The sequence below is a fragment of the Myodes glareolus genome, chromosome 2 (assembly GCF_982192425.1).
Source record: "Myodes glareolus chromosome 2, mMyoGla1.1, whole genome shotgun sequence".
NCBI classification, from domain to species: Eukaryota; Metazoa; Chordata; class Mammalia; order Rodentia; family Cricetidae; genus Myodes; species Myodes glareolus.
This window is the reverse complement of record NC_142027.1, coordinates 126,464,050-126,608,228: the sequence shown is the minus strand read 5'-3', so window position 1 is coordinate 126,608,228 and position 144,179 is coordinate 126,464,050. Positions and strand designations below refer to the sequence as shown.

At 45.1% G+C, this 144,179-nt stretch overlaps 2 protein-coding genes and 1 non-coding gene across 4 annotated transcripts; 2 read left to right on the top strand and 1 right to left on the bottom strand.

Annotated features, from left to right (window-relative positions):
- Positions 1 to 42,542: 42,542 nt before the first annotated feature.
- Ptpn11 (protein tyrosine phosphatase non-receptor type 11) lies at positions 42,543 to 109,139 on the bottom strand. 2 transcript variants are annotated; one of them, XM_048447451.3, is made up of 16 exons: positions 108,946 to 109,139; positions 87,592 to 87,714; positions 83,548 to 83,742; positions 81,223 to 81,415; positions 79,635 to 79,751; positions 77,318 to 77,431; positions 68,041 to 68,137; positions 65,323 to 65,402; positions 65,063 to 65,221; positions 62,514 to 62,645; positions 58,325 to 58,491; positions 57,397 to 57,464; positions 56,765 to 56,916; positions 49,554 to 49,666; positions 46,863 to 46,955; positions 42,543 to 46,276 (listed from the first exon to the last, which is right to left on the bottom strand). In XM_048447451.3, the coding sequence occupies exons 1-15, from the start codon at positions 108,957 to 108,959 to the stop codon at positions 46,886 to 46,888; spliced, it is 1,794 nt and encodes a 597-aa protein (XP_048303408.1). In that variant the 5' UTR covers positions 108,960 to 109,139; the 3' UTR covers positions 42,543 to 46,276; positions 46,863 to 46,885. The 2 variants fall into 2 exon arrangements, with proteins under 2 accessions (XP_048303408.1, XP_048303409.1); XM_048447452.3 differs by having other exon boundaries at positions 58,325 to 58,479; positions 108,946 to 109,138.
- Positions 109,140 to 123,480: 14,341 nt separating this feature from the next.
- Positions 123,481 to 128,404, top strand: Rpl6 (ribosomal protein L6). Its single transcript, XM_048447450.3, has 7 exons — positions 123,481 to 123,608; positions 124,410 to 124,658; positions 124,742 to 124,843; positions 126,046 to 126,189; positions 126,663 to 126,711; positions 127,860 to 128,044; positions 128,227 to 128,404. The coding sequence occupies exons 2-7, from the start codon at positions 124,410 to 124,412 to the stop codon at positions 128,377 to 128,379; spliced, it is 882 nt and encodes a 293-aa protein (XP_048303407.1). The 5' UTR covers positions 123,481 to 123,608; the 3' UTR covers positions 128,380 to 128,404.
- Positions 124,075 to 124,208, top strand: LOC125408838 (small nucleolar RNA SNORA42/SNORA80 family). The gene has a single exon (XR_007234597.1). It is a non-coding gene; the product is annotated as a small nucleolar RNA SNORA42/SNORA80 family (small nucleolar RNA).
- Positions 128,405 to 144,179: the final 15,775 nt, after the last annotated feature.

Genomic DNA, 144,179 nt, shown 5'->3' with positions numbered 1-144,179 from the left:
TTCATTTTGCTCAAACCCAGGCCTCCTGGATGCTAGGCAAGCACCACTGAGCCACAGCCTTAATCTAGACCTGAGGAACCCAATTTCCTCTCTTAAAGAGGAAATTGTTTTTCTGTGTACCAGCTACTCCCAGGGTGCCAGGATATAATTACAGGGAAAGCCTAGATCACTATCTGTCCCCAGTATAAATAGCACTAAGAACCCCCGATGGGAGCAGGTACAGTATCAAACACCTGTAATCCCAGCACTTGGGAGACTGAGGCAGAAGGATCACGTCAGAGCTGGAGGCAGGAGATCCTGATGAACTTTAGCCATCGCCTTGGCTCAGCCTAGAGTCATCTGAGAGGAGAGCTCCAACTGAGGAACAGCTTGGATCAGACTGATCTGTTAGCCGTGTCTGTGGAGGACTACTGACAATTTATATAGCTGGGTTCAGCCCACTGTGGGCGGCATTATTCCCCAGGCAGGTGGTCCTGAACTTTATGAGGAAGCTAGCCGATCATAAACCTGCCTGACCAGCAAGCAGCAATTCCATGATTCCTGCCATGCTTCTTGGGCTGTGAAAGGAGTTCATTGGTTGGCAATAAATCCGTGTGGACTAGCCAGCAGACCACCTGCAGGTTCCTGTCTTGATTTCCTCCAAGATGAAATATAAGCTGGAAGTGTAATCCAAATACACCCCTAGGTTGCTTTTGATCGAGGTATGATTATCACTGCAACAGGACTAAAACTAGAACAGAGAAGGATCCGGGGTTCAAGGTCATCTTTAGCTGTATAACAAGTTCAAGGCCAGCCTGAGCTCTATAAGACCTTATCTCAAAAAGCAAAACAATAAACTCACTCCAAGTAGAAGATACAGATTAAGTCACATGAAGTCACTCCTCAGTAGGTTTTGTTTTAGGTTCTTCATTGTCCAGGTGGCTTTCATCGCTGACTCTGCTGATGACACAGCAGTAATAATACCCAGTGGTCAGAATAATCCCCAATGAGACACATCTAGTTGGCAAGGTCTAGCCTGTGCCGACTCCTTTCATCTCCATTGCACAGAGATGAACACAGGCTTGGAGAGTTCTGACCAAACACAAACTTCTGCTGAGGTATATGACAAGGTAACACATGACAGCAGAGGCAGGGACCGGAAACTCTTCAGACTGACTCTCCTACAGCTCTGGAACCCAGAAGTCCTGACTCCGTGTGACTGGAATGGACCTGGTGGGCAGGGCTGCTTTTTGTGAAGGCTCTGAGGGGACATCGTCTGCCTCACCAATGCTGAGGGCGGCCACATCACTTCCTCTTTCCACCCAGCACCTCAGAGCTTTCTGTTTTCTCATCAGCTATTTTCCTTGTGACTGTGGCACAATGCCTGAGAACAGTCCACCGCGGGGCTGCAGAAGGCGCAGACGCAGGGCTGCACAGAGGTAGCAGGAGCCTGAGGCAGAGAACAATGAATGCTGACGCTTCCCTCGCTTTCTCTTTTGTTTTTGTTATTGTTGTTTGGTTTTGTATTTTGAAACAGAGTTTCTCTATGTAACAGCCCTGGCTAGCCTCAAAACTCACTCTGTAGTACAGGCTGGCCTTGAGCTCAGAGATTCTCCTGCCTCTGCCTTCCAAGGATTAAAGGTGTGTGCCACCACCACGTGGCTGCTTTCTCCTTTTTCATTCAGTCCAAGACTCCAGCCCATGGGCTGCTGCTGCCCACATTCAGGATGGATCCTCCCTGCTCTGTTGAACCTTTCTGGAAACATCCTTAGAGACATACCCAGAGGCGTGTTTCCATGGTGATTTTTAAATGCTGTCAAAGTTGACAGTGAAGATTAACCACCACAGGTCTGTCGTTTTACCTGCCCTTAACCCTGCCCTCCTACAATGATACTCATGATGACATCCAACCACAGAGAACCTGAACCCTCTCTCATATCAATATCCTCAACTGGATCACATTTGCCACGTACCTTCTGACATGGAAAGTGACGAACCAGGACCCAAGTTCCAGGTCTGTCCATCTGTCTGTCTGTCTGTCTGTCTGTCAAGTCCATTCTGTGAACTGTGACATTCACATCTCGTTTCCAGAAAGGAAGCACCTGGCTCTGCCTCACAGGCCTTACAACTAGCACCCAGGGACTCCATCATCACAGTGGCCTTGGGCTGCACTTGGCCCTTTCTGGAATGTGGGTATAATAATATCGCCCACCTCACAGGCCTGCTGTACACGGGGAGCAGGCCATGGAGAGAAAGGATTTGGCATGCCACTGGTGTGGACTCTGAGCTCCGTGGGCCAGAATTACTGTTATGGTTACAAGAGTTGTTATCATGAGTGGCACTTGTCACAGCCAGCCCTTCCTCAGTGATGTGTTCACACCTGCATGAGGTCTTCACACATGAATGCTGTGTTCACACCTGCACATCATTGGTCTTCATACTCAGGATCTTGTAGTTTAGACTGGCCATGATGACACCTCACTCTGGAGATGAAGACAGTAGGGTGGCGCGCACCTTTAATCCCAGCACTAGGAGGCAGAGGCAGGCAGATCCCTGTGAGTTCAAGGCCAGCCTGGTCTGCAGAGTGAGTTCCGGGACAGTCAGAGGTACACAGGGAAACACACCTCTGAAAACAAAATTGTGATAAGGATGCTGACGTGTACCTCTCCACAACGGATGGCTGCCAGCAGGACTGGAGAAGGACTCGGTTTTCTTTAAGGAGCTGGCACCAGGAGTTTGCCCATGCCCCGGTGACTATATGGACAATACAGATTGTACTTTTTTTTTTTGTCTTTTTGGTGTAAGAGGCCACAAGGGTCAGGGGTAGACCTGGGAGGATGAGAAAGTAAGGGTGATTTGGCTGCAATCAATAAAAATATTATGTAAAAAAAATGCAAGACAGCTCAGCAGGTTAAGGCATTGGCCACTAAACCAGATGACCTGAGATTGATTCCAGGAACCCACAAGGTTAAAGGAAAGAACTGACTCTTACAAATGTCCTCTGGCCTCTGCATAGACACCATGGCACATGTACCTACATATACATAGACAGAAAGACAGACAGACAGATGTTTAAAAATAAAATAAAAAATAGAATTCTCTCTCCTACAGCCCAGATGCCCTTCCTGGGCACCCCTCAGACACAGATAAACATCAGGGCATCTCAGGCACAATGAAAAGAACCTTGATCACAGTCAAAGTTTTAAGGGAACAGACCTGTGTGTTGCTGGCACATTTCCTCAGGGGAAAATGACCACAATCCTCTGCTCTGAGCCCACAGCCTGTGTTAATCATGAAGCTTTCTCAAGACTGGAGGCAAGGGAGATGGTACCCTTAATTTCAGTTACCCAGCAGATGCTCTAAAGCCAACAACATGACATGATAAAGAAACGAGGGGTGCTGGAGCCGTTCGGCAACATGCAGGCACCAGAGGCTGTAATTAAGAGTGTCTTGGAGTCATTTCAAATGAACAGCAAGCTCCCCACACCGAAAAATATTTTGACAGGTCAGTCCAAGTTACCCCTAAACAGTGTGCTTATTTAAAGCATTTGTGGCAAGCTGCATGTGGTGGTACACACCTTTAATCCAAGCACTCCAAGACAGAGAGAGGCAGGTGGATCTCTGAGTTTGAGGCCAGTCTGGTCTACAGAGGAAGTTCCCAGAACAGTCAGGGCTACACAGAGAATACTGTCTCAAAGAAAAAAAACAAGAAAAAAGAAAGAAAGAAAAGAAAAAAATTGTTTATATGAATATGTGTGAGGGTACCAAAGGAGACCAGAAGAGAGCATTAGATCACCTGAGACTGGAATTGCAGTTGGTTATGAACCACCAGGTGGGTGCTGGGACTCAAACTCAGGTCCTCTGCAAGAGGAGCAAGCATTCTTAACCACCGAGCCATCTCTCCAGCTCCTCGGTTTACTTAACTGGAGTCTTTCTGGTCCAGAAACTTCATGGTGTTTTTAAAAGTAAAGGAATCCCCACAGGGGATGGTGACAGGGCCAGCTAGTGTTCTGGCCGATGGTCAGTATGTGGCAATGTACAGGCACATCTGTTTAGATGAAGGGGTGAGAGGGACAGTTATGTAACCACATCTTGCTAATTTCATTAAGGGGAATTTAATTAATTTTTTTCCTAGCCAGAGAAACAGCAGTTACCAAAGAATATGTCTATTATTCAGAATTAAATGTTCAAGTAAACCATCATAGTAATTGCACAGCACTGGGTAAGATGAGAGTGGATCTGGGCAGGGCTGAGAGGGCTTATGAAAAAAGGCAAAAGTAACGTCTGTCCAGAGGGGAGAATGCCTGAGCCTTGGCACAGGGTGCATGAATGCAGGATGGCCTGTGTGGAATCCTGGAGACATTACACCCATGGTGCCTAAACTCATTCCACTGAGGATTCTTCATACAAAGGGAAACATACCATCCTACTTGGCCAACAAAACTGACTAGCAAACTGAAAAGTGTCCAAGAGTACATGTGCTCTGCCCCAAACTCACGACTGGACTAGTAGTGAGACAGCGGGATGCTGGCCGGGGAGATGGTCCACCACTAAAGCACTTCCCTTGCAACCATGAGTACCCAAGTTCAGTCTCCAGAACCCAAGTTAAATATAAAAGGAGGGCAAGTGGTATACGACAATAGTCCTAGCACTGAGGAGAGAAAGACAGGCAGATCCCCGGGGCTTAGCGGCCAGCCTAGCCTACATGGTGGGGTCTAGGTCAGTGAGAAATCATCTCAGAAACAAGGTAAATATTGCCTGGGGAAGGATACTGCATAGCATTCCCCTCAGAACTGGAACTCCTCCAGGAAGGTCAAGGAAGTGAGGGTCATAAGACTCTGGCTGACAGCTCCAGGGTTGCAGCTGCCATGACTCTGTAACCAGTGCTGGGGTGAGCTTTGGGGTCACCAGTGCTGGGGTGAGCTTTGGAGGTCACCAGTGTTGGGGTGGACTTCAAGGATGCTACTGCTTCCTTGCTCCTATAAGTAATCCCAATAAAAATCTCATTGGGGGAGGGGCAATAAATAATTGGCTCAGCAGTTAGAAAGGAGCACATACTACTCTTCCAAAGGACCCGAGTTTTTTCCTAGCAGTTTTTTCCTGTGGCAGTAAGACATAAACACTACCCAGGTGATGGTGGCGCACACCTTTAATCCCAGCACTTGGCAGGCTGAGGTAGGTGGAATTCTGTGAGTTCGAGGCCAGCCTGGTCTACAGAGTGAGTTCCAGGATAGGCTTAAAATCTACAGAGAAACCCTGTCTCGAAAAAACAAACAAACAAACAAAAAGATATGGACACTGTGGTCTAGGGGTTGCCTTTCTAGACAGTGGAGTTGGTCTGCTTCTCCCCACGGAGCTGCCTCTCACCAGATTCAAGATGGCAAACTCACTTGGGCACAGCCTATTACTTATTCCAGGTGTATTATCAGGCTCTGGAACCCGGTCACAGCAGTGCAGGGTCTGCAGAGTCCAGGGTGAAGTCAGGAGTTGGGTCCCTATTAAGGAGTGGTTACCATTTCCCAGGAGAGAAAACAGATTTGAGCTATAGAGTTAGGGGAAGGATGGGAATGTGAACTGGGAATGGTGGGTTCGGCAGTGGGATGCTGGGATGAATCCAGAAACTTCTAACCCCCAGGTCAATTGTATGTACAATGAGGCCATTGGAAAAAATGAGTCTCTATGGTCTGGCGGGGAGGATGGACACTAACAGCAGTTTTGTTGCTATGCTGGGTTACAATCACACAGGGCCACTCATCGTGGTCGGAAATGGGTCTGTATGATGGGAGATGCAGCCCTGTCCTGTGTACTTTTAAGGAGTTAATCTTATGTCTGACTCTGCCATTGGAAGGCATTTCTGCTTCACTCACTGTAAACATTCTGAAGTCTAGACCAAATTCAGAGTGAACATTTCTGATGAACGTTTAGTCTCCAAACTGACATGCGACGTGTCCTGGTTTCACTTACCGCTGTGGTACAAAACATCTTGATGAAAGGCACCAGGGGAGAGAGGGTTCACGTCAGCTCACAGATTCCAGATTACAGTCCTCACAGCAGGGAGCCAAGGTAACAGGAAGGCCTGCACATCACATCCACAGTCAAGAGGATAATTAAAACAACAGGCATGCTTGTTACTCAGCTAGCGTTCTCTACCCACAGTCCGGAGACCAGACCTAGGGGATGGTGCTGCCCACCTTCAGGCTGGGTCTTTTCATAGCAATTAAGACAACTGAGGCAATTAATCCCCCACAGATGTTGATCTAGATGATCTCTCATAAAAGCTCTTCCTACGCGAGTCTAGAGTGCAGCAATTAAAACTAACCATCATGGTCTACAACAGCAAAATGTACAGAGATTCCAAAATTTAGTGCAGGGAGAAAAGAATTATGCCTGGAATCCCAGTACTTGGGTGGCAGAGGCAGGAGGACTGACGTTCTAGGCTAGCCTGGACTGCAGGGTGAATAGTTTAGTGTGGGCTACAGAGAAGAAAAAGGAAGGAAGAATGGGAGGAAAAAAGGGAGGAGGGAGGGAGAAAAAGGAGAAAGAGGGGGTGGGGTAGGGAAAGGGTATTAGTTTTCTACCATCTTGTCAATACTTACTAGCAATTCGAGCTGAAGCCACAGGTAAAGTCTACCCAACAGCTCCCTTAATTAATGAAACAAACAATTAACCTGAAGCTCAGGAATGTTCCCCAAGGCACAATCCAGGAGTTTGTGCTCATTCTTTGCTCATTCAATTCAGTAAATATTCACTAGGAGTCTCTCGTGGGCAGGACTTAACAGGGGTTCCCTAGGAAGCAATCATCAGCCAATGATCTTCTACCCATGGTGCATATGCAGATCAGATCACCCTGCCAACAGGGTGTCCACTTGCTCTTCCAGCCTCCAGGACCTTGTCCACTCCTGGCATCTGGGCAGCCATCCCACCACCTGGCTCTTGTCAAAGCAAAGCCAGACCCACAGTGAAGCCAAAACCAACAAACTGGTATAAAAATCCAGACCAAAACACTAACATAGCCCACACCTTGTTGTCTTTGGAGTATACATTCTACAAAGGTCTTACAGACTTGCAAAAAGCATTGGTTAGAAATATTTCTTCTTTTGCCTGGACAAGATGTGAGACAGGGTCTCATGTAGCCCAGACTGGCCTCACATTTGCTATGCACCTGAGGGTGACTTTGAACTCCTGCTCCCCCTGCCTCACCTCCCAAGTGCTGGGGTTAGAGGACTGAGCCACCACACTCTGCTCCAAAAAGATTCCTTCTATGCTTATTTCATGTTCCAGATTTTGAATATTATATATACTTTAAAAAAAAACACACCCTTAGGTAGGCTGGCTGTGATGGCACACACCTTTGATCTCAACACTTGGGAGGCAGAAGCCTGTGGCTCTCTCAAGGCCAGCCTGGTCTGATCCATAATGAGATTCAGTAACAAACGAAACAGAACAAACCTCTAGTAAAGACAGCAAATGTCGCCCAAAACAGGTTCAAACTGTTCAAAGTCACACGGCCAAAAGCTCAGAAAAAAGAATTCCGTCTGAAGTTGTAACATGAAGGGCCTCCTTGTTGGGGTTTCTGTCCCGCCCAGTACCCCACAGCTGGCAAGCCCCAAAGAAAATCACACAGAGATCTCCATAAGTTATAAAACTGATTGGCCCATTAGCTCAATCTTCTTATTATCTCTTGTAGCTTATATTAACCCATTATTTTTATCTATGTTAGTCACACGGCTCAGTACCTTTCACAGCTGGGCAGGTTACATCTTGCTTCTCAGTGGTCTGGGCAGGAATGGTGGAGGAGCTTCCTGCTTCCTAGAATACTCCTGTTCTCATCGCCCCGCCTCTACTTCCTGTCTGGTTGACCCACCTATACTTCCTACCTGGTCAATCAGTGTTTATTTAAAATATGATTGACAAAATACAGACAATTCTCCCACATGAAGTAAGATCATCACACGGTGGGACTGGAGAGATGGCGCAGAGATTAAGAGCACTGGCTGCTCTTCCAAAGGACCCAGGCTCAGTTCCAAGCACCCACATGGCAGCTCACAACTGTCTGTAACTCCAGTCTCAGGGATCTGACACGCCATCTTCTGACCTCCATGCACACCACGTGCACACGTGGTGCATATACAGACATGCAGGGAAAACACCCATACATGTAAAATGTAAATATTTTTAGACTAAATGTCTAAAAAATTATCATGCAGTGATACAGATAACTCCACAAGGAGTTCACACTCTGATTTTGAAGCAGGCATGGTGGCACATGCCTATAATTTCAACTCTTAGGAGGTTGGATCAGAATTACATGTTTGGGGTTAGACTGGACACAGAGTGAGACGTCTTAAAACCCTATGAGGTGACCAATGAGATGGCTCAGGGCATAGGTGAAGGTGCTTACTGCTAAGTCAGTTAGAAATCCAGTGCCTAGGGGCTGGAGAGACGGCTCAGTGGTTAAGATCACTGCCTGCTCTTCCAAAGGTCCTGAGTTCAGTTCCCAGCAACCATATCATAACCATCTGTAATGAGATTTGGTGCCCTTTTCTGGCCTGCAGGCAGACATGCAGACAGAATAATGAGAATACTATATACATAATAAATAAATCTTTTTTTTTTTAAATATTTATTTATTTATTATGTATACAATATTCTGTAGGCCAGAAGAAGGCACCTCATTACAGATGGTTGTGAGCCACCATGTGGTTGCCGGGAATTGAACTCAGGACCTTTGGAAGAGCAGGCAATGCTCTTAACCACTGAGCCATCTCTCCAGCCCCCATAATAAATAAATCTTAAAGAAAGAAAGAAGGAAAGAAAAAGAAAGAAAGAAAGAAAGAAAGAAAGAAAGAAAGAAAGAAAGAAAAAAGAAATCCAGTGCCTAGCCAGATAATGATGACACACACCTTCAATCCCAACACTTAGGAGGCAGAGGCAGGTAGATCTCTGTGTGTTCGAGGTCAGCCTAGTGTACAGAGTAAGTTCTAGGACAGGCTCCAAAGCTACAAAGAAGTCCTATCTTGGAAAGAAAGAGAGAGAAAGAGAGAGAGAGAGAGAGAAGTCCAGTACCCACCAGCCAGGCACAGTGGTGCACACATTTTACCCCTGTGTTCAGAAGGCAGAGGCAGGTAGATCTCTGAGTTCAAGGCCAGTCTTGTCTAAAGAGTGAGTTCCAGGACAGCTGGGTCTACATAGGAAGAAAGAAAGAAAGAAAGAAAGAAAGAAAGAAAGAAAGAAAGAAAGAAAGAAAGAAAGAAAGAAAGAAAGAACGAAAGAAAGATGATATGCAGGATCCACATGATGGAAGGCAGAGATCTGACCTCTGCAAGTTGTTTATTTACCTCTATACATAATCACACTCGTGCATAAACTGGCACCTGGGCACATACACATGAACATATATGTATACATTCATACATACATATTGTAGAATTTTTAAAAACCCAAGAGATAGAGACATGGTTTGGCATTAGAGTATTTACCTTACATGTGGAGGACCCTGGGTTCTATCCTCAACATTGCAAATGCATGTGTGCATGTGTATTATAATATATATATATATATATATATAAATATTATGTGTGGCGGTCAGAGAACAACTTATAGGAGAAGTTTTCTCCTCCTATAATGTAGATCCCAGGGGATGAACTCAGATCCTCAAGCTTGGCAGCAAGCCCCTTTAAGTGCTGAGCCATCTTGCAAGCCCCATTTTTTAAAAACTTTAAATAGCTCCCATGCTCTACAAATTTCTGTACAACTTACCTTTATTCTCTTAATGTGTTTGGGAGGTTCACAGCCCCAGATCATTTTCTTCTGAGGAATATGGCATACTTACTACATACCCACTTTCTTCTCAATAAAGATCAAATTTCATCCAATTCCCAAACCCACTGTGCCCAAAACTGTAAAAGAGAATTGAATGTTGATAGTGCCTGTGTTTCAGACACATAGAATGAGCCAAGTATCTTTAATACCAACCTCAGGGGGTTTCTGTGAGAGCTGGAGAAGGAAATGCTCACCAAAGTTAACCTGATTATGTGACCACCTACAACCCCTCACAAAGAACTTTTTATCCACAAGGCATATAATCCTCAGTTCAATCTCCCTGACAGAGCAGCGGCATCTGCATTTACAGGTGAGGGGCTGGAGCTGGCATGAAGACATGCCTGCTTCTCAGTGGTGTAAGGATGAGGATTTGAATTCAGAACATTCTCCCTATTCTGCTTAACTCTAGACTCACCATGAAGAGGAGATGAGGTAGGGCCCAGCACAGCATAGCCCTCAGTCCCTGATCTTTGTTGATGATCATAATGGGGTGGTGTAGGAGGATCTTCTTTCTATATGTTGCTTTCATTGGTTGAATAAAGAAAACTGCCTTGGCCTTTTGATAGGGCAACCCTTAGGTAGGCGGAGTAGACAGAACAGAATGCTGGGAAGAAGGGAAGTGTGGCAGACACCATGGTTCTCCTGCCTGAGATGGACCCTGGTTAGACTCATGCTGGTAAGCCACAGTCAAGTGGCAATACACATTAATGGAAATGGGTTAACCAAGATATAAGAGTTAGTGAATAAGAGGCTAGAGCTAATGGCCAGACAATAATTTAATTAATAAAATTTCCATGTGATTATTTCGGTGTAAGCTAGCCGGGCGGCGGACCGCGTCCCACCGCTCCATCTACAACATTGGGGTCCCAGTGGGATGTCTGTCAGAATTGACTTTGACTATTCAGCCACCTATGGACAGTGGCCTGCAGCATAATCTGTATTTAAAAGAAGAGGAAAAGAGATCACACCTTTTCCAAAATCCTTTTCTAATTACTTTCCCTTCCTTCCTCCCTCTCCCCACCCCGATCCAGAGAGAACTCTGAATCCACTAGCACTGGAAGTGGCTCCCCTTGAGACATCGGTGGGAGTAGAACCTCTTCTTGCCAGGTGCCCAGAAATGGGTGTGGAAGCTGCACCAGTTTGAACATCTGCCTGAATCCTTAATGCAAATTAACTTAGTTTTGGGGGGCTGGAGAGGTGGCTCAGTGGTTAAGAGCTTTGCCTGCTCATCCAAAAGTCCTGAATTCAATTCCCAGTAACCACATGTGCTCACAACCACCTGTAATGAGATTTGGTGCCCTCTTCTGGCCTGCAGAGATACATGCAGGCAGAACACTGAATACATAATAAATAAATAAATCTTTTTAAAAAAAAACTTAAGAAATAATAAAATTAAATTTTAAAAAAATTAACTCAGTTTTCACAATACCAAGGAGGCTGCAGCTGAGGGTAAAGTCACTTAACCAAGGCTGCAAGCATAGGAAGTAGTAGATACCACACACCTACCCATCACTATACCAAGTACAAGGACAGGACAGACAAGACTATCACCTTTAAATTAAAACAAGAAAGCTATGCGGTAGTGGCACATGCCTTTAATCACAGCACTAGGGAGGCAGGTGGATCTCTGTGAGTTCAAGACCAGCCTGGTCTATAGAGCCAGTCCTAGGACAGCCAGGACTACACAGAGAAACTCTGCCTCAAAAAACCAAAAAAGAAAAAAGAAAGAGAAAGAAAGAAAGAAAGAAAGAAAGAAAGAAAGAAAGAAAGAAAGAAAGAAAGGAAAAGGAAAAGAAAAGAAAAGAAAAGAGCACGAGGAACTCACATTAAAAAAAGGCACAGGTCAGAAATGGTGGCACATGTCTTTAATCCCAGCACTTGGGAGGCAGAGGCAGGAGAATATCTGTGAGATCAAGACCAGTCTGGCTTACATAAAGAGATCCAGGCCAGTCATGGAAGGAGATGTGCTGGTGTATGTATATCTAAGGGTGATGAGAGGACTGAATGGGAATGGACATAGTTGTAGACAGAAGTCCCACCAGTCAGACAGATGCTGACAGGAGGCAGAACACTGGGAAAACAAATGACTCACGGGCATACCTTGGAATGCAGTCCCAGAGCCATTCAGTCCCAAATAAACACACAGAGGATTATATTAATTATAGACTGTTGGGCATATTGCTCATGCTTATTACTAACTAGGTCTTACAACTTAAATTAACCCATGATTATCTCTGTTTCGCCAAGTGGCTTGATACCTTTACTCAATAAGGCATTCTCATCTTGCTTCCTCTCCATTTTGCTTACGACTGTGGCTCTGCCTTTCCTCTTCCCAGAATTCTCCTAGTTGCCCTGCCTATACTTTCTGCCTGGTTACTGATGAATCAGCATTTTATTGAAACAGTAGAAGTGATAAATCTTTACAGTACATTATCCCACAGCATGTGGTCAAGATACATTGTTTATATATATAAAAATGTCAGCAAACACATTTTTAAAATAGTATAAGACGGGGGGGGGGGGGAATAATAAAATGTAACCACAAAAAAAATCACAATACTAGACTAGAGAATTGAATTAATTGCCATCAACAAGTTGGTGAAATGTTACATTGTGTGTGGACAAACTGTCCCTTTGGATTTTGTTTTTCTTCTGTTACTTCACAGTCTCTGGTTCCCTAGCTGAGCACAGATCTTCCACCCTGATTCCTGAGGCTCCAAAGCACCAGCTCTGGGCCTCCCACAAACATCTCAGCTCCAGAGATAGAATGTCACTTGGTTCCTGCTCCACAAGACACTTTGTGGCTCACTTTTGTGGATCTCCACCGCCATTCTGGAAATGTGTCAAAACCAATACAGCAGGTGATGGCATGGAAAGATGCAGACAGATGCTGACAGAAAGCAGAACACTGGGAAAACAAATGACTCATGGGCATACCTTGGAATGCAGAGGTTAATTGCCAGCATCTCAAATACCTGAGAGAAAGGTGTGGCACACTCAGATTCCCAATTAACCTCTCATCTGAAATCCGCAGCTGCTACAACTCAAAGCAGTTAAGAGCAGTCGCCGCTCTTGCAAAGGACCCACAGGAACACTGTCCAACTCCTTTGTGACAGTCTCTCATTGGCCTGCAGTTCTCCAAGTAAGGACCTGCCTGTCTCTGCCTCCCCAGCACTGAAATGACAGGCCACCATACCTGGCTTTCTATGTAGGTTTCAAGGTGGAACTTTGATCCTCAAGCCTGCAAGGCAAGTGCTTTTCTGACTAGGCCACACCCCCAGGTCCATATCTCATCATATGAGGGCACTGATTCCACTCAAATCACACCACCCTCCATACTTTGTCACCCCCAGTGGCTTCTTAACACCATCAAACAGGGAGTCACGATCTCAGCATATGAACTGTAGGTGTGGACACACATTGTGCAGAGCAAGTTTCTGCTAACACGATTTTTAAGTCCTTTTAAATTTCTATTACTTTTACTTATGCGGGTGTTTGTATGTGGATTTGTGTACACACAAGTGCAAGTACCAGAGGAGGCCAAGAGGATCCCCTAGAGCGGGAGTCACAGGCAGTTGTGAGCTGCTCAACATGGGTCCTGAGACCTCTGATTCTCTACAAGAGCAGCAAATGCTCTTAACTGCTGAGCCATCTCTCCAACCTCTCAATGATTCTGGTCACGCGCTTAGACCAGACCTTCTGCCAACCGTCACACAGAGGAAAGGAGCATGCGGAGAACGGGCTATACTCGCCTCAGTCAGAACTGGTCACATATTTCAGTGTACTGAGAACGGCCACACAGGGACTATTCCATGAGTGTCACTGCCAGAGCAACACCAGTCATCACATAAAGAAAAACATCTTTACCACAGCGCTACATGCCAGACTGGATTTAGACAGGTGGCCCCGCTTGACTGAAGGCTCCAGAGTGCGGCTCACACCCGTAAGAACAAGATGGCTGGCCATCCCCACACGCAGCCATGTGTTCAGCAAGTCATCTGTCCCTGCCAGCTGTCACTGGGGTGATGGTTTCCTTCCAAAGAACAAATCACAGAAAACAAGGCCACACGATTCCCGTGGGCTCCATGAAGCCACTTGGCAAGACTCCCTGCCAGGGACTGACCTAGGTCCTTTTCTGAAAGCCAGAGCTTGACGGTGCTTGGTGCTGGGAGTAGATCCAGTAGGTAATCCTGGAACCAAAATGCCTACAGGGAACACTGAGGAAGAAGAATGTCCTCCTTCCTCACAGGGACTGACTCCCCAGCTCACTTAAAAGGACAGTTGTTCTCAACCCTCTATGTGATTGCTTGGGATTATTTTTCAATTTCTTTGTTATCAGCATTATTATGTGAGTGTACATACATGACAGAGGGGGACACATGTGCCACAGCGTGCATGTGGAAATCAGAGAACAATGTTGTGAGTTTAGTTCTCTCTTTCCACCTCTATCCCGAATCTAAGGTTCAAGCTCAGATTCCAAGGCTTGCACCCCAAGCTTCTTGACCGCCCGAATCATATCTCTCAGTTAGTAGCCCAGATTTCCAGTGAGAACTCTTGGTTGGTTGTTTTGTTTTTGAGACAGGGCCTCCTGTATCTTAAGACTGTCCTGGATTTTGTGTATGTAGCCCATACAGCAGATAGTTCTAACTTCCTACTTCTGCCTCCCAAGTGCTAGAATTACAGGCATCCATTACCACCCTACACTCCATTTAATGTGTATGAGAATCACCCCTAAGGATTCTTATTTCTTTTTACTTTTTTTTCCTGTCTCTGTCTCTTGAGTGTTAGGATTAAAGGTGTATGCCACCACCGCATGGCTCTTTCTTTTTTATTATTATTAATTTTATTCATTTATTTTTGTATGTTTTATGGGTATAAAGTTACAAAAATATACTAGTAACAAGGATATTTTTCCTCCAGAGGAAAACGAGCCTGCCTTGTATTTATTTTATTGATTCTTATTGAGCTCTACATTTTTCTCTGCTCCCGTCCCTGCCTCTCCCCGCCCCACTTCAACCCTTCCCCAAGGTCCCCATGCTCCCAATTTACTCAGGAGATCTTGTCTTTTTATACTTTCTACTTCCAATGTATATAAGTCTCTCTTAGTGTCCGCATTGTTGTCTAAGTTCTCTGAGATTGTGGTTTGTAGGCTGGCTTTCTTTGCTTTATGAGTGAGTACATGTGATAATTGTCTTTTTGTGTCTGGGTTACCTCACTCAAAATAATGTTTTCTAGCTCCATCCATTTTCCTGCAAAATTCAAGCTTCTTTTTTTTCTGCTGTGTAGTACTCCATTGTGTAAATGTACCACATTTTTCTTACCCATTCTTCGATCGAGGGACATTCAGGTTGTTTCCAGGTTCTGGCTATGACAAACAATGCTGCTATGAACATAGTTGAGCACATCTCCTTGTGGTACGATTGAGCATCCTTTGGATATATACACAAAAGTGGTATTACTGGGTCTTGAGGAAGGTTGTTTCCTAATTTTCTGAGAAATCGCCACACTGACATCCAAAGGGGTTGTACCAGCTTGCATTCCCACCAGCAATGCAGAAGTGTTCCTTTTTCCCACAACCTCTCCAGCATAAGTTGTCATCAGTGTTTTTGATCTTGGCCATTCTTACAGGTGTAAGATGGAACCTCAGAGTTGTTTTGATTTGTATTTCTCTGATGACTAAGGATGTTGAACATTTCCTTAAGTGTCTTTCAGCTATTTTAGATTCCTCTGTTTAAGTCTGCACTCCATTTTTTAATTGAATTATGTGATCTTTTGGTGTCCAATTTCTTGAGTTCTTTGTATATTTTGGAGATCAGACCTCTGTCTGATGTGGGGTTAGTGAAGATCTTTTCCCATTCTGTAGGCTGTCGTTTTGTCTTGTTGACTGTGTCCTTTGCTTTACAGAAGCTTTTCAGTTTCAGGAGGTCCCATTTATTAATTGTTTCTCTCAGCGTCTGTGCTGCTGGGCTTATATTTAGGAAGTGATTCCCTGTGCCAATGCATTCAAGCGTACTTCCCACTTTCTCTTCTATAAGGTTCAATGTGGCTGACTTTATGTTGAGGTCTTTGATCCATTTGGACTTGAGTTTTGTGCACGGTGATAGATATGGGTCTATTTTCATTATTCTACATGTTAATATCCAGTTATGCCAGCACCACTTATTAAATATGCTTCCTTTTTTCCATTTGGTATTTTTTGCTTCCTTGTCAGAGATCAGGTGTTCGAAGATGTGTGGATTGATATTCGGGTCTTCTATTCGGTTCCATTGTTCCTCCTGTCTGTTCTTATGCCAGTACCAGGCTGTTTTCAGTATTGCAACTCTGTAGTAGAGTTTGAAGTCAGGGATTGTGATGCCGATCTTATCTTTTCTATTCATCTTTTCCTTTAATAGGTGTGGTTGGGGCTGTCTGAGATTCTGTTCAATAATCTTCTAGGTGCCAGTGAATCCAAAGCTCAGATGGTTGTTCCTCATGGTACAGTCAGTGTCACAGTTCTAGTTACCCCATTGGTTACTCGGTGTTCCTGGAGATTGCTCAGTGCTCCTGTGCCTTGCTCTGCTTACTTGCAGTTTGCTGTCTCAGGCCTACTTTGGCCTAGGTTGCTGGTTTTACACTGTTTCTGTAAATCCTGGTCTGGATCCCTTCCTGCAGAAGTTCCTGACTTGGAGTGAACCTGTTCTGGTGGAGATCGCTGACTCTGGATCTGGTCAGTGGCTCAATCTTGATCTGCCAGTGTCTCGGGACTGAGGTGGTTCCTGGCTTCTGCTCCCGGTAGAGCTATTCACTTTCTGTCCTAGGTTTTGTCCCACTCCAGTTCTGGTGAGGATTCTTATTTCAATGCTAAGTGAGCACTCTACCAGCAGAGCTATATCCCTAGTCCAAGATCTCTTGGTTTTTAAATGTGAATTTATAATATTTGTTTTGTTTTGTTTGTTTTTGGATTGTTTTGTGTAACCCTACCTGTCCTGAAACTTGCTCTGTAGACCAGGCTGGCCTTGAACTCACAGAGATCCTCCTGCCTCTGCCTCCCAAGTGCTGGGATTAAAGGCATGCGCCACCACTTAAGTTGTTTTTACAAACATTGTATTGTACACACTGTGGAGACTGCATGAAAATTCACTGTCTAATCCTCATCCCTCCACTGCTGCTGGAAAAGATGCAGTCACCCCTGAGATGGACCCAGTCACCCACCAGTCCTGTGAGGTGCCTACCCTACCCACGTAGACTTTCAGGAGGCCTAAGGCCTGTGATGTGATGGGCGCCCAGGTCACTATACAAGTGAAAAACTAGAGTCAAGATCAGACATGGGCTGAGGAGATGGTTCAGCAGATAATATTATCATCTCACAAATATGAGGATTGGAGTCCAATCCCCAAAACCTATATTAAAAAGCCAAGTGTGGTGATGTGTACTTGTAATCCTGGTGCTGGGGGAGGGGAGACGCAAGGGCCAGCCAAACTAGATGAATCAGTGAGCCCTGGGCCACTCAGAGACCCTGTCTAAAAATAAAAAAGACATCTTCTGAGGAATGACACCTGAGGCTAGACTCTCACTTCCACACGAATGTACACATACTCACTTGTGTATGTGTGTACACATACTCACAAATGTGCACACACATACACATACAAAAGTAATTTTTTAAAAAAAAACAATGACCTATGCCTAAAGCCTAGACATATACAGCTGTGAATGGCCTTTCTACCCTGTTGCATGCTTGCAATTTTTTAGTGAATAAAAGCCCTATGTTAGACCACTGTGACCCTGTGACCTAAAGTTTTGCCTTATCAGAGTGCAAGTCCTATCCAGGGAATCTGGAGCCATTTTATTATCTCATTTATGGAGGAAAAAGGAGTAAAGACGATAAAAGGGCAGGGGCTACATGGTCCCTTAGGAAGTCCTCCAACCCCGGTGTGTGCTGACACTTGGACGGCACCTAGGTGGAAGCATCTCTTCGGAAGCCCACGCTCACCCTTGGGTGTGTCCATCTCGTCCCTCTTAGCAGGGTTTCCCTGTGTAGCTCTGGCTGTCCTGGAACTAGCTCTTGTAGACCAGGCTGGCCTCGAACTCACAGAGATCCTCTTGCCTCTGCCTCCCAAGTGCTGGGATTAAAGGCATGTGCCACCACTCTTCTATAGTCCCCATTCTTCAATCAACAATCAAGTCTCTTGTTAATACATCCCAACTCTGTTTTATACAGAGTCGCCCTGAGAGTCACACAGACACGATGAGGGCACCTGGGTCTCTGTCCCGCCCCAGTGGACTCACATCTCACTGTCCTTTTGTGTTTAAGCTCCGAAGCCCATTCTAAAGAGATTCCAAGTTGCAAGTCTCAGAAAGCAGCCTTTGCAGGGTCTGGCAAGTTCAAGTCCCAATCTTTGATTTACCATCTGCAAAGGCTATAATCACCTGCCAAGTTAAGACCCTTAGAGAGTCTATGCTAGGGACAGCACAATGTCCGGGCAAGAGAAGAAGCTTCCTGCCAATCCTTACTACCAAAGTTCTATCCCTGCAGACCACATGGTGGAAATAGAGAACCAACTCACTCAAGACTTCTACACGTGTGCTGTGGTACACATGTGTGGGCACTCACATACACACACACACACACACACACACATTAAATAAATAAATGTTTAAAGATATAAGATACTATGCTGTAGCCCCTTCATTGTCTAGGTGGCAAACTGACGCACAAAGCTGCTTCCAGTTGACACTGATGATGTCATGGTCATCATCCAAACAAATGAGATCTGAAAAGAGGACAGCTGCAGGTGAGTGGAGGTTACGACTCTGGCGGAGAAGCAGGACTCATCCTTGGACCCTCACCTCTGCTCCACACAGAAACGCAATTGCAGGGAGCAAAGGGGTCCAGGCAGAGTTGATGAAACTGGCAGGTACTGTATTGCATCATTTGCTTACATCCCCAAGAATACACAGGGAGCCACTAACAAGGCTGTAGACACAAGGAACATAGAAAGATGGAGATCCTGAAATGAAGAGAGACACAATGAGGAGCTGTTACAGAGAAAATGCCTACTGACCAGGGCTTGCTTATGTAGGTCCAGATTTGACCACTCCATAAAATATTATACTCCTGGTAAAAGTATTGCTCACAGTGGGCTGCGATAAACTCCACGGTGGAGCACTTGTCTAGAACATACAAGGCCTTGGTTCGTCCTATACTACAGAGCTAGCAAAGGTGGGGTGTCCCCCGACACATGTCTGTCATCCCAACACTAAGGACCTGAATCTGCAGGGTTGTCCTTCTTTTGTTTTTGCTCTTTGTTTTCTATTTGTTTGTTTTGTTTTGTTTGTTTCGGGTTTTAGCGAGGTTCGAGACAAGCTTTCTCTGCATAACAGCCCTAACTATTCTGGAACTCACTCTGTAGACCAGGCTAGCCTCGAACCCACAGAGATCCACCTGCCTCTGCCTCCTGAGTGCTGGAATTAAGGGTGTGCGCCCAGCATGAACTGCAGTTTTGAGGCCAGTGTCTTTTGACATGATTCACGATTCTCTGCGGACTTTCCTAGATCTCTGCCTTCCTGTTGTTGGTAGCTGTGATCTGGGTTGGTCTGGATTTGACTTTGTGTCTGGGTATTCTCTATCAGCTGCTATGGTTACATGTGGCTTTCTCACAACACAGGGTGATGATCTTGGACTGATTCACTCTGGAAGGCCTGTGTCTCCGGAGAAAACCTGCTACTTCTGTATCGAGGAAGAGATCTGGAGCTGGGCTGGGTTCCTTGGTTGCTTGGTGACTGCAAGGGGACAAAATGACTTTAAATTGAAGAGTGTGGCAATGAAGGAACACTGCTGCCACAGAGCCTTCTGTGCTAGTGAACACAGGCTCCAACCGCTGTACCAGAGGGAGGGTTCTTGCCTGAGACCAGTGGCTGAGAGCATCTCCACTAAACAGCATCTCAATCCTTCCTCGACAGCAGTCTGACGCCAGATCTGACAATACTGAGAACAGAGACACAGTCCTCAAGAAAGTGTAGCAGTTCAGACAAAAATTAAAAGAATAATAAATCCCATTGAAAGACTTGGATAAATCCAGATCCCCCTAGCAGGAAAATAGAGCCAAAAATCTAGCAGGAAGAGAAGAATCAGAAATCTAGGATTAGCCAGTTCCAGGGTTTCAGGAACTAGCTGAAGATAAAGGTAGATTGTAATCTTGAGAGTAATCTTGAGAGACAAAGAGATTCCCCCTAGTAATTATCACCCCCTAGTAATTATCACTGGAACAGGAACTAGCTGACTAATGATCTTGAGAGGCAGGGAGTTGCCCCTTTTGCAATCATCACTGGACACCCTCCCTGCCCCCCTTTTCGGATTACTGGACTGTGTGGTTTCTTCCTATAAAAACTACTTCTCCTGGTCACTTGAGGTCGAACTCTTCCTCTGCGTGGGTTATGAGTCTCAGCCCCAGTGCACTGGTTCCTGTCTTGTCGTCTTGTCGTCTTATCGTCTTGTCATTAAACCTCGTGTGATTGCAGCAAGGACAGTCTCTCGTGAGTTACTGGGGGGGGGGGTCGCGTCATCCCGAGGCTTGAATGAGAGTCTTCCAATAGCGGGGGTCTTTCACCATGACTCATCTGCTCCAAGGGACATCTGAGCATTCTCTCGAGTGTTTGTCACCATGCTTCGAATCTTGAATGATCTTATCCAGATAAGTGAGCTTCTGGGGACCTCTCCTGAGTTTCCAGGCACCCTTCCTGCCTTCTGAGAAAACAACCAAATTAATTATATTAGTTGAACACTTGGATCCAGCCATGTCTGAAGGCCTCCCCAAACCCTGAAGCTACAATCTTAAAACTAACAAAAATATGTATTCTCTCTAATTTCTTTCTTCATCTCTCTCTCCCTTCCCCTCCACCACAGCAGGCCCCCAGACCTCAGCACAGCTAACACCATGATGGAAGGATAATTCAGATCTTGGAACCCAGCACGCAGGCAGCATCACCTGCCAAAACAAGAACAAAGACCTAATCCATTAAAGCCCATAGCTCTGGGGAAGTCCCTAAATGCACTAATCTTGCTCTTCAACTCCTGTAGTTCTGCTTCTGGCTGACTGTTCTTACCAACTGAGCTGTATCAACCCAGGATGTGGTTTTGTGCTTAAAAGCTCACCCTGGGAAATGCTCAGGACCACCCTGGGGTCCTGAACACCCACTGTAGACACCAATTAGCTAATAAAGACTTTCTATTGGCTTGGACCCATGTCTGAGCAGTCTTCTCTGGTGGAAATCTCACAACATATCTCTCTCTCTCTCTCTCTCTCTCTCTCTCTCTCTTTCCCTCCCTCCCTCCCACTTCCTACTTTTACTTACAATGGTCATCTCATTTTCAGAACAACTCTATGAGCATTACAAGAAAACCATGTTATAAAGCTGAAGCGCCATGAGAAAACCCTTCTCCCTGTCAGAGTTTCTGGGGCCAGATCTGAGCTATGAGGGTGTTAAGCTCTATAGAGACAGAGCCAGGAGGGGCCCTGGAGTTCGCTGGCCAGACAGTTGGTGAGAGAGACACTGTCTCAAAAAATAAGACGGAGAGATATTGAGGAAGATGCACGGATCTTCCTAAACTTACAGCCCAGGGCACCATCATAAGCCAAATGTGCCATAAGTGAAAGGCTTTGAAAATCTTTGAAACTCAGCAACACAGCACCCCTTGAGTTTCCATTGCTTCTCCTTGTGATGCGATGGTTCCCTGGTACCTGCAGCTCCCTGACACCACCCTGTACTAAAAACAGGATCCTGGGGCATATTGCTAGCTCAGGAACAAATCCCCAAATCCAAGACTGATTCCTACTGAATGCTATTCTGCATCACACTATGGTAAAGTCAAAAAGACTAAAGTCAAACCACCGAGAGTCAGACATCAGCAGTACCATATTTTGCTTGGGGTGGTGCCTGCCTGTAATCCCAACACTCAGGAGGCCAGGGCCAGAAGAGGATAAGCCAAACTACACTGGGAGCTCTTGCCAATCAATCAATCAATCATTGATCAATCAATATTTTAAGTGTGAATTTTCATTGCCAGAATATAAAAACTGTTACTTATAAGTCCTGGTTTCTCAGAAAACAGGGAAATTTGGTCACAACAAGCCCAGGCCCCCTCCTGATGGCATCGACTGCCCAGACTGGCACCACCTGCCTGGGTTCCAATCCTATTTAGCTACTTGTTACCACATAACTGCAGGCACATGACCGGGACCTTGCAAGTCTCACACCCCTGGTCTGTAAGATGAGAGACATCAAACTGCAAGCTCAGGTCACATAGAGGCCCCCTATGTGCAGAGCTCTGCAGACAGAATGCCTGAGGAAGGGACAGGAACAGAACCAAGGGATCTGACTTGGTTTCTGTTCTTCCTAGTCATCATTCCTGAGCCACTGTCTCTCATTTGGTGTCCCTAACAGTGACCTTTGCCTTTGGGGTGTCCCCAAACTTGGAGTACCCCCCACCTGAGTTTTACAGGGTCTGATCAATCAGGGGCAGATTGTGCCCTGAGTCACCCAGATTCCCATCTTCCCCCTGAAAGATCTGCAGCCCTGCCCAGGGTTTGCTGGTAGCTGTAGCCAGGCTCCTGCCCTGGGGAACACAGGACACAAACAGAGCTGACTCTGGATAGATTCAAGTTCTCTTTCTCTCTGGGCAAGAGGGCATTTATGCATTTTGGGGTGTGGCACCTGCCACATCATCATCAAGGCTCTAGAAAAAATGAAAATCAATTGCCAGGTTTTCCAAACAGAAGCGGCCCAATTGGGAGAGTATCCACCTAGAATGCATGAAGCCCTGAGTTCCGTCCCCAGCAGGGCAAAAACCAGGCATGGTGGCTCAGGTCAGGCCTGTCATCCCTGCACTGGGGAAGTAGAAGAAGGAGGATCAGGAGTTCAAGGTCATCTTCAGCTGCACAGTGAGTTGAAGGCTAGCCTGAGACACATGAGACTGACCCACATTCTAGATCCAAAAACCAATAAGCTGCTGGGTCTTTAAATGGTTGTATTTTTTGGGGGGAGTGGTTGTCTGTTGTTTTGTTTTGGGGTTTTGGCTTGTTTGTTTGTTTTTGGTCTAATTAGTCCATTTCCATCCAACCCTCTTAAGTTAGTCACCCTTACTCTCCAGTGATAAATGAAGCATTCTGACCAAAGCAACCTGGGTACGCTTCCATATCACAAAGGAAGTCAGCAGGGCAGGAACTCAAGCAGGGCAGGAACCTGGAGTTAGGAGCTGATGCAGAGGCCATGGGGGGTGCTGCTACCTGACCTGCTCCACGGCTTGCTCAGTCTGCTTTCTTGTAGAATCCAGGACCACCAGTCCAGAGATGGCACCACCCACAGATCTCAAGTAGGCATTTTCTTAGTTGAAGTTGTCAAGTTGTCACATTGGCATAAACCAGCCAGGACACTTCTCTTTTAGATTATCTCTCCAGCTTTTCCCGAGGAAAAGGCCTTTTATTCTGTACTGAAGAGCAATATTGAGGGTTTTGTTTTGTTTTGTTTTTTGCGATATCTCTATTCAGTAGGTAAGGAAACTGAGACTCAGATACCTAGTAACTTGCCCAAAGTCACCCAGCTAATAGAAGGCAGAATGGAAATTTGAAACTGGTGTTTAATCTTACGCCCTAAGTAACTCAGCCAGGCAAGTACTTGTGCCAAGCCACAAGTATTAATAGCATACTTTCAATACCAATTTGTTGGATTTCACAGAGGTTTAAACCCCCTGCCTCCACCTGGGCTGGCAGCGCCCTCTCCCACACTCATGCCGCCTCCATCTTTCTCTCACTTAAGTATTTTGGAAAAAGACCAGCATTTGACAAAAACTGAAAATGTGTCTTATTACATCCAGCCTTAGTTACCGGCAACAGTGGGCGGCCTTTCCTTTCCCCTCTTATTTTTTTTTTAAGCTGCTTTCTTTCTATTTTCCTCTTTGTAGTTGGTAAATTCCCTCTGAGCAGCCGCTTGCGAAATCAAAAGGCCTGAGCAGAGGAGGTCGTGTGAGGTTGCACAGTTCTGGGCTCACAAGGCCCACGTACCAGGAGCAGCTGCGCCCGTCCGCTGTTCTGAGTTCCCACTCCCACTCTTAACTGGTCCTCCGGGTCTCTCCAGGTCTCATGGTCCCTGAAGTTATTTTTAGACCTGACACTCAACTGTCAAAGCGGTGTCTATCCAGGAGCTGCAAAGATCACTCGGTAAAATGTGTGACTTTTGCAACCCCGGCCCTGGCTATGCCCGACTCTCGCAAGGGTGCTGAGGATTTGAACTTGGGTCCTCTTGCTTAAGCAGCGGGCTCTTCACTGACTGAGCCCCCACTCCGGGATGTTTTGTTGCTGTTGTTGTTGTTGCTGTTGTTTCAGGCAAAAAAAAAAAAAATCTTCTCTGTAGTCCAGGCTATTCGCAAACTCTCACTCCTCTTACTTGGTGTCTAGAGATCTGGGATATGAGGCCTAGTCCACCACACCTGGCTTGAAGTGTTTTAAAATGCCAGGTCCTGCTCCAGCTGTGCACAGGCCAGTGGAAAACTGCAAACAGCACGGTTTTTTCTATATCAAACATCACATCACACACCCAACTACTGGGTGATGGACAGCCCCGGCTTCATGCAGTTACCAAGAACGCCTCAACGGTGACCCTCGACAGATCCTGGGCTACCTGGGGGCCATCAGCCAGAGCTCCCAGGTCCAGTTTGGGCGATTACTGACTGGAGAGCAGAGAGTGCTGCCCAATGAAAGAGTCCAGTGAAGACTCAAATCAGACTGAGTCCTGAGTCTGACGACCTGCAGGGGGAGCCACTCATAAATGAGACCGTGGGGTCCATCAGGGACCTGAGCAACCTAATGGCCTCATTCAAGGTGTCAGACCAGCTATGATGACCTCTGGCCTTTACTGAAACAAACATTTTGCAAGTAAAGTTCATTTAACCTTTTAAAAAATGTTCAGTTCCACGTGGCCTTTAATGAAACCGTTATGACTAAGACACTTTCACCACTTCCAAAGGAGCTGTGCATACTTTATGCCTGTTTCCCCACTCGCCAGCAAATCGGCTGCTCACAAACACCCAGGCAGCAAGCAAAGCTGGGATCCAAGCTTATCAGCTAGTCCCAATCACGTCAGCCATTCGGCCCGTGCCTCTTGTTAATCCTATGGATCAAGATTATACTCACTAAAGTTGAAGGAAAGAAGGGTGGACAGTCTTTAGACAGATAACAAAAACGTTAGGCTGGCTTGCTATTCATTCCACAAATATTTAATGTGGCAGACAGGTTCAGTGTTGAACATACAACAAGCAGCACCCGGATCTTCCCTCGATAAATATGACCCACATTTTCCCCTCCATCAACTTTTAATCTTCTAACTTCACAACTTTGCTCTCCCCTCTGGGCTGAGTTGGTTTCTTCTCACCCATGCGTCCATCCTATTCTACAACCAAATCTCCGATTATCCCAGCAAATATTTGTCATGTATGTGTGCACACACACATACATGCACCATGGTGCAAGTGTGGAGGTCAGAGGACAACTGGTGATCACTGGTTCTCTTCTTCTATCATGTGAGTCCCAGAGATTAAACTCAGATCTTCAGGCTTGGCAGCAAGCGCCTTTACCTACTGATCTATCTTGCCCACACAAGATGTTGTTGTTGGTGTTGGTTTGACGCTTCAGAAAGGAAAATATCTAAATGACCAGTAAACCCAGCTGGGTGGTGGTGACACACACCTTTAATCCCAGTACTAGGGAAACAGAGGCAGGCAGATCTCTGTGAGTTCAAGGCCAGCCTGGTCTACAAACTGAGTTCCAGGACAGCCAGAGCTGTTACACAGAGAAATCCTGTCTCGAAAAACAAAACAAAAAAAGAATAAAAGATAGCATGCATCATTCACATTCGGGAAATATAAAGCCACCATGAGACAACACAGCAGGTGCACTTGGAATTGTTAAATTTGATACAACATCAAGTGTTGTTAAGGATGCAGGCAGCTGGAACTTGCATATAGAGCCAGTGGGAATCTTAAAAGGATGCTGGGCAATGTTTGAAGGCGCTTACCAGGATGAGGACATGCTCACCATCAAACTCACCAAGGCCGTACCTGGAGACAGTGTGGGTTCAAATTCAGGCCCTTTGATGTCCAAACAGACAACCATTGGGAAGTGAATACTGGGCACATCAGCTTGCCCTTCAATGAAATGGGCACAACAATGCCCCCACTTCCTCACTCCATATCCACTTTTCACCTTTTCCCCTTCTCATTCCTGCTCTGTTCTTAAATAGTGTCTCACATAGGCCAGACTGGCCTCGTACTCCTACATAGCCAACAATGACCTTCAATTCCTAATCCTCCTGCTTCTGCTTCCCTAGGTCCATCATCATGATATCCAGTGCTGGAGATGGAATCCAGGACCTTCTGCATGCTCCACAAGTCCTTCACCAACTGAGGCTTTATGAACATCTCTAAGAAATAGTCTCTGAGGATTCAGCCATGAACAAGGCAGATGTGGAATTCCTCAAAGGCTGTGAGTGGTGATTTGAATAATAATGGCCCCATAGGCTTGTCTATTTGAATGCTTAGTCATTGGGGAATGGTGTTATTTGAGAAGGATTAGATGTGGAGTTGGTGGAAGTATGTCACTGGGGTAGACTTTGAGGTTTCAAAAGCCCATGCCAAACCGAGGGTCCCCCACCCCTCAGCCTACAGATCAGGACACAGCTCTCACTTACTGCTCCAGCGCCTTCCTAACTGCCGCCATGCCCCACTAAGATGATAATGGACTAAACTGCTAAAACTGTAAACCAGCCCCTGATTAAACATTTTCTTTTATAACTCTTTTATAACAGGTTGCTGGGCATGATGGTGCAAACCTTTAATCCCAGCACTTGGTAGGCAAAAATTTCTGAGTTCGATGCCAGCCTTGTCTACACAGTGAGTTCCAGGACAGCCAGAGACACATGGTGGGACCCTAAAAGCAAACAAACAAAAAGCTGCACTGGTCATGGGGTCTCTTCACAACACTAGGACAGAGACTAAGACACTTCTATACCTGTGTGACCAGAGAACTTCAGAGATGAAAAAAGAAGGTTCTAGTCCCTCATGGTTGGGCAGGACATGGTAGAGCAGCTAAGTCTACAGTGATGGGAACCGACAGGTGGCTTTTTACATCCCAGGGAACCAGGAAGGAGGGGTGGACATGACTTTCAAAAGCTGTGTATGGCCCAATTCCTCCAGCTCTACCTCCTGAAGGCTCCACAGCTTCCCAGAATTAGTGCCAACAGCTGGGGACTGAGTGTTCAAACCACGAGGAGACATTTCACTTTCAGTCCCTAGGAGCCTTGAGAAGAGGTGCCAAGGGGTTGACAGGGCACCCACAATGTCTGCTGTAGGCATTAAACAAATAAAAAGGACAAATAAATATATCTGACCAAATGATGAAATTGTGAAGATAAAAAAGGTGGATGGTAGAGGGGTGGGGGGCTGAAAGAGGTGAAAATACCTATGGGAACACAGCCTACAAGGACCCAGAAGTAACTGCTGCAGGGTGGCTATCACACCTGCCTGTGCCCCGTGAGGAGACAAGTATAGTATCCTGCTTGAGGACATGATGGGAGATTGGATTTGGGCAGGGGGTCTTGTTTTTTGAGACACAGTTCTGCAATATAGCCCAAGTGAGCCTTGAACTCAGTCCTCCTGCCTCAGCCTCCCCTGTGCTGGGATTCCTAGCCTGTGCCGTCACATTCCTGCACAGCATCTTCAGAGTAGCGGTGAGTGTCCTTGCTGGGAATCCCAGCTGCACCCCTGGTCAACAATGTGAGATGGACTTTGTGGAGCTAAGGAAGCTCGGGAGAGGAAAGTGGGGGACAGGAAAGCAGCACACCCATGTGTCACTCAAGGTCCCTGCTAGGACAACTGCATCCAGATGCCATCTGAGGCCTAAGGACACTCATTGGAATCCCAGCCAATGGTGACATTGGTGGATGCACAGGTAGCAAGATGAGTACCCTTTAGGTGGCCAGATAAAGGTCCAGGTTGAATCTGGGTCAGATGGTACACACCTGTAATCACAGGCAGAGGATCCCAAGTTCACGGCCACCCTGAGCTACAGAGTGAGTTCCAGGCCTGCCTTTAAATAAATAACTGTCCAAATAAACAAAGTTAAAGTGGGTCAGTGGTAGAGTCCTTACCTGGCATACACAAGGTTCTAGGTTCAATTTCTAGTACTGACACAAAAAGGTCAGGCAGCCAGTCAAAGGTGATGCCATTGAAAGTCTTAGGCCTTTAGGCCCAGAAATGTGTACCCTGCAGACCTGTGGGCATGGCTCTGTTGATATAGAATGAATTACCATAGGACAGAGAGAGAGGAAGAAAAGGAGGGGAGGTGATGGGAGGGGAGAGGCAAAGAGGAGAGGAGGAGAGAGGAAAAGAGAGAAAGAAGGGCAGGAAAGGAAAGGGGTACCAAGGGGTTCACAGGGCACTCACAATGTCTGCTGTTAGGAGCTGTTGGGGTGCTTCTAAAGCCCCGCCCATTCTTCAGTGGAGAATGAAACACTGGTGGCATGGGGATGCCCAGCTCCCAGCCCGAAGCATGAAGCAGCAAGAGGTCTCCCAGCCTAGTGGTCCAGCTGTGGGGGAGAAGTGGATGATGGGTAGATGGGGAAGGAGAGGGAAAACATCAGGAGCAGAGCCCAGAGTCCTCTCTCTGCTGGTGATGGTAATTGCAGGTAACATTTCCTGAGGGAGACATGTCATTTTGGAAGTCAGTTAAAGGTAATGCAGTGTGTAGCATGGTTTGCCCAACCTGGGGCCTGTCCCCTGCTGGGTCCGTGGGTGGTTCTGCTGGGACTCAAGACAAATGATGAGCCAAAAGATGGCCCCTCTGGGGAATAATACAGCACACAGGCTGCGCTCAGAGCCCACCCCAAGCAATGGGATTCCAGAAACTGCCTTCAGTCTTGGAGGAATGCGGAGAACTACCCCAGGTGGTCGCAGTGGCAGGTGGGCTGGTTTCAGAGAGCGTGGTCATTTCCTGCTGGAGAGGTGCTTTTAAGTTAGTATTTTAAATTGTTCTGGTTTTTCTTCTTAGACAGAGCCTAAAAATAACAACTGGATGCGAGCGCTTTGGGACTCGTGCCAGAAAAACTAAGTCAGTCACTGAGGGATTCAATAAATCAAGCCAGAAATGGTGCTGAATGCTGCAATCCCAACACTTGGGAGATGGAGTCCGGAGGATTCCTACCATACTGCAGTGTGGGCAGACTCTAACTACTGCTTCTGTGGACAATGGCTGTCCAGGCTTGGTCTGAGCTTCATAGGGTTCTGTGTATGTGTTCGGGACACAAATATCCAGGTGAGAAATCTTGGTATCAGGAGCAAAAATGAAGCCATCCTCAGACTTGCTCCCATCCTTCCCAGTCTTTGATGAAGATGTTTAATTGCGTATGATATGACAGGGTCTCCTGTAGGCCAGACTAGACTCACGCCCGTTATGTAGCCCTAGATGACACTGAACTCTTGGTCCTCCCACCTCCATCTCCCCAGTGCTAAGATGAAGGGTGGACACCACCTCACCTGGGTTTAGGTGGTGTTGGGGATCAAATCCAAGGCTTTGTGCATCCATCATTGTACCAACTGAGCTATGTCCCCAGCCTTGAACTCTAGGACTTAATGGAATTCAGTATCTTGAAGACCAAACTGAAAAGCAAGGCATGATGGCACACACTTGTAATCCTAACATTTGGGGTTTGAGGCCAGCCTGAGAGAGAGAGAGAGAGAGAGAGAGAGAGAGAGAGAGAGAGAGAGAGAGAGAGAATATCTGGGAGTTCCCAGATATTTCTAATCCAGTGAATTCTCTAAGTCTCTAAAAGGTCCGAAGTTCTTCCACACTCTGCCCAGTCCTGCTCCGGGCACAGACTCTGTCATGGCTGTCACTGTATCTTCTCTCACTCACACAACCTTAGTTCCATAAAACAGGTTAAGTATGCAGCATATTGGACCTGTTCCTTCCAATTTAGTCAGGTTGTGCCTTGGGAAATGCTCATCTCTCCCTCATCCTCTTCCTCCCCTCCCTCGTCCCCTTTCATCTTCTTCCATCCCCCCCCCACCATCCTCTCCCTTCCTGTCAGCAAGTGGCAATTTCTTATCTCCCATTCAGAAGACACTAGCGAGTCACCACATGTCAGAACGATGGTTTGGGAAACCGCAGCAGCGGGCAGCTGCTCCCAGCTGCACTTCCAATACCCCAGGATGGTTAGTAAAAATCACCTGCAGGATGACAAAAGGGCTTGCTGCAGCATTAATTCAGTATTGATCTCCATCTTTGTCTTGTAATCACAACCATCTATCGTGCCTAAACAGGGGAGTGAAATAGACTTATTACAATAATGGAAAAATACCCTGTCTTCCTGCCGACAGCCCAGGTTTCTGAGGCCTCTTTAAATGTATACATCATTCACCCAAACTGGTGTGTCAGTTTCAGGGAAAACAGGCAAAATGTTGGGGGGAGAGAATGGCTGGGGAAGGGTGGTTGAAGGGTGGAAGGTTGCCATGGCAACAAAGGATTTCAGTGATGAGTATCCATGGTGATGGGTGCTGAGTTCTGAGCGATTTTAAATGCTTTAGTTAAAATATGTAGCAAGCACACAGCTGAGGACCCAGGAGAGGGAGCAGGGCATTGTCTGTTCCTGCATGGGTGAGGCCCTGGGCTGTTCAGAGAGAAGGGAAGGTAGTGTTAAGATGGACACATTCCCTGCAAGACACTGTTGAGCAAGCAAGACACTCGGTCAACCCAATCTGGACGGCCTCTAAATAGTGCTTTAGCACTTGTGGGTGCCTTTGTATCTCTGTGACCTGCTCCCTGGGGTGACAGCTGTGATGGACCCAGTTCATGCCTGCTTCTTTGCCAGCAGCCCCCTTCTCAACCACAGCCTTGGAACCAAAACAGCATTCTTCAGGACTAAATGTCAGCAAGATTGGGCCTTACTGGAGACCTGAAACAGGTGCTAGAGGTGGCAAGGCCATCCACCTCCTTCCACACCCAGATTCTCATGGGGTAGAAGCTGGAGAGAAATCCATCTGAGAGCAGGGTTTTGGAATGTCCACAGAGGAACTTGAATCTCCCTGGCTCATTCAGAGTTTGATTATACTCCCTTTATACCAGAATACTCACTGGGAACAGTTGAGAACAATGAAGCAGGGACATTAATACAGTGTCAAACCAAGGAGTGCACGCCAGTAATGCCACAATTCAGGAGGCAGGGACAAGAGGACTACAAGGTAGAGGCCAGCCTGCGCTACAAAGGCTGACTCCAAAAACTAAAGCAATAAATAAAATTGCAGAGGCTTAGGAAACCAGGCTCCCTCTGCATTGTTTGGCCACAAAAAAAAAGAAAAAACCACTTCCCTTCTCATGGTCACTTCACTTCATTACCAAAAAGACTCCAGCCATCACATCCAAGCTCCAGAGGGAAGACCAGATGAAATAAAAACAAGGGTCTAACAGTTGCTTTTAGAAAAGATCTCTGGGAGGCCCAACAAGTCCCATCTGCATCATCTAAGATGGGGTCACCTAGTCTCAAAGAAGAATAAAGTCACAGTCTTCCTACTAGGGGACTAATTGACCTATCAAATTTGGGAATCCAAGAAATCATGGCAGAGCCAATGCTGGGGACAACCAGCACTCTAAGCTACATGCTCTCCAGTAAGAGCTAGACTCTACTGCATGCCCCCCTTTTTCCTCTCCTCCTCCTCCTCCTCCTTGTCCCTCCTACCCACTCCAGGAACTCCTGAAGCAGCATGTTGGGGGAGACTCGTTTTTTCCCCATGCTCTGAATTCAACAGTGACCACTGGACCCTGCTGAGCCCCCATGTGTCCCTCTTGGGAAAATCTTGGAGGTTGGCCACCACAGAAGGCTAAGTCATCTTCTGCAGAAGGACCAACGTGGATGCTATTTTTCTCACTGTTGTGACAAAATTCCCCACAAGCAAATTAAAAGGGAGCCATTTATTTTGACTCACAGTCTGAGAGAGAAGAATCCATCAGATTAGGAATGACAGAGTTCACTGTAGCAATGGAAGTGGGATGCAGATCCCACTCAGTGGATCCATTTCAGTGGATCAGGAAACAGCTCAACATGCAAGCCTGGGGCAGCATTTCACACTCAAATTATAAATGGGTCTTAACTGCCATCAGGCAAGGGAAGGTGAGCATCCTCACTCTCCAGTGAAGTGGGGCCCCAGGGCCTTGAGACAGCGTACACGGAGCAGTACAGTCACCAGGGAAACGCATCCTTCTCCATCCACTTCCAACCCTAAGGGCAAGGCAGACCATGCCAGGCTCAGCATGGTGCTACTGGGTGCTGGATGTCCTCCTAGCAATGAGAGAGCCTGAACTTTAGGCACACAGGCATACCTAGATGCCCAGGAACGTTAACTGTACTTCAGAGAGCACCTGCAGTTTCCTGTGATGAAACACTCTGACCAAAGTCAGCTTGGTCACAGGCATATTGTCACAACCCGTCATTGAAGAAATCAGAGCAAGGGGCTGGAGAGATGGTTCAGAGGTTAATAGCACTGGCTGCTCTTCCAGAGGCCCTGAGTTCAATTCCCAGCAACCACATGTTGGCTCACAACCATCCATATGAGATCTGGTGCCCTCTTCTGGCCTGTATGACTATATATGTAGCCAGAATACTGTATACATAATAAATAAATGAAGACAATCTTTAAAAAAAAAAAAAAGAAATCAGAGCAAGAACTCCTAGCCAAGGAAGCATAAGAGAGGCTATGAAGAAAGGCTGCCCGCTGGTTCACTTTCTGGCTTACTCAGCATGCTTTCTTATACAGCTCAGGACCCCTGCCTAGGAATAGCACCGCCCACAGTGGGCCGGGCCCTCCAATTAGCAATCAAGACAAGGCCTCACAGAGGTCAGTCTGTTCTGGGCAATCCCCCCTCAGGGTTACTATAGGTCCTGTCAAGCTGACAGGTTAAGCTAACTGGGACAAGCTCTTAGCCACCACAGCCAACCAGTTCATGCTTACTAGTGCTGTTTATTCCCCTTGCTTTCTAGTTTGGTGGGAAATCTGAATGTTCCATTTATATTTGTGATATGTTTTTCTTTTACATGTCTTTTGAAAGTTTTATTACATTTATTTCATGGGCTGCTAGTGGTGTGCTGGAGGTCAGAGGACAATGGTCAGGAATCGGTTCTCTCCTTCCACCATGTGGGCTCCAGGAATCGAATTCAGGTCACCAGCTTGACAGCAAGCACCTTTACGTACTGAGTCATCTCACCAGCCCCATTGTCTTTAAATTTTCAAAAGTAAATGTATTTTAAAAGGGAAATAGCATTCAGCAAACTGTAGTAAAGCAGCGTGTGTAGAAGTTATGCTCAAACACATGATTAAATGTGGGACATTAAACAATGGTTTATTGGAAAACGCAACTGCTGAGCCTTGGAGAGGAATGAGTTCCGGTTTAAGTTCTGCCGCTGCCTTGCTGTGTGATCTTAGACACATTCCTTACCTCTCTGAGCATTCACTCTCAAGTCCATAAGATGGGGGAAAGGGAGCTAAGTTAGATGGTTTCACAGAACTCCAAAGAGAACTTGAAGACCCTAGATACCACTTTTTTTTTTTTTTTTTGAACAGACTGTCATATAGCCCAGGCTGGCTCCAAACTTGTTATGTAGCTGAGGCCGTGTTTGAGTCCTGGGATGAAAGGCATGCAGCTGACTGGATATTGTTCTTCTGTGAAGGCAGCTTCAGCAGCGAATAGTTCCACTGAGCATCTGGGTGTCCACAAGCAGCCAGCTCAGCTTAGTGGCTGAGAGCAGGCTGCATTCAGTATGTCAGAAAGATATTCTAAGCAGTGCAGAGCCATCTCCCAAACTTGTAAAATTAGACTCGATTATTTTCAAAACAATGCCTCCCTTAATTTGCAAATGAGCACAGTGGAAAGCTAAGCAGGGTCCTATTTTGGATGCTAAGTATGTGGCCTTTTCAATTAAGATTCTAGGGCTCTTTTTCTTTCTGTCTCTCTCTCTCTCTCTCATACACATACACACACCACCGCCACCACCGCTGCCACTGCCACCACCGCTATCCTGGCTAGTTATTAATAAGCCTGTCATTTCCTGGGTTTAAATTAACTCCAACATCAAACCCAGGGCACAGAGCAGCTGTTGGCTTTTGCTCTAGAGGAGTACATGTCTGATTCTAACCCAGACCAAAGCCCATTCCCCATTTTCTCAAGAATCTGGACAGCCTTCCTTGGCACTCAAGTTTAGCTGATATTAGTTCACTGTGTCTCTCACCTGAGTTCCCTAACTCATCAAGAAAAACACATTTTCAACCCACAAAAAAAGACCTGGAGAGATGGCTCAGCAGTTAACACAGACTGCTCTTTTCTAAGACCCCAGTTGGCTCCCAGCACCCATATTGGGGGCTCACAGTCACCTTTAACTCCAACTCCAGGAGATCCAACACCCTCTCCTAACCTTCTAAAGTACCTGGACTACTTGTGTATACACACACACACACACACACACACACACACACAAGATAAATCCTTAAAAAAAATAAATAAAAAAGATCAAGGCGGTGGTACATACCTTTAATCCCAGCACTAGGGAGACAGAGGCAGGCATATCTCTGTGAGTGAGTTCGAGGCCAACCTGGTCTATAGAGAAAGTGCCAGGACAGCCAGAGCTACACAGAGAAACCCTATTTCAAAAAACAAAAACGAAAGGAAAGAGGGAGGGAGGGAGGGAGGGAAGGAGGGAAGGAGGGAGGGAGGGGAGGAAGAAGGGGGGAAGGGAAAAAAGGAGAGGAGAAGAGAGAAAGAGAGAGAGAGAGAGAACAAAAAATTTACCAGCCATATGTGATGGGGCACATCTTTAATCCTAGCACTTAGAAGGCAAAAGCAGGTGGCTCTCTGTGAGTTCAAAGCCAATCTGGTCTACACAGTGAGCTTCAGAACAGCCAGGGCTATAAAGTCTGATCAGAAGTGGACTCTGAGGAGCTGATGAGACCAGGGCTATGAAAGCAGGGTGGGTCACAGCTCATGGCCATCCTTGATTCAACTTTGGCCTTCCTTCTGATGTCCAGCCTCAGCCTTTCTCTTTGCTTCTCTGTTTCCTCACCCCACTCTATTATTAACTGCAGCCTCTGGCTCTCCCTTGGAAAGTCTCAGACTAGCCAGGCAGTGGTGGTGCACACCTTTAATCCCAGCATTTGGGAGGCAGAGGCAGGCAGATCTCTGTGAGTTCAAGGCCAGCCTTATCTATACAGTGAGTTCCAGGACAGCCAGAGATACACTGTCTCAAAAACAAAAACAAAAACAAAGAAAAAAGAAAAGTCTCAGACTGCCAGGGTCTTTGCACATACCAATGCTGTGAAATGGGTAGGTAGGTAGGTAGGTAGGTAGGCAGGCAGGCAGGCAGAGAGAGAGAGAGAGAGAGAGAGAGAGAGAGATAAAAATAGGTAATTAATTATCTGTTGTCTTCCCTAATGGCTATTAGCTGAAATCCAAAGAGTTTTCATGGCATAGGTGTGTCTGCCAGGGCATCCTGGGACACAGGAGGTTGAAGTGTCCTAACACTTGCTTCCTAATAGCACTTTCACACCTAGACCCAACTCAGTCTCAGCCACTATTCCCCCTGCTATCCCCAGAACCAGGACAAACAACAATTAGACCCACCGAGTCATATTAAAAGAGTGGACATGTGGAGGCTCAGTCAGTAAAGCACTTGCTGTGAAAGCATGTAGACCTGAGTTCAGTCTCCAGCACCCATTTAGAAAATTGGGTGTGGCAACATATACCAGGTGAGGGGGATACACGAGGAACCCTGAGGCGCACTAGCCAGCTAATCTAGCTAAATTGGAGAGCTCAAGGTTTGGTGAGTCTCTCAAAAACTAATATAGAGATGAAGAAGACACCTGACATGGACCACTGACCTCCCTCACACATATGTGAGTGTGCATAAGAGTGTGCACAGGCATGAGTGTGTGTGTGTTGTTTTAACCTGAGACAGGATCTCATATAGTGCAGGCTAGCTTTGAACTTGCTCTATACCCTGGAATGTACTTGAACTTGCCTCTACCTCCTGAGTGCTGGGATTGCAGGCATACCCCACCATGCCCAGCAAAGTAAATAAATAAATAAAGTTTTCCTTGTTTCATACCATATTAATATTAATTTTACGTGTGTGTGTGTGTGCGCGCGCACACATGTGTGTCTGACATGTGGAAGTTAGAGGACAACTTTCAGGTCAGTTCTCTCCCACCACCATGTGCAAATCAAACTTGGGTCATCTAGTTTGGCAGCAAGCACCTTTACCTGCTGAACCATCTGACAGGGCCAAAGAATCTTTTTTCAAAAATAAGCTTTTATTAGAAATGCTGGGAACCTCTGCTTGATTCTTTCTGTCTTTTGTAAATGTTTTCTGTTCCATCCTCTTAGCTCTTACTGGATGGATAAATGGATGATTAAAAATCTGGAAAGAAAGTTGGAGCCCTTGGCACCGTTTACATGCCAGCTGCTATTATGCAAAATTGTTATTCGGATTATGCAAACACTGTCCTCTCAGTGGGGTGAACTTACTCCAGAGGGGGGTGGGGAAGACCATGGAGGAGGAAGAAGACCTCAAAAACATAGGCAGAGGATCCTCAAGCCCAGGAGCAGCCAGGGATGCCGCTTCCTACTTGAAGTTCCTTCAGCATCATCCTGTCACTCAGAACGTGCGCAGCCAAGCCCTGGGGAAACAGAAACAGGAGGATGGCAAGCCAGCTAGCCTAGCCTACCAGCTACTTCAGACCTGTGAGAGAGTGTCCCAAAAACCAAGCTGGATGGCTCCTGGAAAATGATACCTGATGCACACACACGTGTACGCATGCATGCACACACACGTGTACGCATGCATGCACACACACACACTTCTTAATAAAAATGCCAGACTCGGGAATGAAACCAGTAGAAACTGGCAGAAAGTGAGGCACTTAGTTCTCTCAGGGTCTGGATTCCTCACCTGGAAAAAGAACTAAAGTTGAATATGGTGGCACAAGCTTGTCACCCCAGCACTGAAGAAGCTGGGGCAGGAAAACAAGTTTAAGACTGGCCTGGACTATATATATAATGAGAGCCTGTCTCAAAAGAAGAAGGGAGGGACGCAGAAAGAGAGGAAGCAGATTGAGAGAGGAAAGGGAAAGGGGAGCCTTTCGTAGAGGAGAAAGAAGGGTGGAAAGAGGGAAAAGGAGAAGGGAAGGGAAGGAGGAGGGGAGAGAGACCCACTCAACACAAGCAATTCATGCATGGTACTATAGATTTTTTTCAATTTGACTTTATGTGTTACAGGTGTTTTACCTGCATGTGTGTATGTGCACCATGTGCATTCAATGCCCAAGGAGGCCAGAAGAGGAGGGCATTGTATTCCCTGGACCTGGAGTTACAGACATGCAGGTGCTGGGAATCAAACCCTGGTCATCTGGAAGAGCAGCAGATGCTCTTAGTTGCTGAGCCACCTCTCCAGACCCCATGTCCAGTACTGTAAACCTGGTCAAAGGCTCATGCCTAGAGGGGGAGGGGCATCACTACCAGGACAGCACCATCTCGTATCTATCTACTGGTGGAATGTATTGCAAGGACATAGTGTCACCAAATGTAGGCACATTCTAGCCTTCAGGGTACAACCACAAACATGCAGTCAAGGAACTTTTGTGCCAACACTCAGGCTGCAGAAGATGGAGGTGCAGATGGATGGTGCTGCCACACCAGTACCTAGGGAGATGGGTCCTCAGCCGCCATGTGGAACCCATTCCAATGTGACGGAGGCAACAACGGAAGCCCCATGAATGAAGACGCACATGACTTCCTTCGAGCCTAGAAGTCTGTCAAGACTCAGACATCTGCAGCTCCGCCCGGAGAAGACTAATTTCAGCATCTTCCTGTTCTCTGTTGTCTTCTCTTCCCATGGTTACAGGGATCTGGCAAGTGCTTTGGGGTTCCACAAGCTAGGACGATGAGCGTGATGTCTAAGAATATCTGAAGCTGCTTCCCAAACGTCTGTGATACTGCTTGTCTTGGTTGGTTGTTTTTTTTTTTTTTTTCTTGTCAGTGGATCCCTGTCTGTTCTATAGCCTGGACATTTGGTGAGCCAATGCTACCAAGTAGGCTTCAGATCCCAGGGCCAGCAAGATGTCACCAAGCCTGATGAACTGAGTTTGATCCCTGAGATTCACGTGACAGGAGGTAACAGAGTTCCACTTACTGTCCTCTGACTCCCACATGCATGTGCTGGCACACACACACAAATGAGTAAATGTAAAACACAAAATAAGGGTCACAGAGATGGCTCAGAGGTTGAGAGCAGCAGCTCCTCTTGCAGAAGATGGGAGTTCAATCCTCAGAACCTGCATGGTGGCCCTCAACCGCCTGTAACTCCAGCTCCAGGGGGACTGGACATCCCCTTCTGTCCTCCACAGGCACTGCAGACATGTGGCAGACACATATATACACATAAATGAAAATCAAGTTTAAAAAATAAAATAAGTTCATGCCTTTAACTCCAGTACTTGGGAAGCAGAGGCAGGCGGCATTGGAGAGCAGCCTGGTCTACATACTGAGAACTTTCTCAAAAGATTAGCTAATTATAATTGGGTAAAATAAGAACTCAGATCCTCACCTCCAGGGGAACTGACAGAGACTTGGCCGTGATCGTCAAGAACATTTACCTACACAGGGAAATCTGCTTGTATAGCTATTCTCAGACTACAAGAGGACAGATGGGTATCCTGGCGACATTGAGAAGCTACACATTTGGGGCTATGGCTCAGGGGTAGAGTGCCTGCTTGTATAAACCGTGCAAGGTTCTGGGTTCCACCTTCAGCACTGCAAAAGGAAGTTTTGAGACAAGTGTAGTATTACATGCCTATAATCCCAGAATTTGGGGAGTGGAGGCAGAAACATCAGGAGTTCGAGGTCATCCTCAGCTTTAGTTTGAGACCACCCAAGACTACATGAGAATCTCATCCTGCTCATCCTGGCCCAAAAAGACAGAAAAGAAGGGAGATTGGGAGAGACAGACAGACGAACAGGGGTAGAGAGCAGGCTGGCAGGCAGATCTGATCAAGTGGGGCAGAAGTGGGCCCTGAGATTACATTGCCAGCAATCCAGAAGAGTGACCATCCTTTAGAAGGGAAGGTCCAATGAGCACTCTCTAACTGGCTCTGCTTTGGGAAGCTGAGCCCTGTGGGTCATGGTGGACTGTGGCCCCTGCAGATCCCAAGCCCCTCTAGCTGTAGGGCCTGTGTCACTTGGCCCTCTTGACTTGCCAATGGGTTAGAACAATGCAGCTAGAGCTGGGAGAGGAGTCACCAGGTACTTCTTCCTCTCCCTCCTGTTGCCCCTTCTAAATCCATAGCTCCAGCCAGGGTCTCTCCCCTGGCCCAGGAACTGCCCACTCCAACCAGAATCTACATTGGTATCTTCATGGCAGCACTGTCTGGGCAGAAATTGACCGACCAATCTACCTTGGGGTTGAATCTTTGCTAAGGAGTAAAGGATTTGGATCCCAAATTATTTTCAGAATAAATATGTTTTTCAGTATAAAGTTGTTCCTGCTATTGTGGTAGCTCATGCCTTCAGTCCCAGGCAGAGAGGCAGGCGGGTCTCTGTGAGTTCAAAGCCAGCCTGGTCTACAGATCGAGTTCCAAAACAGCCAGGGCCACATTCTGAGACTATTTCAAAGCAAAATATGTTCTACCCAGAGAGAGGAGACATTAGACTTAGTGCAAGGTTGCCTCCTTGTAACTTTTGATTTGCTTTTTTGTTTTTTAATAATTTATTTTTATCTTATTGCATTAGTGTTTTATCTGCATGTTTGCCTGCCTGTGTGACAGTGTCAAATCTTGAAGTCACAGACAGTTGTGAGCTGCCATACGGGTGCTGGGAATTGAACCCAGGTCCTCTGGAAGTCAGTTCTCTCAACCTCTGAGCCATCTCTCTGGGGCCTGATTTGCTTTGTTTTATTGAGATAGAATCTGAATGTAGTCCAGGCTAGACCTGGACTCAATACATAGCAAAGGATGACCTTGAACTCCCATCTACCTCTACCTCCCAGAATTACAGGCATGTGTCACCACACCCAATTTGCTTACTTTCAACTCTTACTTCAGTAGCTATATTCTTCAACTTAAAAAAAAAAAAAATGACATAACCTTAAGTATTTCTGGGGTTAGAGTGACATTTCAATCCGTTATATATTGTGTGTGATCAGATTGGGATATGTGGCCTATCCATCATATTACACAGTTATCATTAAACATATCATGAAGAGTGTTTGGGAGCGCTCAAAATCTTCTCAATTAGCTATTCTGAAAAATACAATTAATTGCTGCCAATCATCCTCCTGTGCTACAGAACATTAGGCTTTATTGATCCTATCAAACTGTACCCCTGAGCTCATTCATCATTCTTTCCCCATCCTCCAGTATCCATACTTCTGATTATGATGGTATTGGGCTTTTAAATAGTTGGGCCTCATGTGACATGAATGACAAGCTTTGGTAATCGGACTACTGTGATGGCTGATCTTAGTTGTCAGTTTGACACAACTGGAAGGAGGAACCTCAACTGAGGAATTGCCTCTATCAGACTGAACTGTGGGCAGACTGGACTAGCAGAGCTCAGTCCACCGTGGGTGGTGCCATCCCTAGGCAAGTGGGGCCTGGACTGTATTTAAGGGGGGGGGGGGTGCTGGAGAGATGTCTCGGCGGTTAAGAGCGAGCATTGCCTGCTCTTCCAAAGGTCATGAGTTCAATTCCCAGCAACCACATAGTGGCTCACAACCATCTGTAATGAGGTATGGTGCCCTCTTCTGGCTAACTGTATACATAATAAATAAATAATTTTTTTTAAAAAAAAGCAACTAGCTAAGCAAGCCAGTAAACAGTATTCCTACGGTTTCTGTTTCAAGCTCCTTGAGTTCTTGCCTTGGTTTCCTTTGATGATGAAAACAGTCTGCCAAATAAACCCTTTCCTCTACAAGTTGTTTTCAGTGCTGTGTACCACAGCAACAGAAAAGCAGACAAGGACAACTATTATCACCAATGAGTCTATGGATTTGCTCATTATTGTGAAAATTCACTTTGGAATCTGAACTAGCTGGGGGTCGGGTTGTGTCTGACCAAAGCTGTCAAGACCAAGCCCCCTTTCGCCTCCCCCTCAGAGTATGGGAGGACACAAGCAGATGTGAGATGGGACCACACAGAAAGTACTTGGGCCAGGAACTTCTCTGTGGAAAGGCGACCTACCTAATCCAAAAGTCGTGGACTCCTTGATGTAGAATTTGGTCCTTCAGGAGAAAGAGCCGTCATCATCATATCTTCATCAGATCAGCCATGCCTGCAAGCAAGTCCATCCCGTGTGGCTTATGGACTACTGACATACCCTCTCGAGGAAAGTGTGACAGCCTTCACCCTTCCTAGTCTGTGCATGCAGTTCCCAGCTAACAAGAGATGGCCTCAGCAGTTACTGAGTATTAAAGGCTGGGGAGGATAATTGAAAGGGGCTCTATCTATGCAGCTATTGGAAGCCATCACCCATGTAGACTATATATAGTGTAGACTATACAGCGTGGTGTTTTAGGGTCATCCACACTCTGTAAGGTGCTCAATAAATTCACTGGTTTCTCAGAATGAACTATGATGGAACTGTACTCGGGTCTGTCATTGGAACCGTATAAAAAAGGGACAGGTGTTGCTTATGCTTCCACGGGGAAGGAACTGCATTTCACCTGCCCATCTTGGAGAAAACAGCACTGGTAGGCTTTCATGGCCTCTCGGCATCACCAACGCCCACCATGTACAGCTTGGGATCTCAGAAGAATAAAAACTAAGGAATGGAGAGGCCAGTAGTGCATCGAGCCAGTCTTCAGCTCCTCTTTACCCAATTTGGTCTCAGTCCTGCCAGACACCTTCAGGGTAACACTTGACTAGCTGTTTCTAATCTGTGCCGGGGGGCTGCTCCTCCTAACTGGCAGGCATCATGTCAGGTGGTTTGGTTATTGTTCACCCATCTAGCATGGCTCAGAGCCCGGCATTTAAAAGGTAATCTCTGTTTTCTGGAGAGCCAAGTGGATTCAATCATCTTTATGCCTGGGCTGAACCCAGTGGAAGTAACCCAGTGCCTTCCCTTCCTAACAGAAGAAAAACAAGCACCTGCTTGGGTATTTATGAAATGATTTTCTCCTGTCTAATACATGCTGTGGTCGGAAGAACATGGCCCAGAGCTAGACATCATGGCTTGGCAGTAGAAAGCCTGTCTAGAATCCCCCAGTGAGGGGTTGGGATGGGCTCAAGTACTAACATAGGTGAGGTCCCAGGTTAGCATAGGTGTAACCCCTCCAGGGTTAGTAAATGAAGACCCCATCCACTCTTGCTTGGACATGCCTTGTACAGGGAGCACTGATGTCTCCAAGTGCAGTGCTGTCCCTTGGTGCACACACCAGAACACCGCTCCCCCAACCCTGTTTCCAGTCGGTCCCACAGTGGTCACACAATTTGGGATCTTTATTCACTCCCAAGTCCTTGCAGCCAGAATTCCTGCTTGTCCCTGGAAGCCACAAAAGGTAGGCCAACAATGAGACCCTTACTCTGCATTGCAGAGTCCTTCCAGCAGGACTGCTGCCTGAGACACCATCATCCCCCTGCCTCCCACCCCACACCCAGACATGCCAACAAAGAAAATGACAAATACTATAATACAAGAAAATGGTTGTATTCTATTTTTTAGTTCCAGACAGCTCACAAATACACTGCCTCTGTATGCAGATACACTCTGATGTCTTCAGCTAAGAAAGCAGCTGACACTCATGACACAGGTGGGGAGGTGATGACCTCTGAGGTTTCCCTACATGAACTATTCTGTTACAGTCACTTAAAAAAGAATCGCAGACTACATGGTGTGTGGGCAGAATGGCAGCTAAGTGCATCTCCTGCCACTATAGTGTAATAAACAGCAAACAGCCAACATTTACATGAGGCACACCAAAATGATGACACCCAAAAGCATGTTCCTTTTAAAGGACAGAATTTTCAATAAAATATTATATTTCTTTAATACTCTGCCTGGTGCTTCAGAATGCTGTAGGGAAGTTAAACATGAGTCTAGTCATCAGCCTCAGGGAGGGGCCTTTCCCATTAGCTTTTATTAATAGGAGTCACAATTAGGTCATAAATAAACAGGCAAATTATTAATCCCATGATTGAGGTTTAGGAAGAATACTTGTGAAATTAGTTTGTTGCGCAGCCAAGTTCTACAGCACCGACAGCAACTGCTCTTCTCACTTGTGTCTGACCCACCCAGAAAGAGCAACAGCTGCTAGTGATGGGAGACACAACGAACTCTACACAGGAGCTTCTTTCCAAAAGGGGGAAAGGTTCAGTAAATGGCAGACTAGCACAGATGCCCTAAGGAAGGCATCTGAAACCAGGACGACTGTGTGCTGTAAAGTGACCCCTGACAACCGACAAGAGCAAAGCCTGTACTGGGCTTGCACTTCTGCCTGCAGTCTGTTTCCCTAAGGATCACGAATCTACAGAACACCTCACAAGTGTACCTGCCTCAGTCCTGGCACAGGAAAACAATGCTTATGTTCTTGAATTCCCAGAAAACACCCTAGAAATAACCCTGACCAATTCAAAGTCATTGAAGGCCACCAGCTCTGTAAGAACATAGCTGACAACACCCAACAGTTTTTTCTAACCCCAATTTCACCATCAGAAAGGCACCGACTATGATGGCAGAGGCAACCTGGGGCATCACTAGGGTCGCACACCAGTGTGGCAAGCCTTTTTACTAAGACTTAAGTGTGGCTTTCTAGAAACCCCAATACTATGTGCTAGACAATTTTTCCCCCATATATAAAATCCTATGTTTCTAATTTAAAAGGCTCAGCAGTGAGGGGACCATGTGTGTCACATCTAGTCTGCTCTCCAACTTGCCCATGAACTACTTCTGCAACTTTCATTCCCACTGTTTCAAATCCACACCTCCAATACCTTCCCAGACACTGCACCTGCCTCCAACACAGAGCACCCTCTCCTGAGACACTGCACCCACCACACTTGACAGATCCGGGAGACCCAGGGACTCGTAGGAATCTGTTCCCTTACTGCTGTGACAACTGGCTGGCTTCTGGGAGCCAAAGGAAACCACATGCTGTACTGAACACAGTGGGCTAAGAACAAGTCTTCTGCTCTGGGATCTTGAGCTGCAGGCAGAGACGTTAACTCAGTAGATCAGCTGGACAGCCAACCTGTGTGTGCTGGTGAGAGACGTTGTCCCCGAAGTCGAGAGTCTAGACCATCCCCAACACCATTCATTGTGACAATGTGCTATAAAATAGGATTTGGGATCCTGATCGTCACAGGCTTGTGAGAAGGCAGCAGTTCCCATGTTCCCCTGATGAGGGAACATGGCCAGGCCACGCTGTGCTCTGAAGTAATGAGTCCAGTGGAGAAGGGGCAAGAATCAACACACATGCTCTGAGAAAATGGGGGCCCTGTACTGCCCAACCACCTTAGGTTGCCAGGGAATGGGAGGCCTCAGAAAGGAACAGTGCAAGGCAGGGTCCAGTCCTTCCTTTCAGGAATGTGAGTGGAGGCTGTGCCACTGTTTGTCATGAGCATCAATATCTGAATACTTTCACTGAAACATGCTCTCAACGATCAGCAAGCAGGAGACGGGGAGTCTCTGGAGAAGGCACTTGTGGCAGAACATTAGCAAATCCTGCTGCTTGGTGAGAGCACAAGTGGCTGACCAGACCTGACAAGAGGCCTGGCCAGGACTGCCACTCTTCACGCTCAACCAAGGCCCAATGAAGCATCACCTTCACCCATCTGCAGGGCTTCAGGAACAAGCTTCCATTCATCCCCAAACACACCCACCCTTACCACACCAGGTCTTCAAATAAGGGTAGTGCAACACATGTGTGGTGCCAGAAAAATTGGCTCAGAAGCTTCTAGAATGGGCTCTGTACATTTCTCATCTGACCCACAGTTTACACCAGCTACTATAAGCAGCCTGGGTTCTTGCTAACTACAGCCACTTGCTTCACTCACAGCACGGTCTGAGGCCATCTGACAGACCAGTGGCCCCAGAGCATGCACCTCCACTAAACACCTCAGGATGTGTCTGATTCCCACACAGGGAGCCATGGAAGAAGTCATGGCCATTCCAGGCCTGAATCTGAAGAAGGCCTGGACACTTCTGCCTTTAAGCCCTGGGGGACACATAAAGGCCCAGCCTCTCTGCTAGTGAGGTTACAGACACGCAGGAGAAGAGATATGGAAGACAGAAGCTAAGTGTCTCTTCAGACACCCAGGAGAAGAGACCTGGAAGACAGAGCATTGAGACAGAAGCTAAGGGTCTCAGTCATGTTGCCAACTCCTCAAGTGACCCCTACAGGGCAGATGGGCTCATGCAAGTCCAGATAAGACTGAAGAATGGGGGTGGTGTGGGCCGGTCAGGAACAAGTGAAGACCAAATGCCACTCACCCAAGGTCTTACTAATACAAGATGATGACCGCAGTGCAAAGACAACAGCCACTTCCCAGACAGCTTGTCCGTCACCACCTGAAGCCAAGGGGTCACCTTCAGAGGAAAGGCTTCTCATCTGCCAATTCCCACGGCCATGACTTTTTATCCCCTGACTCTCATCATTGGTTGAATGATCGTTTTGTTACCAAAGTGAACTGTCCTTGACTGGGTCACTCTGTGTTGAATGTGCCCCAATATGCATCTGCAGGGAGCACAGAGAATCCCGATGCCATGGTGTTGACAGGTGGGACACTCAGGAACAGCTGGATCTTGAAGATGGAGTCACTGATTTGCTGTAAGAGTGAGGCCAGCCCTCACTCTTCTCCATCTGCTGTGGCACAGCCAGAAAGCCCTCACCAGTGCAACCCTACAACCTGGTCTCCCAGTCCCTGCAACTGAACAGTGAGTCTGTGATGATGGGCAGCCCTAAGCAACCCCTGACCAGTGTAAAATGAGCAGTGATTTACAGACTGCTGGCTTCTTAGAGAAGCTGTTCCTGAATTTCTCCAAATCCTTTCTTCTTACAAGGGGCCCGTGATACCCCAAAGGCGGGGGAGAGGGTATCAGATCAGTTAAGGTCATTAAAAGAAACAAAATCCTGCCCATAACTAAAATTTGAGTCCCATAATGTGTAAAATACAGAGCACAATTTAGCTGCTTCCACAATTCAAAGCCAATTCTATAAAAACAGCACTGTTGACAACGCAGAGCGGTTTCTCCTTATCTGAGGAAGGGAGGTGCCGATTAGATGCGTGCTCTTCAAATGGTTCCAAACTTCGCTTCTCAAAAGGCAGTTAGACAACCCAGGTGGACGAGCTTCTGAACACATGGGTCCTGGAAACTTTCTCGTCTATTCATGACATTTTTAGGGAAGGGGTGAAAGTTCGCATCTGGGGTAGAAAGAAATTGCACATCTATAAGCATGAAAAGCGTCATACTTTCTGGAAGGTGCTGTGCACCAAAACTAGCGTGTCACACACACATGCTAGACAAACGTTCTCTGCTAAACTACACTGTTACTGACAGGAATTTTAGCTGTGATACTAACTATACTGTGTGTTTCTAACGTATCATACAAGCTTGCATCATGTATATGGATCAACGGTGACTGACAGGGAGGCACCTCACAGGGAAATGACCCAATCAAAAGCCCTTAGAGGCATGGCTGCTCCTGATGCCAAGAGATCACAGCAGGGCCTATGCCACTCAAGCCCAGTTCTATCTGCAGAACAGTGATGGCTGTGCTTTGCCACAGCCAACTGCTTGCTGTTATGTTCCAGTCCCACCCCATGCAGTTATCTGATCTGACTTTAATGCTCTGTGAACTGTAAACCTTAAACCCGGCCTGGAGAGGGATAAGGCCAGAAGAAAGAGGCTGGTTTGCAAAGCTTAATCACGGTATGTTTTGCTCTAGCATACACAAATCACCGCCTGTCTAGGAACACAGTCCCAGAGAATGTTGTGGTGTTTAAATACCTGCGTGTTGCCGCTAGTGGGGTTCATCTGAAGCTCCTCTGCTGTTGCATGAGGCCCACATTCTCATAGACTCGAGCGCTGTCCTCCCTCATTCTGCAGAGAAAGGAAGGAGGAAGATACCTGAACTCCTGCCATGTGCTGTCTAGCCTAGCTTTGTTAAGACCCCCTTCTCACCCAGGAGCTAACTCTCAAACACTTATGTACAGTATCATTATGAAGTTGGGAGAGCATCAGGGGCCTTGACTCCTGTGCCTTCTGAGTGTGAATGAAGCAAAGGCTGTTTGGAGGATAACAAAGGAGTTGGGTCATGTGCACACAAGACAGGAGTTATGGTCAGTCCAGCAGAGGCATCAGAACAGGAAGGAAGGCTCCAGACACCTTTAGAGCCTTGAGTGAAGAACTAAAAAAACATCCAAGGGCCAGCCTCCTTCTGTTAAGAAGGGTATCAGAGGAGTCTGTGTGGGCCAGGAGGATGGGGACTCTGAGCAGCCCCAGGGATCTGAGGTGTGCATTCTACGTGGGGACAGCAAGAAGGGTGAGGCAGAGCGGCCTGTCAGTAGCAGGTGAGCTTCGTGGGAAAGGGGCTGGCTCCCCAGCAAGTTACTGCAGTTAGTGGCTTAAAGCACCAGCACCCCCAGGCAGTCTGCTGGGAGAGAGGACAACAGGAAGAGGGAAAGTGACTCAGGAGAGAACACTACTGCCACAGGATTTCATTTCTGTGTTTAACAGAGAGAGAATGTAAACACAGGGCTCTATCTGCTCTCAGAGTCGTGTAGAGCCAATATTAAAGTCAATGGGGCTTTAAAAGCCCACAGCAGAGGCAAACAAGCCAGATGCCAGGGGAAAGAGAAAGTAAATGTTATGACGGACAGTGACTTTGTACAAATGGCAAAGCTGCTAGCCACATGACTAGGCTAACAGAGGCTGTTCTGATGTATTTCACTTTAAACGAGGAACTGGCAAAGCCCTTCTGGAAAGAACCAATGTGTGTGTTATGCTTTGGGGTTTTCCTTTCTTAGGCCATGGTGCATGAGGGGCAGAGGGGTATGGTCTGAGGGACTGTGGCTAAGCCAGGGCCCTTAGGACACCAGGCATTGGGGTGACAGGAGGAGCAGAATGAGGAAGAGAGATCACAGCAGACTTCAGTGCTAACCTGTGCCAATAGCCCTGAAAACTATCATTTAAGTTGCAGGGACCTGGGTCTCCTGGAATGTGAATATGTATTCATGAAAGAATATATATTCTTTCAGAGTCCTGCCTCTCTTGAGAGTCTTTAAAGACAGGCTACAGAGCATCAGCACAGAAGACTGGCATACTTCACTCCCAAATGCCCTGAGGACAGTTAGTTGCCTTTAAGGAAGTTATAAGCATCAGCCTGTGGCTCCAGGTTAAGGATTGTGTCTATCTAACAAACACAGATAGAGATCTGTAGAGATGGATGTAGCACACAGCTGGTTAAATATTCAAAACCCTGACAACTCCACAGCTGCTGGATACTAGGGATTCTGTAGTATTTAACAGTAAAAGTCAGGAACTAATTTCCTTTTCCCATCCAAAGTTCAGGGCTATGTGGAGCCTGACAGGACATGGGTCCTTCAGCACTCCACTTCAGAGTACCTTACATGCTGGGAATGTTAAATGGCTTCCTGTCACAGGTATACTATTAAAGTACCTTCCAAATTCTTAAATTATCAAGATGATGTCATGCTCAATGCCTCTGGGAAAAAAAACATTCCCAAGATCTGAGCGCTTCCATAAGACGAACTCTCCAAGGTGCAAGGTCAAAGGTCACTGTACTCTTAAGGCTCTGGCTGGAGTTGCCAAGGCAAGCTTTCCCGTGGAGCTGAACCAAGGTCCTGAACTGCTGCTGTGGGATAGACAGCTGTTCCTCGAAAACAAAACTGTCCTCATCACAGCTGGACACTGCCCTTCTGACTTCATCTGCTGTGTGGAAAGAGCTTCAAGCTTTCCCTTCCTGTTCACTGACCACCAAGAAAAGCGAGTCCTCCCTGTGTGTCCCTAAGCCGCCCGCCCATTGCTTCTTCTGCAGCAAGCCTACTCATAATTGCCCATCATTTCCTACTGGGATAGATGCCCTTTCGCTTTTTTAAAGACTCCTTTAAAAAACAAAGCTAGTTCTGTGTGCTCTGGCTTTCTGACCTTGTGCTTAAAAACTTAATTGGGCCAGGCAGTGGTGGCACATGCCTTTAATCCCACCACTCAGGAAGCAGAGGCTGGCAAATCTCTCTCTGACCTGGTCTACAGAGTGAATTCCAGGACAGTCAGGGCTACACACAGAGAAACCCTGTCTCAAAAAAACAAAAAGGCTGCCTGGCAGGAAGACTGGCAGATCATAGTCATGCTCACACATGAATAGAGAATTTATTCATTCTTACTTGTCAAAGAGCCACAATACATTGTAAGGGACAGCATCTTCCACTGAAATTAGACTTCCCATAGAGAACTCTGACCTAACAGGCTTAGGCCACACAGGGTCTGGAAAGCCCTGCATGTGCCTACTGGTTAAGGACCTTGAAACTCTGTTTAGACATTGTCCACACAGTTCATAGAGAGCCTCAACCCCAACCACCCCCATGTATTATCAGTGGGTAGCAAGCAAGTGTAAAAGGGAAATACTGCAAACAACTGCATTAGCTTTTACCAGAGCTAATCTGCCACATCACTACTTACTCTGCACAGGGTGGTGTTGGGGTGCAAGGTGGCAGGGGACTCTGATCGCCACTCGTCTGATCCACCAGAGAATACTTAATATTGGTATATTCATGTCCCTTCCTTTTGCTTTTCTGAAAGTTGGAAAAATACAGGTAAAAATGACTGTGTATTTGTTTTTTTAAAAAGAACACAGAAACAAAGGAACTTTTTACTTTATCAAAGAAAAAGAGAGAGAAAGAGAGATGGTCAGGCCAAAATATTAAGAACACGAAGATGCTAGCCACACTGTCAGGAGCTTGTCTCCTCCTTGGCCCAGCACCCTCAAGAGGGGTGCTCTGTGATCGCAGTATCCCAGAGTCCCCAGAGTTATAGGAATGAAGAAACTGCCCACTGAACCAGGCCAGAGGCCCTGCTCCTAAGTGCAGAGTTCCTGCTGACTTTGCACGGAACTCTAACCACTTCGGGCGTGTGCCCACTCCACCATGTCTAGATGACAGTAAGAAAGGGATATACTCCAGAAGGACTCACTTCAAGTAGAAATGCGTGCAGGGATGGAAGGCACAATAATGCACTTTATTCATTTAGCATTGGGGATGGATGGCACCTAGAGCCCTTTGCACAAGGCTGAGCATGTGCTCTGGCACTGAGATACTCCGCCAACCCTCCAATCTAATTCCTACCACACACAGCACCTTAAAACGTTATTTGACTCTAATGACGTGGCAAGGCAAGGAAATCAACAAGAAAATCAATGGAAATACAATTTCAACTCATGATGTCTTTATGACATCATGTGTATATGTGTATGTGATGTGTAAGGGCTCACACGTGCCACACATGTGTAGAGAGCAGAAGACAAACCTATAGAGTCAGCTCTCTTCTTCCTCCAGGTCGCTGAGGATTGGGCTTAGGGCCATCAGGTTTGAATAGCAAGTGTTTCTAACCACTGTACCGTCCCATTGGCTGGTCACCGTTTTTCAAATTCACCTGCAGATTGCCAATTCTCAAAGTGGAATCCATCAAGAAAGTAGGAGCACTGCTAGACAGTGTAGCCATACTAAAGACTGACATACTCCTGGGAACCACTATCAGTTGCTCAGAGAGGTTAAACTGGTAGGCTGGGAACAAAATTAGCAATAAGTGCTTCCTGCCTGGTTGCATAAGGCTTTGGGATTGACCCCTAGCACTGCAGAAAAGAAAAGATGCTATCTGGTTCTCAACAGTGAAAGTGGCACTAACTAGCTAGTCTTTAGTGAAAATAAAAAAGCATGCATTGGATGAACTGCATCCATGTTTCACAGGGAAACCCTTGCATAGAACCTAAAAACTGTACAGGGGTTATGGGGTGACTAGCACATGATGCTCTCAGAAATGCCCAACGGAGCAAAAGAACTATATGTTCATATAGTGAAACAGTATGCAGCAGAGGAAAGGAGAGGACTGTGTGCAAACGGATTCATATAAAATGCCTGGGGGGGGGGCATGGAGAGATGGGCTCAGCAGTTAAGAACACTGGCTCCTATTTTAGAAGACCTGGGATCAATTCCCAGCACCCACATGGCAGCTCACAACTTTCTGTAACTCCAGTTCCAGGGGACCTGACCCTCACACAGACAAAGTAGGCAGAACACCAATGTACATATAATAAAAATAAGTTATAAAAAAATAAAATAAAATGATAAGTAAAAGACACAAGCTGAAGAACAATAATACTCTGGATCCCACTGGCCAATATCTGAACTAGTGAACACTGGTCTATGCAGTTTCAAGATGTCTGTATTTGTGTTTAATTGATATATGTACATGTGTCATGCCACATGTGTCAAAGTGCCCTTGGAAGCCAGAAAGAACATTAGATTTCCTGAAACTGAAGTTATAGACTGTTGTTATAATTACCAACATGGATTATTAGGAACTGAACTCAGGAACTCTGGAAGAGTGGCAAGGTCTCTTAGTGACTGAACCTCTTCTCCAGAATATGTCCTTTAAACAAAAGAAGCCACTTTGGGAACCAAAGATGTGGCCCATTTGGTAGACTGCTTGCCCAGCATAGGTGCCCTGGCTTCCATCCCCAGAGCACACTAACCACTCATGATCTCAGTTCTAGGAAGGTAGAGCTCAGAGAGGATCAGAAGTTCAAGTTCATTCTCAGCTTCAGAGTCAGAGGCAAGTCTGGGCTATATTGGCTCTTGTCTCTACATAAAGACAAGTAAATACAGTATGAAGCTTGGGGTTTGCTCTGGGGTTTCAGGAATGTAAAAAGATGACAGGGGGAGGGGGTATCAAAGAGAAACTCAACTACACTGTCTCTACATTACCAGACAGAGACTGACTGGAGCCCAGCAGACCCACAACTACTCAAGCCGAGGTCCTTGCACACAGACCATGGAGCATAGCATACCAGCCTGCACATCACAGGAAGGAGGCAGCTGATAACCAGACATAAGCTACTCACACTGCAACAAACTCCTCAGGAAGGCACTGGGACCTGAAGTTCAGGTGAGCCCTGGAGGATGGGGGTCCCTGCAGGGAGACATCACAGCACAGGCCTACATTTTACAGGGTCATTTCTAAAATCCCCAGCCCCACTCTGGGCTGAGGCAGAGGAGGTGAGAGAGAGAACATTATCAACTTCATACAGTCGCCCTCTATTATCTGTGGCTTCTACACAGATTCAACTATGAATCAAAAATATCCACAAACAATGTTGTACTAAGCAGACACAGACTTTTCCCACGTTCAAGGCCAACCTGGGCTACATGAAGTCCACAGGAAGACAGAGCAGGTTCTCTGAAAAGCTAAGGCCTTCCACAAGGGACAAGAGAATCTGTAGACCTTGTGTCTAAGACTAAGTCTCCCTGGATGCTGAGAACGGCCACACTGGGTAAGGAGTTTAACATCACACATGGATGTGCTCCCAGAGCAAAGGCAACAAGGCATCTGTGACAACAAATCCAATCAAAGCTGTGACTCCTTGGTGACCACTCTCTCTTCACTCTGGGGAAATGAGGAGCAAGGAGAGCTCCTGAGCCAAAGGAGTGTGAGAACACACCCTGGGAAGGAAAACAAGCCCAGTGGCTATGCTGGGTGTGGCTGTGCACACCCATAATCACAGCACTTGGGAGGAGGAGGCAGGAGGAACAGGAACCTAACCTCAACTTTGGGCTGGAGAGATGTCATAACAAGTAAGAGTTCACACTGCTCTTGCAGAGGACTGGAGTTCAAGTCTCAGATCACACCTGCCTATAACTTCAGGTCCAGGATGTCTGATACTTCTGACCTTCACAGACATACCCACATATAACACAGAATTATAAATAAAATAAATATTTTAAAAGAAAGAAAGATACCTTGTCTCAAATCTTATCTCTGACACTGAAGAAGACGAGAAGGGAAAAGGAAGATGGGGGAGGAGAGGGCACAGGTTGGGGAATGGTCACAAAAGGATTAGAGCAAAAAAAGGAGAAGCTCCTCCAGCTAGCAAAGCTTCATCTGCATGTACCAAGTATACTCGTGTTGCACAGTAGATCTACAAAACTTTCTCACTTTGCATGACAGTGAAGACATTCCCTCTGACAGCAACCACCTCCTCTTTCCTTACTCAGTACCTTCTTGAAAGTCAAAACCAATTATTCCTGCATGAAGTGGCCAGTGTTTTCTAGGGAGGAGCAATTGATACGGGAGAGCAGAACTATCTGGATGGTGAGAGCAGCCCAAGGAGCGCAGATTCTTCCAGTCATTTAGGAAGAACATCAATGAGCCAGGTGGGCTTGTCTCAGCCCCATGGGGATGAGAGGTTCTGTTTTACTTCCAGGTGAGGGGAGGCTCTGTGTTTCCAGTATCTAGGAAACCCCCGGACAAAGGTCTGCATGCCTATGATTCATCTAGGGCCAACTGATGCTCAGGGGCAGGCAGGCTAAAGCCATCTGCAGTGAAGCACCTTCCATGGGCAGATATTCTGACCTTTCCTAAACTCTAAAGGCCAAGAGCAGGATGGGAGGGCAAGTGCCCCTGGCTGGAACACAGAACTTGAATCCTCCCACACCTCATCAGGGAGTCTTCACCTCTCGAACCCTCCCCCATTCAGCCTCCCACCTATACCCATCATCATCATTTATAGCTCCAGTGCCCAATCCTGGTGTTCACTGTTATTTAAAACATGATTGACAGAATACAGACAATTCTCCCACACCAAAAAGTGACAGTGTGACAGAGAAATCACTCAGAAGACAGGCAAAGAAACATGACAGTTGCATACATGGTATGACCCTGACCACAGGCAGGACAGCTTGTAAAATCTGAATGTGGTGTGTGGGTTATTTTAGCTTCCTAGGGGGTGTGTGTGTGGACACACATGTGCGCACACATGAGACCAGGTTCCCAAGGAGGTCAGAACTGGGGGCAGGGGTTGAATGCCCTGAAGCTGAAGTTACCTACAGTTTTAAGCCGTCCGACCTGACATGGGTGCTAGGAAATGAACTCGGGTCCTCTACAAAAGCAGCGCATGTCCTTAACCTTTGAGCCAGGCCAGATTTTTGGTTTCTTGTTTGGTTTTGGTTTTATCAAAAGATGGTCTAATGTAGCCCAGGCTAGACTGGAATTTTCAGTCCTCCTGCCTGAACCCCTAAGCACTGGAGTTCCACAAGTGTGTAGCTCCACCTGGTATGCTTGTATATAGTACTGGGATGGACCTCAGGATTCTGTAAGTGTTCTCATACTAGGCTACAGCCCCAGTTCTGATGAGGTTATACAGAGCTTTCTATCAGTGTCCGCTTCCTCAACTTGGTAACTAAATCATGACTTGGTAACAGAATGTCCTTATATTTTTGAAAATACATACCAACGCACTTAGCAGCAAAGAGATATAAATACTCATAAATGTTTCTTTTTAAATATTGCATATATTTCAAAGTTTAAAGAGAGAATGAATGTGCTTGTGTTAACATCTTACATTCAGATAAGTCAGATAAAGAAATACCACATACTGCTTTTGCAAATAAAGTACTTACTACTATAAATGGAAATTTTTAAAAACAATCTCTCAAACTGCAAAGAGACCTATTATACATAGACACTCATGACTGCCCCAACCCCACTTCCCTATGTATTTCTTTCTGGCTGGCAAGTGTGTATGTTCTTCTCTGTCTCTCTTTCTCTCCCCTTCCTTTCCCACCCAACTGTCACTTTCTTGTTTTCATTTAACCTTTTCTAGCAAATTCTTTCACTCCCAATGGGCTTTAACTCATCCTAAATTGGAAAATTACTACATTTCAAAATAATTCATTATCCTGAATGAGTTCTGTCCTGTTCCTTAAATCAGGGATCTGCTTGACTTAAGAGGGAGCCATGGCAGCGGGTAAGAATGCAAAATGGGCCGGATGGTGGTAGCACACACCTTTAATCCCAGCATTTGGGAGGCAGAAATAGGTGGATCTCTGTGAATTAAAGGCCAGCCTGATCTACAGTGCAAGTTCCAGGACAGGATCCAAAGCTACACAGAGAAACCCTGTCTCGAAAAAACAAATAAACAAACAAAAAAGAGTGCAAACAAAGTGTTCCTACAGTGGGAAGCACAGGTCCACACAGCAGTGCTGCACAACACAAGTGCACATCCTGTTCCAGGGATCTAAGGACACACACCCACATGTGGACACAGGCTCGTACATATTTTAAATTAAATTTAAAAATAAGTGGGGGGAAAAGGTTGGTTCTTTTCGTGTAGCAGTGGTTTCTTTTTATTGTTGTTTTGTTTTTTTGTGGCCAAGTCCCATATAGCTCACAATGACCAGGAACTTAATACATAGCCAAAGATGGCCTTGAATTTCTGATCCACCTGTTTCTTCCTCTCAGTTCTAACATGATACAAATTCAAGCGAAACAAGAGAACCCCTGGCAAGATGACAGTGTGCTCCTGAATTGTCCCTGGCCAGACTTAGCAATCATAGTGTTGCCTCTTTAAATTTATTCTTTGAGCACCTCTTGAACTATTAATAGCCCCAATTAATGTAACTGGAAGTCGTGTATAAAAGAACTTCAGAGTAATCATCTATATTTAGAGGTCAGGGGGTACAGAGTAGTGGTGGAGTGCTAGCCTAGTATGTATGAGGCCCTGGTGCAGATCAGTGGTGGAGTGCTGGTCTAGAAAGCATGAAGCTCTGGGTTTGTTCTCTAGAGCCACATATATATATGGCTCACATTGAATTCAGATTTAAAACACTGACGTTCAGGATAGGTGGCTTGTCAATTAATCATATGACTTCAAATACCTATGTACACTTTATTTCTCAATGTATGCACAATGAATGCCTAACATGGGTGTCTGGGTGAGTACCTAAGCTCAGAAAGGGGCACTTCCCTCTGGCTGCCAAGGCTGATGATGTGGTTCTATTTTTCTAAGCCAGGTAAAGAAGCATATACCTTTGTTCAGCACTTGGGAGACAGAGGCAGCAGCACCTCTGTGAGTACAAGCCCAGCCTGATCTACATAGTGAGTTTCAGGCCAGCCAGGGCTACACAGTGAGATGGTCTTTAAAAAAAATAAAGCTACCCATTAAGAAAACAGCCTGCCACATTGTGACATACACTGAGTCCCCTCTCTTATGATTTCTGGAAAGCAATAGCAGTAAAAAGGACAAATGTGGCTGGTGTTCAGATATCATCCATCTGCTGCGAAACAATGGGGTTTGGGAGGGGAATAAGCAAAGCTCCCCCAAAAGAACAGCTCTCCTCATCCCCCTCTGCATATCGCATCCTAATTAACTCAGCTTTGTATCTGTTATGAATAGCCTCACATGGAAAGGCTCCAACTGCACACTCTTCATTATGCACAGCTTATTAAAATTGAAATTCACTGTTTCAATGCAGCCAAATTAGTGGCTCAAACTGCCATGCTCTATTAAGAACAAGGCATTCACTTTACAAGATGAAATCAGGATAGACCAGCCTAGATCAAAGCTGAAGCAAGCTGGAAACTGTAGGCTGAGTTCTAAGTCTGGCATGTAAAAGTCACTTCCTTTCTGTATGGACTGTCTCCCTTGGATTGTCAGCTTATGACAATAGCACCATACTTCCTGACCTAGAAGGCAGAGGATGGTCATACCTTCCAGAGAGACCACCAGGGTGGGAATCTGTTAACCTTTTCTAAAGAAAACCCATGTTCTTACTCTAAGAGCACAAGTCCAGGCAGCCTGGTCTGTAGCTGAGCCCATGTGCCAGCCCCTCATTCCATACCTGCTCCTCCTCGATCCTGCGCTGCAGCGTCTCAATGTAATGCTGGACAGCCATATAGATGAAGCGGTACTGTGCTTCTGTCTGGACCATCCCTGACCTCTGGGACCGTACCATCTGAATGGTTTTAGGAACATCAATGTCACAGTCCACACCTGCAAAACAAAGACCCTGAAGCTGCAGGAATGCATGAGGCCAGGGAGAGCTGCTGGACACCCACTCTCCACAGCAGGAAGGGACACAAAGCTAGTCTTTCCCACACCACTAGTCATGGGGAACACAACAGGACTCCTGAGCTAATGCTCAGGACAATGCCAGGAGCTGTTAGGACAAAGTGCTAGGGTCCAAAGCCCCTTGGTTCCCAAGAATGCCTGTTCACCTCACAGGCAAGGAATGAGTGGCTGGAGGGGCTCACAACATAGGTAACAGAAGGCACAGTGATGGTAGCAGAACTCTAGGACACCGTTTTTATAGCAACAGCTAAACAGGGGAACTCACTGAATGTAAACCTCATCCACACTTAAACGACCACTTCTTTCTCCTGTGAATTCTTTTTCCCAGGCTACTTTTCCTGGCACTCTCCTCTCACAAACCAGAAACTGAAACTGTGCCTTCTTGCCCTCCAGATGACCTACCTTTCTCTCTAATGATGTCAATAAGGATGTCAATCACAATGAATGTTCCTGTCCGGCCGATTCCAGCACTGTGGGTAGAAGAATAAATAGCAGGAGGCTAGAGTCACTTGTGGGGGTTTCACATTGGAATCAAGTTATTAATGTCCACCGGCTCTGCTCTGTGGGTCTAGACGACATTGGTAATAGCTACACATCAGTTTCTCCCCACCCCATCCAAAGCTATCAGTTCCCTCTGTCTCTGATACGGGCTTCTAGGTCTAGGGTATACTTGTTTCCTCATCCGTGGAATGGGGGCTTGCCATGAGGTTCACAGTGCTGAGCATGGAGGCCCTGGGCAGCACACGATATCTTTTCTGTACTCCCAAGTTTACTTGAAAACAACTGGAAAAATATGGCACTTCTGGGCATAGAAACTTGCCCACAGACTTGTGGCTTCCTGTCTTAAAGGCCATAGTAGACATTCAAAGAAAAAAATGTGTTCATTTCTTTCCTAAATAGCCACCCAGCTGTAAAGCCTACATTAATGGTGGTTTTAAAACAAAACAAAAAGGGGGGGGGGGGATCTGAACAGGCTGGTCATGGTGGTACAGACCTCCTACCCCAGCAATTGAAAGGAAGAGGCAGGGGAGGTCAACCTGGCCTCCATCGTGAGATCCTATCACAAAATAACAACAAAACAAACCTCTGAACAATGAAAGTTTCCCTCCCTTCTAGATTGGTCCAAGTGAGAGTTTAGGAAACAAACCATCCCAAATACAATCCCATAGCCCACACACTCTGCCATGTGACCCTGGAGCAGCCTCCAGAGCCCCACCTGGGAAGTGACTGGAGGCTGGAAGAGCAGAGTACTGGGAAGACTGGGTCACATCTCCAAAGAGAGCAGACTCCCAGACCTCTGAGTTTAAAAGAAACCAAGATGGGATGTCACCTGCAATGAACCACAACAGGGCCTGCATCCATGATGCTCTCCTGCTTGTGGTGGACCTCTTCCAGAAAGTCCAGCACACCTCCAGGGTCACTGGGCACACCATGGTCCGGCCAGGTCCGAAAGTGGTACTGCCAGACGGTTCTCTCTGTATTTCCCTGGAGTAGAGCCAAGAAAAGCCAGAACAGAATTAAATAAATCAAGGGTTAAGGAATCGTGGCTTCTGAGCTTTCCTAGAACCTTCAAGAATGGAAAATCCAGAATCTCTGGTTCCCAGGAGTGCTTCTCCAAGAGTTAATGGACCAGCCTGGAGGGAGAGTCTGCCTGTCAGATGTTCTAAAACATCCAGCATGGCAATTTGTTCTCTGGCTAACTGTAGCCAAAGCGCAGCTCTGAATCATTACACTAGGCCATGCTCCCCTTCTTCCTCAGGCAGGTGGCACTCAACTCCAGAGTCTGCCAAGGCCTCCCCTCAAGCATTTGCTCCCGTCATCTTGTATCCTCACCCTCAGTGCCTCAGACAGGCACCCACACCCATGACATCATTGTCATAGCTGGAAGATGGGCTCTGTGAATTATATGGGATCCCAGGCAGCCCCTTCCTTACTATAGAGTCACTATTGTATAACTCAAAGCCTCACATCCATTCACAAAGAAATCTTTTCTAACACAGAGGGATTAAAGGAGCTAAACAAAGAGCTTCTTCCAGCAAGCAGGAAGTAACTGGGAACTGAGGACATCCTGGCTGTTCTGAGTGACAATGGTCAAGGACCAACAGAGGCACCAGGGCCACTGGGACCACAGATAAAAGGAAAGGAAGAAGAGAGGGAGGAAGGGACAGAGGAAGGGAAAGACAGGACAGAAGGAGGAAGGCTACAATACCAATCACCACTGATGAAGCTTCTCATATCCAAGGACTCTTGCCATGATTAAAAACTCTCTTATGCGCTACACACATTTAATTTGCTGATGTCATGGAAAACTGCCTTGTCGTTACTAAGTTACCTGAAACTCAAATAGTTTCATGGGTCACGGACAAGCCAGCAAGAGAAATAAATGGAGCATGCACAGACTCACTGTGTAGCAATACCTTTCTGAGTCAAGGCATCACTGTACATCAGAGCTGTAAAAGTGGGTGATCTGTTATCAGCAAGGCAGGAGCCAGAGGGATCCATGTTAGCCCCCCAGACCACAGTAAAGGCACATGTGTGCCAACATCTTCCACATCTTCCTCTCAAAATCTTCTGGTAGGCAAGATGGAACAAGACCTGCAGCAGCACCTCAGTACCCAGAGAAAAGTCACACAGTACAGTCACACCTTTCAAAGGAAAAGGCAGGGGAGCAGGAGGTGGGGGTGGGGAGCCAAGACAAATGGTTTCTCACTAGCACCAAGGGAAAGAAACCGCCTGCTACTCAGAAACACTGACAAGCCTGGCAGTTCATCATGAAACCTCACAAGAGGGCAGCTGGCAAAGCAGCTCAGTAGGTAAAGGCACCTGAAGCCAAACCTGACAACCCAAGTTCAATCCTCAGAATCTCCACAGTAGAAGAAGAGAACCAACCTCTGAAAGCTGTCCTCTGACCTCCACAGGTATGCCATGATGAACACACCTCCTGTAGCATGTGCACCCCATGCACACAACCTTCAGAGAGTACAGAAAACAGATCCCTTTCTGTTCATCACCAGCTCTGGGCTCTGTTCCTCCTTCCCTCAGCACTATAAGGGAAACAGCCCACCCACAATGCATGGGTCACTGTCCTTTGCTCAGCCTCTCTGATACTTGCACTTCCATGGATCAAAGGCATTTCTACAAGATTCCTGTTGCTCCTCCTGCAGCCCACCCAGGAAGTCTGGAGGCTGTGGGTCATCCTGTGTTCACCACCACCTAATCCATCCTCTATAAGAATCCCAAGCTAGCCCTCTGCTGTCCCGCTCCACTGCTACCATTCCAGCCAAGCCCCACCAAGTCTCCAATTGGTCCTAAACTCTACCTGCAAATGCCTTAGCCCCTCTAGTTCTACAGGGCAGAGGGTAAGTGCCAGCTACCTACATCACTAGGGTTAATACCAACCACCTTCCTGACCCATCTCAACACATTGCATCCTTTGACTTGGCCCTAATTGCACTTTATAGTGACATATTAGGGTGTGTGATTCCTGGGTTCAAAGTACTCTAGACAGTGGAGTGTAACTTGAGAGAGTGGGGACAATACCTGTGTTACTCCCCAGCTCTGTCTCCAGCAAGCAGCACAATGCTAGGAACAAATGTCACACTCACAACTGTCCAGACACCTGATGTATATATATGCCTCTCAAAGGCTCAACTCAATGCATCCAGAAGGAAGTCGACGTCCACACAGCAGCTCTGCTTTCGGCTTTTCTCACATTTGACATAACACTATTGTCCAGTCAGACTTTCTAAATTCGAAGACACTTTGGTCTCTCTTTTCCCTTCAATAGCTGAACTGTCCCGATGTCCTGCAAATGATTTTCCACGGGCCTGACACTGCTTCTTTCCTAGAAGGTTCCCAACCAAAGGACCAAGAACAGCAGTCTAGACATTGTGGTACATCTTTCAATCCAGCACACAGGAAAGAGGCAAGTGGATCTCTGAGTGTTCAAAACCAGCCTGGCCTATATTGCAAGTTCCAAGTCAGCCAAGGCTACAAAATGAGAAACTGTCTCAAACGAAATAAATAAACACAATAAAATAAAATAAAAATATTCAGCCAATCATGGTGGCACACACCTTTAATTCCAGCACCAGAAAGGCAGAGGCAGGAGGATTTCTGTGAATTTGAGGTCAACCTGTCTCTATAGCCAGTTCTAGACCATCCAGGGATACAGAGTGAAATCCTGTCTCATAATAATAATAGTAATAATAATGATGATGAATATAAATATATAATATATCATATACAATAATATAATATATAGTATAATGTATAATATAAATATATTATATATTATATATTATATGGATATATTATATAGTATAGTATATAGTATAACATAAAATAACAATATAATGTATAGTATAATATATAATGATGAATATAAATACTATAATGTACATAAATAAATAAGTCAAACTAATTTTTTTAAAAAAGATTCTTCCCAATGTGGCCTAACCAGAGAGCATTTCCTCAATGCCCTCCCACCTCTCCTGCCCTATATCCCATTTTCCTGAAGCCAAGACTTCAGTATGTGACGCAAATAATACCTGAGCCCAGAAGACTCAATTAGACAGCTGGGGAAGCCACAATGAGCACATCGGCCTGAAGCATGGCTTCTCATTGTGCATGGATGTAATCCACAAGGACAAGAGCGGTTTCCTGGAGTCCCCAAAGACATTAAACTAACCCCTTCTAAATATGAAATAAAAATGACTCCAAACCAAATCCTGTTTTGTTTTAGAGCTAGCCACTCCATGACCAATCCTGAGCCACGAGCCATGAAAAACAGCTGACAAAAGCTGGGCGTGATCACCTGCACCTTTAATCCCAGCACTCCTCTGACAGGGCAGCAGATTCCTGTGAATTTAAAGTCAGCCTGATCTGCAGGGTGAGTTCCAGGACAGCTAGGACTATATAAAGAAACCCTGTCTCGAGGGAAGAAAAAAAAGCTGCCACACTGACCTTGATCTCAGAGAAGCCCAGGGTACTCCATACTCCTTCTGCTTTCATGCATGGCTCCTCCACTTGACATCTCAGCAAGCATCACCCCTTCAGGGGCCCTCCCCTATGCATCCTGCCTCATGTACCAGTCACTTTCTGTTTTGTTTTTTCCAGACAGAGTTTCTCTGTGTAGCCCTGGCTGTCCTAGAACTCACTCTGTAGACCAGTCTGGCCTTAAACTCACAAGGCCTGTCTCTACCTTCCAGGTGCTGAGATTAAAAGCATGCAGCACCACTGCCCTGATTACTAGTCACTCTAGCACATGTCACAGGAGCTGAAGGCCAGCAGCTGGTAGCTACATTTAGCCACATCTCTCCAGGCTCTGGGAAGGCAGGACCCGTGCCTGTCTTATTCACAAGATATCACAGTGCTGAACCAGACCCAACATCTACAAAGCACCCAATGTAGCCATTCAATCAATGAGTGACAGGACAAAGGTTTAATGCGGGCAGGAGCACCACAATGACTGTGAACCACGGGAAGTCACAGTCTCTAGAATACGACAATATACTTACTTGTCCGACCTTGGAGAGCTTGAGTTCTCTTAAGGTGTAGTCATGAGCGGCACTTTCTTTGACGTTTCTAACACGCATGACCCCATATTCTTTGAGTGCATACTCATCAGGCCAGTACTTAACACATTTGCTCTGGAAGGGACCACAGGAAAATAGGTTAATGTTCAAACCCTGGATGAAAGTCCAAGTCCTGAATGAAAGTCCAAACCAGCAGAAAACAAGTGTCCCAGTCCTGCTCATGACATAACAAGGAAAGAAGCCTACCACCTTCCCTTAGGTTACCAAGAAAAGAAAGGAATAATTCAAATAAGCAAAGCAGGTGAAAAGGGAAGAGAGGAGATGTGGTAGATCAGCCTGTTCCCCACCCTATCCCCACCCCAACGCCCACCTGCCAAAGCAGAGTCAACACCTGCCCAGTCAGCTCTGAGGATGACAGAAGCAAAGAGGAGGGATCAGCCAATCCAAGACTGTCCCTAGCAAGCAGAATTTCCAATCCCAGCACTCCACCAGTCATTCTGAGGTGAAAGCAAGGAAGGAATCTGGGAATGAGCAGGATGCTAACACTGTACCATCATTGTTTTCTCTATATTCAAACTTCTACGGACCCCCCCACACACACACACACACCAGCTTCCCAGAACTAAGAACACAGTCTGCAATTGCTGCTGGCTTTAAGAACAGGTGGGACACGCAAACTCCACTATTAGTTCCGGCACTTGGGAGGCAGAGGCAGATGGTCTCTGTGAGCTCAGGGCCAACCTGCTCTACATAACAAGTTCCAGGCCAACCAGAGTTGCATAGTGGGACCCTGAACAGATGGACTGAAAGTTGAGTGTGCACACTTGTAGTTCCAGAGGCAGAGACAGGAAAATTACTTCACTTTTAAGACCAGCCTGGTCAGCCGTGTGTGGGTGCACGCTTTTAATCCCAGCACTTGCGAGACAGAGACAGGTGGATCTCTAGGAGTTTGAGGTCACCCTGGTCTAAAAAGTTGAGTTCTAGGACAGCCAGGACTACATGAAGAAACCCTGTCTGGTCTCCATAGTAAATACCAGGCCAGTGAGAACTATAGAGCAAAACCCAGTCTCAAAACAAACAAGCAAAGAAACAAAAAGACAAGAACAACAAAAAAAACACCAGGCAGTGGAGAAAGATAGTAACAATGATATAAAGAAAAGAGGTCTTGTCCATCTGAGGGATGAACTTGCATCTACCAGGTGACGAGTCTGAAGCAAATCATATTGTTTCTCTTTTTCTACAACACTCACTTTCAAAAACCAACAATGCCAGCATCAGCAAGAGAAATCTGCACCCAGGACTAGAAATACAGAGCAGCTTACAGGTGACAAGAAACAAGAGCACAGTTATCTACAGAGCTCAGTGATTAACCCAGAGAAGACACCCAAGGAAGGAGAGGCTGATAGAACAGTGTGGTCTCTTATCTAAATCCAACCGAGTGTCTGTGTTTGACAGATCTGATAGGATTCTATCATCCTCAATGTATAGTGCTGTTTTCTGGACAATCAATTCAGAGGACTGCTCGGGGCACTACAGAGACCTCAACAGAGAATACAAGGAGGTGAGGGCTAGACCACAGTACCAGGCCCATCTCTGCCCAATCTATATGCTCTGAAGTTTCCAACTGTACTTCCAATAGTGGCTGACCCAATTCTTCAGCTGCAGGCCCAACTGACCTCTTACACGGCATCAAGCAGTAAGTGGGACTGGAAGGACTTGTAACTGCCCAGGAACTCAGGACACCTGACATCACTGCTGAAGGCATGCAGAAGCACACCAACTAGAACCCTGCACAACCACTTGCTCCTCAGTTGCCAGGCTCAACTCCCAAGAGCCCATCTGTCTCAGGTTAGTTTCTACACATGACTATAAAATTGCACTCAATCTTTTTATAAACCAATAAAGAATATCCAAACAAAAACTCTGGCTAGAACAGAAATAAAAACCAAGATGCTTCCACATTAAAAACCTATAAATGGATTTCACTTTGAGATTATGCGAAAATAACACAGACTTTCAAGATGTTTGCTTTCCTGGAGGTGTGGCACACTGACTTCTAGGAACCCACAGTTCCTAGAACTTATAGCACCCTAAGAGTGTGGGGAGCTCAGCTCAAGACTATGAGGTTTGGGGGGGAAAGGGGACAGGGTTTGACAGTTCTAGAGGGCGGCTAAGTGGCTGATCCAAAGTAACACATACACATAGACACCCAACAATTCTTGACATTTAATTCAGACAAACATAGGCCACAGTCTGCATAGAAATGAAGGGAAAAACAGGACTGTTCAGCTGAATAAAACCACCCTACAGCATCTAGAGGATTGGTTTGCCCATAGCACAAAACACAAGGCTACAGGACAATGTGTACTAACAGTGTGCTAATATTGGAAGACGCTTCCAAACAAGCACCACCAAGAAGCAAAATGGAGCTACTGCGGGAAAGTACAGCTAAGGGTGGAACCCAGTGCAGAAGAACCACACAACCGATACTTTAAGAACATTTTATCAGGTGCTGGGGACATAGTGCATACCTTCCCTCTCTCCACCTCCTTTGTGGTCATGACGATGACGCGAGAGTTCTCTTGGAACACCATCCTCCAGAAATCATTCACCGTGTTCTGCAGGCAGCCTTGAGTAGCAATGTAGCTCTTTTTGGGTTTTGAATTGTTGCACTTGGTTTCAAATTCAGGCTAGAAATTAGGAAAAGTCTTCAAATCTTTGAAAGGTGGTGTCACAGGTATAAAGACACTAGCAACATAAGACCAGAAAACACAGTGAAAGTCAAGCTTACCATGATGATATTCGCATTGATGTAATCAGAAACAGGTTCATTAGGATCCCCATCATGCAGGACAACCCTGGTGTGATCAACTGAGGAGAAAGAGATGACAGTCAGTTCTCAGAGCTTCAGCACAAGCCGGGCAGCCTTAAGCCAAACCAAGCTAACAGTGAGTACTTCACAAAATCAACCAAAACGTGACAAGGCATAGCACAGTGCTTTCTCAGAACTATCTGTCTGGTGATGCTGTGGGTGCAGGAGTCACCAAGGGGAGGGAGGCAAGGATCGTGTGCTGAGCACCTTCTAAGTCATTTTTGTAACTTCTCATAAGTAAAAGGTTTGGGTGCCTGTTGGTTTTCCTCCTGTTTGGGTTTGGTGGTAAAGGTGGGGACTGAACCCAGGACCTGGAGCGTGTCAAGCAAACACTGTGCACTGAGCTATATCCCCAAATGACTTTTGTTTTTAAAGAGATTAAAATACCAACAATGACATCTAATCTCTTCAAAATCATCCAGGGAAAGAGAAGTGGATCAGAATAAACAAAACAATCCAACCAGATTCTCTGAATGTGGCCGGATTCTCTGAATGTGGCTGGCCCGGAGTCTTTCTGAAAAGCCATTGACAATGGCACTGGGACTTGTTTCCTCTGCATATACTGGATTTTGCGGATCCAGTCTGTCTGGACACTCACCTTCCTGGACCCGGAGGGAGGGGGGAGGAACTTGAACTTCCCACAGGGCAGGAAACCCTGACTGCTCTTAGGGATGGAGAGGGAGGAGGAGAGGGAGTGGGGGGAGTGAGAGAGTGGTGGGAAGAGGGGTGGAAATGGAAACTTTTATAATTTAATAAAATTACTTAAAAAAAAAAGACTCTTGAAGAAGGTATAGGGTAGGAAATACAATGTCGAGAATAAAAGCAGTTTACACTACCAGAAAAAAAAAAAGAATAAACAAAACAAGACTACACACAAGCTGGCTGTTGCTGAAGCTGGGCAACAGCTACACTCAGCTTCTATTTGTTAATATATTCCAAATTCCTCATAATAAAAAGTTTCTTAAAGAGGCAGAGTAATAAATAGAACCTATAAAACAGAATTTATAAAGTATCAGTTGTTCTAATCTATACCAAAATACATTATTGGTATAAAAATCTGAGTGTTCTATCAAAAACAACATATTTTACAACGGGAATTAGCAACAGGGCTCATAGGATGGTGCAGGCCTAGAATCCCAGCTACTCAGAAGGATGAAACAGGAGAATCATTCAAGGCCTGGACAACTTAAGGAAACTGTCACAAAATAAAAAAAGTTCAAGGCCTGGGCAGCTTAGGGAAACTGTCGCAAAACAAAAATTTTAAGGGCTGGTGTAGCAAGGCCCTGGGTTCAATTACCAACATTAAAAGAAAAAAAAGAAAAAAAGAAAGGACTCAGTGGAAACATCTGATGGGATCATTAATTACCACAGCAGTAGATAGGTCATCTGAGAAACTGTGAGCAGCTGCTTCCTTCAGCTTTCCTACAGCTGCACTTTACAGTGAGAACCAGCAGAGCTCAGAGAGGAAAAAACTTAAGAAATAAAATGAAGCTCACCAGACTGTGGTGGTGCACGCCTTTAATCCCAGCACTTGGGATACAGAAACAGGCAGATTTCTGTGAGTTTGAGATCAGCCTGGTCTGCAGAGCAAGTTTCAAGACAGCTAAGACTACACAGAGAAACCCTGTCTCTAAAAACAAAATTTTTTAAAATTTATTTTAGCTGGGTGGTAGTGGTACACACCTTTAATCCCAGCACTTGAGAGGCAGAGGCAGGAGGACCTCTGTGAGTTCAAGGCTAGCCTGGTCTACAGAGTGAGTTCCAGGACAGCCTAGGCTACACGCCCTGTCTCAAAAAAAAAAAAAAAAAAACACAAACAAAAACAAAGAGCCTCCCCAAGACTGCCAGGACCCCTTTCTCGACAGCTAGCTACACACACTTCTCTGCAAACTCCTGTTTACTTTTCTCATGAGAGCAATGCCTCCTCGTTGTCCCCCACCTCATCTTCTCCGGAACCACATCCTCACCTACAGATAGCTAGTCATGTGGAACACACACACACAGAGAAATAAAAGCACCAAGAGGGCTGGAGATATAGCACAGTGGCAGAATGCTCACCTTGAGTGTGGAAGGTCTGGAGTTCAATCCCCAGCACTCCAAAATAGAACAGAACACCCTGTTCTGTGCCCACACTAGTCACAGCTTAGGTCACATCAGGATGTGCAACAGCAGAGTCACCTCCATGGAGAGATGAGCTCCAACTTGTGTAAAGATGGGGTTCTCACTGGTGCAGGCTACAGGGAGGCCCAATTCTGTGGCACTCACAAGGTGCCTTATCTGTAGAAGCTGAGCCAACAGAAGGTGATAAGCCCAGTAGGTTCTCCTCTCTTCAAATGAGAAATCGAGGCCCAGAGGGAGGTGTACCTACACCTAACTTACAGACAAGTCACGAGGAGCAGAGACAACTCTCAGATCTGAGACACATGCCTTAGTCTGACACTGAGTCACCACGAGCCTTGGGGTTGTTACATGTAGGTAGAAGAGGAATAAAGGAGCAAGAGATGGTCATAGAGGGCCTCCTACTACAGCTTTACTGGTACTAAGAGGACATCCATCCCCATTATGGTTGGTTATCTATTAGCTAGCATGTGACCCCAGGTACTGTGACTGCTACTGAGGAAGGGGATTGATACTCACAGGGCAGGATGTTTTTGTATCTATTTTTGTTTTTATTTTCTTGTCTCTGTCCTTCTTTTCGGCTGTAGAGAAGTTTGCATTCCTGTTGTTGTAGCGTCTAGAAGCAAAGAAAAGTAAATATGTATCAAATGTATCCAAAAAATAGGGCTGAGATGGCTCAGTGGGTAAGGGCACTTGTATACATCTGAAGACCTGTGTTCAGTTCAAAAGACAAAAACTTGTGAAAGGTGTCCTCTGACCTCCACACATGGCATGAGACATCCATGCACATGCACAAAAGTAAATCAATAAATGTGAAAAATAAACATGGATATAAAAAGTACTCGCTTAAAAAAGGAAAAAAAATTGAAGAAGAGGGGAAGGGAGAAGAGAGGAGAAGAAAAGGAAGAAATGGGGAAGGGGAAAGGGGAAAGCGAAAGGAAGGAAAGGGGGAGGGAAGAGGAGAAGAAAGGAAAGAGAAGCAAGTCAGCCTGGCCCGTGTTCTGCTTTAAGGGTTCACCCTGTAGTCAGGGTGTAGTCAGGCCCATGGAAACAACATCCATCCCCACAGCATGACCTGACAGAAGCACTCACAGTGAACTATGCCAGCAAGAGAAGGATTCCTAAGTCATCATGGGCCACCCAGTTATAATGTCATATCATCCAGTGTTCAAGAGGGAGGATCCAGGAATGAACCCAGCCTGGACCACAACACAAACTTGGGAAGGAATGAGGAACAAAACTCTACTACCCAGTCACACAGAAGAACTTGGTCGTTCTACGACTCTACAGAGTCAGTCTAGAGACTATTTAACACCTAGGAAGATGGTCACAGTTGGTCAAACTCTCACAGCGTAGGATGTGAGCCACATGCTTTACATTTAACTGGGCAACAGCACACACATCAAGGAGGGGGCAGGGAAGCGGAGTTCAGAAATTCTTGTCCTTTTGTTTGGTCATTTGTTTGTTTGACTGACTGATTTGATCTGTTTCCTTTGCTGTTTTGCCCCTAAACTTTCTCCAATATGTGTAGCAGAAAGGCCTTTTGAGACACGGAAGGCCGCACTAGTAGAGCTGGGATATGTAAGCAGCACATGAGCCATGTACTTCAGGAGTTTAGGATTGGCTCAATCACGACAAGCCCCATGGCAGTCTTAGAATGTGGACACTGGAAGAGGCAGAAGCAGCTTGGTGCCACTGGAGGAAGGCAACTGTTGGTAAAGCATCAGAGTCCTCTCATGTCAAACCCAAGTCAGCATCTCAATGACAGCTGTGTCCAGAAGCCTGTGGCTTTCATTTCCCCTGGGAAACCTGGACAAGATGCGGGGAGTCAGGCCTAGAAGGACAGGGCAGGGAGTAAGGATGGCCTCCAGAAGAAAATGCCGGACAGCTCTATGGGGGCAAAGAATTGGGGACACCATCAAAGAAAGAGATAAATCAGGCAGCCATAATTTAACTGACCCAGTCAGAAGTGAGAAGGTAGCAAGGACAGTCCAGAGAAGGGCAGGGCAGACTGAGGCACAGTCAGGGAGTAGGTTTCATTTTCAGAATGACAAAGAAGTTCTCTTCATTATCTCTCAGCATGCCTAGCTTGTGGATTCTGTGATGCTGAGGATGGAGTCCAGGGTCTCTGGCATATGCTAGGTCAGTGATTGACCACTGAGACCCGAAACAGACAAATAAAGTGAAAGGCAGCTAAAAAAATGAAAAGGTTTCTTTCCTCTATGCAATGCCAAAGCAGCTACCTGGGAAGATCTTTGTAAGGAGTAACAAAAGTCTTTAGCTAGGACCCGAACAGAAAGAAAACAAAGTGTGCAGAACTTGAACAGAGCAATGCTTATTCAAGTTTTTCTTAATGAGCTCCGATCAAGTAACTAAAGTCATTTGCCTTCTGGGAGCTGATGTTCCCTGACCTCGAACTGGCCCACAAAGGCAACTCTAGACCTTGATGTTTAGACAGGTCATAGGGATGATGTTCAAAAAGAAGTTCAAGTATTGAGAGATCCATCACTTCAACAGCAGTAGAGTGAGGAACTAGAGGATCTGCAGCTTTGCTTAAACTTGGCAGTAACTTTGACCATCACCTATGGGCCAAACCTCACGTGACATTTACTCATAAGTACAGGTACCAGGGAAGATTTGTAAAAGGTGGGGCCCTGTGCCCCCCTGGTTCATCTTAGCTACTGCAATTGGGGTGCCAGAGTAAACTCTAGAGTTCAGGTCAGGGCACCTTCATCAACACAATCCCATGCATTTGCTGGACTGCCCATTAGGAGCTCTGCTGTGGATGTCAGGACCGGCTGTGAGCCCTGGAGGTCCCCAGAGGGGTAAAATCCAGGCCCTGTGAGCAGGCAGTGGGACTACTAGCAGATAGCAACCTTCAGGGATAGCAAATGGATAATAATGCCTACCTCAGCTTTTTCTCTATTGCTCTACCACCCCTCCCCATGCATGTCCAGGACCGAAACCATCCAGACCTTTCCATTTCTACAGTGAGGGCCACTAGCTGTCCAACCAATAAGAACTCAGAAGTTAGGACTGTCTATCCTCTGTCCCCAGCTCTACCCAAGATTTGCAGCTAGCCTCCACCAAGACCCACTTCCTTCTGGGCATCAGGTTAATGGGGGCAGGAGTCCAATTGTATCTAGTAGCCCTACCCAAAAGAAAGACAACTCCCCAAAGGTTTGTGTTCTGCAGTACCCCACTCACTCCTGTGGGGCTGCACTATCACTCAGCAGCTGTGCTAAGGACAAGGCAGAGGCAAACAGCAAAAAGCAAAACTGGGACACAGGGTGACAATATCCTTTCCCCAGGAATTACAACCAAACCATGAGCTGAGAAAAGAGGCAGAGGCAACTGGTAGGCCAACTGCAGAAGTTCAAACACAGCCAGAGGTAGAGAGGCACCATTCCAGTATGCAACCCAAAAAAGCTTTATGAGGGACTGGAGATGGCCCAGCAGCACTGGCTGCTCCTCCAGAGGACCCCGGTTGAGTTCCCAGCACCTACATGGCAGCTCACAACATTCTATAACTCTAGTTTCAGGGATCCTGTTCTGACCTCAATAGGTTCTGCATACATGTGGAACATATACATATATTAGGGGAAACACTCATACACTCAAAAAGCTCTGTGAAAGACAATGCTTCATTCATCTGTGCTGGGTGTGGGACAGCTCTCCTGAAGAAGTCACAGGGCCGTACAGAAATGAAGGGAGCACTGGATACTCCAGCACTAGGAAAGGCAAGGGAAGAGATTGGGCAGCACATCTAGATACTGTGTAACAGGAAGTTTAAGGAAGTGAGGAGAGACAGGAGTCAGGAATATGGCAAAGGACTAGAGGGTCAGGCAGAATAATCTCAGGCTAGAGGAAGGAAGCACAACCCAGCCAACTCAGAATGGGACATGAAGCCAGAAATCCCGAAGCTTAAACCATTTACCAGCCTCAACCCTGGAGACAAGTTTCTTTTCTGAGAATCAGATTATTGGTTCTTCGAAATGAAAATGTCATGCTTTCAAAAGGAAACAGGGAGCAACTGAAGGTTCTTGAAAGGTGTGAATGCTGAGACTATCATAAAGGGGCAGACTATCACAGGGGCAGAGGCAGAGGCTGGATGGAACAGAGGCAGAGACCTGAGCATCAGGCTGGAATCCTGTCTCTATCCCCTGCCCACCTGAGCCGACCTGGATTGGCACATATCTCTCCAAGCATCTGGGGATACAACTAGATGTCCACCTGGCTCAACGTTCAACAGGACACAGATGATAAAAATGCCTTCCTTCCCAAGAAAGACAGACACACATTAGGAGGGAACAGGAGGACTTCCAATGTCTAGTCATGAGAGAAAGAAAAGAAAACTGCATCAAGGGGCACCAAGGACCACACCTTCAGCTCCAGAGTAATGCAGAACCTCCAAAGACCAAGAAAAAGAAACATTGGTCTCTAGAGGAAAATGGCCTGTTTGGAAAACACGAGTTTGCAGCAAAGACAGGTGAATAGAGTGAGAAACTCTCAAACCATGAAATCAGAGCACCAAAGCAACACAAGCTTGCAGGTGCTGGGCTAAATGAGGCTCAGTCACATGCTGAGTTGGAGGCAGGAAAAGAATGCAGGAACCGCAGAACAGTCAGCAAGAAGGAATGGGGGTACGCTCCTATGGCAGGAAACCTGAAGGAATGGGGAGCCGGCAGGGGAAGGAGATGAAGAGGGAAAAGAAGAGACCCTGTCTCAAACTGAAAAGAAAGCAAGGCATGCTGGTGAATGTCTGTGAACCCAATACTTAGTTTGAGGTCAACAAAGGCTTTGTCCCAAATACTGAAAAAAAAGGGAAAAGGTGCTGATCATGTACCTTAGTTGGTAGGAGGCTTATCCAGCACACACAAGGCCCTTGGTCCAATCCCCAGCACTGCATAAACTGGCTATTTAGTAGGTAGAAACAAGGAGTTCAAGGTCTCCCCAGCCTTATGAGTTTGAGACCAGGCCAGTCTGGGATACATGAGACCTTGTCTCAAGTAACAAAAAAATCCCATTGACCTCTTTTCAATGTGTCATCTCAGTACACAAGGGACACCACAAAAAATAAGTAAGGTTCAAGAAGTAAAGGGCTTAAAAAAAAAAAAAACAGAAGCTGCAGCAGGGCCACTCATGACCTAAGAGGAAGCAGTATAGTCATCCATGTCAAGGGGTAACAGAAAGGAAAGAGCATATGGGCATGGATAGTCCAGAGCCACAGCCAAAAAACCCTAAACCCTAAAAGAAAAGAATGAGAGGGAATCAGAGGGAGAAGTATGGTGTCAGAAATAGGGCGGCATCAGAGTAGGGACAGGGGAGCAGCACAGAGAGACCTATGGTGTAGAAACGGGGCAGTAGAGGGAGAGCTAGGGTGTAGGAACAGAAGGAGAGCTAGGGTGTAGGAACAGAGGGAGAGCTGGGGTGTAGGAACAGAGGGAGAGCTGGGGTGTAGGAACAGAGGGAGAGCTAGGGTGTAGGAACAGAGGGAGAGCTAGGGTGTAGGAACAGGAACAGAGGAAGAGCTATGGTGTAGGAAACAGTACCAAGCTTAGATTAAACAAGGAAAGAAATCTCAGACCCTGAAACTGCTCTTCCAAACAATATGGTGCTCTTTTTTCAAACTTGAGTCTCTAGAGAAGGTTCTGGTTTGCTACAAACCTGTGACCTGGAACATTTGGAGTTTGCAGCTGGAGCCTGACTGGGGGCTGTCCTTCAATGTTGACTGCTTAGTCACCAGGGGAAAACGTCCACTAGAGATCACCAGCAAGAATTATTACTCTAGACAGAGCCCTGGGGTGCACCTAAAAGGTTTGTTTCAGTAAAGTCACCTGAGGAGAGTCACAGTGCCTGTAAGCAGGACAGAATCACTGTGGAGAAATCAAAGAGGAATGCAGGTGAAGGCCCCAGGATCCTCCCAGCCTCTGGCCAGCAAAGATGCAGGCCAGGCCAGGCCAGGTGACCTCTGAAGGCAGGAGAGACTGCACTCTAGATTACTGAGATTACTAAGGAAAAGGAGTTTACTTTAATGGGAAATGTAACTCCAGTGAAACAAATGTTCTATAATTTTGTCTATTTGGGATTTGGGGTTTTTGTCTGTTGGATTTTTCCCCCTTTGTCATGTGTTTCAGATTGAATAAGAAACATGGAGTTTGGAAACTAAAATCTTTCTGCAACCCGGCCCTGTGAGCCTAAATCACAATACCTGAGGCATGTATGTTCAGAGATCTCACTCTCTGCACTATCTCAAAGCAAAGCCCAAATCAGGCAGTGGTGGCGCACGCCTTTAATCCCAGCACTCGGGAGGCAGAGACAGGTGGATCTTACTCTGTGAGTTCGAGGCCAGCCTGGTCTACAGAGTGACTTCCAGGACAGGTTCCAAAGCTACAGAGAAACCCTGTCTCGAAAAAAAAAAAAGAAAAAAAAAACCTAAAAAACAAAACAAAATAAAGCCCAGCAAACCACCCACTCTAGACCCCGGGCCTGAACACAAGACAGCGCTTGAAGAGTTCGGGTTCAGTGCATACACAAAACTTTATCTGAAGCCTACTTGAAAGTGGGGAAGTGAGAGTTCTGTCTGCTGGACTGGGTAGGGGGTTGGCTACAAGCAGGCAGGTTCTGCCATGGGGTCCTCATTGTGTCACCATCCTAGATGGCACAAACCCTTTTGTTCCCCCAGCAGCTTCATCTTGGCAAAGCATTCCTTCCCCCAACAGACTCACTAACATTACTGTTTCTATGGATTTATAGTGCATTAAAACAATAGCAACATGGATTACTCACAAATTCCTATGCACACGTTCAATAGGAAGTACTCAGCTTACACTGGGGATGGGGGATAGGGAAGATTCCCCTGGGAAAACTCCCAGAGGAGAAAGCTGAAGACTGAAGAGGTATCAAAAAACAAAAACCCTCTTAACATGCCCCAAGTAAAAGCTGGTAGCTTCACAGCCTGCTTTCTCCAGCCTATCCTTCTAATAATGGCACCCTACAGCAACTCAAGTTGTAGAATTCGGGCTCCTTTGAAACACCATCAGAACACATGGAGAAAAGTGGGATTCCGCCAACAAAGTGTTCTAAAAATGGTGGGACTCCCCAACTGAGTGTACTGAGTTCATCCCATTAGAGCACCTGAGGAGGCTGGGTCCCCCCATTAGAGTGTCCTGAGACAGACAGGATGCTGCATTAATCATCCTCAAGGAAGCAATTCTGATGTGCTCACTAACATAACAGCATCCTGCAGATGTGGCTCAATAAGTCTCATGGGGATAGAAATTATGAGAGTGCACTTCCAACTCCCTGCAGTAGCCTTTTGGTCCTTAGTCTCATGCCCCTGACTCCAGCCTGAAGGGGCAGCAGTTTCTTAAAGCTGACAGAACTAGAGAGGCAGGCAGGGGTAATAAGAGATCTCATGAGCAGGCCCTCATCTACACAGACAGCTCCATCTGCAGGACCTCAATGCTCCAACAGTGTCCAGCCCTGGCAGTACAGATGGTACTCTCATTGTTTTCCATACCACACACACAAAGCCAACTCATTTTTGCCCTTTTATGTTGCTATTCATGTATAAAATGTGAGCTGAATTTGATTCATCAAAGAGGGGGGGCATCTATAATTTGTTTTCCATGGCCACAGCAAAGGGTGAGCTGGGCAGGTGGTACATACTGGAATCCCAGCATTGGGAGGGAAGTGAGGGACTAGGAGCAAGACAGATCCTTAACAGGTGCAGATAGAGAAAAGGGTCAAGACAGACATGGAGGGTGGCAAACTCCCAGCTTCTCCCTCACCTCCTGACCTGAGATAAGGGCCTGGCAGGGCAGCCTCCACCCCCACCCCCACCCCCAAAGCAGGACTGGCTTCTGGCTGAAATGGTACAGGCTGTGTTTGAGGCCAAACCTGAACATGTCTAACTCAAGCTGTAACCTATCATCTCCTCTCTCTTTAAGGTAACCAAGCCAAAACTGGATGAGAAGGCCCTGTCCTAGATCACTAAAACAGTTAGAAGACCCAGGGTTGAGCACTGAGAAGATGACTCAGCAATTAAGACTTCTGGCCCTCTACAAGTGCAACAATCTCTCAACAGCTGAGTCATCTCCCCAGCTCCTCTTTCTCTTAACCTTTATGCTGAAATTTGTTATTAAGATACCCTTTATTTTATAGTAATTAATATGCTGGAGAACATTATTTTTTTTTAACTGAATAAAAAGAAATGAATGGGGCTGAAGAGATGGCTCAGAGGTTAAGAGCACTGACTGCTCTTCCAGAGGTTCTGAGTTCAATTCCCAGTAACCACATGGTGGCTCACAACCATCTGTAATGAGATCTGGTGCCCTTTTCTGGCCTGCAGGCATGCATGGAGGCTGAATACTGTGTACATAATAAATAAATCTAGAAAGAAAGAAAGAAAGAAAGAAAGAAAGAAAGGAAGGAAGGAAGGAAGGAAGGAAGGAAGGAAGGAAGGAAGGAAAGGAAGGAAAGGAAGGAAGGAAGGAAGGCAGTATTTGATTGGTAAGTATGGAGGTACAAGCTTTTTAAAAAAGAGGTAACACGGATGGGTTACAGCTCAGTAATATGTTCTGCCGGCACAAAGTCCTGCATTTGATCCACAGGACCAATAACTAAATAAAGAATTTAAAGATGACCCCATGGCTTATTCTGCTCTCATCACACTTTCACTGACACCCTCATCCCTGTTGCTTCTCTCTTCCAACAAGAAACTTGCAAAAGGTGGAGACCCTGTCTGTTGTGCCTCTCCATGGTGTTTGAAGAGTCCACCCCAATGCCTAGTATGAGACCAGACCCATCACTGCGGAGCAAGCACCAGTAATGTTCTAGAATGGACCCATCCCCGGGGCTAGGATTATCAGCATCTGTGCTAAAGAAGGTGGGTAATCTACTAGACCTCTCTGATCTCACACTCCTCTATGAAATGAAACTAGTACTCCTGGTGGCACACAAAGCTGTGAATCCTCAAGTCCTATACAAAGCACAGCCTAACCACTCCTGTAAAACAGAAAGTGGAGAGAGAAGAGTGGAAATGGAAGAGGGTAGGAATCAGCAAAATAGCTGTATACCAAACTATTAAAGAATAAATTAAAAATATTTTTTAAGCTGGGCATAGCAGCACACATCTTTAATCCCAGCACTCAGGAGGCAGAGGCTGGCAGATCTCTATGAATTCAAGGCCAGCCTGGTCTACACAGTGAGTTCCAAAACAGCCAGGTCTACATAGAGAAACCCTGTTTGGGAAAATTTAAAAAAAAAAAAAAAAAAAAAAAACATGAAATGACCTGTACGCAAGCATGAGTGACATGGGAGTATGACTGTGGAAGGAAAGAGGCCGAAGCTCCAGACAAACGCACAAGAAGAGAAAAAAGATCAGAGGAGGATACATGAGTCAGCAGCCTATGAGCACACAGGGCCACAGGGAAGGCTCACACCTGAACCCCTTAACTTCCCTGTTATTAGTGTGAACTCACAGCTAAACGAACCTGGGCCCTTCTCCTGATTTCACTAAAAGCAAGGAAGCTTCAGTTTGTCTGAAGCCCCTTGGATGCCAGAGGACTTCGATCCTTTGGTTCTGGGGTCCTGCCAGTGGTCTGAACCAACAAATAGAGCTGCTGGCTCATCCATCTGGGACAAGCTGCCAACCCCTTCCCAGGAACACAATGCCTTTCTGCTTCAAACAAGTCCCCTGAGAGACCTGCTCCATGTCACAGGAAAGACATTCTTCTCACCTGTTAAAAAAGCACTTAATAACTCACATAAAACCAACCTGTCAGTGACTTACCTCAAATTCTTCCCAAAAGCCCTGTTTGACTTTATCTGTGGTCTCAGCTAGCTTGCTTAGCTCTCGAACACGGCTTTCAATTTCAGCAGCATTAATACGAGTTGTATTGAGGGGCTGTTGTGTTCAGCAGTGGTGGGAAAGGAAGAAAACATGTTTAACAGTGTTAACACAGAATGAAAAAGACTTCACAAAAGCAAAGGCAGGATGCGCAACATCCCAAATGTGTTCATGTGTGTGCCTATGTGTGCCTGTGTGCACTTGTATATACATGTGTGCATTCGTGTATTCATGCATGCATACGGGTTGTGTTTGTGTAGTGTGTTCATGTGTTTGTGAGTGATGCGTATCTCTGTGTGTGTCGGTGCATGCGTACATGTGTGTGTGGTACATGCGATGTGTGTGCACGTGGCCTGACAGTGACACGTGTGGAGATCAGGGGCAGTACTGAGGAGATGGTTTTCCTCTTCCTTGTTTAGGTGGGCTGCAGGGATAGAACTCAAAAACACCAACACTCTACCTGAGCCACCCTGAGCCCCAAGATCATTTGGAAATGAACTTTCACTTTCTCTTCTGTTCCATCAGAAGTCTCTTCATTCTCAATGAACATATTAGGAGCTCAGACAATGCAATTTCAAACCTAGATTTCTAGATTTGATTGTTAAATCACAGCATGATTTCCAGATGGGACCACTCTCATAAAAGTGAAACAGCTGAGCTCAGGAGAGCCTGTCCTGCCCCTTGCCAGCTGCCACCGGTAGAACGGGCCCCTCCCTTCATCTGGGCAAATCAGAAGAGCTGGCCCTGGTGAGAAGGTAACCAACTTAGCTCCCACCCAAACCTACATTCTGGGCATCTACCCCATCCATGAACTGCTGGAGCACGTGAAGTCCTGCAGAACCACAGCTGCAGCATATCAACACACAGGGCAACAACAAGCTATTCGAGAGGATTCTGGGTGAGGATCCAGTATTGATAGTGTATCAGAAGCCAGAGGCCTCGACCCAGTCCAGTGACTCATTGCAGCGAACATTTGCAAATGAAGCTGTTTGGACAAAAGGGTTTACTGTGTGACATACCATGACACACAGCAGCTTCCACTGAGATTTATTTTTGTTTGTTTATTTTTGTTTTTGTTTCCTTTTGGAGGGAAAGTTGCAGGAGCAGACAGTGAACATGGGGGGAGATAAGTGGGATTGGGGTGCATAATGTGAAATTCACAAAGAATCAATAAAAAGTTTTAGAAAACGCATGTGAAATAGCAAAGACTCAAAGTTGAGAAAGTATGTGTCCCAAAGGGAACTACCAGTAATTTGCAGTGAACACTTCTGGTTTTGTTTCGTTTTTTAATGTTCATTGGTGTTTGGCTTGCATGTCTATGGGAAAGAGTCAGAATCACTGGAACTGGAGTTGCACACGGTTGGGAGTCCAACCGCCAGGTGTCCTATGAAAGAGCAGCCAGTGCTCCCAACCACTGAGATCTCTCTCCAGCCACTGAAGATTTCTTTTAAAGGGCACAATAGTACATATGTATAATCCCAGCATGGAGGCAGGAAGGTTATGAGACTAGCAGGGCTACATGGCAAGACTATTTGTCAAAAGTAAAGGACAAAATAAAGTCTACACATGTGGGCGCTGGGATGTTTCTTTCTGCCTAGCATGCAAATCCCTGAGGTTTGATTCCCCAGGGCTGAAGAAAAAAAACAAAAACCTCTGAAAGAAGGCAGGTCATATATGCCAGAGTTCACGTGTGGTGTGCCTTGGGTTCACTCTATGAGGTCTTTCACAGATGTGGAAATGACACAGCATCTAGATGTTTCCAAATACTAAAGGAGGTGATTTGGGAATGAAGAAACTAGAGATTGCATGCCCAGCCACGACTGAAGACTGGCACAGTAGAGGAACTGCTGATATACTATCTACTTCTGCATTACACTAAGGATCTTGAATATCATCCAACGGGCCACGTGTTGAAGGTCTGATCCCAACCTAGGTGCTACCAGGAGGTAGCAGAACCTTTAGAAGGTAGGGTCTACCTAGAAGACTAGGGAAGACAATCGGGGGCAGGTCACTGAAGCAGATCAGGGCCCTTCCTGTCTCTGTTTCTCAGCCATGTGGTAAACAACCCCCATGTGCTCCCACCATAGTAAAAGTGTCACCAGATGCCCAAAGCAGCAGGGCCAAGTGACTGTGGGCTGACTCCTTTAGCTCTTGCCCCTATTAACCAGTCTTGTCACAGTGATGAGGTGCTGACTCGTACACACATGTGAGAGACTCCATGCTAACATTCTCCTAGTAGAAGCAGCTTCAGTTTCCTGACCTGCTTGAGCTGCAGGACGGTACCCAGAGTCTCCACCATGGGATTCTTCTTATAGTGCTCCACCAGGTCTGTCAAAGAGTCAAAGCGTTCTCCTCCACCAACGTCATATTTCAGTTCCTTTCAAAACCAAAACAAATGGTGTTCATTACCTCATGCTCTCCTGAAGTCACTATGTTCTTAGTGACACTTAACCTATAAACTTGTAAAACCAAGCCACATGTCTGTCTAGAGGGCATGATGAGAACAAGACACACATGTATCATGTCCATGTCATCACAGTGGAGCCACACTGGACCTTGAGAAGAAAGTCTTGTCATTGGTGACAAGTGGGTGAGGCAAGAGGCCCTCCCAAGAAATCAAATAAGCCAAGTGCTGAAAGGAACATGTGCCACCTCATTTATGTGTAGATTCAAAAAAAAAAAATCCAATACAAGAGATCAAATGGTGGCTGGCTATGAAGGGTGCAGGAGAAGCTAATGGTGACACACAGACCCTCTCTGTATGGTGAACAGGTTCAAGAACCCCAATCCACAGCATGGTGACAACAGTGGACAGGGTTACATACACTGGAGATTTGCCAAGAGAACATCTGAAGTGTTACAAGGTGATGGGTACACTTAATGAGCCTGTCTGCAAAAAACTATACACTATTAATGGAAGCCCAGAGACTGACTCCCAATATCCACAGTACTGTGACATAGCACTGATGAGGGGTAGGGTGGAGGCTGGGAATACTCAGTGGTGGAACAGGTGCTAGGTTTCATCCCATCATCAAAGACAAAAAATGATACAAAAGTTAATTAAATTGAAATCAAATAAAAGCTCCATAGGTTGCAAGACATTTCCCATCACCTCCAGACCCTTCAAAAATGCCTAGTGTGGCATCAGTGCTCATGTAATGTCACATACACAGCTGTGAAGCTAGATGGGACGAGAAAGCCTGCACATGTTTAGATAGACAGGATGCTGAAGACTGTTGACCCCAGGGGGTGAAAAGCCACAGACAGTATCAATCACCTGTGACACTCCTTAGGACAGCCAATCCCACAGAGCAGAGGCAGTGTGCACTGAACATGTGCAGAGATGGACACAAAAGAAAAACTAGAAGGGAAAATTGGGCATGGTGGTAGCACTAGGGAAGCAAAGGTAGGCAGAGATCTGTAGGTTCCAAGCCTGGCTAACCATAATAGTGAATTTCAGAACAGCCAGGAATACACAGAGAGATCCTATCTCAGAAAAATGAAATCAACTGAGCAGAGGCAGGCAGATCTCTGTGAATTAGAGGCCAGTCTACAGAGTAAGTTCCAGGAGCCAGGGTTACACAAAGAAATCCTGTCTCAAAAAAACAAAAACAAAACACAACAACAACAACAAAAAAACCAACAAAAACATAACAACAACAAAAAGAAAAAAAGTAACAGTGCTTCAAAACGATGAGACATACACAGGAGAGACAGCCATGAGCAAGCAAACAAAGATAAGATAATCTCAATGTGTGGGTGTCTAGTGTTCTCTCAGCAGAAGCCAGTCCCCCCCCCACCCCCCCAGGATGCCACTGCACCAGACCCACATCCCCTTGGTGCTCTACCTGACATCGGATCATGACGTGGGTCACTTTGGACTTGCCATCGTTGCTCTCCCCTTTGTCATCACCGGTGCGGACGGAGAGAACAAAGTCTCCAGGGTGGCTCTGGCTCTCTCGGACAAGAAAGCTGCCATGCTTACCCTTCTCCGTTAGCAGTTTCTCTGCTTCTTTTCCAGACAAGTGACCATGGAACCACCTAAGTGTTTGAAAAGGAAAGAAGCTGAGTTCAGCTGGGGTGTGCAGCATTTTTTCATGTACCACACTAAGCCAGCACCCCTCAACACACATTCCAAACAGACAACTTCCTCCAAATAGCAGAGGTTCTGACTAGACAGATTCTGCATCCCAAACAGATAGGAAAAATGACAAAGATATGTTAAAAACAACAACTAAAGTTTGTTTTTCTTTTTTGAGACAATCTCACACAAGCTAGAGTCATTTGGGAAGAGAGAGTCCCAATAGAGAAAATATTCTTTCCAGATTGGTATGTGGTGCATTTCCTCAATAGAATATTGAAGGAGGAGGGCACAGCCCACTGCTGGTCATGCCATCCTTTCGTTGTTGGTTCTGGGTGCTATAAGAAAGGAGGCTGAGCAAACCAAGAGGACAAGCCAGTAAACAGCATTCCCTCATGGCCTCTACATCAGTTTTTGCCTTCAGGTTCCTGCCTTGAGTTCCTGTCCTGACTTCCCTAAATGACGGACTATAAACTGTAAAATGAAATAAGCCCTTTCTTCCCCAAGCTGTGGTGTTTATCATAGTAATAAAAACCCTGACTGAGACATCATACACTGGAAAGTGGAGGCAAAAAATGAGGAGCTCAAGGTCATCTTCAGCTACACAGCCATCAGGAGGCAAGCCCAGCCTGTAGAAGACCTGAACTCAATCAACAAATAAACAAGTTATGAAAGAAACAAAATAATCATGAATCTATGTTTGTTGACATCACATAAGAATGGATCTTCTTCTTTTTTTTTTTTTTTGGTTTTTCAAGACAGGGTTTCTCTGTAGTTTTGGAGCCTGCCCTGAAACTTGCTCTTGTAGACCAGGCTAGCCTCAGACTCACAAAGATCCACCTGCTTCTGCCTCCCGAGAGCTGCTGTCCAGTTCTTCAAGTACACTGGGTTATCAGTCACGCTTTAATGGTATGTACATCTTGGAGCAAGGACAGAGATTTCCCTAAGAGTGTGAGCTCGCACAAGCAGAGAGAACAATGTCTTCATAGAACCCAGAAGGCCATACTTTAACTATTATGCTGGAGAGTCTTGATGCAGGCTGTCTAGGGCCATCAAATGGCAGATTCTGATACAACTCAGCTCTTAAGTCACTACAGAAATATTATAACAGAGCCACAGGAATGCCATGGTTTTAGGTAAGAAAACAAGCACACCCTAGTGGGTAACACTCATCCCCTAAGCCCTGACCAGCTACACACTGCTGGAAAAGAACATGCAGAACTAGAGGTGGAGATAGCATAAGGCTATAGTAGCCAGAGAAACTACTAGCACATAATACAGAAACTGGAGAAAGACAAGATATACAGACCCAGAATCTGCAGTCAGAAGCCAATGTCAGGGCAAATAAAGAAAGTGCCAGCTCTCAACTCCAAACACACAGCAAGAGCTCCACAACATGACAGTTCCCAATGGACACAGTAGCAATTCTCTACAGACAGTCATGCTCACGCACTTGGGAGATAACATTATAAAGAGGATGAAAAGCCATGGGTTTAGCCTGACCTCTGTTGGTAGTGCATATGAACAACTGGTCTGAGTCACCATGGAGCACAGCTGCTATTTCAGCATCTCTATCATCGGCTGTTGATAAACCTTACAATTCAAGTACATCCAAATCTACTCGGGGAAAATGTGAGAGCGCTGTGGAGTCTGTAAGGAAAACTGACAGCAGCTGCTGCAAGAAAAGGGCATTCTGCATAAACTGACGCCATCATTCTTACTTTAATACACTGCAGGGCTGGGCATGTAGCTCAGTATGTAGAGAGCCTCCCTGGCATGGCCAAGCCTGTGCTCAATCTCTAGTACCACATAAGTCAGGCATGGTAAAGCATGTCTGTAGCCCTAGCACTCGGGAGGTAGATGCAAGAGGATCAGGAATTCAGTCATCCTCAGCTACACAGTGAGTTCCAGGTCACCTTGAACTATACTAGACCCTGTCACAAACAAACAAAACAAAACAATGTTTTAAAATTGACAGTACGAAGGACAGACACCAGCCTTTGAAATCACACAGATCCTATGTGTCCCATAAGGCAGGCACACAGCACACAGCCTTAGAGTACAGATTTGTGCTCACTAAAATGGCACTGACCTTTCAGAGGTTGGGTCTGCGCAGTTCAGTGGGTACTTGAGCTCAATAACATCTCCGTTCTTTTCTTTCAGCTGCCCATGATGCTCCATGTAATACTGGACCAGTTCAGCCAAGGTGGCAAACTTCTCCCCACCATAGAGGTCATAGTAGTCCCCAGTGTTCTGAATCTTGATGTGGGTAACGGCTCCATTTCTTCTAAAATAGTCCATTGGGAGGAGAGATGTCAAAGAGCAATACTTGGAAAAAGAGACCGACCTCACATTCGGTAGACTTCACCCAAACACTGGAACAAACCCAAAGAAAAGATTTAACCTATCCCAGGAACTGAAGGTCAAGGAACCCCTTCAACTATGCCAACCCACAGCACTGTGTCTGCACCTGTGCCCTGTGTAGCTACCATTTTGAACAAGTGGCCTATTTTACAGGATAGGTTAAATGACAACAATTACTGTTCTTAACAATCAAGGGCACCTAATACACGAACTGGCTCTTTGGAGCCCATTGCCTATGGAGGGATACCTTGTTCGGCCTAGATACAGGGAGAAGGGCCTTGGTCCTGCCTCAGTGTGATGTGACCGACTTTGTTGACTCCCTATAGGAGGTCTTATCCTCTCTGCGGAGTGGATGGAAGGTGGGATGGGAGAAGGTAGGGGGAGCAGGAGGAAGGAGAGGTGGTATAGGAGGTCTTTCTGTATTTGTGTTGCTTTTATTGATCATTAAAGAAAATGCCTTGGCCTAGTTGATAGGGCAGAATTCAGGTAGGCAAGGAAGACAGAACAGAATTCTGGGAAGAAGAGCAGAGTCAGGCAGATGCCATGGCTCTCCTGCCCGAGACGAACGCTGGTTAGACTCATGCCAGTAAGCCACAGTCAAGTGGCAATACACATTAATGGAGATGGGTTAATCAAGATGTGAGAGTTAACCAATAAGTGGCTAAAAATAATGGGCCAGGCAGTGTTTAAATGAATACAGTTTCTGTGTGATTATTTCGAGGGTTAAGCTAGCTGGGCAGCAGGACATAGCCCATTCCTCCTACTACAAGGGGGAACTGGGATTGGTAATTTAAAATAAAAAGATTGTTTCAAACAAAAAAACAAAGCAACAACAACAACAAAAAAAAAAAACAACAACAATGAAAGACACACAGCTAGGGTTAAAAATCAAACACCCGGCCAGGCAGTGGTGGCACACGCCTTTAATCCCAGCACTTGGAAGGCAGAGACAGGCAGATCTCTGTGAATTCAAGACAAGCCTGGTCTACTGGGCTAGTTCCAGGACAGTCAAAGATACAAACAGAAATCCTGTCTCAAAAAACCTAAATAAATATAAATATCAAACACCCACTTACCCTGTAGTCCAGCAAATCCACTCCTAATCATTTTGCCCAAAGGCAATTAAAATGAATAGGTACCAAAAAGACTTTCAAAAGTAGACAAATAAAAGATAGAAACTCAAAATGTTTAACACAAAAATATACCAACAGTCAGGCATCTGGAAGGCTGAGACAGGAAAACATTGGGCTACAGAGCAAGACAATGTTTAAAATAAGTAACAAATTTTAAAGGCTTGCTTTTAAATATATAAATAGTGCCTAAAAAGTATGGTGATACACACTTATAAACCCAGCACCTGCAAGGCTGAGGCAGGAGGATCAAAAGTTTAAGGCCAACCTTTGATACATGAAACCATGTCTCAAAAACACAAAACAAAAAGATTCAACAACAAGAAAAATCAACAGGGCCCAGTGAGATGGCTTAGTGGGTAAATGGGGCTTGCTATTAAAGCTGACCTGACAAATCAAGTTCGATTCCTGGACGCACATGGTAGAAGGAGAAAACCAACTCCCAAAGCTGTCCTCCGACCTATACATTCACTACATTCATGCCATGACATTTTCACATACACACACACACACACACACACACACACACAAATAAATGTAAAAAAAAATAGTACATGAAAATTTAAATGCTAAAAAAAAATAATCTGAGGATGGTTAGCTGGCTCCGCAGGGAAAGCCTGATAACCTAAGCCTGGTCCATGGAGCCACAGAAAAAGAGCTGTGGCAGCAGGAGGGGACTGAGGCAGGAGGAGGGGACTGAGGCAGGAGGAGGGGACTGAGGCAGGAGGAGGGACTGAGGCAGGAGGAGGGGACTGAGGCAGGAGGAGGAGACTGAGGCAGGAGGAGGGACTGAGGCAGGAGGAGGGGACTGAGGCAGGAGGAGGGGAGACTGAGGCAGGAGGAGGGGAGACTGAGGCAGGAGGAGGGGACTGAGGCAGGAGGAGGGGAGACTGAGGCAGGAGGAGGGGACTGAGGCAAGAGGAGGGGAAACTGAAGCAGGAGGAGGGGACTGAGGCAGGAGGAGGGGAGACTGAGGCAGGAGGAGGGGACTGAGGCAGGAGGAGGGGAGACTGAGGCAGGAGGAGGGGACTGAGGCAAGAGGAGGGACTGAGGCAGGAGGAGGGACTGAGGCAGGAGGAGGGGACTGAGGCAGGAGGAGGGAACTGAGGCAGGAGGAGGGAACTGAGGCAGGAGGAGGGGACTGAGGCAGAAGCACATTGCACACATAACGAACAAGCATATCTAAAACCTGATGAATAATATAGAAGTCTAGCATGCACTCCCTAGTGGGTGGCACTATCCAGTCGATGCTAACATCTCTTCATGTAAGACTCAGGCTGAGTTCCTACGGATTCCCTTTCTTTCAAAAGGCTCAAGAATATCTGGCGGGGTGTGAAGAATGCCTGTAATCCTAACAGGGAAGCAAGTAAATCTCTGTGAATTCAAGGCCAACCTAGTCTGTAATCAAGTTCCAGGCCAGCCAGTGCTATCTAGTGAGACCCTGTATCATAAATAAAAATAAATGAATGGATAGATGGATGGAGGGATGGATGGATGAATTAATTAAATAGATGGACACTTCCTAAGTCTCAGTGAGATTCTAAATAAATTCTCAAGGACATGATTTACTCATCCCTATGTGGAAGTAATGTCTATAAAATCAAATCCATACACTTCAGTTTAAACAGCTAGAAAAGGCATATAGAAATCATCATCTAGGAAACTCCCCCATGCCTACTCAAAGGAACTGTGAGGATGCACCACACTATCCCCAAGGATTTAAAACAAACCAAACCCTTCCAATGTTCATCACTAGAAGAATGGAGAAGTTAGTATGTTTGCATCGTTTGACCACAGAGTAGCCATTACAATGAACAGCTAGATGTCCCAGCATGCAGCTCAAACAGCACTTCAATGGATACATGAACTACAGAATGATTAACACACTGAGAACACAGAGCTCATGAGGCAGTCAAGTAGCCAACACATCAAGAGGATCCATGCAAACTCTGGACAATGGCTTCCTCTGGGAAAGGAGAATGGGAACAGGATAGGGCAGGGGACTCAAGGGAACCACTACTTCCTCACAGAGGTTTTCATTCTTGACCAAGGAAAGTGATGTGAAGAACCTTAACAAAGCCCATTTCCCAACAAAATCCATAGCCAAAAGGAAAAACCCAGGAGGCAGGACTCAGTCCTGGAGGCTCCAGGTGTATCTCTCTGCCCAAGATATGCTTGGTTACCACTGTAAGCAGAAGCCCAGTGACTTTTCCACTGCTTCCCAAGGCTGTGACTCTGGGTGACCACAAAAGGCATGGGAACTGGGGCTGGAGAGTTGGTTCATCGGTTAGGAGCACTGGCTGCTCTTCCTAAGGAATCAGGTTCAGTTCCCAGCACCCACATGGTGGCTCACAAGTATCTGTTACTCCAGTTCCAGGGGATCTGATGCCCTCTTCTAGCCTCTCTGGGCACCAAGCACACACAGGGCACACACACATACACACAAGCAGAATACTCATACACATAAAATAAAATCAGAAAAAAAAAAAAAAAAAAAGCATAGGAGCAGGCCAATGCTCTGAGTGGCTCCACAGGGCAACAGACAGGCCCTCAAGCTCTGCAGGAAGGTGTGAGGCAGTCAAATGTGGCCTCGCCCTTTCTCTGAAAACACCCTGAGTGTCTCTCTTTACCTTCCAACTTACCTAACAGACAGAGTGAAGTCTCCAGGGTTACTCTTACTGGGCCTTGCCAAAAAACTGCCATCGACTCCTCTGGTCAGCAGGAGATTCTCTGCCTCCACACCAGTGATATTGGGGTGAAACCATCTGGAAGGAGGAAAAACAACATTGAGAACCAGACACCTCAGTAACACCCACACCACCACAGTTGAGAGCCCTCACATCATCATGGTGGAGGCCTATGAGCAGCAGCTGACAGCTAGTTTCCAGGCTAGACCTTCCCCTTTCCTTTGTCCCTTTTCCTGGGTGGAACATTGAGATCCTGCCATCCTGCAGCTACTGGAGATGGGAGAGGGGCACGGCCAGTAGGGCTGGGCTATTCACACAATGCACTCGTGGGTTTGTCTGCCCCAAAAGGTCATCCATACGATCAGGAAATTGTCTACAAGCAATGAAACCAGACAAACACAAATTACCTCATGAATCAGGACAGGTTCTGAGGCTCACAAGAGCCAGGTTCACACTGCTGAAGAACCAGAACACTCACAAGGTATCAGACTGCAAAGGGAGACACCCATGCAAACTTAACATTTTAATACACATGTAGAGACAAATATACAGACATAAGAGCAGAACAAGGTATTTCCAGAAATAAACATAAGCTGCCTCCCAATAGAATACTTGTTTAAAAAAAAAATCTGACAAACATCACAGTAACAGAATTGTTTTCTTTCTTTTTCTCTTTTCTTTTCTGTTTTTGAAACAGGGGTGACTAGGTACCCAAGGCTAGCCTAGAACTTGAACTCTCCCACACCATGCCCACAGCAGACACTACCCTCCTCAACTGGTTACACCTGTTACAGATAGCAGACTGCGTGCCTCCAGATCACACACTGGGAACTTCAAATACAATGTCCTTTGGAAGACAAAAGTGACCATTGTGGATGGCATCTGCTTCAAAAGATTTCCCCCCAATTCCAGCAACTTTTCCTTTTTGCTTCCTCTAGCACCTACATGGTGGCTAACAACAATCTGTAACTTAGCTCCAGAGAATGTGATTCCCTCTTCTGACCTCCAAGGGCACCCCTACTCATCCAAGAGTGTGCACACACACACAAACATACACTACTTAAATAAAATATTTAAGATCTCCCTGATGAACTTCAAATCACCAAGATTCTTGTTAGGTGAATTAATGTTAAGATCCTGTGTTTTTAGCGGCTGTTATTTCTAAATATCTAAATACTCCCAAAAAATAAGAGTCAATATTAAATGTTAGGATCCAAGGGCTGGGGCTGCATCCCATTGACAGAGTCCTTGCTTAGCATGCATGGGACCCCAAGTTCCACTTCAGTACTACATTAGCCATACCACAAAAAACAGGGGGTGGGGTACACACCCAAATCTCAGTACTTGAGAGGTGGAGGCCATCCTCAGCTACAGCCTAAGCTACATGAGACCCTATCATTTAAAAAAAAAAAGAAAAAAAAGCTTTTGTATGCTACTGAGAATAGGACTGAGCGCTCTACACACACTACACATGTGCTCCCCCACTGAGCTACAAGCCCAGTTCCAAAGGTAACAACTGGGCAGCAACCTGGGAAGGGTGAAGAGTAAGGCAGAGCCATTGCAGTCTGAGTTGTCTGCTAGTCACTGAGTGCCTGCCTGGTCCTCAGTAAGCAGCAATCTTAGGAGCTGGTCTTTAAATTCATAAGCACATTCTGTTCTAACAACATGCAAGCTGGGACAGACAAAGCCACAGCAGTCCCACACGGACATCGCTACATCTTACCAGTTGCAAAGGCCTAGAACATCATTCTGTTTGACCTCACATCTGAGAAAAGGCTCAAGACTCAAGTCAAAAGAATAAAATAGGAGTCGACTGTCTACTTCTCCCTCAGAGAGCTGGTCAAAAGAGCAAGAGAGAATTTCACCCAGGGACACAATGACCCCGGTTCATGAAACCCATTAACCCAACATCCAATACTCTGGCATTCAGAATGATAATTTGAGCTATCCATTGTTTTTTGGTCTTGTTTTTAAAGGGGAAAAAAAAAAGCCAGGCAGTGGCTGCCCATATCTTTAATCCCAGTATTCAAGAAGCAGAAGCAGGTGGATCTCTGAGTTCTAGGACAGCCTGATCTACAGAGTGAGTTCCAAGATGAAACCCTTTCTTGAAAAACAAAACAAAAAGTCTTTGCTGCAGCTTCTGAACTGTGGCTCCCATCTAGGAGCTCAAAGAGTCTCATCAGGAGTCAAAATGCAAGTTAGTGGTGGGTTTCCAGCTCTTCAAGTTTTTCAAAAGGCTTAACAGTACTCTTGCCTTACCTACACCAAGTCTCTTCTACTCCTTCTGCAAACCTCTGTGTTCTCTCTGGCATGGCAGTCTAAAGCTGAGAGGCATGAACACCTTCTATTCAAAACAACAAAAAACAGGTGGGTGTGGTGCTGCACGACTTAAATCAGTCCTAGTACTCAAGAGGTGGAGGCAAGCAGATTTCTGTAAGTTCAAAGCCTACAGAGTTCTAGACCAAGCCAGGGCTACACAGTAAGGTCCTGTCTGGAGGGGGAGGGAGACTTTAAAAAATTATTTCATAATACAGGTCAGAGACAGAATCAATCCATCAGAGTATCAGATTTATGGTTCTAGTGCTAAAAAGCACCCTCCAGTGGATGAAAATTCATTTGATAGTAAGGTTTCAAAGGTAGAAACCCTAAACCTGGTGCCAGACTGTCTTGGTTCAAATTCTAGCTCAGTAACCCTTGCTAGTTAATTAATCCTTCTTAAGTCATCTATGAAGCCACTAAGGCACAGAGGGTTGAGAGGATGAGTTAATGTAGCTCATAAAACACAGAACTGCCTAGAATAGTGCCTCGACGTCCCTGTGGCAGACAATGGTGTGTACCTAGATCCTTAAGAGGTGGAAGCAGGAGAATCAGAAGTTCAAGGTCATCCTGGGCAAGCTTATCAGTCATGTGCCTCTCATGTGCCTCTCCTCTTTTCATCTCCGTGATGTGGGTGACAGAGTACCTGCCTCTCACAGGTCTAGAGGACAAGTGGTCAAGGCACCAAAAGGAGTCACACACCTGCCCCAGCTATGTATACAGGTCACTAAGTGTTTTGGTTCAGTGCTCTTCCAAGACAGCCCTGCTTGTTCTCAGAAACCAACCATCTCTGCCTGTGTCTGTGACTTAGCCAATGTGACTCCCCCTATGCCAATTTATTTTCTAAGCAGAGTTTAGATTGCAAAGTTCTGTTCAAATCAGTCATTGGGTGGGGGCACAGCTTGCTGGAGTTCCAGGCCAGTGCCTGGCTCTACCCATCATTGTCAACTTTCACTTTAGCTCTTTAGAAATCTGCAGAATTTTCCTGTTTCTATTAAGATTCTAATTTTCTATATGGGTGTGTTCATGCCATGGCACTCATGTGCAGATAAGAGGACAATTTGGGGTGAGTTCTACATCCCTCCACCACGTGGTCCTAGGGATGGAACTCAGGTCATAAGGACCAAAGGCAAATGCCTTTATCCACTGAGCCATCTCGCTGACTCTTAATTATTTTAAATCATGATGCTGGATATCTTGTAGTGTTGGGAAATTACCCATAAGTCTACAACAATCAGAGTTACGAGAATTATTTATATTTTTATGTATAGGAGTGTTTTACTGGTGCATCAAATGTGTACCGTGTACCCAGAAGCCAAAAAGAACATCAGATCCTCTAAAGCCAGACAGTTGCGAGGTGCTACATGGGTGCTGGGAATTGAACCCAGGTCCTCTAGAAGAGCAACAAGTGCTCTTAGTCACGAGGCTCTTTCCAGCCCCAAATTACTAGGATGATAATAGGGAAAATGGTACTTCTTCTGGAAAGACAGTGAAGCAATCCCAGCCTCCCTCTCTGGAGTCATTGCCTACTATCAGTACTTCTGAATTGAGCATGGCAGTTCGGCAATTGCTTATTATGTATACAATGTTCAGAAGAGGGGTACCAGATGATCTCATTACAGATGGTTGTGAGTCACCATGTGGTTGCTTGGAATTGAACTCAAGTCCTCTGGAAGAGCAGCCAGTGCTCTTTACCTCTAAGCCATCTCTCAATCCCCAAGGGGTTGTTTTTAAGACTTTGTATCCTTGATGTGTGGGTGTTTTACCAGTACATCAGGGCTAGGGAAATGGCTCAGTTAGTAAAGTGCCTGCCATGCAAGCATAGGACTCTTTGAGTTCAGATCCCCAGCACCCATGTAGAAGTTGGGTGTGGTGGCTTATATAACTCTAGTACCAGAGAGGTGAGGACAGAAGAGCCCCTAGAGTTTGCTGGCCAGACACTCTAGCCAAAACCTTGTGGAGATGGTTTTTCCAATTTTATGTGGGCTCTGGATTCAATGAGAAACCCTCTCTCAAAACTAAAGTCATAGCTGGGCAATGGTGGCGCATGCCTTTAATCCCAACATGTGGGAGGCAGAGGCAGGCAGATCTCAGTGAGTTCAGGGCCAGCCTGGTCTACTGTAACACGAAGGGCCGGCTTGTTGGGGTTTCTGTCCCGCCCGGTACCCCACAGCCGGCAAGTCCCAAAGAAAATCACACAGTGATCTCCATAAGTTATAAAACTGATTGGCCCATTAGCTCAGTCTTCTTATTAACTAATTCTTACATCTTACGGTAACCCATAATTCTTGTCTGTGTTGGCCATGTGGCTCAGTACCTTTTCCAGCGAGGCAGGTTACATCTTGCTTCTCTGTGGTCTGGGCAGGAATGGAGGAATGGACTTCCTCCTTCCTAGCCTTCTCCTGTTCTCACTGCCCTCACTCTACTTCCTGTCTGGTTGGCCCGCCTATACTTCCTGCCTGGCCAATCAGCGTTTTATTAAAATACATGATTGACAGAATACAGATAATTCTCCCGCACCAGTCTACAAAGTGAGTTCCAGGACAGGCTCCAAAGCTACACAGAGAAACCCTATCTCGAAAAACCAAAAGTAAAAAATTTTTAAAAAGTCACTTGTGAGAAACTCAACACTGTACACACAAGCAGGAACCCAACTTTTAACCTACAACTTGAAGGTCTTCCTATGAGAATACATTTTTTTTCGCGAGTACAAAATATTCTATTGTATGAATGTGTCACCACAGTTATATCCCTGATATAAGAGGTTTATGCAGTTGCTTTGGTTACTCACATCTGTAATATCAGTGCTCAGGAGGCTGAGGTAGGTAGATCTTTTGAGTGACAGAGCCAACCTAGCCAACACAGCAAGATTGTCTCAAAAAAAAAAAAAAAAAACAGTCAAGCACAGTAGTGCTCATGTGCAACCCCAGCATTCACAAGGCGGAGTACAATCAGCCTTGTCCCAGCACATTCCAGGCTATCCCAGGCTACATAGCCAGACCTTATCAGAAATAAAGAAAGGGAGGGAGGGAGGGAAGGAGGGAGGGAGGGAGGGTGGGAGGAAGGAGGGAGGGAAGGGCACCCATGATAATGCTGCACTCACTCATCTTTGGACACATTCACATAGGTAAATCAGATTTTTTTAAAATATTTATTTATTTATTATGTATACAATATTCTTTCTGTCTGTGTATATGCCTGCAGGCCAGAAGAGGGCACCAGACCTCATTACGTATGGTTGTGAGCCACCATGTGGTTGTTGGGAATTGAACTCAGGACCTTTGGAAGAGCTGACAATGCTCTTAACCACTGAGCCATCTCTCCAGCCCCCGGTAAATCAGATTTTTAGAAATTAAGTCAGTGAGATGACTCAGCAGCCCAAATTTGGTCCCTGGAACCCAGGTAAAGGTGGAAGAGAAGCAGTGCTGTAAAGCTACCCTCTGACCTCCACATGCACCATGGCAAGCATGCTCCCTCCACAATAATAGTAACAACTAATGTAGCAATAAAATGTTTAATCTACAGAAGTAATTTTTCACTTGTGTTTTGTCTTGAGACAGGGCTGCTCTGTTGCCAGGCAACACTGAGCTCGAAAGATCTTCCAAGTGCTGAGGTTACAGCACGTGCCATTAGGCCCACTTTAAGGGACTCTTTTGTTTGGACATGTGTGGTACACACTAAACACTAAGCTGTATCCCCAGCCCCTAATATCTATGGTGAAAAATACTGCCGACTACCCTCACAAGGCATACCTTCCAGACATTCCATCCCTCATCTTTACCAACACTGCATGAATTATCAAACTGCGCCTCTGACCAGAGGAAAGAGGCTTTAGCTCAATTTGCATTTCTTTGATACCTTTCTACCAATTTCCTGAGGTGTCAGTACATTTTTGTTTTTGTTTGTTTGTTTGCTCACCCAAGTGCTGGGACACTTCCCCTCTTTTGAAATTTCCTCTTAGTAATATGTAGAAACTTATGACATAGCCAGAAAATTATTCTTAACTATAAGTATGGCAGGTATTTCTTGCTTTTGTTCCCTCTTCCTCGGTTTTTTTTCCCCCTACAGAAGTTCCTCTTGATGGAGTTAAATTTGTGAGATTTTTCCATTGTGGGTTCTGAGTTTCCTGCCACACTAAGAGATGAAACTGAGTGAGCACTGTCATGCAATGGACGTAAGTTAATACGAAGACAGTGTCATGCGCAGGCCAGCTCAGTGCTTTGGAAGCAGAGCACTGACTGCATTGAAAAGAAAAGCCGGCAAGATGGCTCGGTGGGTTAAAGGCGCTCTCCATCATGACTGACCATCTGACTTTCACATGTGTGTTATGGTATCCATGTGCCCTCCCCCCAAAGTGTACACACACACCATGAATAAATAAATAGGCCAGTGAGACAGCACAGTGGATAAAGTGCTTACTGCCAATCACGGCAGCCAGAGTCAGACTCCTGAATCAACATGGTGAAGGAGACACCACCTCTCCAGTGCTGTCTTCTAACCACAGTGAGGGGCAGACGAACATACACGAACATACACACACATACACACACACACACACACACACACACACTTTCTCCCATTCATAAAATGAGAAAGCAAAATTTTAAACTAAATAAAATTTAAAAAAATTTATTGAAATAATTTTAAAAGAAAACACAGTAAAGATTTTAATGGGTCCCTACTGCCTCTTGTGCTCTGGTAGCCTCTGTGGTGACCCTATGTGGCCTCTGAGCATGCTACCCCTCTGCAGCTCCACAGTCAGATACCCCATCCCATTTTCCTGATGAGTCCCATACTTCCCCTGGGTGATGCACAGCTCAATGTCTAATCACAGAGCTCCACAACCACTACACTCAAGGCTGGACCAGCAATCCCATGGAGATAGATGTGTCTCTTTCTCAGTGGACCCCAAACTCCTACAAAGGGCTAACATGCAGCAATGTATTTCTGGAGTCAGAATCTTATTGTGCAGCCCAGGAGACTCTGGAGCCCCAGTCTTCCTCCCTCAGTCTCCCCAGTTTTGGTACACAGAAATGCAATACTCAGTGGAGAAGTGGCTCCACTTGATGACATAGAATGGCTATTAATTCTAGTATATCCCTTATACTGGACACAGGCAGCTGGTGAGCAAGTTTCCCATCTACTGGCTACTGCAGAAACGTTAAGAATTTGGACTCAGGGCTGGAGAGATCGCTCAGTGTTTAAGAGCACTCACTAACTGCTCCTCCAGAGGATCAGGGTTCAATCCCCAGCACCCACATGGAAGCTAACAATTGTCTCTAACTCCAAGGTCTGACACCCTCACAGACATACATACAGGCAAAATACCAAAGCAAATGAAAAAAAAGTAAACAAATTATTTAAAAAATAATAATAATATAATTTGGATTCAGCTAGGCAATGGTGGTACATGTCTTTAATCCCAGCACTCAAGAGGCAGAGACAGGTGGATCTCTGTGAGTTCCAGAACAATCTGGTCTACAGAAAAAGTTCCAGGACAGCCATGGCTACACAAAGAAACCCTGTCTCAATAAAAATAAATAAATAAATGAAATGAAATAAAGGTGATTATCTAAGGAATAGGCCTAAGTTAAAAGCTTGCTTCAAAGCCTCTCTCATGAGTAATATCAAATTTCTGTCTGTTCGCTAGCTTATCACCGGTGGAGAGAATTCTGCCGTTTCTTGCCACTGCTGCACTGGCACCCTAGCATCACTTCACCCAGTTTTGTCCCAAGTCTATCACTTATAAAGCAGTGTAGTGCCTATTGGTAACCAATACAAATTTAAAACAACAGGGGTCAAGAGTCTTTCAACACAACCAGCAGTTGAAGTAGACTGCATGGTGAAAAGCACCAAACATTACACAGCAAAGGCATGGAAGTTCCTGACATAACCAGGGAGGTCTACCATGATCAACAGTACAGGAAATGACCCAGTGTCAAACAGCTCTCCAAAGGTCAGTACCCACACAGAGAAAAAATTCACCATTGGCCTTGAAGTATGAAAAGACAGTCATTCTTTCTTTCTTTTTTTTTTTTTTATTTAACTTTATGTGCACTGGTGTGAAGGTAATCAGATCCCCTGGAACTGAAGTCACAGTTAGGAGTTGTCATGTGGATGCTGGGAACTGAACTCGGGTCCTCTAGGAAGAGGAGTCAGTGCTCTTAACCACTGAGCCATCTCTCCAGCCCCGACAGCCACTATTTCTATTAAGTGCATTTAACCATTTTTTAAAATTTACACATTTTGGAATTCCCTCTCATAAAGTCAATAAGGACACGTATTTTTAAAAAAATACATGCATTTTCATTTATTAACACAAGTTGTACTTTTATAAGAATTAAATATACAAAATAAGGCTGCAATACTAGATGATTCTTCAGAACCTAATGAGAAAGAAAGGAAAGAATGCAGCTCTGGTAGGACAGTGGAGGCACACACCTTTAATCTCAGCATTCAGGGGGCAGAGGTAGGTATATCTCTGTGAGTTCAAGGCCAGCCTGGTCTACAGAGTGAGTTTCAGAACAGCCAAGACTACACAAAGACACCCTGTCTCAAAAATAAATAAATAAATAATATACCGGGGGCAGGGGTGAAGGGCAGTTCTGGAGTTTGGGTTGTTTCTGTTTAGGGGACTTTTTAAAATTTTATTTATTTATATTTTATGTATGAGTGTTCTACATGTATACCTGCATACCAGAAGAGGGCATCAGATCCTATTATAGATGGTTGTGAGCCACCATGTGGTTGCTGGGAATTAAATTCAGGTCCTCTGGAGGAGCAGTCAGTGCTCTTACCCCCTGAGCTATCTTTCCAGCCCCCGAAGGATTTATTTTTGTTCACAAGATTTATTTTTATTTTATGTACAGGGTGTTTTGCCTGCAGTGCCTGGGAAAGCCAGGAGAGAGTGTTAATTACCTGGAACTGGAGGTAAAGACAGTTGAGGGTCACCATGTGGGTACTGGGAATTGAACCTCAGTCCTCTGCAAGAGCAGCCAGTGCTTTTAACCATGAGCTGTCTTTCCAGCCCCCAGGTTTTCTCAATATGCAATCTAACTTTGAAACAGGTATTTCAATGTGTATAAAAGTGCTAATAATTTCATGAGTTGTTTATTCCCAGAAAGCTAGAGCTACATCAAAAGAAAAAAAATGTACAGTAGAAGCACATGACATATTCCTATAATCCCAGCTATTACAAGGTAGAGGGAAGTCAAGGCAAGAGGACTGCAAGTTCGAGACCAGCTTGGGCTACACAAAGTTACAGGTCAATCTGGACTATATGGACAGTTCAAGGATGGCCCCCATGAGCTTCATCAACTATTCCAGGCCAGCCTGAGCAACATGGTAAGAAACTGTCTCCAATTAAAATTTGGAGACAACATACTCGTATGTGATGCCAGTTCCAGGAGATCCAATGCCCTCTTCTAGCTTCCATAGTCACATAGTACATAGACAAACACACAGATATTGCATTCATACACAAAAAATAAATAAATTTTTGTAAAAATTGTTGAAATTTGGAGCCAAGCATGGTGGTGAGCACCTGTAACCCTGGCTCTCAGAAGGAAAAGGTAGAAGTGCCCACAGCTTGGGGCCAGGCTGGGCTACACAGAGAGATACTGTCTCCAGGACATATATACATACAGCTGAATGAAAACCGTTTTCACAAAGGTTGTGTTTTCAAAAAGCTTGTTGTCACAAGGGGCTAGAGAAATGGCTCTATAGTTAGACCACTTGCTGCTCTTGCAGAAGACTGGAGTTCAGTTCTCTGCACCCACATCAGGCAGCTCACAACCACCTGTAACTCCAGTTCCAGGGGAACCAATGTCCTCTTCTGGTCTCCCAAGGCACCCGTACAAATGTGTATAAAAAGACATGTAGAACACACATGGACATATAAATGAAAATTTTTAAATCTTTTAAAGGCATGAGGTAGATAAATGGTAGGAAGCTTGCCCTAAGTATGCATAAGGGTCTGGGTTTAAGCACCAAAACTAAACAAAGGAAAACATATTCTTAAGTACTTTTAGCAATAAAGAGTTATGAGCTATGTAACTTACCCTGAATGTTCAGAAAAGTGTTACAAAATACTATATATCTGCAGATATGTATATACATGGAGTGAGAAAAGACACAAAATGATAAAATAAAATGGAATTAAAATGTTAACACTAGGGGGCTGGAGAGATGGCTCAGTGGTTAAGAGTACTGCCTGCTCTTCCAAAGGTCCTGAGTTCAATTCCCAGCAACCATATGGTGGCTCACAACCATCTGTAATGAAGTCCGGTGCCCTCTTTTGGCCTGTAGGCATACACAAAGAAAGAATACTGTATACATAATAAATAAATAAATACTTTAAGAAAATGTTAACACTAGTGAGGACTGGAGAGATGGCTCAGTCATTAAGAGCACTTGCTAAACTTTCAGAGAATCTGGGTTCAGTTTCCAGCAGCCTCAGCAGGCAGCTTGAAGCCATCTGTAACTCTAATTTCAGGGGACTCATCACCTCTGGCCTCTGGAGCACCTGTGCTCACATTCATAGTCCCACACTAAGGACCCACACACAAGACTTTTTTAAAAAAATAAAGATCTTAGTTCAAAATAAATTCAAAAGAAAAATTACATTTTTAAAACTTCTAAATTATAATGTAAATTATAAATTGTAAAAGGTTTGTATATTTTGTATATTTTTAAAAACACTAAGCCAGGCAATGGTGGCACACACCTTTAACACCAGCACCCAGGAGACAGAGGCAAGGTCTTTGAGCTCAAGGTCAGCCTGGTCTACAAGTACTAGTTCCAGGACAGCCAGGGCAGTTACACAGGAAAAACCCTGTAGGGCCCTGTCTTCCCTGTTCCTCGAGGCCAAAACACAGGATGCAAGAATTGTTTACGTTAACCAGCTTAGCTTCCCCTGCTCATTCTGGCAGCCGGAGGGAAATAGTTCAAAGCCTTGTTTCTGTCATTGCTATGATAACTTCACCTGCTAAGAAGGTCCTCACAGGCACCCTAAATCTCCTCCCATCTGTCTGTCAGGGTTCCCAGCTCGATACCCCCTGCATGGAGGCTCAGGCCGCTTTGCCAGCTGTCAACACCCCTCTTCTCACTTCCAGGTGGGAGGGGGCTCTCGTCCTCTTGACTCCAAGTATATAAGCCTACGTGTGCTGAATAAAGATTGACATTTACCCTTTGGGTAAATGATCCGATCTCTGTGTGTGTGTGTGTTCAACTCCTAGGATAATGATCCAGACTCGTGGCGGCCTGGTACAGGAGGCGCACCCTGTGCCAGGAGAGTGAGGTTTCACAGAAAAATGCAAGCAGCAAAACCCTGTTAAATAAACAAACAAACAAACAAACAAAAACTATAAAAATAATTTTTTCCTTTTTGTTTGTTTGTTTTGAGACAGTCTCTCTGTGTAACCCAGGCTGGCCTCCAACTGGCAATCCACCTGTCTCAGCCTCCAAACTGCTAGTATTATAGTGAACAACCACATACAGCCTGCAGTCAAAGTTAATCATTAGTTTACTGCTCATTTCTCACTCAGGGATGGGTGGGTCCTCACCCTGGCTATCTCAAGCTCCTCTTTTCCCTAGAGCATCACTACAAACCCAGAGATAGATGTGGGCGGTCCCAGCAGAACTGCTGTGGTGTCTCAGGTGAGATCCAGTAAACATCCCCTTACCCCTCAGTAGTATCAGAAGCAGGCAATAAGGAAGGTGGCCCTTTGCTTACCCTTCTATTAAATAGACTGCAGCATTTCATTTACAACTTGTAATTAGGCCCGTCCTGTTATTAAGGGTGAGCAGATGAGAGGGCTGTTTCCAAGGGAACCACAGAAACCAGTATTTAGTGCAGAGGACCAACAGAGGAAAGGGTTAATAAGCATTCGTTTCCCGCTGTTGTTACTGGTGGATGTCCCGAGGGACAGAGTTCTTATGCTTAATTATGATCATTTCCCACAAGCTGTTTAGTGTGTCATTTCAGTTCCACTGTCTTTCCAGACACTTCGCTTCTGTGTGGCTCTGGGGCTGTCCCTATGGTATTTCAAATAGATCTTTACTAATTGAAGTTTCCATGCCATAAGCCATCCCCTTGAGCTTGAATATACATTAAACCCCACTCTTAGCTAATTTTCCAAAAGCATTTCTGATGACCAAAGTCTTTCCCTCAACTATATGGACAAATAAAATAAAATAAAATAGTTCTGTAGTCGGCAGCATGCTGACTAGTGAAAAGCAGTGACTTCAGCTGCTGAGAATCCCACTGAGAAGACGCAGAGAAACGACAGGACTCATAGGACCAGCCTCCAGGGCTCTATGCACTTAGAGAGATTTTTTTTGCTTCTTTTTAGTATTTGGTTTATTATTATGTGTGTATGATGTATGTATATGAGTGTAGCTGCATGCCACAGTGTGCTAGAGGCCAGAGGGAAAATCATGGGAGTCAGTACTCTCCTTCACAACAGGAGCCTGGACAGTATTCGGTTGGTCAGGCACATGAAGCCTTCTACTGGGCCCAGCACTTGTTTTTGTTCTGGGGGTTGTTTCTGGTTTGGTTTGGTTTGGTTTGGTTTGGTTTGGCTTGGTTTAGTTTGGTTTGGTTTTGAGGCAGGGTTTTGAGTAGCTCAAGCTACTTAGCTTTAAACTCCTGATCCTCCTGCCTCTATCACCCAAGTGTTATGATTATAAGCCTGCACCACCCCAGACTTAGACTCAACTACTTTGGACATTAGGTACTGAAACAAACAAAAGTCTCCAAATAGCTCTTCCTCCCACCTTCTACCTAGCACAATTCACCACAGTAGGGACTAGTTCACAAACCAGCCACACCTGCACCACCATGGAGCTGTGTCAGTATTATCTAAAGAAGGCACATGGGATGACTCAAAGAACTTACCAATGAAGTGACTGATACTTAGTGACCAAGATGACACAGGACAGCTGGGGTGTGGTTCAGTGAAAGAACATGTGTAGCCTGTGCTTAATTCGCAGTGCCATGACATAAAATAAATTTCAAAGACGCTGGAGGGAGAGAAGTGAGTGCTTTTCTCTTGCTCATTCTGAGACTTGTCACTCATGCCAACCTCTGGTAACCACCTATATTAAGGATCACACATGCCATGAAAGTAGTAGATACCTGTAATCACAGCACTTGGAAAGCAGACAGGAGGATCACCACAAGTTCAAAACCAGCCTGTGAGTCCTAGGCCAGCTACAACTACATAGTGAGTCCCTGTCTCAAAAACAAAGAAGGATCTCTGGTTATAATGCCTCAGGTGGATCCCAGCCATTTCACAGAAAGATGCATGAGCAACCGAGCATCCCCAGCGGAAGTACCTATGAGAAAGAGCCTCAGTGCTGCCGGTGGTGGTCTAATCCCAGCAACCACATGGTGGCTCACAGCCATCTGCAGTGAGATTTGGTGCCCTCTTCTGACCTGCAGGCAAACATGCAGACAGAACACTGTATACTTAATAAATAAATAAATCTAAAAAGAAGAAAATCCAAAGCTCAGCCGGGCAGTTTAGCCCCAGCACTTGGGAGGCAGAGGCAGGAGGCAGATCCCTGTGAGTTCAAGGCCAGTTAGGCTCCAAAGCCACAGAAAAACCCTGTCTCAAAAACACAAACAAACAAAAATCCAAAGCTCTGCTCTTTGAGGATAGGAACCTGTGTCAAGTGGGAAAAAAATGTTTTGTTTTGTTTTTCTGTTTTTGAGACAGGATCTCTCTATGGCTGTCCTGGAGTTTGCTATGTAGAACAGACTGGCCTCAAACTCACAGAGATTCTCCTGCCTCTACCTTCTATGTGATGGGATTAAAGGTGTGCGCCACCACACAACAATAACAGATAAGACTTAATAAAACAAAGGCCAATGAAACATGACAGTGCTGATATTTGTTTCCTGAGAGCCTCCCGCCCCTACGGATACAGAAAGAGCAGCTGCAGTGAAGAAGGGGTTAAAATTGGAGGTCTATAGTCTTCTTTCAGCTTCTTGCCAGCAAATAAGTCACCCTGTTTTACCCTTCTCACCTCCAGCCCCAGAAAAATCACGTCTTACAGAAAGAGCACTGTGCAGGTGACAACAGTCCTCTTCCCTAGTTAAATGCTGAGTATTATATAGGAAAAGGCTAAGTCACGAAGAAAGGGACAGCAATCTAAGCAAGACGCTACAAAAAAAAGTTGCAAGAATAGCTCTTCTGGGGCAGCAGACACTTTGTCCATATAAATCACTGTGGGATAGCAGACACTCTGTCGTACATATCTATCTTCTGAAGTCTTACTGGTCAGCATCTCTACTCTGATGACAAGGCAATAAAAGAAAATGTCTCCAAAAGCCTCTTTCCAGAGTGCTTCTCCCCCACTTCAAAGCCTCGCTCTGTCTGATCTCACTGAAACCCTCCTGCGAGCCTACCTTCCCAGGAGTCAAAAGGATATTTTTAAACAGATCAGCTCATGCCATTCCCCATCACAGCCTTCTTTGGCTTTCAATTGCTCTAAGGTGCAAATGACACTGAAAACCTTAGGAGTCCCCACAGGGTTGCGGGTGTATGTAGCTCAATGAAGGAGCACAGGCTGAGCACACACAAGACAAAACTCTAGGCTCCATCCCCAGCACAAGAAAGGGGGGGATGGATTCTTCTATGGTCCAATCATTACCACACATGCACCCCCAGTCTTACAGGTCCTCCACAAGCTTCCTCCTGATCACAAACACCCCTAGGACTTCCCCTAGCTCAGTACTTTTAGAGCACTGTTTCCTTGGACCAGTAATCTCACGCTGTGTTCAGTGAACCATGAGTAGATCATGCCTACAATCACTCAGGAGGCTGAAGCAGGAGGGTCTTGAGTCCCAATGAGCCCAGGTTAAGTGAGACCCTGTCTCTAAATAAATAAGCCAGGCATGGTGGCACACACCTATAATCCCAGCATTATGGAGGCAGAAGCAGGAGGATCACAAGTTCGAAAACATCCACAGCTACATGTAAAGTTTTAGACAAGCCAGGCTACATAAGACCTGTCATAGTGAACAAAATAAACGTTAGTGAATGGACAATTTCATCACTGTGAGCTGATAAATTTGGCATAGCATTTGTTTCTGATTTGCTTTTTAAGTCCATGTCTTCCTATACCTAGGCTGACCTCAAGTTCACAGCAGCAACTCTGCCTCAGCTTTCTGGGTGCTGAGACTACTGGTGTGCACCAAACCCAAAATTATCTTTAGATAATTCTAAAAAGTAGACTATGTGTGGACTTGAGTGTTTGCCTAGAACGCAAGAGGCTCAACATTCAATTCTAGCACTACAAAAATTGAATTGGAATGCGGTAGCACATGCTTGTAATGCCAGGAGAGGCTGAGGCAGGAGGTTCTCAGTTTGATACCAGCCTGAACTACATAGAGACACCTTGTCTCTACACTAATTAAAGCAGACTCTCTCTGTGTGTGTACATACACACACATTACTTAGATACATATGCACAGTTGTACAAATGTATACAGCACAATGTGTACAAACAAATGTATTCTAAACAGTATATCACACACTGATCAACTGTAGATCTCAACTTGGAACTGGTTTTATATAACTCATCTGGTGCTGGTAAAAAGTCAGGTTCCTCCATAAACTCAATGTTCCTTGCAAAGATGCACAATCCACAGAGCCTTTCCCATGTCAGCTCTGCCAAGTACCAATGGAACCTTTGCTAAACGCACAAGACACTCTCAAAGTCACAATAATGAATCGGATTGCACTTTAGAGCATTTGAACCTATCTGAGGGGTATCAAGAACTGGTACAATCCAAAACTCCCCTGGCACCTATCAAACAGCAGTGTTTGCCCTTCCTCTAAAAATGTCAGCCTCAGATGGCAAGTACCACCTGTTTTCTAAAGCAAAAAAGTAACCAGTTCAGTGTACCTATCATTCTGTGGCTGCCTAACTGGGTCCACCAGGGTCTGCTAGTGACAATTACAAACATAACTTGGCTCTGCCATTCCAATATCAAGTGTATCTCCTAACCGTGTACACACTGAGCATGAGCAAGAATGGAAAGTAATAGGTTCAGCCCATGCTCTTGGGCAATTCCAGCCCAAACCTGGGCTTTCTGTGAGGCCACAACATGAATAAAGGCAGTGAGATGCCACTGGAGAGGCACAGGGACTGTTGGTTTTCAGCAGCACAAGTTACTTACTCCCCCAGGAGATAAACCAATGTGGCTGCCAGAGAGCACCTGGGACAAAATGTACTTGACCTGTGATGACAAACCAGAACCCTCCAATGAGGACAGCTCAGCATTCCACCCTCAGCTCAAGTTATCACATGTATCTTTTGGAGGAACAAAAGAGGACTGAAGGAAGAAGGCTTGAAAAGACAGGCATGTCTGTCACCTAGGTGAGAGCAAGGTAGGGCATATATGAAATTTTTACACCAAGTTCATTATTCTCTCAGCTGGATTCCCCAGGACCAGTCATTTAATTATTCCATTCTTTAGTTTCCCTAACTTCAAGGTTGAGAAGTCAACACACTGAATAGACCAACATGATGCTTATTGAATGCTCACAAAAATTTAAAGCCTGCAAGCCAGGCAGTGCAGGCACACACCTTTAATACCAGTACTCAAGAGGTAGAGGCAGGCAGCTTTCTGTGAGTTCAAGGCCAATTGGTCTACAAGAGCTAGTTCCCAGGATAGACTCCAAAGCTACAGAGAAACTGTCTCAAAAAAACCAAAAAATAAGTAGATAAATAAAATGTAAAGCCCGCAGACACTAATCAGAATGAACTGTTTTAGGACGGGGGTGGTTGCACACACTTTGAATTCCAGCATTCAAGAGGCAGAAGGTGGATCTCTGTGAGCTCAAGGTCAGCCTGCACTAAGTAGCAAGTTCTAGACAACCCAGTGTGACACTGTGAGACACTGTCTTAAAAAAAAAAAAAAAAAAAGGAGGGGCTTATTGTTATAATTAAGTAAAACAAATGTCAGTAATGTGCTTGACATTCAAGTGTCAGTTCCTATGATCACTTCCTCAAAGACCTTCCCTGAATCCCCATCAAAACTCAGTGTGTTCTCAGATCCTCAGGCAGTAAGAGGGCTTGGGGGGAGTGGGGGAGACACTTACCTAAGGACCTGAGTTGATCCCTAGAATGCTTATAAAAGTGGAAATGAGAAGTGACTCCACAAAGTTGTTTCCTGACTTCCCCATGTGAACACATACACCCTCATCTCTCACACAACATAATTAAATAGAAAATTTGTCTTTAAAAAAAGAACCAAGACCACTCAGAACAGGTATGAAGACAAAGAAACATCTGTGGAAGACAACAGAGTCGAGAAACAAATCCACATGAAGGTCAAGTGTTGTTCAACAATAGAGCAGCCTCTACCATGGAGACAGACTCCCCAGCAGCAGTCCTGGGGCAACTGAACAGCCACAGAAAAGAAGTACCAATACGTCACACAATAATGAATTACTGGCCTCTGCAGGAATGAGGCATGCATATGGCACACATGCCTACTGTAAAACAGCCATACATACAAAATAAAAATAAATAAATCTTTAAAAAAAAAAAAGGGGTGGGGCAGTGGTGACACATGCTTTTTTTTTAATCCCAGCACTCAGGAGGCAGAGGCAGGTGCCTCTGTAACTTCAAGGTCAGCTGGTCTACAGAGTTCCAGAACACCCAGAGCTATTACTCAGAGAAACCGTGTCTCGACAAAAAGAAAAGAAAAAAAAAACAGAAAAGAAAAGAAGAAATCAGAATTGAACTGACATATGACATTGCACAAAAATGGCTCAGATTAAAAGGACTGACAGTACTAAATTCGACGAAGATATGAACAAGCTATATGTAATCTCAGAGTTTGGCTGGAAAACAGACAGTGGAGGAAGCACTTCTGCACACAGATTGCAAGTGTCTGTAAAAAGTAAATACAGCCATTCAACTTGTAAATGGCTACTGAAGAGAGCTGAAACAAACCATGCTGACACCTTCGCAGAAACATTCATAACATCACGTGAGTGACAGATTCTAGAAACAGACAAAGGTCCATCAAGAATGGTAAATAAGCAAGCAGTTCTACAACAGGATGCTGCACAACCAAGCAGTAACAAGTAACTGAACTCTAAGACAGTGTGGATGGACCTCAGAACAGGTATATTATGTTGGGGTGTGGTGGCACACACCTTTAATCCCAACATTGGGTCACAGAGGCAGGTGGAGCTCTGTGGAGTTCTGTGAGTTTGAGGCCAGCCTGGTTTACAGAGTGAGCTCCAGGACAGTCAGAGCTCCATAGTGAAGCCTGGAAAAAAGGAATACGTATGCTGCATATAAAAAGCACAGCCTTGGGGCTGGAGAAATGGCTCAGCGGTTAAGAGCACTGACTGCTCTTCCAGAGGACCCGGGTTCAATTCCCAGCACCCACATGGCAGCCCTCAACTGTCTGAAAATCCAGTTCCAGGGGACCTGACACCTTTACACCAATGCACATAAAATAAAAGATAAATAAATCAAAAAAAAAAAAAGCACAGCCTTGTGGTGGCTCAGTGGGTAAAGGCACCTGTTGACCACCCTGACAATCTTAGTTCAACCCCCAGGACAACCTGGGCAAGTACAGAACTTCTGATCTTCATATACTCGAAAACTGCATGAGCACCCCAAATAAATGTTTGTTTTTTAAAAACAAGGTTGAGACAGGGCTGTCAAGATGGCTTGGCAACAGAGGCACTTGCTACCAAGCCATGACACAGGCCACACACACAATGAATAAATGTTAAAAAAAAAAAATTAACTTTCAATAATAAACTATCAGGACTCCCCTTCCAAAAAAAGAGTCCATATTGTCTAGTTCCATTTAAATAAAAATCTAAGAAATGCAAACTAATAATGGTCACAGCAGGATAGTGGTCAAGGGAGAACAAAGGTCTGGTAAGAGTGAGCTGCGGAAATCTCAGCAGGAGTAGTGGATACGTCTATTATCTTGACTGTCGTAACAGTCTCCCAAGTGTGCACATAAGTCAAGGTTTACCAAATTGTACATTGAATTAGATGCAACTTATCTAATAAAACTGATTTTAAAACTAAATAAAACAAGCTCCCACAGTGATCCAATCTGTGAAGCCAGCACCTAGGACATTGAGGTCAAAGGAATGTGGTTGGAGGGTAACCTGGACAACACAATGAGAGAAGCCCTGTCTCAATTTATCAACCTAACAATTTAAATATACTACACAAGGGACACTTTGTGTGTGTTGGCTTCCAGAATGTGACCTTCAGGAAACACTTTTCTATAATAGGTACAGAAGTGCCAGGACTGAAGAGAAGGGACAACTCTATTCCAAACTGACATCCCGACCACTTGCTGCTTACGTTGTGCCCACACTGCCCTGCTTCTACACTATGAAGTTGGACAATGTAGGGTCTATTACTCCTCGCCCCTCTCCCTACCCCCAGGGCCATCTTTTTGTCTCCCAAAGCAGCAGATTCTTACTAGTCTGGAAGAACAGACAAAAGGGACAAAAGACTCAACGAATATTAGACAGATTAAAGAATAGACAAGTGTTTTATTTAAAAGCTCCCTGAAGAATTAGAACATTTGAGTTCTATACACTGTTCTGTTGAAATGGAGTTAGCTATTACCCGGATCTGCAAGCACATGCCACGAGACCTGTTCAAGTCACTCATTTCCTACAAGTTTTCAATTTTTTTTCAATGTTTTTTTGGTTTTTGATCCACGAAGGAATACCATCCAGGTGTATTTCTGAGGAGCTAATATTTTGAAAGGTCTCTCTTTCAGGTACACACCAACAGCTTGAAACCATTTTTCAAATGTCTCAGCTGGTGGCCATAAAACCAAAGCTTCATGGAAAAGAATAGACAATGGGTCGTGTGTGAGAGCGGTCTAGAGACACACAGAAACAGTCCCATCCTTATTTAAAAACCAGAGGTCACACCAGTGTTTAGCAACAAAATTATAGCTTTCAAATAATTAGCAACAGTTACAGAACAATAACGGCTACGTAGTAATTAACATCTAGATTCTGTCTTCACCACTTCCGAGGGTAACATTCGACAATGTACTTAATTCTAAAAACTCAATTTGTTCATCTTTTTTGTTGTTGTTGTTTGTTTTTTTGAGACAGGGTTTCTCTGTGTAATAGCCCTAGCTGTCCTGGAACTAGTTCTTGTAGACCAGGCTGGCCTCGAACTCACAGAGATAATCCTGACTCTGTCTCCCAAATGCAGGGATTAGAGGCGTGCGCCACCACCACCCGGCAATTTGTTCATCTTTAGAACGGGAGACCACCACTGACCTCATAGGACTGCGGTACCAAAACGTATTAGGCTGGCCTCTAGTAAGAGCAAAGTCAATATCAGCAATTGAGTCTTGTTACCTTGAAGTTTCAAAGGGGCCCATTAACTCACTAATCCTCCTCCTGACCTTAGCTTCAAATCCTGTCCTGTCATGAGCGTGTTACTAAGGAGCCTCAGTTTCCACATCCGTAAAACGGGAACACACTAGTTACCGGAGGGAAGGATTCCACGACCAGATAAGGTTCCCCTCCCTCCCACCTTTCAAAGAGAAGATCACAGGGGTAGGGAATACTCTCATTGGCGGCAGACAGCGTCAGTTTCCCCACTTCTGGCACTTAGAGGCGAGGGAGAAGACGCGAAAAGGGGGCACCTAAAAGGGTCCCGCGTGAAGGCCCCCCGATGGTCCAAGCGCCTCCCCGAGCGCACGGGGTTATTTCGGAATCCCCAGGAGACCACACTCATGAGGCAATGGGTCAGGAATGCGGCGGCCGGCCGAGCCGCGGGTGTCCCCACGGGCATCCCGGGCCGCGGTAGCAGGAACTTGGGCGGCAGGAAATGAATGGGGACCCGCAGGAGGGGCAGTGGGGACGGTGGACCGACGGGGAGACTGTGTGTACCTCCCTATGGCCGGACAGATGGGAGGCGGCGGGGACCCAGGCCGCGGCCCGGCCCCTGCGGTCGGCTCACCTCCGCGATGTCATGTTCCTCCCGCCTCCGGCTCCGCACGGACCCGCTGTTCGCTCAGGCTCCGCGGAGCGCCGTCACATGGGGGGACCCGAGCGAGGCCCCGCTGGGGAGCCGACACCGGTGCGGGCAGAGCCAGCCGGCCGCGCGCACTATCCCCGCCAGGCCTGGATCCAGGACACTGTGCGGCCGCCCCGCCGCCCGGCTCGCTCCGCCTTCGCCCCGCCCCTTGTCGCTGGCGCTTGAGTGATGTCAGCACCGCGCCACCTCCACTTCCTGCTTCCGGTTGCCCTGCCCGGGTGCTTCCTTTTCTAAATTTGTAGGGCGGTCCACCGGTTTGTGGGAGGCCATTCCTCCTCTAAACCTAGGACTCCGCACGCAAATGGGAGTACACCGTGTGCTTCCAGTGCAGGCGCACATGTGGAAAACACCAAACAAGCAGGGATCAGGGATAAGGGCTCAGCGGTCAAGAGCGATTGCTGCTGCTCCTGCAGAGGACCGGAATGCGGTTCCCCATTCCTATAGTGAGCGGCCCACAGCCTTTAACTCCAGCTCCAGTATCTACGCCGTCGTCTCCTAGCTCCGCAGACACTGCACTCAACATGCACATACTCGTACATATACACATAATTAAATGTTTTAAGATATATTCCTTTTGCCGGGTGGTGGAGTTGCACTCCTTTAATCCTAGGACTAGGGGGACAGAGATTGGTGGGTCTCTTATGAGTTCGAGGCCAGCCTGGTCAGCCAGAGCTACACAGAGAAAAACAAAATAAACAAAAGCAGTGTTTAACTAGCTTAACCTCTCCCGCCGCTCCAATGGCTTGCTTGGGGGTGAGAGGGATGGGTTTTTTGTTGTTTTGTTTTGTTTTTAAGAAACCATATTTTTATATGTGACCATATTTTTCAGTTTGAAGTAAAAGTTAACACGAATTTCTCCGTTTTTGCGGTTTCACCCACATCCGATTAGCAATCCTGGCAGGCGTTTTATCGTTTGATTGGTTTGTTTTTGTTTTCCTAAGTTAAGATTTTTCACTTAAAAGAAGCACTTCATAACTTCTCTTCAGAATGTCCAAGTTGTTAGTATCAGTACATTACGGCGGGACGGGGGGGGGGGGGGGGGAGGTTCCGAGGTTTTCTTGAACAGCTACACCTTGATGAAGCTTGAAATTAAAACTAATGAATTAGGAGCTGCACAGATGGATGAGCAGATTGGCGAGCTAACTGCTCCTGCAGAGGACCAGGTTCAATTCCCAGCGCCCACATGGAAGCTCACTACTATCTAACTCCAGCTCCAAAGAGTCAGACTCCCTCTTCTGGACCCCTGATCAGTATTTCTGGAGTTTTCCAATTAATAGCTTCAGACTGCAGTTGACTGTGGATAACAGAGAAAGCAAAACTCTGAAAAAGTAGGAAAGGCTAACCAGCATGACCGTTATTTATTTTTCCTTTGGTTTTTCGAGACAGGGTTTCTCTGTAGTAGTTTTGGAGCCTGTCCTGGAACTAGCTCTTGTAGACCAGACTGGCCTCAAACTCACAGAGATCCGCCCACCTCTGCCTCCTGAGTGCAGGGATTAAAGGCATGCGCCACCACCACCCAGCAACATAGGCTTTTCTGAAGTGACGTTTGAATACTTGTCTGGCTAAGGAGCAATCTGTGAGGGATAAATTAGCAGAATATCAATTCAAGCACAGAAAGAGGCTGCTGCAAAGACCCTGTGGCAGAGGTTGTCTCCTGTACTTGGAAAACACTGGAAAGGTCTCTGTGTAAAGTGGAGAGACAATGAAGAAACACAAGGAGCTGAGTTTAGAAAAGGGTAGATCTAGGCATGGGATTAAAGTGCATGCCTTTAATCCCAGCACTCAGGAGGCAGAGGCAGGTCTCAAGAAAAAAAAAGTACAGGGGATGCCCAGGCATGGCAGCTGAACCAGCCTTTAATCCCAACACTCAGGAAAAAGAAGCAGAGGCAAGATGATCTCTGTGAGTTCAAGGCCATCTTGATGTACAGGGAGAGTTCTAGGCAGCCAGTGCTACATAGAGGGACATTTTCTTAAAAGATGAATAGACAAAGGGAAGGAGAGAGTTGTCGAGCAGTCATAGGCTTCAGTCCTATAGGCTATCTGTAGCTTTGGTTTGTACTCAGGGAAATGGAATATCATGGTGATAGTGAAAACGGGTTCCTAAAATTGTCCTTTGACTTTCACGTGTCTACACACCAGCACTCATATACATACATCACACACACATCATTCACACACATACATCATATACTCACACACACCACATATACAACACACGTCATACATATCACATACACATATCCTACACAAACATGCACATCACACTCTCACACAAAATCACACACATCAAACTCACACATTCACATACATCACACTCACACACATCACTCATTCCCACATACACATTCCTATACATACCACACACATACATGCACTCACATGCACATCACACATACACATTCCACAAACATTACACACACACATACACATCACACGCTGGCATCAACATACTCACATCACACACTCACACACAAATTTAAAATTTAAAGCCAGGTCCAACAGTGCACATGCCAGTGGTCCCAGCACCTGGAAGGTGGGAGCAAAAGATCAGGTATTCAATGACATTCTTGGCAGTATAATAGTTCAAGGCTAGCCTGGACTATAAATGATCCTGACTAAGATGAACAATAATTTAATTGTTTTTATGCCAATTAATATACATAACATATTCATAAGAAGTGTTCAAGCAGTTAAATGTGGGCCATGGATGTAACATTAGCACCTAGACTATTAGACCCATAGATGTACCTTTCCCAACTCTTCACACAATTAATCACATTCCAAGTGGTCCTTTCTTTTTTTCATTCTTTCTTATTTTCTTTTTCTTGATTGCTTGCTTCTTTTGTTTGTTTATTTGTTGGTTGGTTGGTTTTTCGAAACACGGTTTCTTGGCTTTGGAGCTTTTCCTGGAAACTAGCTCTTTCAGACCAGGCTGACCTTGAACTCACAAAAATCCACCTGCCTCTGCCTCCCAAGTACTAGGATTAAAGGCGTGCTCCACCACTTCCTGGCTTTGTTTTGTTTTTCAAGAGGCAGTTTCTCTGTGTTACAGTCCTGGAACTTGTTTTGTAGACCAAGTTGGCCTCTAACTCACAGGGATCTGCCTGCCTCTGCCTCCCAAGTAGTTTGCTTACTTTTGAAATGGGGTCTCAGTCAGGCAATGGTAGTGCATGCCTTAACCCAGCAATTGGAAGGCAGAGGCAGGCAGAACTCTATGAGTTCAAGATCACCCTGGTCTATGAAGTGAGTCCCAGGACAGCAAGAACTGTTACACAGAGAAACCCTGACTCAAGAAAAAAAAAAAAAGGAAAGGAAGGAAGGAAGGAAGGAAGGGAGAAAGAAAGAAAGGTAGGAAGTAGACAGCATCGCATATAGGCCAGAACTGTTAGCCTCAAATTCAAGACTAGCCAAGACTAGCCTTGAACTTCCCATCCTCCTCTCTCCACCTCCCAAGGAGCACTGGGATTATAGGCACACATTTTCTATGCTTAAATAAAGTCAACCCTCTGCTGGGATGTTGAGGATGGACCCCAGAGCCTGTCACACACTAGTCAAGCACTCTACCACTGAGTTACAACGCCAGTTTCAGTTTCTCCTTATAATTCCTTAAACAATACAGGGGGACAACTATATTCATTGGATCAGACACCATACATCATTCAAAGAAGAATCAAAGTATATGGGAGATGTTTACAGGTTCTACACCTTTGCATTTTACATACAGATTGTAAACACCTTTGGGATTCAGTCTTGTGCTGGGGTCCCTGAGCTCAGCTCCATGCATGCTGAGGCGTATGTGATCTCATCTACAGTGCAGCCCCAGTACTCTTCACACTGAATCCTTCCATGGCTTCTCACTGACTTTGGGGTACAGTCTAGATTTTTGGAATAAATACATGGTCTAATAATCCCAGCTCACTTCTCCAATCCCTTATCTCCCCCCCCACCCACTTCATTCTCTCTGACACTGAGTGACTTCAGTCCCCACCCCCACATGCTATGTAACAATCTACTTCCTGTCCCCCCTCCCCAGGACCCAGGTTTCTGCCTTTAACCTCAGACTGGAGGCAACTTCCTCTGGGATAAGAAGCCTCTCCTATCTTCGTGGTGCAAAGACAGCTGTCCTTGCTTAGGACTCCTTCCGGGCTCTTTCTCAGGAATCTAAGAGGAAGGGTCACAAGAGTCAGACGTGAGTCCTGCATCTGCCCACATGAATGTCACAGGCAAGCCAAAGGACCTCCCTTACCTCAATTTCCCTCTCTGCCCCCCAGGGTGAGTTTGTGAAGTGCTTAGAAGGGTGCCTGATAGAGTTCTTGGTAAACACCATTTCTCATTAGCTCCTTTCCAAAGGAGACTTGGAGCATTTAAGTATGGAAAACACCCTAGACTATATTCTGCATACTCTGTCCAGAGCTATCTAGAACTCCACTGGAATTGTAGCACTCTTTTCTTCTGGGAAGGAGACCCAAGGCCTTGAAGACTAAGCTGGAATCTTTCAGTTTGCACCAGACCCTTCCAAATATAGTTGGCGCCACAGAACCCAACAGTTGCCAAAGGCGTCGTTCTTTGTGTTTCTGGCATAGTTGCTTTACAAAAGTTAGTTTTGCATGTCTGGAATATTCCTTTCATTTTTAATTTTTAATTGATATTTATTTTTGGTTTTTCAAGACAGGGTTTCTTTCTTTTTTTAAAAAATATTTTATTTATTTATTATGTAGACAATATTCTTTGTATATTTATTATGTATACAATACTCTTTCTGTGTGTATGCCTAAAGGCCAGAAGAGGACACCAGACCTCATTACAGATGGTTGTGAGCCACCATGTGGTTGCTGGGAATTGAACTCAGGACCTTCGGAAGAGCAAGCAATGCTCTTAAACGCTGAGCCATCTCTCCAGCCCCCAAGACAGGGTTTCTTTATGTCTGGAAGTTGATCTGTAGATCGTGCTGGCCTTGAACTCACAGAGACTTGCCTGTCTCTGCCTTCTTAGTGCTAGGATTAAAGGTGCACCACTGTCCGGCTAAAAAATCATTTATTTTTAGAGGCAGGACCTCCATTTGTCAAGGACCACAGTCACACAGGGTAACGTGCAACCCACCAGCCTGGTCCCAGCCTTCCAAATTGCTAGGATTATAGGCATGTGTCACCAAACTTAGTGGAGTATTCTTTTATAAATTTTTATTTTTTATTTTTTTTTAAATTTATTAAATTTATGTATACACTGTACTGTCTGCATATATGTCTGCAGGCCAGAAGAGGGCACCAGATCGCATTCTAGATGGTTATGAGCCACCATGTGGTTGCTGAGAATTGAACTCAGGATCTCTGGAAGAACAGCCAGTGCTCTTAACCACTGAGCCATCTCTCCAGACCCTGGAGTATTCTTTTAAAAATGTAGATTTGTGCCGTGCAGTGATGGCTCACACCTATAGTCCTAGCACTTGGCTGGCAGAAGCAGGCGGGTCTCTGTGAGTTCAAAGCCAGCCAGGTCTACAAGAGCTAGTTCCAGGACAGACTCCAAAGCTAGAGAAACCCTCCCAAGAAAAAAAGGAAGAAAGAAAGAAAGAAAGAAAGAAAGAAAGAAAGAAAGAAAGACAAGTTTCTTTTATTTTGTTTTATTTTGAGTTATGTGTATATATGGTGGGGGGCGTGCAGTGCCTGCAGAAATTCCAAAGGAGTATAGGATCCTCTTGAACTGGAGTTACAGGTGGTTGTGAGCCACCAGGTGTACGCTGGGAAACAAACCCTGGAAGATGTGGAAGATCAGCAAGTGCACTTAATCACCCACCTCCTTTTGTTTGAGGCAGGTGTCCCAAGATGGCCTTGAGCTCATTACTAGTTGAGAATGACCTTGAACTTCAATCCTCCTGCTTCTACCTTCAAATTCTATGATTACAGGCATGTAATTCTATAATTATACCACACAAGATTCATACAGTGCTGGGAACCACACATATGCCAGAAAAGTATTCTAATAACTGGGTTCCATTACCAGCCAAGGTCTGGAATAGCCTTCTAACCTTCGACCCATTAGAAACTAAATGCCAGGCAATATTAAACTCCAGTTTAAGTAGGGATAATACTCTGGCAAGCCCCTTGACCACTTTCCAAAATAAGTAAATGCCTCTTCCTGTGGGTCCGACTATGCTTGCTCATGACTCTATCAGCCCCTAACACACTTCAGCATCACTGGGACTGAACTTTCTGTGTCTTCCTTCAGACCGCAAGCTCCTTAAATGACAAGGTCTTTGTCTCCTTCCACTACACGTGCGGAAGTCTAGCACAGTGACTGACTGATAACAAGTTCAAATATATTCATTTAAAGATACTTTATTGGAGGTCAGCAAGTTGGCTCTAGCAAAAGAACTGACTCCTGCAATTTGTCCTTTGACTGCCACATATACCCTGGCATAAGTACAACACACACATACACACATAATAAATAAATGTAATAAAGGATCCACCACCTGGCCAAAAAGGATTTTTAAATTTTTAGCTTGGCTAATAAATATATATATGTATATATATTTTTTTTTCTTTTTTGAGACAGGGTTTCTCTGTAGCTTTGGAGCCTGTCCTGGAACTAGCTCTTATAGACCAGGCTGGCCTTGTTTCACTGTAGCTTTGGAGCCTGTCCTGGAACTCACTCTGTAGGCCAGGCTGGCCTCAAACTCACAGAAATTTGCCTGCCTCCACCTCCAGAGTGTTAGGATTAAAGGTGTGCACCATTATGTCTTTAATTTTTAAAAAAACTGGGTATGGTAGCACATGCCTTTGATTCCAGAACTTGAAAGGTATAGCAGTTGATGGATCTCTATCAATTTGAGGTAAGCCCGGGCTTCATATTGTGTTCCAGGACAACCATGGCTACATAGAACTTTTCTCAAAACAAAAACAAAACAAACAAAACACACACACAAAGCCAACATAGTTTATTAGGGGCTGAGGATACAGAGCAGTGAGCAGAGTGCTTGCAGCATTTATAAAGTCCTGGGTTTGATCCCATTACCCTGTATACCAGACATGGTGGCACACTCCTGTAATCCTAGAAATCAAAAGACTGAGACAGGAGAATCAGAAATTCAAGGTTACCCCATCTACTTAGAAAGTTAGAGGCTAGCCTGAACTATGTAAGACTCACTCAAAAATACATAAATGTTTCTGGGGAGATGGCTCAGTGGCTAAAAGTATGCACGGTTCTTGCATAGAATTTTAAGTTCAATCCCCAGCTCCCACTTGAGTCAACTCACAACTGCCAATAAGTATAGCTCCAGGGGATCTGACACCTCTGGCCTCTACACTGCCCTGTGCAAACTGACACGCAATCATACAAACATGCACACATATGCATACATGCATACACAAACTCATATACTCTCTCACACACATTCATACATACACTCATTCACATACATACACACAGAATTAGAAATAAAAAATAAGATCTTTTAAAATTTTTGGTAAATAGACTTAGCTGGGGTGCGGCGGCAGAACATGCCTTTAATTCCAGCACTCGGGAGGCAGAGGCAGGCAAATCTAGTTCCAGGACAGCCAGAGCTACACAGAGAAACCCTGTCTCAAACACCAAACAAACAAACAAACAAATAATAAGCAATTCAGGGGAGATGGTGGAATGGGTAAGTATACTTTCCAGCAAACCTGACAGTGTCAGTTTGGATCCCTAGGACCCAGAACAATCTGGACATAGCAGCACAGGGTATGTAACCCCAGCAAGTCACAAGTGGGAGACAGAGACAAGAGAATCTACAAAAATCTTTGCATCAGCCAGCCTGAAATATGCGATGGCAAAGATGCCCTGTCTCAATCTAGGTGGCAAGGGAGGATCTCTGACCTCTAACCTACACATACACACATACATACAATAGCACACATGTGCCTGCAACCCCTACATAAACAAACAGGAACATGCATACATACTATCAAACATTGTCACACATATACTTAGGTGCCATAAGATTAAATAAATAAAGATACTTTATTCACTGGGAATGACAATACATGCTTCAAATCCCAGCCCTTGAGAGTCTAAAGCAGACAGCTCTTGAGGCCAAAGTGGATGTCACATAAACTTCCGGGTCAGCCTCAGCTGCTTAATGAGAGAATCTAATCTGGATTCTTACTCAACTCTGAAAGCAACAGATCTTCCTGGCATTAGACAAATTCTTTTAAGACAGATATGCAATACCTACCTGCCTGAGATCCCAATACTTGGGGGCTGAGGCAGGAAGATTGCTGAGAGTCTGAGCCCAGACTGGGCTATTTAGCAAGCACCAGTCTAGCTGAGGCTACATAACAAAATCCTGTCTCAAAAAACAAAGAAAACCAGGATCTGGGGATACGGCTCTGAGGTTAAAATGCTTACTGTCTTTGAGGGCTATTCTTGGTCATCAACATGACTATATCTAAAATTAACTAAAACTCAAAAATGGATGGGTACACCAGTGAGGAACTTTTGCTCAATTAGATCATTTGACATGGGAAGATCTGGATCTTTGAAATGCAAAGACGCACATCTTTAATCCAAGTACTCGGGAGGCAGAGGCAGGCAGATCTCCGTGAGTTCGAGGCCAGCCTGATCTGCAAGAACACAAGCACCAAAAACTACAGAGAAACACTGTCTCGAAAAATGAAAAAAAAAAAAAGAAAGAAAGAAAGAAAGGAAAAGAAATGCAAAGACATGCCTCCAATCTGGGCCACATCTTTTTTTTTAATTTTATTGATATTTATTGAGCTCTACAATTTCTCTGCTCCCCTCCCTGCCTCTCCCCTCCCCCCTTCAACACTCCTCCAAGGTCCCCATGCTCCCAATTTACTCAGGAGATCTTGTCTTTTTCTACTTTCTACTTCCCATGTAGATTTGATCTATGTAAGTTAGTGTCCGCATTGTTGTCTAAGTTCTCTGGGATTGTGGTTTCTAGGTTGGCTTTTTTTGCTTTATGTTTAAAAAACCACTTATGAGGTGCTGGAGAGATTGCTCAGAGGTTAAGAGCACTGCCTGCTGTTCCAAAGGTCCTGAGTTCAATTCCCAGCAAACACATGGTGGTTCACAACCATCTATAATGGGATCTGGTGCCCTCTTCTGGCCTGCAGGCATACACGCAGATAGAATATTGTATACATGATAAATAAATATTAATTTAAAAAACACTTATGAGTGAGTACATGTGATAATTGCCTTTCTGTGTCTGGGTTACCTCACTCAAAATAATGTTTTCTTTCTTTTTTCAAAGATTTATTTATTTATTGTGTATACAGTGCTCTGTCTGCATGTATGCCACCAGACCAGAAGAGGAAACCAGATCTCATTATAGATGGTTGTGAGCCACCATGTGATTGCTAGGAATTGAACTCAGGACTTTTGGAAGAGCAGGCAGTGCTCCTAATCTCTGAACCATCTCTCCAGTCCCCAAAATAATGTTTTCTAGCTCCATCCATTTTCCTGCAAAATTCAAGCTGTTATTACTTTTTTCTGCTGTGTAGTACTCCATTGTGTAAATTACCACATTTTTCTTATCCATTCTTCGACCGAGAGGCATTTAGGTTGTTTCTAGGTTCTGGCTATGACAAACAAAGCTGCTATGAACATAGTTGAGCACATGTCCTTGTGGCACAATTGAGCATCCTTTGGATATATACCCAAAAGTGGTATTACTGGGTCTTGAGGAAGGTTGCTTCCTAATTTTCTGAGAAATCGCCACACTGACATCCAAAGGGGTTGTACCAGCTTACATTCCCACCAGCAATGCAGAAGTGTTCTTTTTTCCCACAACCTCTCCAACATAAGTTGTCATCAATGTTTTTGATCTTGGCCATTCTTACAGGTATAAGATGGAACCTCAGAGTTGTTTTGATTTGCATTTCTCTGATGACTAAGGATATTGAACATTTCCTTAAGTGTCTTTCGGCCATTTTAGATTCCTCTGTTGAGAGTTCTTTATTTCGGTTTGTACTCCATTTTTTTTTTATTGGATTATGTGATCTTTTGGTGTCCAATTTCTTGAGTTCTTTGTATATTTTGGAGATCAGACCTCTGTCTGATGTGGGGTTAGTGAAGATCTTTTCCCATTCTGTAGGCTGTCGTTTTGTCTTGTTGACTGTGTCCTTTGCTTTACAGAAGCTTTTCAGTTTCAGGAGGTCCCATTTATTAATTGTTTCTCTCAGTGTCAGTGCTGCTGGTGTTATATTTAGGAAGTGGTTCCCTGTGGCAATGCATTCAAGTGTACTTCCCACTTTCTCTTCTATCAGGTTCAGTGTGGCTGACTTTATGTTGAGGTCTTTGATCCATTCGGACTTGAGTTTTGTGCATGGTGATAGATATGGGTCTATTTTCATTATTCTACATGTTGATATCCAGTTATGCCAGCACCACTTGTTAAATATGCTTCATTTTTTCCTTTTTGATATTTCTTTGTTTCCTTGTCAAAGATCAGGTGTTCGAAGATGTGTGGATTGATATTCGGGTCTTCTATTTGGTTCCATTGGTCCTCCTGTCTCTTCTTATGCCAATACCAGACTGTTTTCAGTACTGTAGCTCTGTAGTAGAATTTGAAGTCAGGGATTGTGATGCCTTCAGAAGTTCTTTTACTGTATAGGATTGTTTTGGCTATCCTGGGTATTTTGCTTTTCCAAATGAAGTTGTTCTTTCGAGGTCTTTGAAGAATTTTGCTGGAATTTTGATAGGCATCTCTGTGGCTTTTTATTTTATTTTATTTTTATTTTATGTGCATCGGTGTTTTTCAACAGGAAGCGGGAAGTCACAGACAGTCCTGAGCTGCCATGTGGGTGCTGGGAATTGAACCTGGGTCCTCTGGAAGAACAGCCAGTGCTTTTAACCACTGAGCTGTCTCTCCAACCTCTTTCTTCCTTCCTTCCTTCCTTCCTTCCTTTCTTTCTTTCTTTCTTCTTCTTTTTTTTTTTCTGAGACGAGGTTTCTCTGTGCAACCCTGACCATCCTGGAACTCATTTTGTAGACTGAGCTGGCATCTGACTCATAGAGATCCAGCTGTTTCTGCCTCCCGACTGCTGGGACCAAAGGTATGTGCCACCACTTTCCATCTTCCTTTTATGTTTTTTGTAACCAGGTCTCACTAAGTTGCCCAGATTGGCCTTGGACTCACTCTGTAGCCAGGCTGGTCTTGAACCTCTCTCTGAGTCTCCTACCTAATCCTCCCAAGTAGCTTCCCAACCCTAGGCTCAGCTGTCAACCAGTGTTAATGGTTTGTTGTGTACTCTGCCATAGTTTTCTCTTTACCTATATAAACACACATTCTCCACCTACTCTGAAAATGTATAACATATAATAAACAAACATTCTCACCTACACCTAAAATGTATAACATATTAAGATTTTTAAATTTTATTTATTATTGTTACTATTACTATTATTTGAAACGATTACACACATGATAAAATAGACAATTTTTTGTGTTTGTTTGTTTTTCTAGACAGGGTTTTTCTGTAGCTTTGGCGCTTGTACTGGAACTAGCTCTCTTAGACCATGCTGGCCTTGAACTCACAGAGATCCACCTGCCACTGCCTCCCAAGTGCTGGGATTAAAGGCGTGCACCACCACCACCTGCAAAATAGAAAATTTTAAAAAATAAAACAAAAAACACGTGCTGCTTGTGGTGGTTCACAAGTTTAATTCCAACATTTAGGAGACAGACGTAGGAGTGTATTCGGGAGTTTGAGGCCAGTCTGGTTCCTATAGAGGAATCTGAGGCAGCCAGGGCTACACAGTAAGATCCTGTCTCAAAAATAAAGGAATTTAGGGGGCTGGAGAGATGGCTCAGAGGTTAAGAGCACTGACTGCTATTCTTCCAGAGTTCAATTCCCAGCAACCACATGGTGGCTCACAGCCATCTGTAATGAGATCTGCTGCCTTCTCTGGCCAGCAGGCATACAGACAGACAGAACACTGCATACTAAATAAATAAATCTGTTAAAAAGAAAAAATAAAGGAATTTAATAATTTTTAATCTTGTAGTTGTATGTTTCACAATACTACAACCAAACACAAGAGGGAGCTCAGTTATGCTTTTACTTCAGTATCAGATCATTTAACGGGTCTGGTACTTCACAAGATGAGAGAGAGAGAGATTCTGACATTATCAGACTTTTCCTTCTTTCCTTCCTCCCTCCCTTCCTCCCTTCCATCTTTCAGTCCTTTTCTGTGTGAGGCAGAAAGGAACTGCAGACCTTGAGACACTAGACAACTATTCTAGCATGAGTCACTTACTGAACCTGTTGTCCCAAGCTTCGGAGGAGCTGAAGTGAGCAACTCCGTACTCTGTCATGAAATTTTCTGTAGCAACAACTGCTGAGAAGTACTTCCCTCCAGAAAAGAAACAAATACAGATGCTGAGTGGCTGAAAAGAGGTTTTAGTGGTCAAGAGCAAGCATGAGACCCTGAGTTTGTATCCTCAGCAATCATGTACCACACGAGGATCCCTGGAGCTTCCAGGCCTCCTAACCAACCCTTTCCAAAAAATAATGAGCTTCATGATCAGAAAGAGATTCTATCACAAGCAAACAAGGCAGAGAATGCTAAGGCTGGACACTCTTCTGGCCGTGAAACATTCATGCATGGTTCCCTGCATGCCTCACATGCATCTGCATACATGCACACACATGCACACACTAACTAACTAACTAGCAAAATAATGGAATTTTTAAAAAGGTGCTAACATTCCCATTCTCAAAAGAGAGAGAAGTGTCAAAGCTTCTTCTTGAGACTGTACCTGGACAGCAAATGACCCTCACTTGCCATAAAATACAATCATTGATAATTAGATGGGAGCCAGGCATGGTACTGCATGCCTTTGATACCAGTACTTGACAGGCAAAGGCAGGCAGATCTCTGTGCATTAGAGCCCGCCTGGTTTACACAGACACTGTCTTGAAAAAAACAAAAAGTGGTCAGGGGAGAAAGAGAGAATCATGTTGGCTCCTGTTCTAAGGTATCTATCCTTCACAGTTTTTCTTTGCGGTCCTCTGTGTCTTGAGAAGTATCTCTTTACTATCATGTCCACTTCAATTAGCCAGACCAGAGAAAGCCTAAGAGAGTACTGGAGACTCAATCAGGAAGCAGATCGTTTGGAGCAGAAGAAATCACAGTAAAGGGCCAAGGACATGACTCAGTGGGTAAAGGTGCTTGTCACAAAGCTCTGAGTTCCATCCCTGGGATCCATGGGGTGGAATTACAGAATTGATTCCTGTAAGTGGTCCTCTGACCTCCACATGCACACACATACACATACTTGTGCACACAAACACGTAACTATCCAAGCGAAAAGTTCCTACTTCTAGGAACAGGCAACAGACAAATAGAAGGCAGTAAGTCAGGAAGTATCACAAACAATGTGTACTTGTTGATCTAAGCACTGTGAAGTGGAAAAGAACTGTTATGTGTGGGGCCGATGTGATGACCTGAGTCGGGTCCCTAGGACTCATGTGTTGGAAGAAGAGCGTTGACTCCCCAAGGTGTCCTCTGATCTTCACCTATGTGATGTTGGCGTGCATCCACTCCACATACTTACTTACAAACATACTCACATAAAGATGCACATAAGGGCTGGAGAGATGGCTCAGTGGTTAAGAGCACTGAGGAACTTGGATTTCCCACAGGGCAGGAAACCCTGACTGCTCTTGGGAATGGTGAGGGAGGAGGAGAGGGAGTGGGGGGAGCGGGAGGGTATTGGGAGGAGGGGAGGAAGTGGAAATTCTTTAAATAAATAAATAAGGAAAAAAATAATAAAACAAACAAACAAACAAAAGAGCACTGGCTGCTCTTCCAGAGGCCACAATCATCTGTAATGAGGTCTCGCGCCCTCTTCTGGCGTGTGAGCATACGTGGAGGCAGAATGTTGTATACATAATAAATAAATCTTTTAAAAAATAAACAAACATGCACATTAAATAAAAATGTAATAATAAAAAAAGAAACAGTCACATATACTCTATTGTTTATTTTTCAAAGAATATTAGCTTAGGTTAACTTTAAATATAAACAAAAGCAGTTTGTTTGGGTTTTTTAACAGATTTATTTATTATATACACAGCGTTCAGCCACCATGTATGCCTGCAGGCCAGAAGAGGGCACCAGATCTCATTACAGATGATTGTGAGCCACCCTGTGGTTGCTGGGATTTGAACTCAGGACCTCTGGAAGAGCAGTCAGTGCCTTTAACCTCTGAGCTATCTCTCCAGCCTCAAAAGCTCTTTTATTAATTTAAAATTTTATTTTTTTAATTATCATTTTGTATGTGTGCATTCATGTAGATCAGAGGAAAGCTCTGTAAAGTCCGTTCTCTATTTTACAGGGTCGAGGATCAAACTCTGATCATAATTTGGTAGAAAACGTATTTACTCGCTGAGCCTCTCACCGGCCCTTGCCGCTAAAGGAAAATGCTTCCCCAGTCAGAACACGTTGCAGCGGTCATGGTATACGAAAAACTACATTTCCCATGATGTCCCACACAGGAAGGAAGTGATCTTGGACACCTCCCGTCATTGCTTATAGACCGGAAGCCGGGAACTTAGCTCTCTTTCCCATCTTGCAAGGTAGGAATGGCGGGCGTCTGTGCGAGAGCTGCTTTCAGAACCCCTATCCTGGTCCATCCGAAGGCAGGGGACACCCGAGGGCCACCGCCCAGGGCCCGCTGTGGTCGAGGTCACTCATCAGGTCTCTCGGGAGCGTCATTTCTGTCGGCGTGGGTTGGAGGAGGCCGAAAAGCGAGCGTAGCGCCCAAGACGGCCGCCGGGCCTTGCCGGCTGCCGTAGCCTAAGAAGTCTTTGAGGACCTGTGCGGTGGCGTGCGCCCCCTAAGCCGGTGTCCGGGTTCCAGAACTCTCCGCAGAGCCTGCCTCGGCCACGTTGGCTTTTGCGGCAGAAGCGAGAAAAGGCTTCCCTGGCTCCTCCTGACGTCCGGAGAGTGCTGCTTGTTGCCTTTTGGTCGAATTGGGAGCGTAGTGGCATCGGTAGCCGAGGGCGGCCCCAGAGAGAGTAGTCTTAGAAGTTACGAATAAATGCATGGGTTTGGATTTATGGCAGGCCCATTTCCCTGGGCCTGTCATAGTGTCCCGTGCTAGAACAACCTGCGGCCCCGAACCATTGCCTGGCCTCTGACTGTAGGCTACTGGCACTGAAGTGGGTCGCACAGTAAGAAAGGAAAACGGGCTTGAAAGCAGCGGCTTTCTTGCTGTGTAGACTTGGGAGAATAGGTTTGCTAAGTTTTTAGCAAAAAAAACTTAATGTTCTTAGACATGGGTGGGAGACCTGTTGCAAGCAGCAGAGGGTTGACTTTGATATTGACTCGTTATAGACGGTTGATGAAGTGCCTTTCTTTTTTCTTTATATCACAAGATGGCGGGTGAAAAAGCCGATAAACCTGATACAAAAGAGAAGAAACCTGCAGCCAAGAAGGCTGGCAGTGATGCCCCTGCCGCTGGTGCAGCCAAAAAGGGTGACCCTAAGACTAAAAAGCTCAAGAAGGGGAAGCCCCATTGCAGCCGAAATCCAGTCCTTGTTAGAGGAATTGGCAGGTACTCACGATCTGCTATGTATTCCAGAAAGGCCATGTACAAAAGGAAATACACAGCTGCGAAAACCAAGGTAAGAGGAAGGAAATACCCCACCATTACACCTTAACTACTGTTGTCCTGTCTGCCACAGTCCTTGATGGTTTGTCTTTGTAGGTTGAAAAGAAGAAAAAAAAGGAAAAGGTCCTTGCTACTGTCACAAAACCAGTTGGTGGTGACAAGAATGGTGGTACCCGGGTGGTTAAGCTTCGAAAAATGGTAAGATCTGGAAGAGGTAGGCAGTGAATTTAAATTTGAATGATGTGGATATACATATTTTTCGGGGCCAGATGGCCTGAATAGAAATGATTCTGGGCTCTTAAGTACTGGGTTGTGTTGCTTCCTCATGCTTGGAGTTGAGGCTTGCCTGAAAGAGGCTGTGTTAGCTTGGTGTACTTAGCAATGAGTTGTTAGGCTGGGGTGTAGCTCAGTGTGAGTGTAGCACACCCAAAGTTCTGGCGTTTCCATTGCCAGCACTGCAAAGTGGGGATTATGTGAGTTAATTTAACTAACTTGTACCGTTGTGGGTAAATGGGTGGAAGTTGTGTTTCTACTGCTGGAAGTCTGATGAGGTAGGAGTTAAAAGTATGTCAAACATACTTTACCTTAATGAGACAATACACTGTGTCTCCCCCATTGTTAATTGTTCTTGAGAAGGGGTCTTGGCCTGGGCCACCCACCCCTCGTATGCGGCTGGCACATTTTGAAGAACCACATTAGAATTTGGAGCCAGGCTGTGGCCTCACAGGCCTTTAATCCCAGCATTCTGGAGGCAGAGGAATTTCTTGAGTTCAAGGACAGCCAAGGCTGTAGGAGAAACCTTATCTTGCTAGATGGTGGTGCTAGCCTTTAATCCCGGCACTCTGGAGGGGAGGCAGGGGCAGGTGAACGCTGAGTTCGAGGCCAGCCTGGTCTATAAGGGCTAGTTCCAGGACAGGCAGCAAAACTACAGAGAAACCTTGTCTCAAAAAACCAAAAAAAGAAAAGCAAAGTTTGAGGGACTGGAGAACTGGCTCTGATAAAAGAAGCCAGGTATAGTAGGACACACCTTTAATCCCAGCATTTAGGGGGGCAGAGGCAGATGGAGTCCAAGGCCAGCTTGGTCTACAGAGAAAGTCTAGAGTGCTGGAGAGTATGGCTCAACGACTTAGGACACTGACTGTTCTTCAAGGGGTCCTGAGTTCAAATCCCAACTACCACAGGGCTCACAGCCATCTGTAATGGGATGTGTTCTCTTTTGCCCTGTAGGCATATATGCTGGTGGAACAATGTATACATAATTAAACTTACAAAATTAAAAAGGGGGAGCTTAGAGGGCTATCATCCCAGTATTAGGAGATTGTCTTTCTTGGTTTACCCAGAGGCTTTCTCAGTTCTTATCTGAAAAACTTTCTTAAGTGTGGTACATGCACTCTGTTCAGCCCAGGTATTATCCTACCGAAGATGTGCCTCGGAAGCTGCTGAGCCATGGCAAAAAGCCCTTCAGTCAGCATGTGAGACGCCTGCGTGCTAGCATCACTCCTGGGACTGTCCTCATCATCCTCACCGGGCGCCACAGGGGCAAGGTAAGCATTGTTCCATGGAGGCTGAATCATAATATTTTCCCATTTAATTCTTATTTATGATGTATTTGGTGTTGTGAATTATGTATGTGATTTGTTTGCTTAAGAGACTAGCTGCACTGTGTGTGGACAGAATTTAGAAATTGCCTTTTGGTGGTGGTTTTTTGTTTTTTCTAAAAACTTTGGCAGGACTTCTGTAACCCAGTCAGGCTTTGACCCATGATTCTCCTGCTTCTATATTATGAGTGCCAGGTTATGTGTGTGCACTCCCACACCTGCCTTTAGACCAGTGGTTCTCAACCTGTGGGTCTTGACCTCTTTGGGATCACTTGAAGACCATCTGCTTATCAGATACTTATAACAGTAGCAAAATTACAGTAACATTTTATTTTGGGTTTTAATTTAATAGTTTTATTTTGGGTGTCAGAAGTCACAGTTTTACAGTTGCTAAATGTCATTTTCTGTTTGATATCCAGAGAGTGGTTTTCCTGAAGCAACTGGGCAGTGGTTTACTGCTTGTGACAGGTAAGAAGATCTTTAGTATATTTGTTTTTAACAGAATGTCAGAGCCCAGGATGGCCTTGTCCTGCTTCCTAAGAGTTGAGATTGCCGGGTACCAATCACTGTTCTTGACTTGAGACATGCTTGCTCCAGAATCAAGCTGCAAACTTACAGCACTCTCCCCCTGCTTCAGGTTTCCCTCTGTGAAATTGAGACACGCGCACACTTACATTTTTGTGGCAGAAGGTACACATAGCCCATGTGAAGGTCAGAGACAACCAAGGCCTTCCTGTCTACAGCAATCAGGCTTAGTTAGAGCAAGAATAGATTTGCCTGTCACAAATGGCTTAGTGGCTAACAAATGTGTTTGATTCCTGGACCTACATAATACAAGGAGAAAGGGGATTTGTGCACGTTGTACTGTTGTACACACGTACATTTGTGCACGTTGTACACATACAAATGCACTCTATGCAGAGTGTGCCGAATAGAGCAGCAGTAATATGACACTTAGATTTTAAGTGCTGCAAGTTTTGATAGCAAGGTAACTTTTGTCCCCATGATATTTTTGTAGCCTAAAGTGCTGCAAGTTTTGATAGCAAGGTAACTTTTTGTCCCCATGATATTTTTGTAGCCTTGCACACTTGCTTGAGGAGTTTGTAGACAGATTTATCTACATAATGTAGATATGGTGACCATATCTACAGAATGGTTGCTGGGTGGGATGGAGCACTCTGGCAGAGGCAGGCAGAAGGGAGAGAGTCAATGGTTCCCCACAAGGGGACTACATTATTTCAGCCAATCTGTGTAAAAGATGACTCTCTTCTTTCCTGGTCCCTTGGGTAAGAAAAAGGACCTGGATTGACAGATTTTGGAGCAGGTAACACATTTTCAAATTAGGAAGTTGTGGATCCTCTGTGTGTCTTGCGAGAGTGGCCATTACATTTAACCATTGTTAATGGCTCTCTAGTGTTCCTGCTCCCAGACCCCAGTTAACCTTTTTTGTTGTTTGACGCAGGGCCTCACTATGTAGACCAGTCTGGCCTTAAACTCTTCTTCCTTTCCCTCTCCTGAAGTTAAAGACATGTGTCACCATGCACAGACTAAATCTTGTTGAGGGTTAATTCTTATTTTTCAAAGTTTGATTTATCTAAGTTAAAAATTTTCCCCAGGACCTCTTGCCCTCAACAGAGTTCCTCTCAGAAGAACACATCAGAAGTTTGTCATCGCCACCTCTACAAAAGTTGATATCAGCACAGTTAAAATCCCCAAACACCTGACTGATGCTTACTTCAAGAAAAAGCAGCTGCGTAAGCCCAGGCACCAGGAGGGCGAGATCTTTGACACAGAGAAGGAGGTGAGGAAGTAACATTCTGACTTGAGATTTTTCTAGATGGTAAATGTGACCTCAGTTGTCCTTAGTGTACTCTAAGTAGACTAGCCTTTGGGGGAGGGTATGATTTGCTTTATCAGTTCTTGGCGTGTAGGTCTTTTTCTAGGGGGAGTGTTGGTTTTAAATGTTTCCTTTTCTCTGTTTAGAAATATGAGATTACAGAGCAGCGCAAGGCTGATCAGAAAACGGTGGACTCGCAGATTCTGCCAAAGATCAAAGCTGTTCCTCAGCTGCAGGGCTACCTGCGCTCTCAGTTCTCTCTGACGAACGGGATGTATCCTCACAAACTGGTTTTCTAAATTGCTAACAACCTAATTAAACAGCTTCATGTGTCTTTGTGTCTCTTTTTGTGTTTGAATATTGGATGAGTGCTTTGTGGGTGTTCCAGTGTCTTCCTCTCTAGCCCTTGCTGCTAGTTCTGAAGCCCACATGCTAGGATGGCCAAACAGAGTTTTCAGGATCCTGCTGTCGCTGCCCCTCTCCCCAGCTGGTTTTGGAATTGGGGTACACGTGCATGCACACAGACACACACGCACACAGCCAGAGCTAGTTTTAACTGGAGGTATAGTTTGCTTTCTACCAAGTAGGATTGCAGGGGAGTGGTTTGTGCTGTGGGCCTCACATAGATTTGGCTCATTTGGGGGGAAATAAATTAGGGTTTCTCTGTGTAACAGGCCTGGCTGTTCTGAAACTCAGTTACAGACCTGACTGGCCTCCAGCTCACTCCTGAGTGTTGGAATTAAACATGTCCACTATTACTGCCCTGCTCTCTGTTGCATTTTCTTGCATACTAAGCAGATGAATAGTGGAATGAGATGGGCTGTGATGGCATAAATTCCAGAGAGACAGGTGGATCTAAGATTGGTAGGGCTAGACAGAAACAGTCTTAAAACGTAAACACAAAAAGTAAAATAGAATTGCCCTGCTGTAAACAGATCAAAGTTTATGTGGAAGAGAAAAAGGCTTCTCCTTTTAGATAGAAAACATTTCTTCTGTTCATCTTCCAATCACTGCAGTTGTGGATTTGAGTCTCAGTATACCGGCAGGATATATTCATCCCACCCAGCTCTTAGAAGACATGCGTGATTTGTATGATAGTGTGAAGTGGTTCTATGCTAACCAGTTGATAAAGAGTTAGGCATGGTAGTAAATGCATGTTGTGTATATGTTTGTGTTCCTGGTATCATCAGGTCAGAAGACAGCCTAGTCCCTTATGAATGGTGTAAACCGTCTGTCAGCTCACTGCAAGAGCCATTTTTTCAACACCACTGTTTTTCTAAGTGGATGCATTTACCACATCCATACCTGGTGCCCAGAGGTCAAAAAAGGCCATTGGATTTCCTGGACAAAGAATTAGGGATGGTTGTGACCAGAGTAACAAGTGTCCTTAACTGGAACATCTATCCAGCTGCCTGTCAGTTACAATTGTCTTGTGAATCGTTCTGTATTTGTGAGGTCTTGTTATTTTGCTGGAATAATGGGATTCTAACTAGTTGGGACCTAGATTATATTAGGTAACATACCTGTTTTTGTGCCCAACAAGTAACACAGTATCCATTTTTTCCTTTTTTTTTGAGTTGGGGCTTCTCTGTTAAACAGCTTTGGTTGTTCTGGAACTCATGTACCTTCCTCTGCCTCTGAATGGTGGGATTAAAAGTCTGACCACCACTGCCTGGCAACTTTGTTTTTCAAAAACTGAAAGGTAATTATTGAATTTGTGTGGGCACCTGTGTGTCAAAATGTAATTGTAGAGGTGAGAGGACACTGAATATAAGTCAGTAAGTGCTTTAACCAACCCCCTGAGTGCTGACCTTACTATATATTGTATATTGGCTTTTTTTTTTTTTATGTGTATGTCTGTAAGGTATGCTCCTGGTGACTTTGGAGGATAGAAAACAGATATCCCTGGAATTGCTGGGAACAAACCTGAGTCCTTCGGAAGAGCAGCCCATGCTCTTAACTGTTGAGTTGTTCTGGCTTTCTTTGATGTTTTGTTTTGTTTCAAGACCAAGTTTGTGTATCAGCCCTAGCTGTCCTGGAACTGGCTATTAAGACCAGGCTGGCCTTAAACTCAAAGATCTGCCTGCCTCTACCTCCCTCCCAAGTGCTGGGATTAAAGGTGAGTGCCTTGTCTGTCTTCCTGCTTATAAGCTTGGGACCCACTGTTCACACAAGTGGATTCTCCTTTCCCATGTACCCCATCAAGAGTTAGGCCAAGGTGCTGGAGAGATGGCTCAGCGGTAGAGCACTGGCTGTTTTTCCAGAGGTCCTGAGTTCAATTCCCAGCAAACCACATGGTGACTCACAACCATCTGTAATGAGATCTGGTGCCCACTTCCTCTTCTGACCTGCAGGCAGACATGCAAACAGAACACTCTATACAAAATCTTTAAAAAAAAAAAAAAGGCCAAGTCTATATTGATCAAACATATAATTAGACTTCCCAGGAGCAAGAAAACTCTGTTTAAGTCCATGTAAGACCTGTCAGGTAAGTCAATGTACCTGACATTGGTTACCCTCAAAAGTTTCATTTGGCACAGATGAGCTTACCTGTGTGAGCATAAAAAGCCTTAATGTTGGGGGCTGGAGAGATGGGTCAGCGGTTAAGAGCATTGCCTGCTCTTCCAAAGGTCCTGAGTTCAATTCCCAGCAACTACATGGTGGCTCACAACCATCTGTAATGAGGTCTGGTGCCCTCTTACATAATAAATATTTTTTTAAAAAAGCCTTGATGTTTACTGTAGATTGACCTCTCAGGAACATGCACAAATCTCTCTGAAGATTTGCAGCAAACCTAATCTATTATAGACCTTTGCTTATGCCCTTTTTTCAGATAAGATATTCATAACTTTTTGGTGGCTACAAATTTAGAAAAAACTGTTTAACCAAGGATAGTCATATATTAAAAAAAAGTCCTCTAGCTTTAAAAACCGTAGTATGGGGTGAGTTACAGAACTTTTAGCTAGGTTCAACATATTGTTGATGTGAAATTTCTAAAATGTCTAAAATTGTTATGATGTAGAACTTTGAAAGTGAAAAAAACCTGAGAAAAATTTTTTAAAGCCATGGATGAATTGTTTCAAAGTAAATTATTTAATTGAACATTTATGTATTTTGTTAATCTGTGGGATGAAAAGTCCCCTCCTTAATCCCTGTCCTGGGTATAATCTCATCGTGGTCCAGCTGTTAATGAGGGGTTAGGTGGGGTAGGAATAGGGTCATAACCTAGGACTCCGCGGCAGGGAGCCCAGACCTTGGCTGTATTATACTATTTCAGGGCCTCACTGAAGTTCTCACAGAGGGATAGATGGGTCAAACAGTCGGGTACTGCTTGATCTCAGAGGAGCAGGGTCCCCACCTGCTAGGGATGCATGGCAGGACATGTGAGAGCCTGCTGGACCACAGGCTGGGAAAGCAAGTTTTTCCACTGAAGGTAACTATGGAGCAACTACTCACTATGTGCCCTATAGCTGAGCCCACGACTATTCCTGTGGCTGTGGATGCTATCTGAGCCATAAGAAGTGGGAACTGGAGTTGATATCAAGGATGGTGAATATGCAGGAAGGTGGGTAGGGCAGCTGACTGGTCAGCAGCTGCACTTCGTCTTCTCCCAAACATAGTAGTCATTGTGGGACCTGGAGGGGCAGGCTAAGAAGAGATGAACAACCAGGTAGTGCCTCGAGGCAGAGGCAGGCAGAGCTCTTGAGTTTTAGGCCAGCCTGGTCTACAGAGTGAGATCCAGGACATCAGGATAGCCAGTGCTACACAGAAAAATCCTGTCTCGAAAACCAGGATGATCAGACCCTCAGTAACATTTTTAATGTTTGAATAAATGGGGAAGTGGAGAATTTTCTTAGTTTTCTGTTGCTGTTGATATGGCTAACATAGATAATGATAATGGATTAATATAAGTTACAAGGACTAATAAAAAGCCTGACCTAATGGGCCAATCAGTTTATAATCTTATGGAGTCTTATGTGTGATTTTCCTTGGGGCTTGCTGGCTTGTTGGGGTACCGGGCAGGACAGAACCCCAACAAGCCGGCCCTCATATTACATGCTGTGAAGAGACACCATGACCAAGGCAGCTTATAGAAGAGTTTCATTGGGGTTTATGGTTTTAGGTGAGTTCATGAACATCGTGGCAGGGAACATGGCAGCAGACAGGCAGGGATGGTGCTAAAGCCATATAAGCTAAGAGCTTATATCTGATCCATAACCACAAGGCAGAGAGAGAACACTGACTGGGCCTGGTATGGGCTTTTGAAAACCTCAAAGCCAATCCCTAGTGACACAACCCCTCTAACAAGGCCACATTTCAAAATCCTTCCCAAGCAATACCAGCAAACAGGAACCAAGTATTCAAATAAATGCACCTAGGGTTTTATTCAAACTACCCCAAGAATTATGTTTCTAATCTAGCAGAGACTCAGCAAGAGCTTGGGTAAGACACAGATGAAGTTAAAACAGGCTGTGAACCACAGGGAACTATGGGAAATGATACTATAGCTGAGTCAGAATATGACCCTGGGGATTTTTGGAACTAGGCAGGTGCACTACAGATTTAAAGGCAGACTAGCAATGGTGTATTTTTTTAATGATCACTGTGTAGAGTTTAGGTTAGAAGAGAGTCTGGGGAAACCAGGAAACTAAGGTAGATAATAGCATTCTCTCTTTTTTTTTTTTTTTAGATTATTTTTATTTCATGTGTATTTGTGTTTAGCCTGCATATATAATCTGTGTGAAGGTATTGGGTCTCCTGAAACTGAAGTTAACAGGCAGGAGTGAGCTGCCATGTGGGTGCTGGGAATTGAACCCAGGTGCTCTGGAAGAGCAGCCAGTCCCCTTAACCTGTGTCATCTCTCTAGCCCCAGATGGTCATTCTTTTTTTTTTTTTAATTTTTTTAATGATTTATTTATCTTTTATTTTATGTGCATTGGTGTGAAGGTGTCAGGTCCCCTGGAACTGGATTTTCAGACAGTTGTGAGCTGCCATGTGGGTGCTGGGAATTGAACTCGATCCTCTGGAAGAGCAGTCAGTGCTCTTAACTGCCGAGCCATTTCTCCAGCCCCAGATGGTCATTCTTGACTGTAGCCCAGATATGAACTGAACATGAAAGAATTGGTGTAGGTGGAGAATGCTTGTTCGTTTTCCATCTGCCTAGACCCAAATGAAAACACAGAAACTATATTAATTACAACACTATTTAGCCAATAGCTTATGCATATTTCTAGCTAACTCTTACATGTTAAGTTAAACCATTTCTATTTATCTATGAATCACCATGAGATTGTGGCCTACTGGTAAGGTTCTGGCTTGCAGCTGTTATCTTTCTCTTTTGGCAGCTACATGGCGTCTCCCTGACTCCACCTACTTTCTCTCTATATCTCTAAATCTCTATATCGGATTTGTCACCTGGTTTTACTCTACTAAGCCATTGGCCAAAAAAGATTCTTTAATAACCAATGGTAATAAAACATATTCATAGCATACAGAGGAGAATCCAACATCATCTTCCCTTTTTTGTCTAAATCAAAAGGATAGTTTTAACTTTAACGTAGTAAAATTACATGTAACAAAACAGGTATAAAGCAAGAATACAGTTACAATATTGATATCTACTTTATCTTTTGTCATAAACAAGGAAAACTATAATTATAATTATTCTTCAACTCCATCAAAGATATTATATTAGGTATATATTATCACCTAAGTTAACAGGAAGTATATCCATCGTAAGCAACTTCCAAAGCTTTAGAATTGACAGTGACATTTTGCTGCCTGAACAACCATACAAAGTACTTCTGTAGCATTGGGGTATCCATCTTCAGCCTATAGGCCCATAGTATACTATAGGCCCAGCTTACTTCTTCATGAAGCAGGAACCCAAAGGAATGTCTCATCTTTAGGCAAGTTCAGCAGTCACTTTTCTGTAGGTCCTGCATGTTCAGTTCATACAGCATGCCATCAAGCAGTTCAGGCAAAAGCAGTTTCTTGCCTAACAAACTCCAAAAGGAGCCTCTTCAATGCCTATCATCCTCTTGAAGTAGATTGGTGCTGCCAGGAACAGATGAGTCTCATTGTCATAAAAAGTCCTAAATTCTTAAAACATTTTTTAAAATATTTATTTATTTATTATGTATACAACATTCTGTCTGCGTGTATGCTTGCGGGCCAGAAGAGGGCACCAGACCTCATTACAGATGGTTGTGATCCACCATATGGTTGCTGGGAATTGAACTCAGGATGTTTGGGAGAGCAGGCAATGCTCTTAACCGCTGAGCCATCTCTCCAGCCCCCTTAAAACATTTTAAATGCCATATTCTCTTAGTCTTTAAAAGGTTTGAGGAATACCTATCCATCTGAAATATATCTCTGTCCATCTAGAAAACCTAACATGACTACAAGCTTAACTATTATAGATGATTATCTATTAACCTGTATTTCTTAATTATAAATTACACTTTTAAATGAGCTGTACAAACACAATACCTTAGTTGAGCAGAAATAAACATATGACAAAATTGACCTTAAATTTGTATCACTAAACCAAGATCCATACCAATGCAAAGTGTTCATCTCTATAGCATATCCCACTTTAAATGCAAACAAACATTTATAAACAATTATTTAGGGAATTTGGGTGTTGTTCTCTGTTGTGATGTGGGATTCCCCTCTGTATGCTGTGAATACCATTGGTTAATAAAGAAACTGCCTTGGTCTGTTGATAGGGCAGAATTTAGGTAGGCAGGGAAAACTAAACTGAATGCTGGGAGAAAGGAGGCAGAGTCAGGGAGAAGCTATATATATATATTATATATATCACCATATATATATTATATATATATATATAATATTATATATTATATATAATATTATATATATATAATATATATATATAATCTCTAGAGATAGATGCTGAAACTTTTCCTGGTAAACCACAGCCTCGTGGTGATACACAGATTAAAAGAGATGGGTTAAACAATATGTAAGAGAAGCTAGAGCTAATGGGCCAAACAGTGATTTAATTAATATAGTTTCTGTGTGGTTATTTCAGGACTAAGCAGCCAGGAACTAACTAGCAGCCTTCCTTCAACACTGTTGGGGGCTGTAGACCTCCAGACCCTGAATTTCCTGTGACCCCTGCCTGTCGGAGTAAACAGCTTGTTTTCCTGTGCTTGCAGCTGCTCTGAGCAAACAACTTGTTTTGTAGCTGCTCTGAGCACGAGACCCTCAGGAGTTCCTGATGGCAGGGGTGTGGTTTCTGGTGGGCTTGCACCTAAGAGTTAGGGCATGGAAGGAGACCCTATATAAGCTTCCCTGGAACACAATAAAGGTGGGCATTCTTGGCGTTACCCATGTCTCTGTCTCTGTGTGTGTGTGTTTCAATCTCCAGCCCCATGCCCAACTTGCAAACCATACTGTAGCATAGCACAGCGGGCATTGAGTTACAAATGGAGGCCCCCTGTGAGATCAGGAGCCAGGGATCCCTAAGAGATTGCCCTTGGAATAATGTGGGTGAATTGAAGATGGGTATGTGTTTATGTGTCTTTTCATCCCCATACTTTAGACCAAAAGCAATTAGGCACTGTTGAGATTGGAAACTAGAGACTCTCTGAGGGACACCCTTCAGAATACTGGCCAGCAGGAAAGTTATAAAGAGGAGGCAGGAGGGCGAATTGAAGGCCTTGAAAAGATGGAATGTGCACTGAGAACTTGGATTATGTATATTGTTGTGTTTTCTTTCAATGTTTTGACTGGAGAGAGACATTTCATTCTCAGGACTGCTAAGAAAGGTATCTTGACTTTAAAATTTGGGTCTAAGGATTTGTTGCTTTGGAAAAGAGGTTCTTTCTGCTTTTGTTTCCACAGAAGATGAGGACCTGTGCAATCATTCTAGGTTAATGTGGTTTGATGGAGCAAGGCCCCTGAAAGGTAGTATTTTTGAACACCCCCAAAAATACTTCATCCAACTAATAGCAGGAAGGGGTTTTGAGGGAACAACGCCAAAATTTCCTAAATGATTGTTTACTGGAGGTTGTGTGGCTGAGAGGGATGCCATAGGCAGTGTCAGTGCCAGGAGCATCGGCAACCACAGCAACAAGTGCTGGATCTGAAGCGAGCTGGAACCACCCAGACCCTGCCAGGCTGCCTGAATGTGCATGGATTATGGAGAAGGTGGCAGCAGGGCAGGGAGACTGCAGCAGTCCCTGGCTCTGCAGGATCCAAGGGATCCGTGCAGTAGCCTCGGAAAGTCCCTGAGCCTGCCTGCTGCCCTGGCTCCCAGCAGTGGCAGGAGGCATGTTGCTCTGTCCCAGACAGGGCCTGGCCTGGAGGAGCTGCCCCTACCGGTTGTGGTGGTGCACACTGGTAGGATTTGCTGAAGGAGGCAGAGGCAGAAGGATCTGGAATTCAAGGATGACTGTCCAGCCATCCTGTCCCACAGATACCGCTGCAGCCAGAATTGCCATCAACCAGACAACTGCTGTAACTATCTTGTAGCCAGTACTAACATTTATTATTCATTCATTTGAAACAAGAACTGTTGAATTTCTTGTGGAATTTGCATGTGGTTGGTTGCTCTCCTTCCTTCCATCATATTTGTGCTATGCCCATGCCAGTCCAGAATATTGGTCTAATTATATAGAAAAAGGGGAGATGTTGGGGACTGTGGAACCCCAGACCCTGAATTTCCTGTGACCCCCTGCCTGTCGGAGTAAACAGCTTGTTTTCCTGTGCTTGCAGCTGCTCTGAGCAAACAACTTGTTTTGTAGCTGCTCTGAGCACGAGACCCCCAGGAGTTCCTGATGGCAGGGGAAAGGTGGGTTTGCAGCTAAGAGTTAGGGTGTGGAAGAAGATCCTATATAAGCTTCCCTGCAATACAATAAAGGCCGGCATTCTTGGTGTTATTATTTGTGTCTCTGTGTGTTTGTGTGTCTGTGTGTGTTTCAATCTCCAGGCCCTTGTCTAACTCATGAACCATACCCTAATGCCTGGCATATAGAGTAGGCATTGCACTACCACTCTCTAGACCACTTCCTGCTGATTGAGGGTGTTTTTAATCTGGTCCTTCATGGAGTATCCTGTGTGGTAGGTTCATCTCAGCCAGCATTCCTGAAGCTGTCATGAATGTTGGACATTCTGGGCCATTTCTTCAGATGATTTTGTTTGATCAAACCATACTAGCCAGTAAGGAATCCATAGTTTTCTATTCTCTGTGGAAACAAATGTAGAATCTTTTCTTTTTCTTTTCTTTTCTTCTCTTCTCTCTCTCTCTCTCTCTCTCTCTCTCTCTCTCTCTTTCTTTCTTTCTTTCGAGACAGAAGTTCTCTGTGTAACAGCCATAGCTATCCTGGAACTAGCTCTTTTTTATTTATTTATTTATTTATTTTTGGAACTAGCCCTTTTAGACTAGGCTGACCTCAAACCCTCAGATATCTCCCTGCCTCTGACTCCCAAGGGCTGGGATTAAAAGCATGCACCACCATTGCCCAGTCAGAATGTCTTTTCCAAAGCAACATATCCTTAGACCCAAATTTTGAAGTCAAGATAACTTTAAAACATATATATTGGTTTAGCTTATCAGCCTGTATACTGAAATGTCTCTCTGTACTTAGCTCATTCACAATCACAAAATTCAAAGAAAACATAATAATATACATAATCCAGACTGTGTATTTTACATCTTTTTTAAAAAATATTTATTCATTTATTATGTATACAATATTCTGTCTGTATGTATGCCTGCAGGCCAAAAGAGGGCAACAGATCTCATTACAGATGGTTGTGAGCCACCATGTGGTTGCTGGAAATTGAACTCACATCCTCAGGAAGAGCACCCAGTGCTCTTAACCACCGAACCAGCTCTCCAGCCCCTGTGTACGCTGTCTCTTTAAAGACTTTGTTTTAATTTTTAAAAAATATTTCTTTTTATAACTGTCTATACTCTTTTTCTTCTCTTTATCAAGCCTATATTTTTTTCCTATATATATATATATTTTAAACATACTGTGACCCATTCAGAGAGTTTTTTTTTTTAATCTGAATATGTCTTTATTGTGCATTTGTAATTCTTTTCTGACCAGGAGCACCCTTTTTAAAAGAATGCTTTGTGGGTTTAAAAGGCTGCTTTGCCTTTTGTCTCTGCCCAATCCAACATGGTGAAGGTATGTTTACCACCAGCTCTATGAGCCATGCTTACTGCCCCAGCTTCAAGGATATAGCAGGTCTACTTCGCCATCAATCAACCTGTAGCACTCTGCTCACAAATCCCATTCAGATGCTCCATAGATGGACCTCCTGAAAGAGCCAGAGCCTTTCGTTCCAGCATGAACCAGAAAGCCCTCCCCTAAAGAAGCTGTGCAGACTGCACTCCCAATGCTGAGTCCGGAAGACCTCTCTTAAGGGGAGTTACAGTGTCCCTGCTTGCCTCCAGCAAACAGAGTTCATGGGGGAGGGTAATGTAGCTACCAAGGAGTTATGCTAAACCATGTTCTTTTGTGCCTAGAATTCCTTTCCAGGCTCTCTCAGGTTTTTTGTGGATGTAGTTGCCCCACGTTGGCATGCCATTTTGTAGGCAGAGACTGCTCATTCATTTCCCATCTACCCAGACCCAAATAATAACACAGAAACTATATTAATTACAACACTGTTTGGCCAATAGCTTATGCATACTTCTAGCTAACTTTTACATCTTAAATTAAACCATTTCTATTAATCTGTGAATCACCATGACGTTGTGGCCTACCGGTAAGGTTCTGGCAGGCAGCTCGTGTTTTTCTCCTTTGCAGCTACATGGCTTCTCCTTTGGCTACTACATGGTGTCTCCCTGACTGCACCTACTTTCTCTCTATATCTCTGTTTAGATTTCCCTCCTGGTTTTACTCTACTAAGCCATTGACTGAAACAGTTTTTTTAAATAACCAATGGTAATAAAACATATTCATAACATACAGAGGGGAATCCCACATCAGACTGGTTTTGGACCAAGACACCCCAAGATCAAGTTCTCACCACAAAGGAAATTTATATGCCCCAGAAGGACAAATAAAAGGGAATAAGAGACAAACAAAGACAGGAGTTAGAGGACTAGGGAGAGGGGAAGGGAACAAGGGTGAGGTGGAGGCAAAGGACTCTGCCTCTGGATGGAGAGGAGACAGATGTGGCCCATAGATAAGTGGCAGTTTATAAAGGCAAAAGGGGAAATCTTGTGTTAGGGATGAGGTGTTTAATTTTAACTGGGCATGTTAATTAGGTGAATCAAAAGGGGTTTTGATTGCTGGACTTCAATACTATAACAGCTGGACCTCGGTAGTCAGTCTCAGGAGGAGGAAGTTGCCAAATAATGAATAGCCCTTGGTAGCTAGTTTTAGGAATGTAATCTAACAGTTTTTAGCAAGGCAGAGGGAATGGGGGAGAAAGACAAGGTCTACTGGAACCAGCATGCTTGGGCTGGCTAGAGTCCCTTCAGAACATGTTCATATCACTGGATGAAGGGAATGTGGCAAATCTATACAATGAAGTACTTAGTCAGCCTTGAAGGAGGTGTCGAGCTTTTTTCCAGCACACAGTTGGATCAGGAGGATATTATGTCAAGTGCAGTAATTAAGGGTGAGTTGAGCCATTTTCCATCGTGCAGTCGGATCAAGAAACTATGATGTCAAATGCAGTAATTAAGGCACAAGGCTGACAAATACTACATGATCCAATGAAGGTGATGTCATAGAAGAAAAGCTGACTATGGTCACATGAGGCTGACCAGAGGCAAGGAGAAAAGGAATCATTACTATACATGCACAAAGTTTCAGAAAGAAGAAAAAGAAAATCTGGTCAGTCTGATGTTTGTGCAGTACCGTCATGCCCAATTAAATTTTCTTCCCTCATTCGTTTAATTTTATCTTTTTATTAATTAAGTTGTTTCATTAACTCTGAATTGAGGTGTCCCCTCCCGCCTTGTCCCATTCCCTCCCTCCACCTTTAATTTTGTCTTTTGACATAGAGTCTCACTATGCAACCTTGGCTGGTTTGGAACTCGATATGTAGTTTTGAACACACAGAGATCCAACTGTGTAAGATTAAAGGTATGTGCCGCCACATCTGGCTCCTTTTTGTTAGTGTCTCGTGTAATCCAGGCTGGCTTCAGACTCAATACATAACCTGAGCTGTAGATCCTCTTACCTTCCACCTCTTGAGGGATAGGACTGTAGGTCATGTGCCACAACGCTTGGGTTATGTGGAGTGCTGAGATTGAAGCCAGGGCTTTGTGCATGCTGTACAAATGTTCTACCAACTGCTGAGTTACATCCTTGGTCCTAGTTTTAGCTTACTGTTACTTTCTTGTGCTAGTGAGGGAATCCTGGACTTGTATATGCTAGGAAGCTCTCTCATCACTCAACTGCATCCTCAGTGCCTTATATTAGAATCCCCAGTGAGCTGGCAGTCATGGGCATGTACACCTCCCCGCACACAAAGACAGATCTCTGATGTAAATTCTTTGTTTGTTGGTCTTTTGTTTTTGACTTTGTTTTGGCTTTTCTCTTTTTGTTTGTTTGCTTTTTTCGAGTCAGGGTTTCTCTGTGTAACAGCCCTAGCTGTCCTGGAGCTAGCTCTGTAGAACAGGCTGGCCTCGAACTCACAGAGATCTGCCTGCCTCTGCCTCCTGACTGCTGGAATTAAAGGTGTGTGCTACCACCACCTGGCTGGTTTTGGATTTTCAAGACAGGGTTTCTCTGTGTAGCCCTGGCTATCCTGGAACTCACTCTGTTAACCGGGCTGGGCTCGAACTCAAAGATTTGACTGCCTCTGCCTCCAAGTGCTGGGATTTAAAGGTGTGTGCCATCACTTCCAGGCTTTTTGATGTAAATTTTTAATAATTATTTAAACAACAACAATAATAACCAGGGGAGGGAGAAGCGGCTCAGCACTTTAGAGCTCTTGTTGAGAATTCGTGTCAGTTCCCAGCACCCACAGCTCACAATCATCAGTAACCCCAGTCCTAGGAGACCTCTGAGGGTGTTAGACATACACGTGATATAGATGTATGCAGTCAAACCATGCTCACAAGTAAAGTAAAACAAATAAATCTTGTTTAAAATTTAAAAACAAAACAAAGAGATGTGAAATTAAGTATGTTTCAGGAAGCAGCCTGGAATTATCCTAAAATCATGAAGAGAAAGAACAAGAGCATCATGTGATCTTTGAGCTTTTCAAGATAAGAATATTGATAAGCAGCAAGTTTCTGGAGACATGAATTGGTGGTTAAGAGCACTGGTTGCTCTTTCAGAGGACCAGGATTCAATTCCCAGCACCCACTTGACAGCTCATAGTTATCTGTAACTCCAGTCTAAGGGAATCTGACACTGTCTTCTGGCTTCCATGGGTACTGCATGCATGATGGTACACAGACATGCATGCAGAACAAACATTCAAACACATAAAATTAAAAAAGTAAAAAAGATTCTTTCTTTCTTTTATTTTATTTTACTATTAAGATTTGGCCCCTGTGATGGTGGTGGTCATGCCCTTAATCCCAGCACTAGGGAGGCAGAGGCAGGCGGATCTCTATGAGTTTGAGGCTTGTCTGGTCTATAAAGTGAGTTCCAGGACAGTCAAAGTTACCAAAAAAAAAAAAAAGTCATTCACCCCTGGCCTTAATCTAAGGATTTTGTAGCTTGAATGAATACTTTTACAAATTCCCAAGCTGGAATATGTAATTTAAGGCAACAGTGACTCAGAGGCCCGCCAGGGGGCAGGCACACAGTATTTTTCAGATGCCCACAGTGAAGACATCTCAAAGGAAGACATAAGCAGCCAGTCACTTCATCTTGGGGAGTCTCTTCATCAAGGTGGAGGCTGTTCTGCTAATTCGGTGGGGTTCCAAGAAGATTTTTTAGAATTTCTTTCATAGGATTTTCTTGCCTTTCTGCTTGCACACCCACCCAAGAGCAGAAAATAATGAGACTCTGAAATGAATGTGGCCTACTAGATTCCTTCAAAAGGAGATTTCTAGCAAAGGCCTCTGTGTTTCCTCTTTGACATTGCAACTAGTGAGATGAAAATAATCTCTGCTGCATGTTCGTGTGTGTTTTTAATGGATGTGTTTATGAGCTTTCTCCTGTTATAAGTTTGCCTGGCAGCTCTTTCCAGAACTATTTTTAAGCCGTCAGTCAGCTTCTTAGAGACTGCTTATCTCCACGACACACTTGCATATCTGAACACCCAATAAGGATTATGGACTTAGTTCAGACAATCAGTTGGAACAGAAATGTTAACAGAAGCAAGAGACATTACAAAATCCCTGAGGAGCCCCAGCTAGAGCCAAGGCCAGCAAACACTGCATCAACAGCCGGGGCACTACCTGTCCACCCACAAACTCACTCCCTCTCAAGGAGGTGGCTCTCCTATGTTCTTCCTACTTGACCCATCTTCCTCTGAGCTCTTGACTAGGGGCTACCCAGTAAACATGCCCCTTCCTCCTTTCCCACTCTTGATTCTTTTTTCTCCAAAGAAAGGGTACAGAGGTTGATTCCAGAGGATATGTGGTGTGCAACAGTAAGCCCAGCATACTGGAGGTGGAGTTAGAAGGATCAAGAAGTTTAAGATCGGGGCTGGAGAGATGGCTCAGAGGTTAAGAGCATTGCCTGCTCTTCCAAAGGTCCTGAGTTCAATTCCCAGCAACCACATGGTGGCTCACAACCATCTGTAATGAAGTCTGGTGCCCTCTTCTGGCCTGCAGGCATACACACAGACAGAATATTGTATACATAATAAATAAATAAGTATTTAAAAAAAAAGTTTAAGATCATTCTTGGCTACAGAGCAAGTTCAAGGAGAGTTTGGGCTGTAAGCCTCGTTTAAGAAAGAAAGGGCTGGAGAGATGGCTCAGTAGTTAAGAGTACTTGTTTCTCTCACAGAGGACCAAGGTTCAGGACCCAGGGCCAACCTGATGGTTCACAACTGCCTGTAACTGCAGTTCTAGGCAATCTAATGCCCTCTTCTGAACTCTGTGATTACTAGGCACACCTGTGGTATACATACATACATATATACATACATACCAGCAAAGATTCATACACATAAAAGTAAAATTAATAAATTTAATAAAAAATTTAAAAAGAGAAGAAAGAAGGAAGGGACAATTTTAAAAAAAAGAAGTCATAAATCATGCACTTTGGCTGGGAATGTAGCTCAATTGGCAGAGCTTAGAGCTTAGTGCTCTTCCAACCTCCATGTTACCAGGCTTACATGTGGCGCACAGATATGCATGGGGACAAAACACTCATACACATAAAATAAAATAGATAATTTTCTTGTTTTTGTTTTTTGCTTTTCCAAACCGGGTTTCTCTGTATAGCCCTGACTGTCCTAGAACTCACTCTGCAGACCAGGCTGGCCTTGAACTCACATTGATTATCTTACCTCTGCCTCCTGAGAGCTGAGATTAAAGGCATGCATCACCACCATCTGGCCCTCTGTAAATTTTTAATGCAAAAAAGTCACACATCTTTTGTCTTGTTTATAAGGGATCCCCTGCCCCCTCCTCCCTCATGACTCAGTAGAGTTCTCTTCCCGGCCTGGAGCTGAAGTTCTTTTGAGCAGTGACTTTTGTTCAGTTCCAAACTATAGGAAAAAGATACATTCTAAAAATTCCCACAGATGGCCTTGTGTCTAGAGGGGGATCTATAAATAATAATTCTTGAGACACCTCATATTGCTGACTGATTAATTACTGCTGTCAAAATATTCATTATTCAATCTAAAGGACCTTCAAGTCTAAGCATGAACTCTTTTCACTTATTGGGGAGGTGGCCAATAGTTTCTGGGCCTCTTGACTACTGATCTTAAAATATAAACATGAAGAGAAAAATCTCTGAGTCACCTAAGATGGGTATCGAGAGTTTAAAACCTGCACACTTTAGCTTTTCCTGTTTAGAAGATATGAGCGAGCTGAGCAGAAGTGACACACACCTTTAATTCCAGCACTTAGGAGGCAGAGGCAGCTGGGTCTTAGTGAGTTTGAGGCCAACCTGATCTACAATAAGGAATCTGGGGGTGTGGAGGAATCAGGCAGGCCTATCTTCAAATCTAAGCTTTGATGTTG

Excerpts from the sequence above, each read along its gene's own strand:
- Rpl6 (XM_048447450.3), top strand. The coding sequence starts at position 124,410 with ATGGCGGGTGAAAAAGCCGATAAACCTGATACAAAAGAGAAGAAACCT. Across the intron at positions 124,844-126,045 it reads TGGTTAAGCTTCGAAAAATG|CCCAGGTATTATCCTACCGA; the intron begins GTAAGATCTGGA and ends CACTCTGTTCAG. Across the intron at positions 128,045-128,226 it reads TCTTTGACACAGAGAAGGAG|AAATATGAGATTACAGAGCA; the intron begins GTGAGGAAGTAA and ends TTCTCTGTTTAG.
- Ptpn11 (XM_048447451.3), bottom strand. Across the intron at positions 62,646-65,062 it reads AGGAGGTGGAGAGAGGGAAG|AGCAAATGTGTTAAGTACTG; the intron begins GTATGCACTATG and ends GGTCCCTTCCAG. Across the intron at positions 56,917-57,396 it reads TGACATCATTAGAGAGAAAG|GTGTGGACTGTGACATTGAT; the intron begins GTAGGTCATCTG and ends TTTGTTTTGCAG.